Source organism: Acanthopagrus latus, chromosome 13, assembly GCF_904848185.1.
Source record: "Acanthopagrus latus isolate v.2019 chromosome 13, fAcaLat1.1, whole genome shotgun sequence".
Taxonomy (NCBI): Eukaryota; Metazoa; Chordata; class Actinopteri; order Spariformes; family Sparidae; genus Acanthopagrus; species Acanthopagrus latus.
In genome coordinates, this window is record NC_051051.1 from 15,121,569 (window position 1) to 15,265,747 (window position 144,179).

General features: G+C 43.1%; 2 protein-coding genes across 9 annotated transcripts; both read left to right on the top strand.

The window, feature by feature from the left end:
* The first annotated feature begins 31,808 nt into the window (after positions 1 to 31,808).
* On the top strand, positions 31,809 to 70,452 carry nrip1b (nuclear receptor interacting protein 1b). 2 transcript variants are annotated; one of them, XM_037119576.1, is made up of 3 exons: positions 31,809 to 32,188; positions 47,833 to 47,899; positions 64,100 to 70,452. In XM_037119576.1, the coding sequence occupies exon 3, from the start codon at positions 64,555 to 64,557 to the stop codon at positions 68,197 to 68,199; it is 3,645 nt and encodes a 1,214-aa protein (XP_036975471.1). In that variant the 5' UTR covers positions 31,809 to 32,188; positions 47,833 to 47,899; positions 64,100 to 64,554; the 3' UTR covers positions 68,200 to 70,452. The 2 variants fall into 2 exon arrangements, with proteins under 2 accessions (XP_036975471.1, XP_036975470.1); XM_037119575.1 differs by lacking the exon at positions 47,833 to 47,899.
* A 10,683-nt stretch (positions 70,453 to 81,135) lies between these two features.
* usp25 (ubiquitin specific peptidase 25) lies at positions 81,136 to 114,452 on the top strand. 7 transcript variants are annotated; one of them, XM_037119412.1, is made up of 28 exons: positions 81,136 to 81,380; positions 83,174 to 83,319; positions 87,535 to 87,612; positions 88,149 to 88,293; positions 88,492 to 88,615; positions 90,022 to 90,184; positions 92,269 to 92,355; positions 94,064 to 94,201; positions 96,413 to 96,489; positions 96,671 to 96,744; positions 97,635 to 97,786; positions 98,196 to 98,279; positions 98,960 to 99,087; positions 99,212 to 99,307; positions 99,500 to 99,664; positions 101,232 to 101,470; positions 101,613 to 101,683; positions 101,779 to 102,007; positions 103,553 to 103,819; positions 104,333 to 104,472; positions 105,566 to 105,739; positions 106,593 to 106,688; positions 107,973 to 108,151; positions 108,833 to 108,911; positions 109,092 to 109,171; positions 109,501 to 109,624; positions 111,357 to 111,549; positions 113,572 to 114,452. In XM_037119412.1, the coding sequence occupies exons 2-28, from the start codon at positions 83,299 to 83,301 to the stop codon at positions 113,742 to 113,744; spliced, it is 3,576 nt and encodes a 1,191-aa protein (XP_036975307.1). In that variant the 5' UTR covers positions 81,136 to 81,380; positions 83,174 to 83,298; the 3' UTR covers positions 113,745 to 114,452. The 7 variants fall into 7 exon arrangements, with proteins under 7 accessions (XP_036975307.1, XP_036975305.1, XP_036975309.1 ...); XM_037119410.1 differs by lacking the exon at positions 83,174 to 83,319; XM_037119414.1 differs by lacking the exon at positions 83,174 to 83,319 and having other exon boundaries at positions 105,566 to 105,604.
* The last annotated feature ends 29,727 nt before the right edge of the window (positions 114,453 to 144,179 follow it).

The window sequence follows — 144,179 nt, forward strand, 5'->3', positions numbered from 1 at the left end:
GGGGACACACAGCATTTTGGGGCTAAGTCAGATCATGCTGACATTGTCTCCATGTGGTGGCTTGCCACAGGGCACAGCGGTGCCACACTTGATGTCGTTCCTATCTTAAATGTCACTCTCAGTAAACCCATCACCATCTACTGGCTCCTGTCCCCAGGGCCACATTCACCCTTCAACCTTACAGTAATGTAGCAAAGAGGAGAGGGCAGCCAGACCTCGTCTCCGGCTCTCCACGGCTGCTGTTTACTCCTCTTTTACATAATCTACTGTGTCACTGTAGGTGGTGAAACTCAAAGATCCACTGGAAAATATAATGAGGCGCAGCGGACCTCCTGGGAGCTCACGCGCACTGTTTATGTGTGCTCACCGGTCCCACCGTTGGCCCTAAAGTGACCTTTGATCCGTCATGACCCAGAGGTCACGAGGTGCCCTTTCATTCCCACTGGTGTGGTGACAGCCAGGCTAATTACCCACGATGTGTGTCTATGAGAGCCATAAAAGGAGTTACGACTGTAGGATGACAAAGCACTGTAATGCTGGTGCTCATTTTGTGGTTGTTGTTCTCTATAATGAATGAGCTGTGGGCATTAGTGGGAGTGTACGAAGAATCCATAATGGAAACTTTAATAGGTTAACCGCTCAGAAGGTACACACTCCGTACATGGTTATAAAGCATTTTGTGTATTATCATGGTACTGAAGAGGAAAACTGACTGGAGTGAAAATAGATTATATCTAAGTAAAGTTTGGGATTTGTTCATCAAAATTAAAAATTAAAGGGGGTTTCTTTTGTCAGTTTCCCTGCTGCAGTCAGGTTGATTAGTAGGAGTGAGTGAGATTAATCTACTTTTTAATCCCCAAAGTTTCAAAGTAGTGTCGGGGGGCCCTCTCTACACAATGGCTCGGCAAACGTCTTATGTTACTTTTTGTTTTGATAGAGTGACCCCTAGTGGCAGAAATGACATGGTGCGCTTAAGTGATTGGTCGTACATCGTTCATTCCACTTTTTTTTTTTATCAGCTTGCTAGTTTGTAAAGGCACACACACCCAAAAACTGGCTCAAGTGTAGCTGTGTGCACATCACCGGCTGCCCAAGTGAGGTCTGAAAATGCAATATGTTGAAAGGATTCATTTATTTTTATTCTTTTATTGCCAAATTACACATCAGCATATGAATGGATTTATTCTTTATTGATTAACTAATTTATAGATTTGTAGTCGAGCGCAATGATACGGAAATGTCAAAGTCATTATTGACTTTTCCGTCCAACATTTTGCAAGTATTTCATTCATATTAGTGGTGGCCCAAAATGACAATACTACTCTGTACTGCAAGGACACCCAGAAGGAGCGGAGGAGATCAGCAGGTGATGATACATTTTCAGTCGAAACACACCATGTAACAGACAAGATATAGCTAGTTGGTGCGCTGTTTCCTGACTGTATGTTGGGTAGATGTCTGGTGTAAATGTGTTGCATCTGGGTTTTTTTTTTTCATGCTTGCAGGTCATATGTGTATGAACAGTAGAAACTGTGTGTAAATTCTTGAATTATTAAATCCAAAGTCATGCTTTGTGAGGTGACGGCAACCTTGACCTTTGATATCTGACAGCCAAAATTGAATAAGCTCATCCTTGACTCAGAAGCATATGTTTGTTGCAGATATAATAAAATTCGCACGAGGCGTTCCTGAGATATTGCGTTCAGAAGAATGGGACGGATGCGAGGTCACAGTGACCTCGACCTTCATCAACAAAAAAAGTTCTAATCAGCTCACTCTCGATTCTAAGTGGGCAATTGTGCCAGATTTGAAGAGGTGAGAAGAGTGCCAGATTTTCTCAAGTCACTCCTGAGATATCGTGTTCAAGACACTGCGATGAAGGGACTCACCAACAGACAACCTGAAAACAAAATGCCTCCCGGCAACATCTTTCGCGAGCATGGAGGCATAAAAATGTTACCTTTTGTGTGAGTGCTGTGGCCCATGGGTGCTCCAGCTCTGTGAGAAAACAACATCATAATGTAGGCTACGTGTTGTGAGTTCGCCATCTCCCAAACCTCCATTATAGAAATGCAGCAGAAGATCAAAGTCACCATGACATTTGACCCCCAAATTCTAATCAGTTCAAGTGGACCTTTGTGCAAGATGTAATGAAATTCACTCTAGGTGTTCCTGAGATTTGGTGTTCATGAGAATAGGAAGTGCATGGGGTGAAGGTGGCCTTGACCTTTGACCTCTGAGCATTTAACCTGTTCATCCTTCAGTCCAAGTGGATGTTTGTGTCAGATCCGAAGAAATCTTCCTTCGGGCGTTCCTGACATGTTGTGTTTACGAGAGTGGGACGGCAAGACAGCCGAAAAAAAAAAACATAATGCCTCCTTCCACAGCATAAAAATGTTACCTCTTATGTGACTGTGTACGTGTGGCCCATGGGTGCTCCAGCTGCCACTGTAACAATCCCCATTCCACAAATGCACCTTTTGCCTGAAAGCTGCCCCAGGAGCAGATTACCTCTTTGTAACACAGTGCTCTTTTTCGGACAGAATAGTGAGCACTGAATTTTTCCCTTAATTATCCCCACAGACACAGCAAGATATAGATATATATATATATTGCTCTATTTTCCTCAGTCAATATCTTTCCCTAAGCTGGCTGGCATGAATTGAGGGAGTTTACTTTTCATTCTGCTTTCATTTTATGACTTAAAGCAGTCCTGCATGCTGCAGCTGCACAACTCAGTCACCGCTTTATCAAACAATAATGAAACGCTTCCTTACGACATCTAAATATAGAACGCAATGAAAGTGGTGTCAAAAAACAAACAAACACAAAACAGATAATCCATTTGTGACCCATTTCTGTCCCTGTGTGAGCTCCATTGTTTGGAATAATGATAATAAAAAAAAAATAAATAAAAAATTCTCTCCCCAGGCACGTAAATATCTACAAAGCCCTCGTCGCTGACAAAGGGTTTGTCACTGTGGGACCACGAGGAAATTAGGGCTCCTGAGCAAGAGGCTTGTACGACAACCAACACCCTGCTTAAAAAAAAAAAAATAATAATAATAATAAAAGAGAAGAACTGTCGCTTGTTATACCACCGGTGTGATCCCACTTCTAATTTTGAGATTCCCACCCCTACGTGTGCATCCAAGTGTGCGAAGCCGAGAGCATTAGTGCTGCCTCTGTGATCGCACGGCGGCACAGGAAGGACATTGTCGCCATGTGTGTTTTTAATAGGATAGCAAAATAAACCTGTTTTCTGGTCAGCAATTACCCATTCTTCTGGCTCGGTGTAAATTAGGAAAAGCCGCAGAAAAGAGGCTTTGAAGGCCAGAGGAACGAGGGGAGGACATAGACAGGATCTAAAATTAAGTCCTGGTTCGTTTTTCATTACTTACACTTCGGCTCCGTCGGCTCCCCTCTCACCCCGGCATGAACTGACACCGCAGCCGAGGATGCTCCCTGTGCACCTTCGCGTTCCCGTTTGAGTTTCCTCATCGCTTTATTCCATGTGACGGCGCGCTATCAAATGTGTTTGCTGGCTTTGTGTTTTCTAGAGTGGTTTTGCTGCTGGCAGGGAGGAAATCAAACACCTTTCTCTCATGGCAAACCACCGAACACAGGACCCCCCCCCACCCCCTGCTCTGAACCACAGCGCTGACTGCCAGGAGAGCTCAGACGAAACACAGGATTATGACTACAGTCAAGTGGTGTGGAAGATCGTTTCAGCTTCTGGCTCGCTGAGAGGGAGTTTCAAACCGGTTTCGTCTTTAAGGTGATTTTTTTTCAGTAAGGATCGTTACAGTAAGGATGGAAAGGTTTTTTTTTTTTTTGAATGTGTATGGACGGGTTCCGCGCGGAATGAAGGATGTGATGTATGTCACTCGTACAGTGCTGAGGAGGCCGTTTTCATAAAAGCGAAGGCGGAGTGCACGGAGAGACCTCGGGGGCAGGTGATGTGAGGCTGTGATGCCACCTGACATCTTCCACGGAGGTGTTTCAGGCAACAAATAGCAGGTCTGTCCGCTGTCAGCCTCTAGGCCACCTGTGTGGGGGGGGGGGGGGGTCAGGCGTGACACGCGGTGCCGTGACAGCACAAGCAACCCCCCCCCCCCCCCCACCCCCTTGCTACCTCCCAGGCCAGGGCCAGGCTGGAGCCCCAGAATGCACCGGGAGCCGTCACGGCCGATGAGGAGTGACGCCGCCGAGGAGGGAAGAGAAATCCCTCTTTCCTTAAAGTGCAATGAAAGGTCAGGAGCCCGGTATCACTGGGAGAATTACTCACCGCGCTGCCTACCTTGACATCAACAGTGAGCCGACCTGCGGGGAGCGAGCGAGCGCGAGACGGGGGGAGAGAACAGGTGGAGGGCTGGAGAGCTGTGGCAGATAGGTGGTGAGGGAGTAATGAGTCGGAGTGGGGAGGACGGGATGACAGGGTCAGGGGGAGGTGGAGAGGCAGGTTGAGGTAATGGGCTATAGGGAGCGTGTATGTGTGTCCCGGCGTTTGAAATCCCAGTGTGTGCCTGCGCTCTGGTTGGAGGGGAGGCGGGCGAAGGAAAGGGGGTGGGAGGGGGGGTCGCTGAAGACGTCTTGCCCTTGCAGCACTTCATCACATTCAGTTTTTTAGCCACGCTTCCTGAACTTCCACTGCCTTTTCCGCTCCAGTTGGCTCTCAGCGGACAATGCGATCAGAGTGTCCCTCCATGTGCATTATGCAAGCATGTTCCGGTCTATAGTTAAGATGTCAATGGTGCGTGCACCTCCCCAAGGTCAACGCCCTAATGAGAAAATCTCCAGGGACAACAGTAATTATCAAATAACTAAATGCAAAGCCAGCCAAAGTGAGACAATTATTCCTGAGCCCACCGTCGCTAAAAGGTTTGATTGCATCCTTCCCTGCCGTTTGAGAGAGACTCTTTCCCCCCCCAAAAAAATTCACACTCTACCCAGTCTGAGGCGATGTCAGATACCGTTAGCCTGTCAGTTGTAGTCAGGGCCTGCCACATTTGAATTCTGGAACCATCTGCTACTTCATACATCCTCTCTAATAGCTTTCTTTTTCCATCAGGGCTGTCTCACTCTCTGACATAATGTAGTTATGCACAAGACATTCACTCAATATTCAACAAAGCGCGCGCTATCTGACTCCACGCCTGTGTGGTATTCTCTCAACCTGCCCGCACATAACAGGAATTTAAGCACATGAGCACTTGGTATTTGACTGCTCCGGAGTCTGAATAGTGTGGAGGAGAGCCGGGCTGGAGGATTGAGATTGATCAGCAGTGAGACGGCGACTGTGCCGCTCGCTGAGTGTTTCTGATTTTTTAAGGTCACCCTCGCCAGAACCAAAAGGGCACATCAATTTTAGAGCCCTCATGAGGCGGCACCGCGTCTCCTCTTCGATCACTCAGCCCCCCGTGGAGAAACGACGTCTGAAGGTGCACTTGATTTGTGTGGAACCCAGCGCTGTGCATGATGAGAATGAAAAATAAACAGGCGCAACCTGGGTAAACAGACGGATAGCGCCTCAACATGTGGCACGCGACGGCTTCAGAGAACACGGAACAACTGGATGGCGACTGATTAGTAACTTTGCAGTTGTCAGAAACAATATGGCGCTCCCTAAGTCACACTTACTGCGCATTTACGCAACATCGTTTGTGCACAAGCACCAGAATACTGCCAAAGCGTGTGCGTTAAAGTAGCAGCGAGGGGTGTGGCGAACACTTGCCGTGAGAGTTCAGAGCAACAAGTTCTGCTGCCAGGAGCGCAAGCAGGCCGGTTTCTTCATTTTCAAAGCGGAAAGAGGAAGCAGACGAGCACGACAGCTCGCGAACCGGGAACAAACAGTCTCTGGTAATAAACCTCATGAGTGAAACTCAGTTAGGACGTATTCAAAGTGAAATGTGTAATTGCATAAAGCGTAATTGGCCCAGACGTGACCCCCCCCCCCCTCCTCCATATGAACCGAAAAGGTCAAACAGAGTGTGAAGCTGCTCAGCATCCACATCCAATAACGCACTTTTGGAAAGCAGCGCAAGGACAAAAACAATGAGGCGTTCATCCCCGAGACAGCTTCAGGGAACAGCAGTGAGTGGGAGGAGAGTGAAAAGATAACATCGCAAAAAAAAAAAAAAAAAAGAAAATGCAGACAAGGAGAGGGAGAAGGAGGGAGAGAGCAGGAGCAGGAGGAGGAGGAGGAGGAGGAGGAGGAGGAGGGGAGTCATCAGAGATCAGGGTGACCCTGCGCCACTCAGGAACATGTTCTGCCTATAAGCTAAAGGAGAAGCCCAAAGTTTGCCACTGAGTAATCTCTCCGCCGTCAACATCCTGAAGGCTCGGCCTTGACAGTGACCATGTTCCAGCAGCGCGAGGGCCACGCCGCACTCAAAAACTCCCGCCCGACGTGGCTGGAGCAAAAAGTTGTTTTTTTTTGCAAAATGTTCGACCAAGTCTCTCTGAGCAGACAGCACAGAATAAATAAAAATACGTCTCCAAAGCCTCATACAGCAAGAGGTTATTAAAGACACTAGGGGCTGAGGGATTCTCTTCAACTAACTTCGCAGAAGGGGGAATATTTTTCACGGGGGTGCCAAAGTAGAGCGGGAGTGAGGGAGCACTCTCGCAAAAAAAAAAAAAAACATCCCGGCAGAGGGTGTCTTGCTTTGATATATGTTCGTTTTAATGGAGCCTCAGGCAAAACAAACCGTACTTAAAGTGAGTGAGCCTGATCAAGATGTGCATTAGTCTGTGGTAAATAGGACAGAGGTGCCCGTGGTCACACACACTTAAAAATGTTAACAATTAGGCAGCAGTACAGCTCGTCCTTAATAAATGGCAATATATCCAGGGGAACGCCGTTGCGAACGTTGAAACGGAGCCGGGTGACAGCGACCGAGGCGTCTTCAGAAGCAAAGGTGCATCGCTTAACGAAAGAGCAGCAAAAAAGTATGTCATTTAAACCCTTAAAAGTGTCTTGGTAGTCTCCGACAAAATAGTAATTTAAGGATTTTTTGTTTTTCTTTTCTGTCACGCACAATTAACAAAGCTCATCTGACATCTCCAAAAAAAAAAAAAGAAAAAAAAACAGACGGTCAGAACTAATTTGCAGAAGCTGACATCTGAGCGAGCACAGGCTCACTGCCGAAAAAGGGGGAAACACAGGAAACAACCTGGCTCCCTGCAGAGCAAAGACTGCGCTGTCATTGCACCGTCAGTGAACCCGAAACAGGGCTACGCTTCCTCAGCTAATGTGAAAACACCTCGGAGAAACACACTTCTAAACAGTCAGATGACCAACAAGAAGTCCTACCAGGGGAGGACTTACGCTGCCATACACTCAGAGACAGTGAGTGACAGGTACCTCACACAAAGTGTTGCTGTTATATTTTAAGACAGGCCGCTTGTTGCATCTTGCAGAATGCTCCTTTTCTGTGGTACCTTTCTATTGCTATAGTATGTCTTCTAATCAATATTTTGCTTTTCGGGGTCTAAACGCTTGCTTTGGCAATATATAAAGTGCCATGTCATATATTTACAATATACTGAATTGATTGATCATAATTGTTAGTTGATCTGGTCCAAATGAAAAATGGCAAATCGGTTAAAGTATGAAGCAGATGTTATTTTGTATTTTAAAACATGCTGATGGCATGGCATGGGGGATGGCAACGTTGGTCTGCCGTTCAGTCAAGTATTTTTTTGGATAGATAGATAGATAGATAGATAGATAGATAGATAGATAGATAGATAGATAGATAGATAGATTTAATACTCAAAACTAATAGGGGGCAGAATATCACCAGAGTAACCACTTGCAGTTGCTAACTTACTCGCTATTAAGCTTCATTAGCTGTGCGGCTAGCAGCTTGGACTGGGTGCTAGGGGATCAGGGGAGTGTTAGCGTTAGCTTTGGACCGTGATAGGCAAGGGCTAGCTTGTGCTGTACTAGCCTGCTAACTTGGATCTTTAGAATGTTTAGATATCTCTGCAAAACAACACAGAGACATCATCCTGTAATGTCAAAACTTCTTGGAACGTTTATTTTGATTAAAATTCTTACACATTGCCCCTTTAATAGCGTCAATTCGATGCCAGTCTCCGTCTTTTCAAGTCAAGCCGAGCGGTTATTTACGTGGCAAAGTGCGTTACATTTACCATGGGATTTGTTGATGAAAAGGGAAAACAGAGAACACCACCGGGCTTCATAACTTACTCCAGCGCTTGTATATGTATCCAACGTATCCTCAGACAACATTTGTACAGCCAGTGCTTCTTACCCCCTCTTAGATCTGATTGTTTCTGAACGTGTCATTTAAAATTCCGCGTTTGAATTTGCATTTAATTATTCCAAATGCCCTTTTCATCTCACTTCTTAGACTAACTATTGCATATTTATTCTCCTCCTCAAAGCAATATTTTACCATGACTGATAAGTATATTAAGAGCTGACTCCCTTCCAAAACATAACCTCATATACTTCGTGGTTCACCGCTGCAGCACCCTCCCTGCTGCTCCTATGCAAACTACTAAAGCTACTAAGGGCCGAGCAAGGGCGGCTCAAAATGGCTAACCCCACCAGAAAATGACTGGCCCCTATTGACCCCATACATAAACAACATGGGGGCTGGGACCCAGGGACATGCTGAAATCTGTCTTGTTAGGATTTAATGCAGTGGCCATCCCTCCTTCGCCTGACCCCTCTGAAACACTGCTGACCTCTCCCTTAGGTCCTTTGTTAGCACAGCGGCTCTTCAGCGTATACTGTCATTTGCATTTTAGAATTGTTAAACAAATACTCACCCGTGGCTCCGTCTCCCTGCCACCCGCTGTGACCCCTACACCCACTCTCCTCTCAAGCCAGCCAAAGGTAATCGCAGGCATACGGTGAAGGCTGCTCCAAATGTTAGCCAGAGAGAGCGGGGTCAGAGGTGGAATCATTCTCGTGAGTGAGCGGAGGAAATACTCGAGAAAAAAAAAAAAAAAAAACGGATAAAAAGTTTTAAGTAGCTGCGCAGCATCATCGGCGTGCCAGAGACTCCTCAAGTTGATGGTGAATGACTCAATTCAAATTGAGCAATTTTGTTCAATTTATTAAATGGCTCGCTGCGCCATTGCTGCGGACGTAGAGCCGTAAAAAAAGAAAAAAACTTTTGCATTATCGAACAGGGGTCACGCGGGCGCGACATGACATCGTCCCCTCGCGCATTAGCCGATGATGTCAGAGGCGGGGAGGGATATTTTTGCCACTTGGCATTTTGGAAATGTGGCATGGGCCATTGCTGTCGGAGCCTGAGCGTGTAGGACCGCAGATCAATAGCCAGCTATTGGGCAGACAGTGGCGTGTGTGCTGCAGTGCAATCTGGGAGTTTCCTCTGGGGAGGAATAGGTCACAAGGGGTGCAGAGCGCCGCGCTGCTCATGTTGTTTAAGATGGGAGTACAGGCTAGCGCTGTGTGTTTGTGTTGCAGCTGCTGAGGCGTGAAATGGAACTCAGGTAGCTGGGCGGGCCTCAGGCCTTCGCTGTATCTTCCGCCAAGTGATTACTTTACTCCATTGATTTTTCTCCCTCCTCCACTGATCTGAGAAGATCACTAGAAAGAGAGAGATGGAGAGAGAGAGAGAGAGAGAGAGAGAGAGAGAAAGGGGAAAAAGAGAGAGGGAGCGAGGGCAGAGGAACCATTGATTGACCTAGTACCGAGATTCAACGATTGACAGCAGAACCCTGAGTGGCAAATGCTCCCTCTTAGCCCGCTAATCTACGACCGAGATCCCCGGTACATTCAGGGAGCGCTGTTTTTATAAATCCTCCGAGACAGAGGCCGAACCTTTTCCCATCCAAACATGTCGAGACACTCGGAAATAAAGATGGAGACGCGCTTGTGAGAACCCATCGCTGTCCCGCTGAATGCGCCGTTAGGAACATCTTAACCATGTCTAATACATCACCTTATTATGAACACACTCTACTCACTGCACATTACGGTCGGCTGTGCACGCAGTATGTTTGTTTTTTTCTTGTTTTTTTTTTTCATGGTCTTATCAAGGTTTGTTGACCTGGCAGGGCCGAGTAAATATATTCATGAGTTTTTGAATGGTTTATTTTATTTTTCATAATGCGGTGCATCTTCCAGACAGCATGACATCTCCAGGAATCAGAGCCGTACTACTTCACCTCCAAGGCGGATCATTTAAACGCGTATGCAAAAGGTGCATGTCATTACCATAAGCTACAGTGTTTTTTTTTAATTTTTTTTACGTGTAATGGCCTAGTGTCTATTAAAGGATAATTTTATTTTTATCATTATGTTTAGCTCAGCCTGCGGGCGATCACGCGCCAAGGCCTCGGCCACGGCAGACCCAGGGGTAGAGCTAGAGTTGAAGTGGTTGTGATTCACAGAGCCTCCTGTAAGAGCACCTGATACAACGAGTTGATAACAATAGCGTGCAAACTGCTTGATTTGTCTTAGAAACGCATGAACGCACCGTGTTGTGTTGACACAGCAGCTCTTTCCGCCCCTTGACGAATGCAAAGAAGCGCCTGCGATCTGTTTCGAGGGCCCGTCTGACATTATCAACCTAACATTTTGATTAGATTTCTTTTTTTTCCATCTTACAGGGACAGTATGCAGGAACTGGTCACCTGTCAAATTCGTAGACAGAATATCAACACAGTAACCGCCAGCTAGCTAGCAGTTCTTAACTGACCCTGCCGAGTATAGGAGCTTGGTGCGTTGTTGGAGTGTTGGCGGTTACAGTGAAAAAAGCCGGACTAAGACCGAGCGCAGCCAGACAGACAGAGGCCAGTTTGACAACTGGGAATACAGCATCAGGGCGATTTACAGCAACTTTGATGAGGACTCCGACTCGTCCAGGGACGAGAGGCACGAAGCAGGAGAAGAGCAAGACGGAGGGCCGAGCATCACCAACCGAGTGCTGGTGTCAGCGCCCGGAGGCCTGAGCTACACCATCGGACTATCACTTCCTGAGGTCGTCAGCGCTGTGCTTTCTTGATAATTTAAGTTTTGAATGCTTTAAACTATAATGCTCAAAAGTCTGACTTAGTTTGTCTGCTAACTGTCAATGTTGAATCCAAATGTCTTGAAAAGGCAAAACCAAACAGAATTGATCTTACCAATAATGTATTGTCTGACCGAGCTCGGTGTATCTTATTCATCTGTGAATTACACTTTCCGTTGTTGCCTGGCAAGTTTATTTGGAGTCAATCAGCTACACGCTACACGTCCTGCCGCAGTCAATACTCACCAGCCCTCAAAAATATGTATTAATCCACAACTGAAAATCGTCCCAAAACAAATACACACTTTTTTTGTTTACTGCTGTTTCAGTAACTAAGCTAAAAGCAACAATGGACATCTATTTTTAGGAGATGATTAAGCCTCTTTAAACTGTTCTTTTGATGGGATTTGCTTTTAAAACTCTTCCTCTAGCCTTTCTATCTGTCATCAAAATGGTGTTTACCACAACAAGATCACAACAGCCAGAGTCCAGAGGGGGGGCCGGCAACAATCGGATGATCAGACAGATTGTAAACAAGCCACCAGTTTCACCAGATTATTAAAACCAATAAAGTGAGTGCAGCCCAAATGTCAGTAATAACCCTTCCTTGCACAAGGAGGCTCTACACAAAGCTATGGTTATTACAGCGGGTCGGAGTTGATCCGCGGGGTCGGTCCGCATTCTGCGATGGATGTTTACAACTGACCGTTCGTGTAGTAATTTTACCATTCGCCTTTGTTTTGTCATCCAAGTAAGTTGGGGATTTGTTTAAGACCTCGCCCCGTCTGAACACAATTTTTGGCATTGTGACTCCACCCCATGCTCTGGAAACGTATTTGGCGGGTGCATTGTCATTTCGCCTGATAAGAACAATGGAAAAATAAGACCAGCTTCGCAATAAAACCGGGCTTATCCTCTGAATCCGTGAATGGGAATAGATTAAGGAGTGATGGAAGAGGTACCTGTTCCAGTGAAAGTAACAACGCCTCTGTTTACACAAGTCCTGCGTCCAGATTTTACTCTAGTAAAAGTACAAAAAGTATTATCTGCAAAGCGGGTCACCACAGTCAAAGAGTAGCATGCCCAGTAAAGTGAGCGGCATTACGTCGCCTCTGCAGAGTGGTCCTTTTTCATAGTATTATCACATAGATCACATTACTAGAAAACCACTACAGATGCATTACACATAAGCAGCATTTAAATGTTGTATATTAAGTTAGAACTCATTTTAGCAAGCTGAGGGATAAACGTACTCGAGTGCAAAGTACAATATTGCCCCTGAAATGCAGTGGGGTGCAAGTACAGATAGCACAATTCTGTGTCCAAGTACACTTTAGTTACTTTCTCCCCGCGCAGAGCTTAAGGGCCTTGCCGGGGTCAAGCATGACCGACAAACTGTAACCTTCCATTAACAGAGCAGTCACTTCGTACACAAGGTCGTCCTGACACCTCACCTGCTTAAAGCTATCTATGGATCTCCACCGACGGAGCGATTGAGCTCAGTAGTGTAAGCAGACCCGATGGCGAAGAGAGATGTAAAAGATCAAGTAACGGGGGAGCGCAGCCCTGCGAGTCAAACACGGGTCAGCCGTGTTTTATAAAATTATTGAACAGTTAGGCTTCATCCCGTGTAAGAGGAGCGGCGCCTGTGTCTGCCCGGCCGATAGCGAAGGTCAAACGCAGCGGTGTTATTGGAGCATCATTAGGCGGCGGCAGGGGGGGGGGTGGGGGGACCAGGTAAAGGCCACCGTCGTAATTAAGACCTGAGACCTGCGCTTAACACTGGCACACTCTGGGTCTGGAGAGTGATAAGTGCTTGATCCTGATCAATAAGATGCACAGCCCCGTTGCCACTTGCAAAATCAATATTGTTTTATTTGCTGTTACAATGGGCTTGTCTGGTTGCAAATGAGGTCTGAGCTGCCGAGTTACTTTGGAAGCGGAGACCTTACCCTAGACTTCTGGCCCGGTCCACCTTAATGAATAGGCCAATAAGTGTTTGCACTGGTGACCTCTCCCGTCACATGCCCGGAGGAGCCCCCGCAGGAGAGATCCCCACGGGAGTTTGTCATTATCTTTACGAACACACAGCGTCAAAACACGCAGGCAAACGCGCTGGAAAATTGACTGTTGCACTTTTCCAGCGCGACTGGGGTACTACTTGCAAAAAGGGAAGTCTTGCTTTTCACGTCAAGGTTGAAAAACGCGTCACCTACCCAGCATTACGACTAGCCGCTGCGATTAAGGTCTCTCCAATGTTAATAACTCCTGACACAAGACAGTCTCAAATATAATGGAGCGCATTGTATCCATTAATCCTCCTCATGTGTTCTATAGATACAGAGGTGGGGACGAGTTAATCTGGATTTAGCAAACACGAATCCTAGCATTGAGCCTAATTGTCGTGATAGAGCAAAGATGGGGACAGGAACAATGATTTATAAGATAGGAATCGTCCGAGTTATGGATGGCGCTGGGCAGTTCAGATAATAGAGGAAAAGGTCTAGAATAGAAGGTCATTAATAGACTCAACAAATCCATTCATTCTGTGAAAACGCACCGTGTCCCTCCACCCCGCGAATCATAGATCATGTTAATGTTCTGGCAGATTTCACCTCCCATCTTGACTCAACTGTTTAATTTGGGACGATACCAGCTTCATCAGCTCCCACTGACGCGCTCTCACACGCGACGACTTCAGAGGGGCTTTGTGCCCGTCTTGATTTTCGGGAAACTCCAATAAATTGAAAGAAATTTTTTAAAAACTCTCGCGAACACCTGTGGAGCATCGCTGAAATAGAGTGCTGCGGGGGTGAGTCCTGCAGCCTGGAAGTGAGTCAACATCTTCTCACTTCCTGTTTACTCCTCTCAGAGTCAGTGGGTTTTCTTAATGGGTGTTTGGTCAGATGCAGGAAATAAGGCATGTGGTTAACACCGGCCTAGGGAAATGTTTTACCTCCGCCAAGGAGGTTGGGTTTTCTCCCATGTCTGCTTGTCTGCTGGTTGGTTGGGATGTCAGCAGCATTACACAAACACTACCGCGGATTTCCATGAAACTCAAATGGAGGATGGGTCTCAGCCTAGAACAGGCCCCATTCATTGTCGTCGACGTTGTGAGATACGCAACATTTTGCGAGTTTCTCAGGGAGTAATGCATGGATCCTTATGGCAAAAATCAGTTGTATTTAGTTGGCTGCTATCTATGAGTGAGTGCAATTTGATGTGCATCCTACAGTAGATCTGTTGATCTTAAATTATGGTTAAGCAGTTATGGGTGGTTTAATAGTCTGAATGATCTATGATGAGACATGACTGGGTCTTGGGGTGGGTATGAGCCAAACTAAGAGCCATTCTGTTCATGCTTCGTTCTATGACAATAAATATGTCAGTAATTGACCCACTTGTGAATTTTGAGACCTCTGCATGACTTAAAAAGTTGCTAGCGGTTGCTAACAAGTGGCTAAATGAGACAACAGAGGGACATCAAACATCATCAGTCAGCCGCACAGATGTATATACTTAAACTCCAACTTGTAGATTTATCATTTTATACGTTGTGTGCTGTGTAATGAAGTAGGATACACCATGTGCCATGTTGGATTTTATAAAGTTAGCTTTTGACTTTTGGCGATTGCTTTTTCTCTTCGAAAAAAAAAATCACAAAAGTGGCGATCGTTTCTGAGGATTATCTCGTTGAACACAATGCGCAAGTATCAAGAGCTGGAGCTTATTTTCTGCAGTAATCTAAAATCTGCCCATTACTCTGCTCGGTCAAGTCCCAGGGAAACACACAGAGGTCGGGGGGGGGAGGGGGTCGCAGGACGGCCTATACAATGTGTGTGAGTTTTCACTGTCACTATTTCGACACTGCCCTTCACAATTCAGGAGGCTGTGTTGAGATAGCATGAGAAGAAAGTAGCATCTAGTGGGAATCAGCTGCTGACATTAGCAAGCTAAGCTAACCCTGCAGAGGGAAACAACCCAACCAGAGTCCTAAAGCATGCACTACATTTAAAATGGAGAACTATGCACACAATAGCTGCAGCACTATTATATCTCAGCTCAGTCTACCACATATGTGCAGGGGATAAACTCAACAACATGCACATGATGCAATTTTATACAAATTTCCCTGCAATTGAAGGGTTACTCCACACTTGATCAGATTACATGCTGCTTCCTCTGGAGCCACCAAAGGCTTTATATTACTTTTTTCACATTTACAGTGACACTCCCCGAGACCTGTAAACACACTTTAATGTGCAGAATTGGTGGTTTAATTTTCTTTAACAAAGCATAAAGAATTCAGTTTGTGTGGCGTTTTATTGGATTGCACTATACTGTGCAATGATGTCATTTTGCACAACCCCTGTTTGTCAGTGTGTCCTTTTCTAGGCTCCGCATACCATACATACATGGTCTACTGCTCACAGTGGCTGCTGTATCTCACAGGTGTTGGCCCTGTATGCTTGTCGGACTCACCTTGCAGTGAACCCCTGATGCAAACTATTCCAGGAAAGGACAAACAGGAGACAGACTGCAGCTCAGCCCTCGCTGCAACACCTTTTCCACTGCCGTCATCTGCCTATCATTGCGGGGGCCTCCTGTTTTTTCCATTATCACCAGCACTCATACAATCAAATCAATAATGTTGCACTTAAGGCTTGTTCACCTCCCGAAGATTTAAGCCCCCTGCTCTATATCCTCACAGACTCCACCAACTTCATTACAGCGCTGTGCCAGAATATATTTGCCACCCCTGCTGTAATGCTTTCCTTCCCCTCGCCATAATTCACCTAGGTTTCACCTATGGGGCGCCATTTTGTCTAAGCCAAACGGCGGCGCTAATAAGGCTCCATAGCTCTCTGTGATTATTATCAGTGACAGGCACGGTCAGGGACCAGCAGCTCTCTACTGCCCCCCATGTACATCAGATTCTGTAACCCACTTGCCCCTGTGGCTCTGGCCAACTCACCCTCTTGCCCCTCTGACACACCAGTGCACTGCGTGGCCTTGTGGAGAGACAGAGGGGGTTGCAGAGGTTGGCTGCTGCCGGTACCCACAGCACCGCCTGCCGCAGCCAGGCAGCCAGGCCCTCCACGGCCCTTGGGCTGTTCTGTCTGTTCAGCATCTCCCTTTAACCTTCATCTAGGAAACAATAAAACAAGAACAGAGAGGAGGAGGAGGAGGAGGAGGAGGAGGGAAAGAGAGGGTGTGAATTTGTGTGTGTGTGTGTGTGTGTTCGTGCTCAGAGTATCTGTGTGGGGGGAGATAGAGAGAGATGCTGTGGACATTTGACACATCTCCTTAAGCCAATGTCTACTTTATTATCTTTGGCAGTCCTTATTGGTTGCACTAATCAAGTGGAAGGCAGTAGCGCTGTGTCGGGGGCTAACACACTGTGTGTGACAAATATATTATTAACTGGAGGGAGACGGGCGACCTTGGCCGTGTCACCTGAGGACCCCGCCGGCACTCGCTCTGCCAGCAGGAAACGACCTTCATATTAAATCCCCGCAGAGGTCAATAAACTAAATAATTCACAAAGGTTATACGCTTTGCACTGAAATCTGCTAAAAGAAAAGAGAGGTGGAGAGAAGCAGGGTGGAGGAGGGAGGGGAGATGGCAAATCTTTTAACTTGTGAGCAGCTAAACGAGGACCGGTGTCCTTGTCAGAGTGCAGTCTCTTTATCATTGGGGGGCGTTTATATGAGCGTGTCAGAGGACGATGTAAATCCTGAATCTCTCTCTATTTCCTCACTGCTGTCACTCTTCGATCGATCCGTCATCCCGTGGCAGTGGCAGAGGTGGTGGGGGTTGGCCGGGATGGAGGGGGTGGGTCAGCGCGCTCTAGTAACACAATCGCCTTCTTTTTCTTAACATAACAGCACACGCAGCTTTATTCATAACCCCACCGACAACAGGGAGTCGATCACCTCTTAGACTTAATTATGTTTGAAGAAATCTACAGGGGCTTCGTTTCCCCCGGTGAACGTGTGACTTCCTTCCCAACAAATGCCTGTGTGGTAGGACATGTCCGCTCCATACGGCGTCAGTTTTTAGTTTTATGCGGTTCAAAGTGATGGGCGCCTTCTGTTTGTGATAGTCCGCGCAGGGCTATTCTTGTGGGCAGGAGGCAGAGCCGACACGGCTAAAGGTCAGGGTTAGAAAAAGACACGTCTGTCTCCGCCAGACTGGGACACGAAGGAGGGGGTCACTAATTTAATCTGTAGTACAGTCACTGGTGTCAGTTCCCCATACTGGAAACACATTTGTTATAGCAGAGAATGGATCTCAACAAATCTTTCAGTCTTTCAAGAGCAAACTGACACGTTCACGGTCAGAATGGTCTGGTATATCGGACACTTGCTCCTGGTGAAGAGGGGATAAGTGCACTGGGAATTATACTGTAAGATATCATAACATGCTGAGTTTTGCTCCGGTCTTACGTCTCAATCCTATTTCCAATTTTTAGACCTACACTTTGTTTTCAAGCGCCCCCTTGCCCCTAAGGAACAGAGTCATGAGGGGTATTGAAATCTCCCACCATGCAATGTGACAACCTGTCAGGACCCGCACACGCCATCGTCTGTCATCGATGGACATTCCCAACATACTATCTTTATCTGTGTTGATCTCTGTCGTGTAACGCGCAAGCATGAATAAATATAAAAGCATGAATAATCGCTGTTCATTCCAGCTTCACCTTATCGATCTGGTCATCAAATAAAGAAGAACACTGTGTCACCATCAGTGCTTTATCAGCTGAAATTACCAACCTGTGTGCCTACCCTGCCAGTGTGGACTGATGTTAAAGGGATATTCCGATGTAAATTTAATCCATGGGCTAACACACCATGACACCAAGTAAGACCCCCCCCACCCCCTTTGCAGACCGCTAGTTTATGTAGTTTTAGCAACCTCAGAAAAGATTGCACAATAACAATACACTGCAGTATACGCATCATATGACATCATAACTAGCTAGTTAGCTACCTTGACGTCATCAAGCTAGTGGTGATTTTTTTTTTCTCTTTTTTTTGGTGTTTGTAATGAGGAAAATGACCATAATGCATCGAAACAACACAATTCTCATAACCGGCAGATGGAAAGAAGTGTGTCTTTAAAAAAATGCAATTTTTGCACAGTTACATGGAAGTTTTAAGTGTAATTGAAATACATAAAGTCAATGTTTCAGGGAAATTAATTCTTTGAGTGTCATGAGGCTCACCTGACCCAATCCAAACAAGAATCAGATCACCCTACTAAGGCAGGGCTGTAGTTTCTTTCAGTCATGTCGTTTTTACACATAGTGTAAAAGAGTTTTGCTTCCTTGGCTCATCATCCAATGTTGCTTTGTGCATATGAGGCTGAACAAAGCTAAGTAACAGACATGTGGTGCGTAGAGGAGGCCGCTTTTAAACCTGGCACGGGGGGAGTATGTTGGTGGTAATGGGAGATCCCTCTGCAGGCTGAGTTTCATGTCAGATCAACGGTTGAGAAACAGCGGTGAGCTAATACGCAACTGCTGCCTGAGGACAACACTGAGGGGACCCGCTGCCTCAAAGTCATAAACAGCGGTGTCATCATCCATCGCGATGTTTCACTGTAGACGCTGTCATATGCCGATTTGACAGACATTACCCAACCTTAAACCCTAACCATCGCCGTGAACGCTCAAAACAGAGCGGGGGGGGCTAAATGGTCGGGGCGTGAGGTGTTGGGCCTGATATAGCAACTCATCCTGAGGAGAACATGAATGTACAAAATTAGATGAAATGTATCAGCTATCATTAGCAGTTCACAGATGTTGACCTCATGGTGACGTCAGAGGAAATGCCAGGGGATCGCTGAAGTAAACGTCATCCTCTGGGGACCATGAATGTATAAAATGTCATGACAATTCATGTTATCAGTGAAAAAAGTGCATGAGTGGCAGTGATCACTCAAGGTGTTTTGAACAGAGAGGCCCGTAAAGCCACGAGATGGCAGCTGTATGACATGTGGTACATACATACAGATGTTCTGGCTCTCTCCCCTTTGTTCCTTTAGAGGGCCCGGTCTGGTTTGTCTGAAATAACTGCCAGGGGTCGTTGCAGAGATGGCTGCTGAGTGCCGTGACTTTGGTGATAAATGTCCGTATAAACTTTCAAAATAAAGCCTGAAGACAAACCTTACATATATCATGACTTTTGCACTGTTAACGGCCGTAGTCTGATTAGGGCTCGGCACCAGGACTACTTGGTTCAGAACAGATTGCGGTTTGGGTCGGGAATAAGTGTGTCACTGAGCTGACACACATACCAAACGCAGGACTCAATCTTCAGTCTCCTAAGTGGATGTCCCGTGTCTGAGAGAAATGACGCTGGAGGGGTAGCTGCGGCGTCATCGTCCGTCTGAAGTGTTGGGCCACTGAGCAAGCTGCCACGTTTCAAGCGCTGGGAGTGAGAACAGGCTGCGGCATCCATCTGTCTGTCCGTCTCTTAACAGGTTCCATAACGTTACACAGATAAGCCGAAGTAAGGTATGCTAGCAACCCTTGATGATTCGGAGATTAAACCCAGTGATCTGTTGACAGTTAACCCCACATGCTGTGGTGAACACTTCATGCTCGGTATATCCCGTGGGTTTTGGCCCCAGTCTGGCAGTTCGTCGTTTTGGTGAAAGAACAAAAACCAAGTCGGTGCACGCTGTAGGATACAACAGATATTTGGGTGGCAGTGCAACGGAAATGAGTTAGATAACCTGGCGGCAAACGGCAACGGAGGATTTAAGTAACGGCAGTCATATTCAAAATGAACACAAACCTGGTAGTTTTTAAACATAATGCGCATGCGAAGAAACACACACACACGTATACACTTTCTAAGTAACACGACAGGCCGGGCTTCTCGCTGAAATTAGACATTGCATAACTGACATCTGGAACTTGCTGACACATTTGCAATTTCCAGTGAATGCAGCAAATCTCGAGGCATCCTACATGTGAAGGGATGGATGGATGGATGGATGGATGGATGGATGGATGGGGAGCACTCACCTGGCAACCCGCTTTGGTTGCGCTCATGAAAGCGTCAAACATTTCACAGCTCAAAGAGTTTGCGGGGGAAGTCTTTAATATGGTTGGTAGTATCTGCCGCCGCCTCTTGCGTCTTGCTCGTCTGCCTTTGAGGTGCAGCGGCGGATCAGACAGCATCAGCGCCATCACGGCTTGTCACGAGGAACAATCACGTCTTGAAATAACACAAACAGCCGTGTTCAAAGACCAGACATGAAAAGATGACATGCATATCAAGAGTTGTGAATGTGTGAGTGTGTGTGAGTGTGTAGACAGTTTTTTTTTTTTTTTTTTACAGGGATGGAAAAAAATAGAGGGGGAACGAGCTGTACATGAGGCGCAGAAAACGAGGGATTTAACGCGAACGCAACTACTGTGGAAGAAAGAGAGAGAGAGACGGATAGGAGGAGGAAACAGTGAGACAGGCGAAGGGGGTGGAGGGAGGGAGGGGATGAGAAGGATAGACTTTAACTGTCTGAAGGACAAAGCTACTGACCCGCGGATCATTCAGAGGATTGCCTTTCAGTTTCAGAGCAAGGTCAGGCTGCTTATTTTACCTCAGTGTTTTCACTAATCTGTTTTTTGTGTGACACAAACAAACACTGAGGCCGCGTACACGTGCGCACGGGCGGCACGCGCGCGCTCACACACATGCAGACACCGAAACTAAGCCTTCCCATACTGCCTTGAAATAATAACAGCCTATGTAGGCTTTGCTATCAATAAACATTAGATGTGCAGGCTTTGTGCCTACATGAGTATCACACTACCTCGGACCTGTCATGAATATCAATTGCTGGAAGGGGCTGTCACAGACCACGCATGTCCACGCTGAATCCTAATGTCGGCGCCAGACACTTCCGCTGCCGCTGATTTGGCCTTCTAACGAATGAGATGGCTTTAATGCTTTAATCTATTGTTAGACGTCGGACTGTAATGAGCTGAAATCAGCCTGCGTTTTACTGCGTATTGACGGGTCTTAAGGAGCTGACAGTGGTTGGTGGCTGGCAGCTCATTAGTGGCCACACTACATTTATGTCAACACGTTTACTGACAATCAGCGGGGGGATGCTTGGAAGCCGTGCCCGTCCCAAGGGACCCGCCAGCATCTGCGGCGGAGACGTACCAGTGGGCGTTGAGCTGCTGGTTGAGCGCTCTGTCACAGCACAGCAGCACCGAGGAGTGATGGTTGGAGCTCGCTACTGTGGGTTTCGAGGGTAGGGTTGCTATGGAGCAGCGGGCCAAAATGCTGTTCTGAGAGCAGAGTAATCCGCAACCAGTGTGTGTGCGGAGTGGGAGGACGAGCGTGCGTGCGTGTGTGTATACAGAGTGGGTTAAAGTGCCCCACTGTGCTCCATGCTGATCTGATAATGAGTGAGCAGGGTCAATAGGATGTTAACGGCCCCGTGGGAACGGCTGGTGGTGGATGGGTGGAGGAAGGACGAGGGCCCAGGGACACTGAGCTGTGTTTTCACTGTCCTCGCTCACCGCCATCTGTGTGTGTGTGTGTGTGTGTGTGTGTGTGTGTGAGAGAGAGAGAGCAAGCAGGGACAGTAAGGTGCCTCTGTCCCTGATATTTGACTCTTTAGCTCAGCCCCCGCTGTGTCCTCCCAGTGAAGTCTCAGTCAAACAAAGCCGCTCGTCCAGTGTAAAACCAACATCAACACAGCAGCTTTGACCACGGATTAGCCGTCGCTCTGCTGCTTCATTTGTCACACACGCTAAACAAATATGCACATCGTACAGTGTGTGATCTTATCGAGAAACGGTGGTCGAAACCTAGGGAAACATTTTATGTTAGTATCCGCGTAGTAAGTGCTAGTTAAAGGAACAGTTCCCCCCCAAAAAAAGGAAAATTCAGTCATTATCAGGTCTCCCCTATGTCAGATGGAAAGTCAGATGAAGTTTCATAGTCCATAGAGAATTTCCGGAGCTTCACAGCAAAAGAGCAATGCAACAGCTGAAGTAGATGGGGATTTTTTTTTAAAAAAGATAAGAAACATCTTTAAAAACTTAAATGTTGTCGTACAGCTTGTTGGGTGTGGTCCACGTCTCTGGCAGCCCTGAGATCTCAAACTGATTTGAAAAGACAGTATTTAACCCCTCGAAAGCGCAGTGGAGCTTGTGCCGCCAGATTCAGATTGGGGTTTGTGCTAACGCTTTTAGCTTTGGAGCTAAACTGATGATTTCGGCTTTAGAAAGGGTGTTAATAACTTTTTTTCAAATCAAGTCTTCCTGAGACTTGAATTACACCAGACATGCTGTGTGGAGCCATTTTATAGTTTACTGTGTTGTGTTTTTACGTCACATGTCCCCATAGAACTCAGGTAAGGTTCAAAAATGACATGTTATTTAAATTCAATAAATGTGTTTTAATGGTATTATATGCAGTTACATGAAAGTCATCAGGCTTTAATTAATCGTACTTCCTGTAAGTGCTTATAAATGTCTCATAATCTAACAATAAACCCGTTCGTAATGCTTTTAATTCTAATAAGCATCTATACGGTCCTATTATCTATTGATTATCACAAGGACAGAAACTTAAAGCATTGGCAAACCGATAAACGACTCTAAACAGAGGCTTGTTTTCACACCTTCAACATCGTTCTGAAGGTGTTCCACAGAAGTATGGCACAGTATCACTCATTCCCCTTGCAAACGGCCCATACTGAGAGAGCGAATGGGTTAGAAGAGCCGTAAACCACAAGGTGAAAGAGTAATTGGATCAACCAAACATACGTAATAAAACCTCATACAAAGGGGACAGCATGTCAGCCGGCGTGTCAGTGGAGGAAACTCCTGTTACATGTGTAAGCTGAGAGAGCGGCGCTGATAGCCGAACGGCGCGGAAGGCCGCACGATCAGGACCACGGCCAGGCCTCCAGTCGCTCGGGAAGACATTCACGCACGCGAGCGCGAACACAATGAAAGTATCAGTGTCGCTTTTGAACCAGCGGGTCAATATGGTGAAAAAATATGGGTGCCTTTCATGTCTGACGAGTGGATGAAAGAAGAAGAGCCATGATGGCATATGAGAGTGGGGGAGAGCGAGAGAGAGAGAGAGAGAGAGGAGGAGCAGGGAGCACTAAAAAAACATTGCGTGTTGTGTTGGCAGGCGCTCCAGTCAAATCCCTTGGCAGTTCAGAGATGTTGTTTTTTTTTTCTTTTTTCTTTTTTTTTTTTTTTCTAGAGGCCCCGCCTTTGCCATCTGATATTCAAATGCGGAGGAAACTGGAGGAGAGCTCCTCCCAGACCACCCGCAGAATCGTCAGGGATTAGTCAAAGAGCACCAACTAGGTCAACAAGATGCAGGGCCAGTGCATGTTCAGGGGGACGTGAGGCAGCTCACCCACACAGGAGTCGACCTAGTCTTATTCACACGCGTGACTCGCTCTCTCTCTCTATCACACACACACACACACACACACAAACGCCGTGCTCTCACACAGAGGCAGCCACGCTTATGCAGTGACCTGTTTTCCCATACTTTGACAGTTATCCAAAAACAACTCCAAAATTCCTCTTGATTTTCTCTATTTCAGAGCAAGTGGGTATGGGTTAAGCATTAGATATGAGGACAGGCGTAGGGAGATGTAAACATTCCCACTGCTGTCAGCAGCCTCACAATTGATTCCCTGGCAGAACATTTGCTTTGCTGGGTAAAAGCAAAATGATGAAATGGGAGATGATGAGAGCTTTAGTCGGTGAGGGTGTCCTTTCTGGAGCAAACTAGCTGTTGCACCTCTCAACTCTACATGCCGGGTGCGTTCAGGTCATTGGAGACTATTGGATAACATCTCTGCAGTTTCACAGTCACACCTTGACAATACAGCTCCAGGCAGGATGGCCTTGGAGAGTTTCTCCTTTCTTTCTTTTTTCTTTTCTTTCTTTTTCTTTTTTTGCAACCATAGGTGTTTATGAAGTCTTTTCTTCTCTGCACTGGTAGCAGACTAAAGGAACTGTTGAATGGGAAAGCAGACACCATCCCTATTGTGAGGCCAGCGTCATGATATCCATTCGCGGGGCGCTGCTCCGAGCGTGGACGCTTTCAGGCAGCTCATTGGCTCTCCGGAGAAACTCAAGACAGAGCTGCTGCACTAAATAACACTGACATACCTGGACAGTGACCGTCGTATCAACTGTCTGGGCGTCACTTCCCCAGAAGACGTTTCTCAGTGTCCCACGATGACCTCAGTCAAATATAACGTTGCTGTCCCGGAGCCCTCTTCCTGGCAGCGCACGCTTAAATAACTCAGAACAGTACTGATTTCGAGTCTGATGACAAAATAATGGGAAATGGGTAGAGATGGGGTCATCATGTTGAATCAGTGGCTTGGCACACCCTTTCTGACGGCGGCAGCTGTGACTTTCATGTATCTCCTCTGTTAGCGCAGCGCTGCGTTGCGCTGGAATTATCTATCTTGTCTATCAGGCATAGTTTCATCTCCCTGACACACTTCAAGGACGAAAGTGGAATATTTACCGAGACGGCTGAGATGGCTGTTTAGCATGTCTGCCATAATCCACTCATAATCACTCTTGTCTGTTTATTTTGAACAGAGGTCATGCATTTTCCCTCTCCGTCCATAGCTCGTTGCGCCAATAAAGACACTTTCACTCGTTAATGAATAATCCACTCATCCTGAGGCCACTGTCGAGTCTGCATAAAGATGTCACCTTCATGTTTAATGTTCGGCGAGTTCCGAACGCTTCTCTTTGAGCCGGAAAAAAGAAAGAAAAAAAAAAAAAAGAATGTTGATTTACCTGCTTATTTCTTTATTTGCTTTGTTGAATTAAATATGTGGCCTTGGCGGTGTTTTATTCAAGCCGAAGAATCCAAATGGGCCTCATCTGCCTCTCCGCGGGCAGGTTGCGCTGCATCACAAATTTGGAGGAAAACCTTCCCCGCAGCTGTATACGTGAGGAATGTCACAACCATCCCTTACGCATTCCAGTTCAAAGGTTACAGTGTGGTGTGACTTCCAGCGGGCCCTCCCACCGCAGCTCGCACCTGCCTCCTCCCCGAGAGTGCCGTCCCTCGCTCCAAACCTTTGGAGACGCCATGGCTGAAATTGGGGGGGGGGTAGAGGTCAAAGGTGGAGGGTTAATGTCTGCTGACACTCCGGCTCCCTCCCTCGGAGACAATCGGGCGTCTGAATCTAAACTCTCCTCTGTTTGCACCGCCGGGCCAAGAGAACACCGCCGCAGAGCTGACCTTTGCCCACGCATTCATATGTTCTCCATCAAATGTTTTTTTCTTTACCTTGAACATTTTCAGTGGAGTACAGTGTGTAGACAAAAAACAAACAATTTCAAAGAGGGCCGGGGGCAGGTTACTCTATTCCTGAATGGAGGAACAAATCAAATCTGCGTATCCCGTCCAAAGATTTGAATGATAATCTGCCCCAGTAACCGCTCGGTGAACCCGGGCTGACATGCGAGGTGAGGCGCAGATGAATTGGCTGTATAGCGGTATTATGCAGATGAAAAATCTGGTGTACAGTTTTTGACATAAGTTTATGAGCAGAAGCGTTTTCAGATGTTGCCTCACACAATGCTTGCGTTTTAATTAACTCAGGAGTCTGAAGTAATTAGAGAAACAGAATTCATCACGGCGATATGACCGGTTTGTTTTCAAAGTCTTTAGTTATGACTCTCGCTTGTACCTCTTTGTCTGGTCAGTCAGTAAATGTCTCTGATATGTTCGTGTCTGTATGCGTCATAGGCCGACATATAACATTATAGTTTCTACACAGCATGTCATGTCACTTTGGGGAGGGGCTGATGGTTTCCAGACATGTTTGTGGCAACAAAAAACTGATATATTTGATGAAAAGTCTTAAATCAGCCATGACAGTGGTGATCAGAACAGGTATTCTAAGTCAAAACGTAATCTATTCCTTTCCCTAACCTTTTTGTTTTACGTTCCTAAACCTAACCCGACCATAAGCACAGTATTGTCACAACATAAACTATAAAACTGAACATAAAGAAATGTAAAGTTTCAACGTATCCACGATGTGCAGAAATGTACACTGGCAACATTTAATCTGGTGATTGTGCCGTTGTGTCTGTACAGCTGTTGGTTGTTTTGATCGAATTCCGCTTCCAAATCCCGTTCCTGCCCCGTTTTACACACTTAATACGACACTATGTTAACAAGATTGTAAAAAGTCAGACTTGTAAAACAACAAAGTCTGTTTCCTAATGACGCTCAAATGCTTGTTAACCTTCTCTTTTATAGCGCGACACACTTTTTCCATTTTCTGCACTCCTTCTGCCACCAGCCACAGCTGTATCGAGCCCAAACACTGCAACCAGCCTGTTAACATCTGCAACCAACTGTTGTTTCTCAGCACTTCCTCTCAGAGTGAAATATCAGTTCATGACAAAACGCTCTCAGAAAGGCCCCAGACTTTTTTGTTAGCCACAGTCCCCATAAGGTCAAAGGACAGAGTTTGCTGAAACCACATTTGTGTGGAAAGCTTCGGGGCCAGAGTTCAGGCTCTTCTGGTTTGGGGGTGGGGGGGGGAATGAAAGGGAGGATATTGTATCTCCATTTATGTGGCACTCGGGGTCAGAGTTCAAAGATGAAATGTCACTCCAGTTCAGAGGTTACAAGGTGAGATACCATCCAAATTGCTGAGCACGTCTGCTCATCTTACTTGAGGCCGATGTTAACACAAAACACTGTCCTGAGCAGAGCGCGCGGTGCAATCGGACAACAACAATAAAGTCAGCAACATCAACTTTTTATGAATAGCACTTTGGCGAGGACTTTGATCAGACTTTTAACTGCTGTTGTACTCAAAATGCAAATTGCAGGTAGCGCCTATTGTGGACAACAGCCTTGTAAAATAAAACTATCCAATTTACCTGACTGACATGTTGAGTGCCACCTCTGTTTATACTACTGGCAATGAACTGAATTACTGTTTAAACACCACGGTGGGGGCAAAGCAGGTTAGAAGGCACAGTATCCAACTGGCTGAATACAAGTGGCCAATAACACAGCATGATGTGATAGCAGAGACGTGGGCGGAGGAGGAGGAGCTACCCACTAGCACGCGCGCGCACACACACACACACACACACACACACACACACACACACACACACACAGGCAAGCATTCTGTCTCTGCTCACGCATACACTTCCCCCATCCTGGATTTGAAAAGGGAAACAGAGACAGAGATGGGTAGAAGTAGGTTATGTTGTTGTGTTCTTATTCATGAGAACACTGATGTTCCCCTGGTCCTTAGAGACATTTTGTTCAAGGCCATGTTGAGAGGCCAGGCTGCAGGCCAGCGGACCTGATAGCACAGATTAACACAAGATGTCAGAGAAGAAAAGGAATAAAGATGTGTGTCGGCATTTGGGTCATAATCACAAGTTTTAGATATGCTCTATTAACGTTTCTCAAATGTGAAAGCCACGTCTTCGTGGGGACGGCCGAGGAACGGGAGGTGATATTTGAATTCATTTAAGAAGTTTCCACAGGCACATCTGCTGCTTGTGAATGACACCCAGCTTCACACTTTAGTGACACACGTTCGCACCTGGGAGCAGTGCCTTGTTCAAGGGCACCTCGATGGTGTTGATGTCGCTCCTCTTCTCCACTCGGTCACTTGTGTGCTGCGGCAGGTAGTAAATCTCCTGCACTGTGGCAGATATATTCTCTTGACTCACATATCCAAGGAGAGGCCTAATGATTTGTTTAGAGATGCTGAGTAAAAAGGTTTGGTTGGGCCACTTCTTACCTAATTCTTAATTTAACTGAAAGGCCATTTTATTAACCTGCGTCAGTTATAAAGGGGACAGGTTAAGGAATTATCGTATCGTCTCCATTAAGGTTTTTGATTTCAGACTGCTCATTAAAAGGTGTTTGACTGTTATTATAAAAAAAGAACTCGTGGAGATGATGTACAAGGGTGTTAAATGTGGTGCAATAAATTATGTAAATTCTCCCACCATTATGTTTTATGTTGGCCGAAAAGAGGGGAACAATCATTATTCCAGAAATAAAAGGAAATGTGGGATTGGATGATCCCACGTTAGAATATGTCTCGTATATGACATGAACACCAGCGTTGAGGAGCTAATTTGAATGCAGAGCTTTGTAAGCTTCCAAGTGCTGAAAGAAGTTAAGTGCAGCAAAGAGAAATCTATATCAGGAAACTAGAAATACTTCATGATAAATACTAGTTTATTATGCTTTGTAAAAGAAACTGTTCGGAATAACAACCAATCAATAATGCAAGATAAAGAATGACAGCTGAGTATATAGTGCATGAAGTGCACACTTGTTTACAGGTCATACATAAACCAAAAAAAAAAAAAAGGGAAGGTATCATCCTACAGGGTCAAACGGTAAAATGCAAAGAGTTTGTTTACCTTGCCCATCAGTCAACTGACACCTGCCTTCTGGAAACATCAGTCCATTTGGGGGTATAGAGTGCTGCAGGAATGAGCTGAGACCAGGAAACAACTTAGCGATTTTTCACTTCCACTTTCCCAGTCAACGTTTCGTTGATAAAATGTCTGACTCACAGTCTGTGTGTCACACAAGAAATAATCGCATTTTGTTAGAATTCTCAACCATTCAAGTGGCTAAATGGCACCGCAGAGGTTGTCGGGGACATCAGATGTCATCGCCCGAAAAACGGAGACTCATCCACCCCCTCACAAAACGTGCGAGCATCGTAACTTTGTGTTTGACACGGCGCGTATTTATCTGCAGTAAACCAACTGAAAATGGTGGGAACCAGGCTGATGTTTACTTCGTCCCTGCAGCACTCTGTTGCACCGAACAGGTTCAGCAAACTTCTAAACTTACCACTAAGCGACACCTAATAAAAACAGATGCACTGCCTGAACATGTGGACGTCAAACTTTAAAGTTGTGCTGACTTTAAAAATATTCAGCCCTATAGAGTCCCCTCTGTTGCACTTTCACAAATATTGGAGCAGAGTTGGAGTCTCATAAATAAAACGAATGATCGCACGATGGTTACAGCTCTAAAAACACAGGATCCTACATTTGCCGTAATACTTCTTGATAGCTGCTTTCCCTCAACTTTCTCTGCTTTGTAAATGATCAAACCCCGTGCCCCAATTTGGATCCCCAGCTTTCTGGTTTCAAATGTTATTCTCCAAGTCCAGCAATCCAGACATTTATTTCAGAGCCACGTTTTTTTTCTCTGGAGAGGAGCAGTACTTGGTCTTATAGAAACTTTTTTTTTTTTTTAACAGACTGGTTCACAGATACAAATATTTACATAATAAACAATACATTCATGAAGTAAGATATTTAACATTTAATGTTACTGAAATCCATCGAACTCGATCGCATGTCAGCTATGAAGTAACTGGGAGTTAACATTCCCGAACTGAAGTCATAGTAAGTTGATCATTTGTGAATGGTAAGGAACTCATGATACATCTTGCATGATACATATAGCATTACTAGTATATTACTAAAGATCATCTCCACACATGCATAATGGCATACATAAAAATTCTCCATCATGTGTCTGACATGGTTTTTGCAGAAAAAAAGTGTATAAAAAGTATTATTGTCACAAAAAAAATAAATAAATAAAACTGCACCAACTCCAGCATATATGAACATGCAAATCTTTTTTCATTTCATAAGTTTAACTGCAGGACACAAGATTTCTCTTCCTTCACTGAAAAGTCCATTCTCAGTGTCTCAGCACAGGAAGCTTCACGTTTCCACATCACACTTGTTTATGCTAAATATTGGACCAGTTTTTCATTGAGCACAGAGAAAATGTACACTTGAGCAGCAGTGAATGTGAAAACAGCCCGCTACTGTCAGACTCTGCTCATACATCATTCTGCACAGACATTCAACTATAGGAACGTCACTGCGACCTCACAATATGAAAGGTTACAGCGACATTTGACCTCCAAAATCTAATCAGTTCACCCTCGAGTCCAGGTGAAGGGTCGTGCTAAATTTGACAAAGAAAAGAAACAACCCTCAATGCAATCTTCGAGTATTGTCGTCACAAGCTTTGAGGTCACTGTGACTTTGACCTTTGACTTCCATAATTTAATCAGTTTATCGAAGAGTCAAAGTTGTCATTGGTGCCAAATTTGAAGACACTCCCTAAAGGCCATCCTGAGATACTGCTGTCACAATGTGCGACGTCACAGTGACCCTGACCCCTGGCTTCCAAAATTTTATCACTCCTTGAGGACCGATGTACCAAATTTGAGGAAATTCCCTTAAGACACTCTTGAGATGTTGTATTCACGAAATGTGAGGTTGCAGTGATCATTGACCTCGGCGCACAAAAAATCAAATCAGTTTATCCTTGAGTGTATGTAGATATTTGCGCCTAATGTATCTAAATTTTCCCACAGCGTTCTCGAGGTACTGCATTCATAACATTTAAGGTTCCAGTGACCTTTGACGTCCAAAATCATCCTTGAGTCAAAGTTTGGGTTGGTGCCGAATTTGATGAAAGTCCCTTAAGGCGTTCTTAGGTTCACCGGGCAGGAGGCTGTTGTGACCTTTGACTTGTGACCTCCAAAACTGAATCAGGTCACCCTTGAGTCAGAATGGATATTTGTGCAGAAAGTTTGCAGAAAACCCTTCAAAGCTCTCTTGAGATATTGCAGTCACATGGATAGCCCAGAGAGACACGCTTACGTACGTAAGGACAGATGGACGGACAACCCAAAAACTTTATGCCTCCGGCCGTGGCTGTCACCGCCTGGGAGGGCACAAAAATACCTTGTTCACTGGAAGGGGGACTTTAAAGGCAAAAAATTAAAGTTCAGTCATCATCTGCTCACCCTCATGCTGATGGAAAGACAGGGACAGGTGTGGTCCACAAAACACTTCTGGAGCTTCACAGCAAAACAGCAGCATTTTGCAGTATTTTCTGAAAAAACTGAAGCTCCATATAGCTCCAAACAGCTCCATATAGTTGTCTAGCGTAATCCAGGTAAGGGAAAATACATAATCTACACCCTCGACATACGGCTGTGCTTCTGCACCCACTTCAGACTGGGTGATGTAACGCATAAAAAAAGGGGTGTAAATAACATCTTTTCAAATACATTTGGGATCTGGGAGCTTCCAGAGAGTTGGATTACACCCTGAAAAGCTATATGTCGACATCATATGTTTTGATTAAACTATATAGCTACTTATCTATTTTAGTTGTTTAAGAAGAACACTGTGATGACATGCAGCTCTAAAGTTCCAGATATGTTTTTTTTTTCCTTTACCCCGCTTTACATCAGCAATGGGGGTGTGAGTAGACTGATGAGTGATTTATTTACATTATTTCCCCCCCCCCCCCTTTTTGGGTGAACTGTTCCTTTAAGTAGACTGATTTGTACCAAGTGCCGTCGCTACAGTCTGAGACACTGCTGCAACTACTACCGCTGATGCCTTTCTTCACTGCTGCCACCTCAGATAGTACTGTCCCTGTTAATGGCTTCTGCTGGTGGTGTCTCAACCGCTCTGTGCGATAATAGCACAAACAATTAGAGCTTTGATAACTGCTAAATACATTTATTTATATTTTTTGTTGTTGTTGTTGTTGTACTTATGTAGTGTTGCACTATTATTATTATCATCATTATTATTATTATGAGCAGTGTGTGAGTGCGCGCGCGTGCAGCAGCAGCAGCAGCAGAGTGGAGCCTTGTTCCTTTAAGGGTGGTGTCAGCGGCGGGCAGAGCGGAGTAGGAGGAGTGTGGCTGTCTCCGCTCACTTCTCCACAGCGAGGGGACTCTGAGAATAAACAATTCCCTCAGACTGCACGCCACGCACCTCGAGCCCCGCTTTTTTTTTCCCCCAGTCGCAGCACGAAAAAAAAAAAGAAAAAAAGACGAGGCATCTTTTTTTTTTGGACTAAAACATTTTGTGTGTGTTTTTCTTTTTTGGTTTTGTTTTTTTGTTTTTTTTTGTTTTGTTTTTTAAAGAAAGCCTGCCTCGCCGTTCCCCACGTCCGCTGCCCACAGAGTGTCAAGACAGACGCGACCGTTTTCATTGGATTTGCCTCCTCCTGTCGAGCGGCAGCGATGCGCCTCTCCGGCTGACTGTGGCGGGGTGGACAACGCAGGTAGGTGCTACAGATGAACGCACTGTCATACGTGGGGGAATTATTATTATCATTATTAGCGCCCAGAGGAGGGGGGAAATACACGGGTGGAGGCGGTGTCGAGGTCTACGGCGGGGTTATTTCGTGTGTGTTATATATATAATATATATATATATATATATATTTTTTTTTTCGAGGGTGCAGGGAAAAAGGCTGCCTGTGTGTCGAGCAGAGGCGCGTATGGGTATAGCGCTGAAAAACGCTGCATAAAGAAGTGAATGGAGCGGGTGCTAAATGCTCCTGTTTTAGCCCGCTGAGTCGCTCAGTTGTAACACAGCCGGGCTAACACACGAGCAGTCAATTCGGCCTTCAATAGAGGGGGTTTTATTTATACATAAAATGTATTTATTGTGAAACGAAAGCCACTTCCAGTACATTTATCCTACCACGGAGCGACGGCGCTAAACCCGACGAAACCGTCCTGCTACATCTTGGAAGTGTGTTTTAGCTAGTAGCCGTGTAAAACCTCCTGAAGGGATGCTGTCACGCTATGGGGCTGAATTGATAACAGCACATACACACACAGCTGTAATGTAACGTCAGTACACTTAATGTAGTTCATCACATCGGGTCAAAACAGTAGGCAGCCACCTATCTGCGAGTCGTTTTTAGCACCACCAACGGGAAACACCTCACAGCTGCACCGTTCTGTACATTGTAGTGAGGGAAAGGAGGGGGTTTTTGAATGAAACCTCAAGGCCTTGAAGAGGAGCTGACTGTGACCATATGTGGACTTTGAATCCGACGTGTTTTTTTGTTTTTTTTTTTAAAAAAACACAGCTTCCTGGATGCAGTGAGAAATCTGCTTAGTCTCCACACACACTCACACTCACACTGTGATCTTCTTAGATTCGGGGTTGGAATCTCTTCTCAATTGTGCACTACTGACTGATGGAGCGTGGAATTTGCCTGGCATGTATCTGTAATATGTCAGCGGTGTTGTATCTGTGTGTGTGTGTGTGTGTGTGTGTGTGTGTGTGTGTGTGTGTGTGTGTGCGCGCGTTTTACATTGCAGTGCCCCTCAGGGTGAGTCAGTGACAACGGCAGTAGCCCTCAGGCATGGACAGTAAATACAGCAGCAGGTGAAAGTGGCTGAAATGTTGCAAATCATTACCTCTGTCTGTTGATCTATATTACAGTCAGCATGACGAGGTAACATTTGGCCTGTCATCGCATGATAAGCGGTCACTGTCTGGAGTCATGACTTAGTTAATGATCCCCATTAATGCCCATTTTGTCGTGCTTTGTTACAACACATCCTGAACTGTGCTCCCGTCTGTGGCCGCTCGCCGGTCCATTCAGGTTTTTATTTATTTATTTTTTTTTTTTGGAAGGGCACTTTCTGCAGACGAAAGTGCGGTTGGTCCGTTGCAGCCTGTCACATCACTGTGTCATCATGTCAGATATGTTTTGATAGAGTTCAAAGACTTGGATGTTTTTCAGAGAGGCTCTCTGAATGGCCTTTGCGTAGGTGTTCCCTTTCCTGAAATGTATTATTGCTTCACTGGACTTTGGATCAGCGTGGAGGCAGAAGGTCAGGGGCTGAAGTTTGCCGCGAGTTACAGGAAGGAGGGCAGAGTACGTCTCCAGTTCAGGTTCTAAAAGGGCAATTTGCAAAGCTCCCCAGCAGTGACCTGTTGGGATGTCGTAATATGAGGAGGATTAAACAAAAACAGCGCGTTCGGTTAATGTGCTACCTTTCACAGCAGCACCATAACTCAGGCTAACAATCTAAAGTGATGTGGAGAAAAGTCAAACTTCTTTAAAGCCTTCTAAATACTGTCTGTGTCTGGGGGTCTGCCTTTTAGCCTTTCCTTTGTTGAGCATTTAAGCTGCTTAATTATTTGACCCGAACTTACACAAGATGTTCAAGGTAGTTCAGCTTGTCCTCTTTTGCCATAGATAACTAAAACCTGCACATTTATAGCTCATCTTTAAAGTTGCAAAAGTACTTGTGTTTGAGCGGTCTGGCCCCGCGTGTTGTGGCTCTGAGGATCCTCCTGTATGTACTGGATGTAGCTCAATTCGACTGGGATGTGTGCTGTTGTCCAGGGAGCTGCTGTTGAGTGATGTGCAGCAGCCTGCAACAGAACCAGAGGACATTCAAATGGCCGAATGCAAATGATGTCGAGGCTGCTGAACGATCACAAGACTGGACTCTGGACTACTGCACTCTACTCTCCTAGCCATTGGCTGCCTTTCAGGACAGCGAATCTTATCTGCCATCAAAACACCACTGCTGCTGTATGAGAGTGGCGTGTTTTGACGCGAGTGTGTGATCGTGTTCACGTAGGTGTGTTCTGCATCCCTCTCTGCCCTTAACATGGGTGTAATACCAGGATCACACCATTTGTTGCTACTTAGTGACGTCCATTCTCCTGTAAATAATTTGATGTGATAGTGTATTTTTATCCCGGGTGATGCCACAGATACAGGAGTACCTGCCTTGGCACTTATCTCTACTAACAGCCTCTCTAACTGCTACCACTGTGCCGACTCAAGCCCCACTGTTTGTAAATCTGTCAGTCACAATAGCGCGAGGCACGGGGCAGACGAAATCGAGGGCGGCATCCCGCTTTTTGATTGCCGAGATAGTCGGCGAAAAAAACAAACTAATGTGCAATCTACCAGAACAAGTGTCATGCATTTACTGCAGAGTTTTTGATTTATTATAGACCTGGGAGCTGCCCAGCACTTGTATTGTTGGCCACCGAACATTGTTCAAGGGCACTTTGACAGTAGATGTTGAGGAGTAGAAGTGCATTTCTCATCTACTTACGGGCCTGTACTGTCGGCCCGCTGAGGATCCAAACCGGAGACCTTTTGGCCACAAGCTCATTTCTCTAATTGTTTGGGCTCTATAATATTTGTGTGGAGCATGCATTAAGCCAAATCATTTTATTGTTCTCTTTATTGTTTGTTTATTCAGTAGACACTCTCCGCTAATGACGGTCGTCGCTACTACTGCTGTTATTGGGCCGAGATTTACATCGGAACAATTATGCTGTAAATTTAATATTCGGTCCAAGACATTTATCTCAAATTTACGAGACCAAAACACGACGTTGTGTTTGAAATGATCCCTTTCCAGTATTTCACTATTGAGAGGATGTTAGCGCTCCTTAGCATCTTGACTCTCTTCTGCGCCTCCTCCTCCTCCTCCTCCTCCTCCACACCTCTTATCTCTCACTGGATTTCACACAAGTATTCTACAGACTGCAGCAACATACTCGCAAGTCTTGATACCACAACAAGGCCAGATTGCATAAAATTGGACTGGAAAAATGTCCTGTAATGGATATGAAGAAGACGAAGCTAAAATGTCAAGGCTTGACTGATGAAAGTGTAAACATACACAGATGGATTTAGCAACTGAAGCCAACATAACTGAATAAAAAATGAATTATATAATATGAAACTACCAGCGGAGCTCTGCTATTCTAAGCTCGTCTTACATCTATATTGGCCTGATACTGGGGGAATTTACATTATCGGCAGTACATGTCCTGCAAAGGTCCAGAAAAGGGTATTTAACATAGAAAATCTTATGAGAGCTGTGTAATATTGAATCACGCATTTTTGCCCACATTCTACCTTCAGGTGTGTATAAACTACAAGTTAGGAACTTGTTTTTAAAACACAAAACTGTGAAATTAGACGTGACCTTATCGGTACTGACCAAGACAACTGGGTAATTATCATTTATCAGCAGTGGCTGAAAAGAAAATCCATGTCATGCACCCCTACTTCAATCAAAAAGGCATGCAGTAATCGCCTGTTTACTCTTTATATGGCATTTTAGTGTATTATTCTGCCACTAGAGCACCCAAAGAATGAGGCCGCATCAGAAAACAAGGCGCGAAACTCCTGAAGTCAATTTTTCTGCCTGAAATAAGATCATTGTGTGGGCAGTTTTTGGAGTATTCCCACTGTGTGCTGCTAAGAAGATGGGGTTTAGTGAGGGCTCTCAGTCATAACAGCACTATCTCATTCTGAGACAATCACTCCGGCTCCTGTTGGTGCTTCTGTCATGAACAGAAGGCAACCAAAGTCAATGGGACTCATTTTGATGACAAGGCAGGAACCGCTAAATGCGTCTTTACAGCCATCGCTCCTGGATGCGGAGCTGGAATGACGAAATGCGAGGGGGAAAGATGGACGCCTCTGCTGCAACCTCTGAGGGCTATACTAGCCAGAGCTCATCTGTTGAATGACTCCCCCCCCACCACCACCTCCTCCTCCTCCTCCCCTTCTCTCTTCACCCTCACCTCCAACTCTCTACCCCTCTGCTTTCGCACTTCACCTTGGCCTTGGCGCAATGACAGGCCCCTCAATTATCTCCACCGATTGATCGCTGCTGATTGCAATTGCCGTGAATTATTTAGACTTTGCTGAAATTGCTCACCGAAGGGGAGGGAGACCAAAAAGAGAAGGATATTGTCGACCAAATAAATTACACATTACCCACATGAAGCCTCGGCCCATTATGAAAACAACAGCTGCGGAAGCCGAACTGTGCCGATCAATGAAGCAGAGCAGGGAAACGGCATCAAGCTACCTTGTGCTGTGGCAACGGTGCGACCAGCTCAGCACCAAATCTCCACCGCCCCTCTCCTCTGGTACATTAAGTAAAGACTGAGGAGATGTAGCGTGGAGCAGCAGACCTCCTGGGTGATGTGAGAGGAGCTGACTCTTTCCCTGGCCGGGCTGGTGTGGTCACAGCAGAGGAGCGGAGTGGAACTGACTCCCTCCCTTCGCTCCTCTCCCTCCCTCTCTGCCTCTCGTGCTCCTGTAGCAGAGCTGCTGCCCCCGGGCTGTAGAGGTGCAGTAGGAAGGTTTCTCTACCATTGTGGCAAGCGTGCTGCCAGGATGCTGCAGTCAGACGAAGGGGGAAGGTCTCTGCTTTGCCACAAGCGGGCCAATGTCACAGGCGTGACTGAGTGGGCGGACTGCAAGGGGAATGAGGACAGACGCTCATAGATGGCAGGAATACCCAAGCTGTGCGTGTGCATGTGATGGAGAGCGTCTGTCTCGTTGTTTTCACAAAGGCTAAAGATGCTAGAGACTTGTCTGCCTTTTTTTTGTTTGTTTTGTAGCTCTTGTTTAGCTGCAGCAGTTAAGCGATGTACGTAATGTAGTCTGTGATAATACAGCCGTTGACCCCAAGGATCATGGCACACATGGATTCATGTGAGCCTGCATCATGCATCGCTCAAACAAAACAGCTTCCGACAGGCGTCAGACAAGGCTGCTGCACCTTGTGTCCTGAATGCTATTTTTGTTGCCTCCAAATGTATTATCCCATACATGTGCCTGGCATGGTCTAAGAAGCCTAAGGGTTGAAGGCTAGGATGGGTCACCAAGTCCAAAGGCTGAGGTCGGCTGTTATTCAACTGTCCTTATTTTAACCAGGTTATGTGGCAGGCGTGCAGGGGAGAAGCCGGGGCTAAGTGAAAATGCCACTCATTCCTGAAGAGTCCCTGGCCTCGTCAAGGTTAGTGGCTTGTCTTTGTAAGTTGAGGGATTGATGCATGAGCCTGTCTGGCGCTGAATTCAAAGTCCAAAGCTGTCACAGGCAGCAGCTCTCCTTCCACTCCCCCCCTCCCTCCCTCTCCCCCTCCCTCCCCTCTTTGCAGGCTATCACTGGGCCCCGTCCTTCCCAACTTCTTAGCAGCCTGTCCTTTTGGGAACCTTGAGCAGCCCAGGCAAGGACACAGCGTCTGGTGCAGTAAGCCTGTGCAGAGGGGGAGGCTTTACGTAACGTTCTGCTTTAAACATGGGTGTATGACTTCCCTGACACGGAGCAGTGCGGTGCAGAGCTGCACAGCTCACAGCACATGTCCCCTCGGCCCCCCTGGACAAGGAGGGGGCAGAGAGATCCCTGCAACTTAATTATATCTTTCTCTTTTAAAAGCTTTCGTTTGAAATTAAATTTTCCCAGGCAATTAACTAAAGAGGAGTTTTCAGAATTTATGAATGAATGATGGATATATTGCACAGGACGACAGGGGAGGGAGGGAGGCAGGGAGGGAGGCAGAGGGCGATGCATATGCAGTATATGCTGCGAGGTTGTGTCTCTGAGATTTATTTCCAATGTGAAACGGGTGAAGTTCGGGGAAATTCAGGCATCATTAAACTTTGTACCTTAGAGCTGCTCTTTTATGCCACGGCTGCTGCAACACGTCTGAGTTCATAGTGCACCATTCTACTGTCAATATTTGGGTTATTTTCAGTACAACCATGTGAACACTCGCATACTTCCACATTGCTCCGCTTTTCAGGATGGAGGTGGGGTTTTCCCACTCTCTCTCATTCATTCAGCCCCACATCTTACAGGAGCTGGATGTAACTTGCTGAATGACGTTACATGCTGCACACCCCAAATCCTCTTTTGGCTTGAACTGTAATTGTGTAACTTTTTGGCTTCTAGTGATGAGCTGAATTGTTGCTGGGCAACAAGGGACCTGTGCGGGTGGCCGTGGAGAGTCTGAGCTATGCGAGTTCAGATAGATCTGCAGCACATTATCCGGATTCCCAAAAGAGGAATGTCACTGAATCCCTCTTGAAATACCTTATTTTTTTTGCATATTATTCCAGGCTTGATGATTTGTCATTCGGCTTTAATTATATTCCATTAGAGTCTGCCTTCTGAGATGCATAAAGACTGGCCTTGTAATGGCTCTGACATTACAGGCTCCCTTCACTCCGTTTGAAATTTGTCAATGAATACCTAAATGACTCATTGCACTTTCAATAAACATCTTTTTAGCAGACGGCGGTTAAATAAGTGGCACATCTCTAAATTAAAAAAATGAATGCACTCCCACGCCACAAAGCAAGGAGCGAGGACATTTGGCATGACCCCCGTCCTCCCTCTCTCACTCAGAACGGTCTCTAGAATTTCTGAAACATGCTGTCCTTTTGTGAAGCTCCAGCCCACTTTCAAATCCATTAGTGAGGTGGCGTTATTCAGCGGCTCCTCCACCGGCGCTGGGTAAACAGACCAAGAGGCTGTGGTTCAGACTTACAGCTCTCCCATAACTGTGTTAGGAGGCGCACAGTAGCAGAGAGGCCATTTGAGAGGAGATGGAGAGCACTGGGCTGATGACTTGAGGCAGCCGTATGACCTATTACTTTGGGAAAATGGACTGGTGACCAGAAGATTGCTGGCTCATACTCTGCTCACCCTCTGCCCTTGAGCAAAGGCAATTAACCTGGATTCCTCCAGTAAATATCCAGCTCTAGAAATGGAAAGAGATGTGCAAGAGTGATAATCGTGTAAGTGACTTTGAATGAAAGTGTCCACTAAGCAGGAAGATTAATACAGCTAATAGAATCATTGCTTGTGTTTTCAAGTTATCAAGGGCCCAGGACTGCCGAACATGTAGAGGAGTACGTAGTCACCCCTCCTCCCTCCCCTCTGTCTTTGTGCACTTTTCCACACGTGCTCATTCACAGACTTCTCTCTTTTCCTGTAGCTTTAAGGCTAAAGCGTGACCTTGACCTGATTGCTCAGGGGCTTTTTAAGTAACTCTCCAGAAGGAGATCCAATCATATGACACCCTTCACCCAGCCTCACCCCCCCCCATCCTCTCTCCTGACCTTGTATGTCTAAGAGGATGAGGGGGTGGAGACACCATGCAGCTGCAGGGGCTGACATTCAGTTGGGTAATCGCCCCCAAGGTCAGTCAGGGTCAAGGTCGTGTCAGAAAGAGCGCCGTGGCTCCGGCGATCCCCGCCGCTGTCTGGATTTGGGAATCGCCGGCCACAAGTTTCCGCCTGGTTTGACTGTGGTGACGAAGTGAGCAGGTTTAGTCATCCTCTCAATTCTTAATCACTGATACCAGCATATGTCAGGGAAAGGTTGTTTCATGTCCAGAGTGATTCATGTCCAGAGTGAGCTGGCTGCTTGGATTTGTGTTATTGCAGTTGCCTTCACTCACTCCCTACAGCTGCCCCGCTGTTCAAACCACGCTGGCTCACTGTCTCGCTTCAGAGCACGCTACTGTCTCTGCTTCAGAGTATTTTTATGCCAGTACGTTAACATTTCTGCCCCGTGGATATGTTTACCATATGGCTGGGTAAATCAGGATCCCGGCCCACTTTGTTATAACATGCAATCGTACACCCAGGCCAAATGTCAGTGTTTCTACATGTGATCGAATCATTTTTCACTTCTTGGATTCTGAATATTGCGCTATGCTTTCTCTTTGTAAACCATTGTTGTAGAACTGGAGAATCAGAGGGAGGCACTGTTTCCACAAGATCGTTTTCGATTGGTTGCGACAATTACATTTTTATGACTATTATGAAAGTAATATGTTTCCCTATAGCATGTTTAGTGAGAGAAAATGAGATGGTGTTTTTATCTATTCCTTCAACTCCATTGTAAGAGAAACTATACATTCTGGTCTGCTGCCGTTGTGTTCTTTGCAAAGCTTCAATTTTAACTTTATTTATGAAATGATGACAAGTTGGTTATTATTATATTGTTTATACTATTATTTTGTTCCATAACTTTATTTGTTGTCCTGAATCTGCACATTTTAAACCACAACTGAATTTTAAATGTAACATCCAAATCAGGTGTGGACCTGACTACTAATGACTATTTCAGATTATTATTTTCACAATTAACTGATTGTTTGTGTCAGCCATACTTTGTCAGAATTTTTTCAAAAAAGCTGAAATGTTTGACATTTGAACAATATTGTGAATACACTGGATAAACAAACTAACTTAAAACTTATTATTTTTTATATTTGCAGGACCCGTATTTCAGACTGTGTTCTGGGGAACTTATTTCACTAAGAGGACTTGTTTATTCAGTTATGGAAATATATAAAATACATTATTCAGAGCTTGTATTATCACCTTATTAATTTGGTATTTACTTTCTGAGTTCGAATTTCTTTTTCAAAAGTCCATAGTGCACCTTTAGTAGATTATCACATTGCTGTGGTTGGCAACAGATTTTCTTTTCGTTCGTTAATCGATGCAGCTCTAATCCAAATGATACACAATGTAATGTGCTATTAAAAACGCATATTGGCATGGACTGAACTAGAATTCAGTAAACCAAAGTTGGTTGATGTTTTGTGAGGCAATGACACTATATGACAAAGCAAAGACTAAACTCCAGACTTGTTGCCACAGAAATGTCCTCTTTCCTCCACTCTCTGTGGAGCCAAGTGTCATTAATTCTCAAATGCTGAGCTGCCTATTTCATCGCAGTGTTATTAGAAAACAAGCACAGACATGCCAGCTATAATAAAAACAGTTCTGGACGGAGTATGGCGTTATACAAGAATGTTGTCATTGTCAGGATGGACAGAGAGGCGCTGGCAGGAGATCCTGATGAGGATGTGTCCTGTATCTATTATATATAAAGAACTGTTTGAATGAGTGTTCTGTTTGATTTTTTTCTCTCGTCTTGAAAAATATTGCCATTCTAAATTGGTGCGTGTTTATCAGGCGTTTCATTATTATCTCGGATGGCCCCAGTGGGAATCAGACTCCAGGTCCTTGTATTGTTAGCGCAGTGCTCTCCCCTGTGGTCCCAACACTTCATAAGCTCCCTTGATTGTGTGCAGAGGCCTGTCTTATTAGACACAACTAAAATGAAGGTGATCCCCTGCTAGGATTTGACATTTAAAATCAGACTTAAATTGCTGCCCGCGTGGATACACCTTTAGCTCACACACACACACACACACACACACACACACACACACACAAAGGAGCCGACAGGAACCTGTAGCATGTACTTGTTGGATGTTGACTTTTTCAGCTGCTCTTGTATAACTGTGTCGTGTCCAAAGAGAGCAGCACGACAACCTGCTAACTCATATGTCACTTTAAGTTAAGCCTTGTTTAGATTATAAAAGGTAATGGAAGCTACGGTAAAGCTTGTATAACGTGTGAGATCTCTCTCTTTTTTTTTTTTTGCATGCACACACACCTAGGGTGAGCACAGGAACGGCGTGCTTGTGTAACTGTGTTTACACGTCTGGGGCTGGTGCTGGCACAGGAGCCAGACGAATGTGGTTTATCCAGGGCCTCTTTCTCTCTAAGCCACCTTCCCTTCCATTCAGCGTTGACCTTGGTGCTTATGAGGAGGCAGGGCTTGACCTACATCCACCCCCTTAACTGGAACTAGAACCTCCACCAGCCCCCGCCGAATAAAGAGACCTGACACCCTATCCTGCTTGCTCCCACAGCCATTTTCTCTCTGTGTCTCTGGACCTATCCGCTGCACTTTACACATGAAAGTAAGAAACAGCAGAGCTCCATGGTTTTTGCAGCGTGTCTGGCAGCAGAGAAAAGTGGAGCAGCGGGCTCCATGACTCGTCTCTGAGGCACCAACATGTCTGTGTGCACTGGGTCACCATTAGCACGCAGGGGCTTAGCACCGGGCTGGTGAGAGTTTAGCGGCAGGTCAACCCTCCTCTGGTTTTTAAAGTGGTGTGTCAAACTGTGGCTGATGCAAATGAGTACACACGCAAACACATGTAGTCGCGAGCATCTGGTGGGACTAATGTTCGTGTGCGAGCAAACTGTGTGACACTGGGGTGCTAACATAAGGCACGCTAATATTCTGAGAGCTATTTGACAGTCTATTTGTAAAAGGTTTGGGTAACCAAATTTTTGGGATTTGCGTACATGAGTCCTGCTGTGGTTTCAGAAGGGCTCAGATGTGTAAAATCATTGTAACACGTGGTGACGAGTACAACGCTACTGCTATCTGAGCTCACCTTATTTCACTTTTAATCAAAAATATTACTTAAAGGTCATCCCCACGAATTTTACACAATGAAATGTGTTTTCGGGTCTTGAGGTCTTGAGGAATACTGCTGCATTTGTGAAAAGGTTGATGGCCCTGAGTGGATAAGGTGCATTGTGGGTAATGTGGGTGATGGGTTGCAGAGTGTGTGGAATAAAAAAGGTGATACCTCTGGTTCAACTGTATCGATTTAGATCATTGGTTTTTTAACAGTCCATAATGAGTTCAACAGTGTTATGGGATTAGGATGCTAGACCTGTTGACTGTATTTCAAAACAGGTTGCCTACATTACCCAGAATGCAGTCTAGCCACTGAGTGACATCACTGGGGGCAATTTATCGGATTACAGATTCCATGCTGCATCAGAGCCAAAGTATTGCTTTTTAAAATACATTTATACGGCATTTGGATGAGAAAAAAAACCCTAAAAAATCTGAAAAATACTGAATTTCGAATCTAATAATCAGCTGGGTCAATTATCAGTTAAAGTATCTTACACGGTACACATGTTGATATACATATAATTTACTTTCATTTGTATTTTTGATACCTGATTATATTTACAGTCATACAATTACATTGGATATCTGTACTTGGAGACTACATTAGATACTTGAAGACTATGTCTCAAGTGCAATTACTATGGCTGACATTCACTTTAACTGAAGTTATATATTAAAACGATGCCTTTACTTTAACTCACGATTGACTATTGGGGACTTTTTACAACATTGAATGCAATCAATATAATTGCTCTCTTTTAAATTCAGAGCTTACTCTGCAGCGGTGCCAAAGACTAAAAGTATAAAAGAAAAGGTAGCACGCTGCTGCTGAAGTAGTATTGTTCAGTTCAGTAAGTCTCTTTAAAGGTAAAAGGTTTTTCAAAGGTAATAATTAAATGTCACTCTTACCATTACAAATATAGCTCTTGAGCGGAAGCTAAACAAAGGTTGCTAAGCGACACCGAGGCGGTGAGTGATGAGTGATGATTTTTGGCTGCCGCATTAATATTTAAATTAGCAGTCAAAGGTGTGCGTTGATTAGGTATTTCACAATGGCTTTTCGAACAGGAATCCAGACAGTGATACAGATGGCAGAGCAAACTATCTGTTTTTATAAATGAGTGAAAGTCTCAGCTGTTGTCGGAGGAACGTGCCTGTCGAGGAGAGAGCCATGCTTAATGTATGGAGGGATTACAAAAGCAATGCATGAGTGAGCGCGGCTTAATGAGGGAAGGGGTTTGCATGAGAGCACCGTGCGTGATCTGAGATATATCATGAGCTGTCCTATCCCCACACCGAGGCATTTGAGGGGGCCAGTGTCATGCTACCAGGCATTAGGGCAGCTCAGCTCAGCTCAGCTAGCCCCGTAATATCTCCCCCAGCCAAGAACGGCTCATAATTTTTCTGGCTGGATGACATGTCATACCTCCATGGGTGTTAAATGACTGCAAAAAGCAGTGTGTATGTCTGCGTTAAAATAAGGCAGAGGATCCCATTTAGCATTCTGAGTAAGACATGAGATAATGACCACCTAGAAGATGAGATGCAGAAATTAAGTGGTGGGGGTGCACTGTGGATGGTGTTTAACCTCAGGAGCAGTTGTATCAAGGCGTGTGAGGGTTTTTTTTTTTTTACCAAACACACAGCAAGCCAATTGACAAGGGCTTCCTCTAATCCCAAGGCCAGAGGAACGCATCGCTAAAATTCAGGGGGCCATCACAGAGAAGCATCTGAGTGGGTAATTTTTTTTACTTCTTTTCTTCCTTTGTCTCCCTCCCTCTCTCCCTTCTACTGTCTCCCTCGATCATGCTCTGCAGAACTCCTTTGCACGATCTCAGGGAGGGGAGAGAGAAAAAAAAAAGAAGAAGAAGAAAAGTGGGTCAGGGCGACCTATTTTTTTTTCCCACAGTTCACGGAGGCAGAGGGTGGCGGTGTTATCGTCAGTTAGACGAGGAGCAGGGCCTGATGGGGAGGCAGGGCCTTGTCGCGAGACGCAGCCACTCAGAACTGGGTCAGCAGCAGAGGCTACGTCTTGTAAACGGCTTGTCATACTGGGGAGAAAAGCTGCAAATGAACCATAGATTATACGCCCCAAGCTGAGCACTGAGGTCTCTCCTCACTCCCCAGCCCCACACTTCAAAAAACACACGCACATATAAGCCTAACAGTAGCGCAGGAGTCTCTGAAGCACTGCCACCTCCTATAAGTTCCTCTCTTTCCCTTCTCAGTCTCCAGTAATAGCGTTTGATTACCGCAGTCAGACCTGACAGGCTCAAAGCCCGAGCCACACACACTTTTAAGTAAAGGATCCTTTCACATTTCTCTCTTTCTCTGACACACCGGTTCCTGTTTGCTAAATATAGCCCGCTTTCTCCCAGATTTGCTCGACTTTATTCAGGTCAGGTTATTTACTGTACCAAGTTCAACTGTGGTTTAGAAATGAGCAATACAGATGCTTATTCAGCTGCAGTGACCCCTTTGCATATCATCTGTGCCAAAGCCAGACATGTGAATACTGAATAGATAATATGCTTACATGATCCCTCGTGAGATATGCTTCGTTTTTTTCCTGACTAAAACAAAAAAGGCTTTTATTTAACTCATTCTGCTTAACTTTTCAAAGGAACCTCAGTATCACTGCTGTGCCAGCTAAACCGAATGACGGTTGATGTTATGTTAGAACAAGAATTAGTGGTAGGTCAGATTTGCTCGTGTGGATTTTTGGCAGGCTGCCCTCAAGCCGCGGGGGAAGACATAATCCACGGCTACCATATATTTTTGATGTATTGATTTCAAATGGAGTCTGAGCCACGACTCGTTGTTTCATACCCTTTGTGTCTCCGACAGACAAAGCGGGATAAACACTGGGTTTGATCTCCTCCACACAAATAATTGCTGTGGCCGTTGTATTGAGCTAAGACCTTAGACTTGAATATCAGGGCTTATTCTTGCATCGGGGTCTGCTTATGGAGCAATGCAATTTTCAGGCAGTAGAGCTCACTCATATTTCACTATGTGGAACAAATCTGCCTGTAATGAATCTCCCAGGACACTGTGGTGTCTCCACAACCCAGCCTGCTTTTTTGGCTCTTCCTGCGGGGGGAGATCTATAGTGGGCCTTTTTAATATTTCAGCACACCCATCTCCCTGATTTGAAAACTAGATTTTCGTGTTTGATGGGAGGGCTTTCACTCCAAATAAACACACCCTTCGTTAGAGTTGGTGTCTTTTTTTTTTTTTTTTTTTTCCCTCTCTCCCTGTATCAGTCCCAACTAATGCTAATCATATTGGTTTCGCTCCGTGTAAAAACAGCCTTATTAGCTAAGGTGTCACACTAACAAACATAACATAATATCCCGAGGTGGGGCTAAACATGGCGGGGGATCGGATTAGCAGCAAGACTCCGGTTAGTACACACACCCGGCTCTCCTCGGTGCCACAGCTCCCGAGCACTGCCACTGCCGGGCAGCAGACCTGTCTAATGTTATTCTTAGCCCCAGAACTTCATGTCTCTGCGCGAAAGCCCCTTAACGCTAATTGAGGAGACTGCTCATGGCTCACGTCGCACAACAACAGCTTCTGAGGGTGTGTGTACGTGTAGCCGTCTGTCTTTCTATGCGTGTGTGTGTGTTTGTGTTTGTTTGTGTGTGTGTGTGAAGGTGAGGCACGCTGAGCTGTAAACCAGTCAGAACCAGTACTTGGCCACTCCAGCCAGTGTTGTGTTGGGTTCTTTTTTTTTTTTACGATAGGGAGCCACAACAGTGCCTTTAGCAGATGGTTTCCAGCAGGCCTGTGTATGACATGTGATAACATTACAGTTTGGAAAGGTCAGGCATGAAGTGAGCCAGTAGGAGGGCTAGACCGGTCTCAGAGTGTCCAAACCTCCAATACACTCCTGTGCTCACACACTGTTCCGGAGTGTACGAGCCGTATGTTCAAAAGAAAAGGCCTTTCATGATTTTTCAAACACCCAGTATTGAACACATTGCTAACAAGGCAATGCAAATATTTACTGTATTACTTGAACCTTGGTGGCCTGAGCTGCAGTCACAGGGAGGGTGCCGCAATATTTACATACTGATAAAAGCCGTCTTTGTTGCTTTTACAGTAGACGACGTTCAGTAACTCCAATGCAAGAATAGTCTGACAGTGCAGAGCCAGACTTTGGACTTTGGACCACAGTGTTCTCTCTTAAAAAAAAATAACAGAGGTCTTCTTCTGGACCCAGCAGGTCATCATCAACCTGTCAAAACACTGGCTCCAAGGCGCCGCCCCCCTCTCTTAGTTGGAAAACCTTGATTGGCTAGTAGGCCCGCGCTCATCCTTGGAACAGAGGCTGGGGTGTTTGTGTTGAAGTTACAGGTCACTGTGTGCCAATGGCTCAGAGCGGAGCGCAGAGGAAAAACAGTCTGGAATTTCCTTGCATGTAAACAACACCTCAGGAGTGGATGGACATCTCATCACACAGGTGTATTCCATAAACCCCCACCACCACCACCCTCCACCACTTTCTTGAAATGGCACAGGGCATGTGCATGAAGGAGGAGGAGAAGGAGGAGGTGGTGGTGGGTTAAAAATAAATCAGCACAGGCTGGTCAGACATTTTGAAATTCTGTTTCTATCTCAGTCTGATAGAGAGGTTAAAGATACAGCATCCTGATAAATCTCTTCCCACCAGGGGGAACAGATAAGGAGTGGCGTAGATTGAATAAAAGAGCTGAGGAGAAAGGGGGAGGATAGGTGGAGGGGGGGGCAGAGCTGAGATGTCTATCAGGCCGCGTGAAGGTTTTTTTTTTTTTTTTTTTTTTTTGTCTTGCAGATCCAGTTCAAGGGCGCCCGCAGGCGAGGCAGCTCTCGCTCTTGCCGTGCCAACGCTGCTGCTCAAGGTCATATGAGCCAGCCCTGTGACATTAAAGAGGAACAGGAAAGGGGAACGGGGAGGGGGCAGAAACCATCAACCACAGACATGCATGCACACACACACAAGCAGACACAGGATTGAGTCGTAAGGGGGAAAGTAGCCTTTAACTCTGTGAATCGCTCCTGTGACTTTCTGCACTGGTGTCTGGGTCTACAGTGGATTTTGTTAGGGCAAGAGCTTTTTAAGGGCAGTAATGAGAGTGTCTTATTCTCTCTGCACAGAGCCAAGAGATGCTTGGCTAACTGCTTTGTAGTTGCCAGCCACACATACACACTAGCACACAAATGCTGTGTGTGTGTGTGTGTGTGTGTGTGTGTGTGTGTGTGTGTGTGTGTGTGTGTGTGTGTGTGTGTGTGTGAGAAAGAGAGAGAGAGCAATGGGGAACGATGGAAGAGAGAAGAGTCACAGTGATAAACCTCGGGGGAGGGAGGTAGAGAAGAGAAAAAAGGTCTTAAAGTTATTTAAAGGGACAGTGAACCAATGGCAGCCGCTTCCAGATCTACCTCAGTTGAGGCCCGAGACTAAAGTGTGGTTTTATCTTAGTGGAATTTCACCTTTTTTGACCAGTGAGCCTTCACTCTAAAGAGCACTAACTGCCTTGCAAGCAAACTACACTATACTGCATCAGCAGGTGGTTTCACATAGAAATAAGATTTGTAGCCACAGGTGCATGTGTTTTAATGTTTGTGACTGTTATTGTAGGTAGCAACTGCAGCTAAATGGCCGCAATGTGATGGAAACAATTTTGGTACAGTTACTCAGCATTTTAATTATGTCAGGCCTACGTTATACAGTACACCCAGTGGGTTCCTGAAGTGCTCATTTGAACACCGATGAGTCAGAAATATACTTGGGCTGAAGTCAGAGGGGATGCAGATGAGAGACAATAGGCCTTTCAAACTGTTGATATTTTCACATTATAGTAGGAATAGTACAGTTTCCATGTAGCCGCTTCAGAGTAGAGCCAAGTCGATAAGTCGAAAGAAATTTAGTTGCCAACATTTTGATAATTTATAAATTGTTTCAGTCCTTTTTTGGTGCAAAAGCATCCAACATTTACTTGTTCCAGCGTCTTAAATCGAGTGATTCGCTGCTTTTCTTTATGCTTTTATTCATGACGGTAAATGAAGAGTCTTTGGTTTTGGTTTGACCGTTGGTTGTACTGCAGAAGCAATTTGAAGAGATTACTTTGGGCTCTGATGGACATTTCTAACAAGTTTTGAACTAGACAATGAATCATTAATGAAAATAACCATTGGTTCCAGCCCTACCTCAGCGTCGGGCTCCTGTTTGTTGTTGTTGTTGTTGTTGTTGTTGTTGTTGTTGTTGTTGTTGCAGTACTTGCTGGCTCACTGTCACACTGCTGATGGCTTGCTGGGACACCTAAATAAATTAGTAATGCTATTAGCAACATCTGAACTTTTCCTACTGTAACCCGTTAAAATGTCTATGTGGAGTATTGTGTAATATGTTATTTGTGTATAGATTCATTATTACACAATACTGATGTCATTTTTTTGGATTGATGAATGATGAATAAATGATATGACAGTGATAAAATGAACAATACAGTCATAATGTGCAGTATGCTTTAGTGGCTGTCAATAAAGCCTCTGTGTGGGAGGTAATGTTTTCTAACTTCAGTACAATAACTCAAAAAGTGTTCATAGTCAATACCATTGCACTGAATATCATACAAAGAAACCTATCTTGTATTGCGATAGGAAACATACTAACTCCTTTTCTGACAGGTGGGTTACTGCTGAGTGCTAAACTCTTATCATATTATATTTATTTATTGTTTTGGTTTTTTTTTATCATTGACAGTGCACATTGGTAGTCATTGTTTTCAATGTGAATTTGCTAACTTGCTTTTCATGTGTAGTACCTGGGTAGATATCATGAAGTCATCTTAAATATTGTTAATCAGTGGCTATTTTGTTCAAATTTGCTTCATCAGTAGCATCATTGTAGTTTTGCCTCCCGTTTTGATGTCATAGTAACAAAAGGGAGCTCATGACTGGATACCAACCAGCTGGTATACAGTATCCACTTGGCCGACTTGCTCGTCCACTTTTTGTTTACATTGTAGTCATGTGTCCGTCGGTCACATCAGGTATCGGCTTGCAGTGCCCATTACATTGTGACTGCGCAATGTCTTGTCCTGTGACACAGCTGTTCGTATCTGCAGCACTTTAAAGCATCAGGGTGGGTTTGGTGAGTTTAGAGACTGTCCTCTGGCCTGACAACCTCAATTCAAGTCTATGTTTTTGGGCAGCATACTGGAAGTTCGTACTGTACTGTCATTAAACACTGTACCACTATCAGCTCCAGCCCAAGGGCTTAGCTGTGGTGCTGACGCTGACCTCCCTGTGTGAAGAGGATTTTCCTCAATGAAGTATCACATTATTAACAGAACCCAGTTATTGTTAAACATAGCCGTGATTAAGCAGTGTGTATGTTTTTCCCCTTTTCCTAGACTAGCATGGTTATTACTGTCCATGGGTAGATATGAGAAATACCTCCTCATCGGTGATTTTAGTCAATACACGATGAATTGGAAAAGCCGTATAAGGTGAAGGTAATTGGGATGATATTTTGGACAAAGATAAGACTACGTTTTCTGGAACAGAACTAATAGCCTCTACTATCATCTAAATTTCCTTGTAGATGTAAAAGTGCAGGCAGACATTGTATGAGTCCCCAAAGTCAGTCAGGCCCGCTAATGGAGCTGCTTCAGGCTATGCATCAATATGACATCACAGATTACAATCTTTAGACTTTGGGAGCACTTTAGGTACTTTCAGTGCTGGAAGAACGGAGCAAGAACTGGCCGACGAAACACTGAGTCATTATAATAACAATCACAGAGATGGGTGGAGTCGCGCACTGATACAGCCAGAAATTACTCAAGTATTCCCAAAGGGACTTGTAGTGTCTGCGGGACATGATAGGGATTTTACATGACCTTAATGAACTTTAGAGCATCACTTATCCCATACAGTATCACGTTTTTTCTTTTCCTATTACATTAGTCCAAAGTACAAGGGTGGAATGCAGTATTTTTGTTTTGTTTTTGTTTTTTGTTTTTTTATCAAAGTCATATTAATTTGCGGCGCACATGTCATTTACGTTCGATTTCAGAAAAAGCAGCTGAAATGCTAAAACTCTTCACTGCCTATCAGGGTAACCAGTGTCAATGTCAGTCAGGGTATCCAGTGAAGCTTCAAACTACAGTGATAGATGGTGTATAATTTCATGTATGTTTACACTTTTGTCTTGAGGGACCAACATTTATATTAGTCTACCTTTAACGGTATAATACAAACATTTCTGCATTATAATGTAGTGTACTCAAGGTAACATTTAATTTGGTCGCCTGTTGCCATAATGTCTGGGAGAGAGTGGCCAGAGAGTGAGGCAGGTATTTGGAGAATGTGACTAAAGTCAGAATGATTTTCATCTTCCGTCTTTTCATCGTTTTTTCATTGTCTCTTATAAACCCACAACTACCTCACAACTTTCAAGGATAGCATTTGTTGTTTTTTGGGCTGCAGAAATGTGTCATAAAAAGCGAGAAATAAGTTAGGACTGATGCACTTCCGGTTACCTTGTCTCAAAATCGGGGATCGTTTTGTTAATTGGCTTACGGTTACATTTTGTTCTACAACATCAAATATGATTATGAAAAGCTTACGTGTCTCGAAATAGTCGGTTGCCAACAAGCGACGAAATGAGCAGCATTAGTTGTCAGGGACATTAAACATCATCACAGAGACGCATCTACTCACGAGTCCATCTTCACAGGAGAACTTAAAGTTGAAAATAAATTCTCACTCAACTTTTCAAGTTGTAGATGGATCAATTTATAGGCAACCAGGGCAACGCTAACTTACATGTTAGTTGGCCGGGTAGCCCTTAGTGGAAGAAATGACATACAGTGCTTTTAAACTGCCCCTACACCAGCATGGTACAGGGATTAGTATCTAATGATATTAGTGGATTTCAACCTTTACATTGGGCTCATTACTGAAAAAAAAGTAATCACGTTTCCTGTAACGCGTGACTACTGCTATAAAACGGCAAAAGGGGTTTAGACGTTACCACAGACTACAGAGAGGAAATGAGAGTGTTGCTACCTTGGAAAAAGTCACTTCCAGTGATGAATAATAAATTGACATTCAGATTGTAGCAGAGAAAGTCCTTTCTGTGAGGGTTGCTCAGGGGATTTCAGTGTTTATCCCCGTTGCATGCTCTAACTATATTAATATAACAGGGCATTTTTTCCCTCCGCCTCTGTCCTCCCTTCCATTTTGTGTGTGTGCCGGCTGACCGTCTAGCAGGGAGGACGGGTTTACCCCAGGCACCTGTAGCCGAGTGAAAATCTTCCCCGAGGGTGGAGGAACATATGTATCCAGCCTGGATGACATCTAGCCTAAGTCTCTATGAACTGTACTTTCTACTCAGACAGGATTTACAGGATAAGTGTCCCTCTCTTGTGACGCAATCCTTTTGAACACTAACCACTCAAAGCTGGATTTGAAGCTCCACTGAACCCTGATGAACTTTGACATTTAAAGTGGAACTAAGGAAGAAAAGGGTGTAGAACGAGTTCCCCCTCGCCAGTTAAAGCCCCGCCGTGCGTCCCCTCTGGGCCCCTCTCGGTCACACCTGTTCGTCACCCAGCTGGCGTAGGACCATTTTGACTCTTTCTTTTGATTAAATGGAAAAGCATTTAGACTAAACAATCAATAGGTACAGGCTTGAGTCCTGAATTGCTGGAGCATAAATCTTCCCGGTGCCTGGCGTGGAGTCGTCTCTGTATCATTTTTGCTGATTAGTTTTCCCATTACTCAAAACAGATGTGTTCGCTGGTGATGAATGATCCAATTATGGGATATTTGTCACCCATTTGATATCTGCTGCTAGTCTGCGAGTGTAAAGAATTTTCAGTGTGGTGCTGCCCCCCCAGTCCACAGTCCACTGTGGCTGGGGACGTGTTGACCCGGCCTTTGGATCTGTTTAAATGGCCAACTGGCCGTTACACAGAGCTTGCCCTGTGGTGTTTTTCTGTCCCCGGGAGCACCCGGCCATTTCTCCCTGATCATCTCATCAATCTTGCGCTTATAGATAAGAGAGGTACTCTACTCAATACTCAGCACTCGTTTCATTTTAAGATAAGAATAGTTGCCCCGTCTAAATTTCTTTTTTTTCTTTTAACTACTGTATCCTCAAAAGTCTCTGCTGCCCCTCCTGATGACATGCCTCACATTGTAGTCATACATGTCTAAACTGTAGTTGACCCCCAACTGCTCCACACACACACACACACACACACCAAAACAATACACAAACACTCACAGCTGAAAGGATTCATGTACACCCCCGTCCCCCCCTCTGTCTGTGGACAGTAGGCTGATTCTGCAGCCTCCCTCCCTCCCTTCCTCTCTTTCTCTCTCCTGCTCTGCTGTGCTGAGCCGTGTGTGTGTGTGTGTGTGTGTGTGACAGCTGCCTAATTGGGCATTCTCCCCTCGTCGGAGCGCCTGCCTCTCCTCTCTCTCCTCTCTCTCCTCCAGCCTGGGCCGGGGCTGCTGACGAATGGCAGCGGATTACAGATGAGGACACGGTGACCCGCCTGACCTTGCTGCACAGCCGCGGGGGAGGGAGAGGAGAAGGGGGGCGGGGGGGGAGACAGAGCGCTAGGGGTGGGGCGGACGGGGTGCTAGGACTGCAGAGGGGCGGAGTGGTGGGGGCGGCGGTGGGCATAGGTGGAAGAGGAGATGGGGGGGGGCAAGTGGCGTCAGGTCAGCGGAGGATGAGGTCGAGCGAAGGTGGGCGAGCTATTGGGATGGGGGGGCGGAGGGGGTGTTTGCCAGGTGGCCGGGCGGGCAGGCGGGTGATCAGGCGAATGACAAGAGTGTCACATGACAGCACCCCCCCTCCCTCCTCCACCCGTGTCAGTATGTCAAGGGCGCGAGCCCCCGCTGGCAACCACCACTGCGGCATTTTCCCCCCACTTTTATTTATATATTTATTTCCTCTCCTCCCCTTCCCTTCCCCTTCTTCCTCTTCTTCTACTTTTTTTTTTTTTTATGTGTTTTTATGTGTCTATCAGATGAGCAGCTTCTATATGACTGCTGGCTTGCCTCCACACACCCCCGGGCCGCGATGTGGTCGGTCAAAAGGAGGCGGCAGATCCTTGAGTGTGGTGAATTTTAATTTCTGTGCGCACTGTAGATATTTCCATGCCCCCGCCCCCAACCCCCCCCCCACCTTCCTGCTGTGTGTGTGAGACTGCCAAGGTGAGGTTGTGTCCTCTTGTTAAGAGCGATTAATGGCACTCGTTATGTACATAATGAAATATCCCTGCTGATGCATAGGGTGGCGTTGTCTCTCTCTCTCTCTCTCTCTCCCTCTGACACACACTCTCCTATTGCCTGTATATGTGTATGTGTGCCGTGTAACATTGAGGACGCTTTGTTACAGCCCCCAGGCAACTCTGGTATGTGTTTGATATGGTGTAGAGACCCCCCCCCCTTGTAAGCCATCTCTCCAAATAGAAAAAGGACGGGAATTAAGGCCCTGTCAATTCACAGTCGAGTTTGTTCCTCTTTTTCGCTTTAGATGCGCACAACACTGCAGCCCCCTGCGTGACATGTGTTCTGAGAGATAGAGATAGGTGGCTCACCACCGAGTCCCGTTTTGACTGGCGGAGTAAATTTAGATCTTAATCTTCTTGTGTGTGTTCTTTTATAGCCCGAGAATGTTCACCTAACATCAGCTTTTAAGTTGACCTTGTTGTGTTGTTTGCTCGTCTGAGGCTCGTGTGCATGTGTGTGTTTCTAGGACGAGATGCCGCCGGCTTCCCTATAGGTTTTTTATTTTGACCTCGTGTGTGTTTGCCTGTGCGCGTATGTGTGCGCGCTAACACCATTCAGTGCCTGAGTCAAGCTGTGCAAGCTCTTTTAATCCCACGCCCCGGTGCACGTAGGCTTGATTAGTGGCAGCAGTTATCTGTGCAGAAGACAGCCCGCCCTCCTTTAGCATTTGGTCAGGTCTGGGGCACTGGGGGGGTGTCAAGTCATGAGAAAGGTGAACGAGGAAGGAGAAAGGCAGAAGATGGGGGGGGCGGTGGTGGCGGAGGGATGGCGAGAATGAGGGAAGAGGGGAGGGCTGAGGCCTGATTAGTATTCTAAAGGAGCACTCCTGCCAGTAGAGCAAATTGATTACTGCACTTTACCTGTATCAGCCTCCACAGCTAAGGATGACAAGGTACAGGAGCATGATGTGTGTCTGCGTTCACCCTCCAACCACAGCAGAATATGCGTGTAAGCATTCGGCTTAGCGTTGGACCTGTTTTGTTACTGTGTAGAGAACTTTTTACTACGTTTACCACCAGATAGCTCTCCCTGTCCTCTCCATCTCCTTCATTACAGCGAAGTAATAGGCCAGTTGCAGTTGGGTGCTGGCCTTGTCTATCTCTCTCTGTCTGATTTAATAGTCAATGACTGACTGAGGGAAGACGGACTCATTTCCTGCGAGCCTTGGCCCCCGCACTAGTCTGCTTTTAGGCTGACAGTCGGTGTGTGTTTCTCTCTTGGTTGCAGTAAAGGCAACCTGATCAATTTCAAAGCCACAACAAACCTTGCAAAATTTAATTAGTCTATCCCCTTTCATGATGTTCATTTTTTATCACACCGTTCATTTAGAAACATGGTTCGCTTCTGGTCTTCAGGCTGCAGAGCCCTGCTGGTTTTCATTCTCGCTGTTCAATCAGGGACTGATTACACCTGGGCTGCCAGGTGAAGGCAATTAATTGCAATTAACCTCTGCTCAGTTAGAAACCAGCAGTAGTTTGAGTAATGATGACCAGAATTCAGACCCACTGACTTGGATACAATACTTGTGTTTATCCACCCCTCTACTTTTGTCATGGCTGACTGAGGCAGATAATGTAATGGAAGACTAAATTATTATTTTTTTTCAGCCCAGAACATGTGTTTCACTGTGAAATTTTAATTCAAAGCCAATTACACTGATCGGTTCAGCTTGTCAGTTGTGTCACTGTGTTGTGGCCTGGTAATTTATATATTCTCCGCTGGCAATCTGGCCAAAAAGTATTATCACTGTCTGCGTATTGCTATCGTGACCCGTGATCTTAATTGCGATCTCTTTTTTTCAATTTTGAAAACTTGTGTAGAAAGTCTATGCATTTCTCCGTTTGCACCATTTAAACACATTTGTGTTAAAGATGGTTGATTTTTGCACATGCGCCTCATCCACCATGTTGCTAGCTACTGCTCACGTTGCACTATTTATAATACGTTGCCCAAAGAGGAGCCTGGCTGAGTCATTCATCCAATCAGCATAGTCCTCTAATCGGTTACAAGTGTGTATTGGATTGTTTTTGTGGATCTGCAACATGTCTTCTTACCGAAAAGACTATCTAGGTTATGTACAACACTTTGCTTGCATAATGTATGTGACATTGACTTAGTAAGTACGTTAATATACCCCGCCATTTACTTTCGCCTTCGCACCCTTCTTGTTCCCCGTCTGGCCCACATCATTAGCCCTCCATTCACTGACAGAGTTTGACCATTGGAGTTGATTAAGCACATTTTTATCAGTCCACCTGTTTTTATAAAAAGGATCCAAGTCAGATCCCGAAGCAGGTTGATTATTTCAGCATGAATAGGTGGTTATCGCCAGTGATCTAAATGCATAGGCGAGGCCTGCTAACACACGCCTGTCTTTATGCACAGAGATAAATATTCCCTGTGAACCACACACCTGAATACTCTCTCATGTTGTTAAAATCCATTTGTTATATCCATTGAGAACGGTTGTTTGACAATGTTTTGTTTTTGTTTTTTTCAAATCACACACAATCGGACACATACCTGGTGGTTGTAATAGTATGGAGGTCGTAATGTAAAGATCTGGGGTAATATATACATCTCTGTTCCTGGCCAAAGCTCATTCACAAATACTGGACAGACAAAGAACACCTCAGACAGAGCCTTGTATCTTGTTTTCTCGCGCTCAAGTTACCATGGTAATTTTCAGTAAGCACTGCAGACCGTACTGTGTTGTTAGCTTTTAAGAATTAATGGTGAGGGGATGGCTTAAATACAAGGAGGAGGTCAAGCTCAATAAAGTGTGTGTTTTGCCCTCGTGTCTGAAAGATATGGATTTTTCTCTGGTTCAGTTGGAGATCATGGTGAGCTCATAAAGAAAAGACTTTAAGCATGTACGGAGAGAGTTTGTAGAAAATGTCACACTTCAACTAATGTATTTAACCTTGGAGGAAACTGTATTTTATGTAATTATGTCTATTTGAATACATGCTTTTACTCCTTTCTTTTTTTTATCTTTCATATCTAGCTCAAGGATTCTGTGAAGCCTGGAAAAGGTTATGATACAAAGATAAGAGTCCTTCAAGTTGACAGTATTTTAAAGTCAGACTGAAGTCATTTTTAGGTCAATGAATCCCTTCATTTTGTAGAGATGGAAATGACTTATGACCTTCTCATATCATGCTACTCTGATTCTTGCAATGCAGACTTTAAATGATGTTTTTTTTAACTGACTTATTTTAGGATATGTTGTCTGAATAGTTTTATACCAATATATAATACCGAACTACTCAGTAGTTGCCAGTAGATTTGACTCATTCTCTTAACTGATATGCAGTAAAATGTTTCAAGAGAAGAATTCTTGTTATTATGGCAGATGCTAAGCTTTATTTTTCTGAGAAATGGGAGGAGAGGCAGATGTTTCCAGAGTCAGTATTGTAAAATGTTCTTTTCCATCTTTATATTGGCAGATAACTTTGTTGTGATGTTAAGGGAAGTTTACTAACTTTTTCAGCCGTTATTGCCAAGTGTTCGTTCATGTTTTGAGCTGAGATGCAGAGTATTGTTACAGCTTTTGTTCAACATGGGTCCCATTGGGGTTATTTTCACAGACGTTGTGCTATACAAGCCTTGATTTTACTTTTACATTTATTTTTTTGTGGGAAAAATACAAAAGTAACAATGTGATTTTTGCTGGTGCTTCTTTTATAATGGTAACACATTGGTGACACATTTTACCTTGATCAAAAGTTGGCAATCTGGTCTCCTCGTCATTGTCATCATCCTTCACTCCTTGTTGTTATTTCCATTCCAATACCAAATGCGTACAAACAAAGCTATTGAATGTGTTGCGTTATCGTTATGTTTCGGCGCATTGGAAGTTTTAAAGCTGTAGCACACCTCGTTTCGAGTAGTTTGTTTTTGTATTTGTCTTTTTGACCTTGCAGAAGAAAAGTCGTAGCCCACCGGGCAGTGATGGTAAATATGCCATTATAATATGTGTAATAGGTCTAATGAATAGGGTTATCTGATCTTGATAATTGTTTATCAGGTGTTTTGCCTGCAGAGCAATCATATGAGGCCTGTAATAATATAAGACAGCAGAGGTTGCCTGTCTGAAGCATATGCCTTGGTCTTCTTCAGGTTGTGTTGCAACAGGGTGCAGGGCGGTACATGGACTTTTGGGCTTGCAGAACGGCAGGCATATTTTTTTTTTGTATCATCAGCGTCACAAAAAAAACCCTTGTGGTAAAGTTCAGGTAGCTGCAGTAACTCTTAACGGGGCGTGTACTTCATCCTCCAATAGTTGGTGTTTGTGCCATCTTCACTTTAACGCTGCATTGTGTCCCTTTTTTTAATATATCTAAGGGTTTGGACGATAATAAGTCGGATCACCACTTCAGCTTACAGAGATATGGACAGGTACGCGCCACACTCACCTAATTGCCAAGTAACAAACTTGTATTGGAAGGAGGTGTTGGTTATGTACCTGGTTGCTAATTTAGATTCTGAGACTGTTTAGAAATATTTAGAGTGAAGCAGTTTCTGTTGGTTGCACCAGCTATTGCTCTGTGAGCACCGGGTCGAGTATCAGGGCCAGGTGTAGGACTAATCTTATTGAAGTCTCCTGTTCATTGGCATGTACTCAGCTCTGCCCTGCCAACTGGATTTGTGCTGCTTGAGAGATTTTCTCGGAAAAGGTTACACATAATTGTTTTATACTTTATTGGGTCAAATGTATCCAATTGATTTAAATGATTTCTTTAATTATGTTACTTTGAAATGGACTGTATTCTTACTTCAGTAAAAGGAGAGGGGGAAAAAAAATACAAATTCTGATGATTCTAATGGAATGTCCCTTCACAACCCATTGTACCCTTTAATATCATTCTCCAATCTCACTCAGAGCATTAGGATGATTTAAAAACTAGAAAGTAGGTCAATGGGAGCATTATGAAAGGCAAAATGATAGCAGAGATATGTCCGCTTCTTTTTTTTTTCTGTCACTTAGACCTCTGTCACACACCATATTACTTCAAACCATCCAAAATTACTCACACTTAAAAGAAAAAGAGCAGTAGTCTTTTAACCCAATGAAGGCAGACATCTTGCTGACTCACGGCAATAGCCTTCTTAGGGCTGATGCCAAGGATATTATGGAAATGATTCATTAAAGGCCAAGGTTTTTTGGTGGTTTTATCCAGCTTTCAGGGCAGCCTGACAGTGGGACATTTGATCTCAATTGCAAAGTGGCCCATTTCCCTCAGACATCACCACTGCAGTCTGTTTCAAGAGCCTAGCGCTGCCTTTTGGCGTGCTGGCCATGGGGCAATCAGCTGTTCCTATTTCCAGCACCAGTGTTTACAAATGGAAAATGTGTGTTGTTTCGGGAGGGAAATGAGCACCATTTTGGACTGCCGATGTAAGCAGAAGATTACCTCAGAGCCCAATAGAAATGAATCAGGTATAGATTGATGGCCGCCACGGCTCATTAAGAAGGAATGTGTGTGTGTGTGTGTGTGTGTGTGTGTGTGTGTGTGTGTGTGTGTGTGTGTGTGTGTGTGTGTGTGTGTGTGTTTAATTGATGCAGTAATTTTCAGCCACTCAGGAAATGGCCCTTGGGTGGGTCTTCCAAATGGCACACAAATATTTACTATCGACACAAACATTTTTATAAGCACATCCATGCAAGCCTGGGCGTGTAAGGTGGGGGGGAAAGATGGTCCCGGTGTGTGATACAGTGCAGTGATATCATTATTGCACTGGCTAGTTTGGCTGGGTCCTCTGCCGGTCAGCTGGGCTCTGAACTGCTTAGATGACTCATCAGTGTGCATGAATTCCTCTATGCTCTCTCTCAACCCCAAGAACTCTTTGTACTGATGAGTACAGATGAAGTTAAAATCCGCCCCCGCGCTCCTCATCCAAGGCCAGATGCAGGCCAAGAACTTGAGCACTCCGGTCCCATTTTGTCCGTGTCTGAAATGTTAGCGTTCAGTCATCACACACTGTTCCTCACATTCAAGTGCTCTGAGTAGGATGATTTTTTTTTCCCCCAGTGGATTGCCTGTGCTACTTAGCACAAGAGGTCTGACTTCTCAGCGTTATTGTATCACATTTCCTTTATGCGGGGTGCATCCACGGGTTTCTGTGTGCGCACATGGAGGCATGTGTGCTGTGCATGACTTGTTTGGTCAATGCATCCTAAGAAGTGGGTCAGAGTGCCCTAGTTCTCATTGTGTGGGCGTGCATGTGTCTGTGTATTGCATTTCACTGTTATTTTGTCCTGATTGACTTATCTGCAAAAACATCTTCTTGCCTGAGCTCTCCTGCTGTTCGCTAGCATGTTATTCTCTTGTTTACCTCTCTCAAGGTGAACAAGAGCTTTTAATTCAACTTTCCTCTGGTGCACTCGTTCACTTGTGGAAGGCTTGCAACAACTGCGTTTGGTCAGGTAGCTTATGTTTTGTCTTATTTAATCATGTCAGGCCATATTGAATTTACAAATAGCGGTCACGCCGCATGTGTAAGTGAGCTACCCCGTTGAGTATGTGCAGCAGGGCTGGGCTGCAGATTACATGATATAATAGTGTTTAGGCATCGCCTCTCCTTTTAAATTCCTTTAACCTTGACTCCCCTTAAATGCAGGGAGAACACATCTGCCAGGCTGGTGTCAGACATTAGTAATACACACCGCTCGGGCAGCATTGTCACTTTTTATTAACGCCCAGAGCTTTGCATGGACACCAGCTGTTGCATCAAGTGGAAAAGCCTTGGCGGCATGAATGACCTTGACTTTAACTGCCGCTCCTTTGGCTCTTCCCCTTTTTAATTCTTTTGTTTGGTCTCATACATTTTAAATGGCTTAAATGGATTACCATTCCTGACAATGAAGGTCATTTCGGAACTCACTTTTTTAAGATAAAATAAAAAATAAAAAAAAAACAGAGGCTGTGTTACCAGCAAGTGTGCTCGTGCCTGCGTGTCAGTGGGTGGTGGAGTGGGTATAATCTGGAGGTCAGTGGGGGGAATCAAGGTCACGTCTAAGGAGATCTAATCCGTGACATCTGTATCGGCACATTTTTATGTCAGCCTACTGGTAATTCCACATATCTACGGAAGTGGCTGAAAGTGCAGTGACCTTTCCTGTTCCTGGTGTCTTTTAAGTACAAGAGGAGTGAAACAGGGAGAGAGAGAGAGAGAAACAGATGAAGAGTCCACCAGCCAGGGGATGATGAAGCTTTCACCCCTCCCCATCACTTTCCCTCCCACTCACATGTACGTGGCCGACTGTAGGGGTAAAAATCACTTTAGAATGGTGCCTGCTCTGTCATTGGCTGACATTGTCAAGGATAATGGATAATCACCACAGAAACCGTAGAGCAGCTCATTGGTGCTGTGGTGTCCCACAGTGGGGGAGGGGGGTTGAGGTCAGGCTTTTTGGGTGCCACCACCAATGAGATGACATGTTAACAGATGTGTAAGGTCATTTTCAATGTATACACCAGGGGAGATAATGTAATAGTAATGCACATCACACATTCAGAGTGAGGAAAGGAGGAGGGCTGTATGCTTTAGGGGCTCAGTATAGAGGACAGCTTTCCACATATTAAGGTCATTTATTTGTTAACAGAGCTCTGTCACTGAACAGAACATATTTTTTCTTGCCCTTGCTGTAGCAGGGCTTTTTAACACCAGCTCTGTCATTACATGTCTCTCAAGAGCCTGAAGGTCTCCACTTTTTTTAAAGAGTTATTCGTACTTAATGCGAGATAGTGAAGGCAGTATCTCTGGTGTATATAAACTAATACAGTGCCATGTCATCGTGTCCCTGTGCTGCCTTGTCTGCTCTGTATTGAAGTTTCTTTGGGCAAAAACATAGACAAGGTCAACCCTAATTCCAAAGGTTCAGTGCCAGCAGCAAAGAGATTAGCAGAATTTCTCATGTTGAAAGCGTGTCAGTGTTTCTTTCCCATTTACATTTTTTCTCTCACTAACTGGGGGGGGCTATATCATGGCATATTAGTCACTTTTCCATGCTATGTTGAAGGTAAACACCTGTACATGTTTACAGTGCTGATCAAACGTGGTGTTACGGAGCATTCTATTATAATTGCGTTAAGCTCGCTGGCGGGAAAATAGCCCTAATCCTGAGCATCTAAGATTAGCATGACAGCAGACGTCAGATGGCCTCGTATGACCAGGTTGGCTTTTGTTGTTGTCAGATTTAGGTCATCAGCTTAAAAATGGCCTTGAACTGTAATTGACGCTGATGGGCCTGTCCCAGTTAAGTCATTCTTTTCCATACAATGTGGCACAGTCTGAAGAGTCTCATCGACCTTTGGACCTTTTGGTTGTTAGAATTGCTAACCTGATTGTTTTCCTACTGCTACTCAGACTTAATTGTGCACTGATCAACTTAAAACGTTTAAAACCTCCAGTCTCTAATCCCAGCTCATTTTCAAGGTGGCATTAAAAGTGCTACCTTGTTGGCCTTACTGTCATGACAACCTGTGGACCTTGGCCACAAGGATGGATTTCAGCCTGATTAGAAGCCTGCTGCCTTGTTGTTTTTGGCCCTTGCTACACTACTCTCTGTGAAGTATTTAGGCTGGTGGCTGCGTGGGTTGCCATGGCCTTTCGTCATAATCAAGGGCTGCTGTCCTGTTGTGTGACCTGCTATGTTGGTCCACTCAGCGGACACCAAAGGTGAGGACGGCATCGGGAAAGGACACGGACAGCAGCTGAGGCGAGGTGGAAACTCTGTATTAATTAACCTTTATGGGATGCGGCCAGGACTGTCGGAGGTGTCCTGTATCCACGGAAACCACGCTGACAGGGTTCAGAGCAGAGGTCTCCCAGGGCAGTGCTGCTGACACTGTCATGGCAACTGGCACAATGCTCACCCCAGTGTCACCGGTTCTGCCCTCCTGACAGTGGTGTGGTGTGACAGGTGCACCTGATCCTTAAGCCACCCCCACCCCTCAATACACACACACTAAAACACACTTGACAGTCAAGTACAGCTTGTCTGTTAGCTGTATCCTTGCTGGGATTCTCCGCTGCTTTTGTACTACACCCATGAACAGACTCGAATTAAGCAGTTTTGCTCTTGTTTTGTTCATTTTAAAATAATTCATGGAGGATTCACAGCTGGCCAGGTGTTTAATAAAGACACTAAGTAGGAACCAGGTTAGGTTACACATGCTTTGTGTATGTAGAGTACGCATGTATATGTATGTATCCATTCCTATTTTCATGCTTGCATCTAGGCATGAATGGTTAAATGCTAACTTGTATGCATGTGGGTAGGTGGCTGCTGCTTTATGTAGACCGAGGGTTGCGTCGTGTGAGATGCTGCTCAAGTGCATAAGGAGCAGGAGGTAGTTGTGGGGGGGGGGGGATAATCCACTGAAATGACAAGCTGCATAAGAAATTATTCACAGCTCTCACAAGGCCCTTCACTTTTGAAAGACATCGCTGTGAGGGGCTTGCAGCTCAAGACCTGAATGTTTTCAAGGTAGTGGGCTTGAATTTTCAATTTGGATCCAATCAGGCCTAATCTACATTTGTCGTCTGTTCGGTGGCTGCAAGGGGAGAGTGCAGAGAGGAGAAGGAGCCGTGTGCAGTCAATCTGAAATGTTGCTAAGTAACAGAGATGGTAGACGAGGTGGTGAAATGAATGTGATATAGTGCTGTGCGAATCCCTGCTTCTCACACAGTTTCTCCTTTTTCTCCTCTTTTTCTCCACCCAACCATCTCTTTCCCCCTCCCACCCTCCCTCTGTTCTCTCTCACTTACTCCCATAGGTCCCCCATGTGAGATCTGCAAAGCTGAAAGGCGCCACTGACGGAACCACAGCCAGGCCTTCGGACAGACATCCCAAACAGCCACAGCCACGGAATGTGTCAACATCTTTGTGGTGAAATCCAGCTGACTCGTTGCTTGCTACTCACATAAGCCTGGACCTGGGCCTTCTGGGATCCTGCAGTGTTTAAAGGCATAAAACAATGCCTGGGAGGCCCACCTGCCCCAGATTGCCTCCAACCATGGTTGCTGTTTCACCATAGTGCTGACTGTGCCTGATACAGAGGGGGATCACATCCGGCCGGTGCATCCTTCAGTCCCCTGCAGACAAACTCTGCAATTGCCTGCCCTCTTTTTGGTATTTACTAAGTACTTGCCACTGTCAACCAGATGACCTAGTGGATATTTGTTTCCCAGTAGCAGTGCTGAACCATACGAGGGGATCCTAGTATTGAACATGACTCATGGGGAGGAGCCTGGCCCTGAGACACACAAGGATTCAGCTGTTCTAACTTATCTGGAAGGTTTACTGATGCATCCAGTGGTAGCCGGGCCAGGGGCCACGGCTAGTGGAAGGTCTGAGGCTGCCCACAGCAACCAGGAGCAGGGTGACAAGGTGGGTGGGCCCTTCCAACTGCCCAACCATGGCCCCACAGCCCCCAAAGCTGGAACCAATGGGCCTACACTAGGTTCTTCACAGCACCTGAAGAAGGCCCGTCTACTGCGCTCTGGAGCCTGGAATGATCCAGGGAACCAGCGGTTGAGTTCCCCCCCAATGGAGCTGAATGGCCAAGGGGGAGGCCTGCAGAATGGAGCATTAGAGGGGTCCCCTCATGCTGGGGAGAGCACCCTGTTGGCTTCCCTGCTTCAGTCATTCAGCTCACGGCTTCAGAGTGTGGCAATGTCTCAGCAGTCTAATAAACCTCCCAGTGAGTGCTCCTCTCCCTCCAAGGCACCACCTGCAGACAAAGAGCCACTTCCTGTGTATGGGACCGCCTCAAGCCGCTTGAAGGGCCTCATGAGGAAGAGCAAGCTTCAGAATCACAGCAACACACCTTACAGTCGCCGGGGGCACAGTCAGGATAGACCACCAGAATCTCCTCGGTCAGCACACAGTGCCACGCCTCCATCTGCTCCTACAACTGCTGAATCAGTGTCCTGTGCCGAGCGTCTGAAGGCTGTGGCCAACATGGTGAAAATTCGTTCCAGTCCAGCACCTTCACCCAAGCCCAGTGTGGCCTGCAGTCAACTGGCCCTGCTGCTGTCCAGTGAAGCCCATCTCCAGCAGTACTCCAGAGAGCATGCGCTCAAAGCCCAGCTTTCAGGAAGATCTGCCAGTGAGAGACTAGCTGCCATGGCAAACCAACAGCATGGCCAGGACAAAAGGCCACCTAGTGCGGGAGGGACTGTGCCTGGAGCCCCAGACACACTAAGCTCCTTAACAACCCAAAATGGAATGACAACAACAACTACAATAACAACAACACTCCCTCGAACAGCCCTGTCCAGTCCACAGAGCCCCTCTTTGCTGCATGGCCATAGCCAAAGCTCCCCACCCACTCCCCCACATGTTCCAAACCACACTCACAGCCAAACACCTAGGGAGAAGCGAGGCTTTGACTCACGTCCAACCCGTCCCCCCCAGACATGCAGCAGTCTGCTGCTGCTGCTACTCAACAACCACAACAACCAGAAGCAGCTGACCAAGAATGGGCACCTGGAGGACAGCTGTGGCATTCTGCCACCAAGTGGCTCCTCTTCAGTTACATCAGACAGCGAGTGCTCCACCCAGGAGAGGAGCTTGACCAAGGACAGCAGTGATGCAGAGAGTTCTTACTCAAGCTGCTCTCCTATTGACCTCTCCATGAGAAACCGGGCTCATACACAAAGTACAGGGCCCAAAACTACCACCCCCACTTCCACCTTCTCCTCCTCCTCTTCTTCCACCTCTACCCTCTCTTCTTCCACCACAGTATTTTCCTCAACCCCAGTTGCGTTTTCTCCTCAAGCTTCTGCTCACCCCTCCACCACAACCTTTTCACCAACCTCTACTGTTGTCTCCTCTGTTTCCACAGCTATTTCTTCGTCTTCCTCCTCCTCTATCTCTACATCCTCCCTTGACAAATTAACAGAATCTTTAATAAACAAGTGGAAGCCAGAGCCATCAGGATCAAAGGTGTCCAATAACAAGGAGACTGAAACAAACCCAGACCTGAAATCCCACCCTAAGCTCACACTCATGCATCTTCTTCTTGAACGCAGAAATAATGAGATGGCTAATAAAAGCGTAGGTAACCAGGAATTGCCACTTGATATTACTATGGCCACCATGTCTCGAGGCCAAACAAAGGGCCTGGTGCCCTGGGAGGAGACCAGGACAAAAAGCTCCTTAGATAGACCTGTAGCTCCAGCCCAGCCCTTGTACCCACTTAATCGTGACCCTAGCAGTGCACTATCCCCATACTCATACCCCTCCCCCAATGTCCAGTCCAGCCCACTGGATTTGTGTAAGTCTAAAGCCTTCCCCGCTGAGAAGGCTTCAGAGCCTGCCTTCAGTGCCAGTAAACTGTTACAGAATCTGGCTCAGTGTGGCACAGCTTCTTCCTCCCCTCCCATCCCCTCCAGCAAAGGGGTGGGTCAGGAGCTTGATGCCAGCAGACCTCTTGCCCTCTTGGAAAGGCTCAATGCTCCAATCCATAGGACCACCACCACTCCTCTCTCCGACAGACCCTCAGGCAGTGGCACACCTTTCAGTCAGAAGGAAGCCTCTCCTCCCTCATCACAGATCGAGAACCTTCTGGAGAGGCGCACAGTGCTTCAGCTCCTTCTTGGAACAGGCTCAGCTACTTCTACAGTCAACCGCAAAGATAGACCGAGCGGCAGTGGAAGGAGGAGTGTGGAGATGGCAGGGGGGTGCTATGAGAAGAGCCCCAGTGCTTCTATCATTTGTGACAGCTCCAATGGGCCCCCTTTGGACATTAAGGTCAAAACGGAGATTACGGAGGAGGTGGGGCTGTCCTCAGCCATGTCTGAGGACTCCAATGGCAGAAAGAGACCTAGTAGCTATGAGAAGAGTAGTCCCTTCTCCGATCAACAGAACTTTAAAACAGAACCACGGCCTGCAGAGGTCATAGCAAAATATGGCCTCCTCAGCCAGTTGCTTAAACAACAGACTGCTACCTATTACACCAGTGCTGCTATGCAGACTGAGTCACAGCCGAGACAGGTTAAAGAGGAGCAGAGGGAGTACCCGAGCCCCAGTCCCAAGAAGAGACGCCTCTGCTCTGATCGGACTGATAGTTTGAATAATATGAGCTCTCCTCGAGCAGTGGACAATGACACAAACTTTTTTGCCTCTTCTGCTGTTCAGGAAGAGCCTGCACAGCAGAGGAGTCTGAAGGAAGAGGAGGCTCCACCTAGGAGCCCCCCAAGTGAAACCCTTACAAGAGAGAGTCGAGGCTTCAATGTGCTCAAACAGCTGCTGCTCTCTGACAACTGCCTGAAGGAGCTGTCCCAGCAGCCCCGGGGGACGCCCAGTCCTTCTGTACTGCAGTCCAATGGCAAGGCCAACGGCAGCATCCTCATTCAGCCTTCCCATAATCACAGCTTCCTCCACATGCCCAGCTGGCACCCCCATGGTTCCCTTAACTCAGGGCTTCCGAGTAATCTCAGACCACTGCCCACCCCCCCTGCAGGTGACAGCCCTATTTGCAGCCCCTGGAGCCGCCACCCGGCTCCGTGGCCAGTCACTCAAAAACGGGACCCTCCTACTCTTGTCAAACAGGAGCCTGAGAGCCCTGTGCGATGGAGTAGTCAGGAGAATGAGGAGGAGGAGGATGAGGGCTGTGACTCAAACCTGGACTCTCCACGGCTCTCACGTTCCAACCCCATCCTGTATTACATGTTGCAGAAGGGCAGCATTCAGCTGAGGAGGGAGGTGAGGGATCAGACAGAGGAAACCCAGTCTGTGATCAGAGTTAAAGAAGAGCCAATCAGTGACATGCATGCCTATGAACATAGTCTGAGCTCCACCCCACAATCACCGACCCACAACAACAAGCACAGCCATGAGAGCCAGGGGCTGAGCCAATCATCTGAATAGAAGTTGTATCAACTGAAGAAAAATACAAAATGGAATCAAACTCATCTTTTATTTTTTTCCTTTTTTAATGACTTGCCAAATTGGTTTGATGCAACATATAACAAATAATGAATTTTTTGGTTTGTTTTTTGTGGAATAGAGCAAGTTCAAATTAAAATGCATATTTGCATCAGTTTCTCAATTTTAGTAAGCTAATGGAATGGTACAAAAGAGGTCCATCTTAGCAAAATGTCTAATTGATTAAACCAAAAGTCACAAATTTGACCTTTTTCCATCAGTGATTATCATGCACCACATATTTGATTTTGTCAATTATGAAGTCCTTCACAATTTGGTCTTGGTTTACACTTCAGCTATTATTTGTATCTAAATTGTTCACATATCACTTTTCCATGTCCTCTTTGTTGCCTGCCATAAAACATTTAGAAAGAACATTTCAGGCGGCATTTATTATTGATGACTCCAAAAATGTTAGCGCTCAGTTCAGTGGACATTTATTTATTTTCTCTATCAGAACATTTTCAGATAGACAAAGTCCCATCAATTTTAGATAAGATTCCAAATGAAGTCATTCTGGGGCGGACACAGTGCTCTATTACAACAATGTACATGATAAATTCATTCTAAGGAGGACCTTGAAAACAATATTCACACTGCAATAGCTTCAGTGAGGATCCTACCATGATGAATGCTTTGTCTTGCTTTTCCTTGAGATTCCTGGTGTGGTATAATTACCAAGGAGTAAAGAATATATCAGAGGAGGTTTGAATAGTCACAACTCATTGAATTATGCTTTTTTTTAAATTCAACTTTTAAGGGCAATATTCGACAGTGCGAGCTCGGGCTGATTTGTTTGCAGATTATGCAGTTTAGAGCAGATGGGTCAACAGAGCGTGTGTGTGTGGTGCTTACAGTTGAGCAACTGTATGTAAACAGGTTTCTAGAGCAACAGTTAAAAGGCTGCAGTGTCTGAGAAACGTATCTTGCCATCCTGGGTAAACCCGCACCACTGTTCTTCATGCACACAAACCTTTCCGTGTGAAGCACATGGCTTTTTCTTTCCGTTTTCATAAAAAGGAGCACCCCGAGTTTGCACTGTCGAAGCTGAGCCCTCGGTGTCCTTTTCAGAATAATTTAATGGCATGTAATAAAAAAGTCAGTATTGTTATCCGTTGAGAATTTGACAGTTTGTGGGTTTTCTTTTCATCATTTCTTAACTGTTGTGGTTTATGAACATCTTTTTTTTTTATTTGTGGCAGTCTCTTAACTCATAAAATGTCAAAAGAATTGCATGATAACTGAGAGAAGGCCACAGGTACATCTTTGTTTTCAAAGCAGCTGGATATGTGTACCTGCCCCCCAACAATCACCAAGACATGTTTGGTGTCTTGAGGGATATCTGGTATCTAGCTCCTTATTTGGATTGTACTGTATTCTTTTCAGTTAATTTCACACACGGCTTTATCCATTTAGTCTTGTGATCTTTTTAATACATATATCTATGAAGTACGTCTCTTCGATTAATACATTTTCACAATGGTTAAATATATTTGTGTAAATAGTACTTTCAGTATGAAAGATGACTATTTTGTAATGTTTAAGAAAAGATATTACCCTAGTTTTTAATGCCCTGATATGTAAATATGAATTATATGCGTACAAGTGTACATACAAAGGCAGAGGATGCTATGCCCATCTTTTTTTTGGTTGGTTTGTTCTTTGCATGTGTCTCTATGTGGTAAATGATAATCTATCCTGCGCTGTGTTGTGTAATAATGTCTGACTCTCCTCACTGCTGCCTGTTGCATGCAGACGCATGGGAACTACCTGTGTATCCCTACTGGTGATGGGGGAAAATGTCAAGTCTTAAAATAGGTCTTTTTTTATCACAGAGAGAGGTTCGTTTAGAATATGAACAGTCCCTAAATAACCACAGGCTGTTGAGAAAGTTGATTAAAATGTGTGAAAAATAAACGTGCATTGAATATTTTTGTGATTTTTTCTTTTCTGTTACTGGTTAACAAAGCTCTGTGAAAGAGCTCGGGGCTATAGTGGGGGATTGACGTACAATCATAGATCTGCATTGTGCATCTAAGAAATACATTTGTAGCAGCAAATATATTAAAAAAAAAAAAAAGGTGTTTCATTTTTTCATGTGAAGACCTGAAACATTATTTCATTTTTTATGTTTTCATTTTTGGTGTTCATTTGCACTGATATCTCAGAAATAAAGTACTAAAATGCATGACCTAGTATGAATGTGTTCCTCTTTTTCTAGTTTGCCGTTCAGATGTGTGAATTTCCTTTGTGCAACATGGGGATGTGTGTGAGTAAATCAGATTTTATATATACAGCTGGAGGAAACGCTCATCTTTTAGATGACACCATAAAACACAATTGTGTTTACATGAGCTCAAACATTCTCTTGTTCAACGGCAATGTGCTGCCTAGTTTAAATCTGAGTGATCACTTTTACGGAACTTATTAATGTGAACCAGAGCTACCAATAGGGGAAAAAATGGCACCATACACTCTGATTTCCAACTTTTCCTGACAATACAGATTATTGTTTAAACAAAAAAAAAAGACATCAAAGAAAGCTGCACTTTGTATAATCAAAGACTCTGGTCCATTAGAGTCGAGTGAGAGGATGTCCTGTATTTGCCCTGAAACTTGTGCTTCTGAGTTGGCTGCTGTTCACTACAGTGCTGAGTCTTAACAAAGACAGGAAAGACACTGAAAAGAGGGAGGACACATTGAGGTCACCAGATGTACACTGCATGCCCAAGGATGTGCCTGACAAAATGGAGCATATATCTTTTCTTTAGGGCCCGAAATAGATCTCGTAATACAGTCGATACAAAACCCTAATTCTTGTCCTCAGTCCAGAAAGTTTGGTTGTAGTTTTCTTGACTGGAGAAAAAAACAGCCCATAGCGTGAGACTTGCTAAAGGTGAAGATGAGTTCAAGCCAAACTTCCCTTGCTCTGGGTTTGGATATGAAGTCCAGTGGGTGAACAGACGTCTTTTTGTCTGCTGTGCACTTTTGAAATCGCGGCACAGTTCCTCAGCCCCGACTTCCCTTTTATTTAATACTCCCCATGACTGAGTGCACTCTCTTTAAACTCGCTGTAACCTTTCCCCTCAGTGAACTTCTCCATTTCGAGATTCTTATCAAGGCTGAACCGCCAGTAACCTCTTGATTTCCTCTGATTGCTGAAGCAGCGGCACACATAAAGGAGCGAGTCACAAGTTTAAGCTGAGGTCAAGGTGTAAAACTTGACAATCGGCTATGTGTCTGAGGCTTCTCACTTTGATTTCCTGACCTCAGCATGAGGCCAAAAGGATGTGAGTGCTACGCACCAGGCCACCAATGACTCAACTAGAGGCCAAGGACTCGGAAGTCCCACAACAGGCGTTTCATAGTTAAGAGACCTCCCAAAAACTATTTCCTGGCGTTACAGATGTTCTCTGACAAACAACTTAATGACCGCACTTAATGTGCTCGGCGTATACGGGAACGCATGAGCTATTTAGAACGCCAGCTACTTTTGTGCATAGATTTGAGTGGTAATGAGCTACTTTCATGTTAGGTGCTTTGTTTATTCACATGGAGGTCATACAGAGCTAGCACTTGTCACCAGTTGTCATGGTGATTGGTGTGATAAATATGCTCACAGATGTTCAATCACCCTCTCCCCATACAAGTGTTTGAACTTTGAGCACATGGTTTGACCTCACATGTTACGTAAACACACACACACACACACACACACACACACACACACACACACACACACACACACACACTATAATTAGCATTTTATGGGTGGCGTGGCCCCATTTGGAGTGTCATAACGAAAGAATATGTTAATGAAAATGCTAAAATGCCACTTCTCTGCCGAACGCATCTGCACTCTGCCTCGGTGTGAAGTTGCTGCAGCGCCTGGATGAGTGTACACATACATGAGAGGAGCAGCGCCTCCAGTCAGACAACAATAAAGAGGTTAAAGCAAACACCTGGGGAAACTCCTGCTCTGAGAAAAGGAGGTCAGGTTGGTTTATTTTCCCAACCTTATACCGGGTCCCCCGGTGGGGCCTTTGCTTTTGAAGATGTACCTCTTTGTGAAGTCTGTTCCTTAACCCCCTGGGTCATGACCTTTTGGCCCCCTTCCTCGCCCTGACCTGGCTGATCCTGTTTCCCGGGACAGGATCAACTGTTGGCCTGCAGCTGTGGCAGCCCCCCACCCCCACCCCCACCCCCAACCTTCCACCCCCCCACCCCCTCACATACACACACAAAACCACGCACCACCAGCACTGCCCGCCGCCCCCCCCCCCCCCCCCCCCCCCCCCTTCACCCTCCCCTGCATTACACTGAGGCCATTCTTCTAATGTTTTGTGTAAATATGACAAGTGGCAGCATGGCTTCAAGTCCCTTTCTTTCCTTTTATGCCTGATAGCCTCTTGACCCCTACTGCTTCCCATGGCCTCCTTGTCTACGTACATGAAGAGGTAATTAGTCATGACAAATAAGCTTGATGTGCAGACAGGTTGGAAACATCAAGTCCAAGTGAAAAGACTACCTGCCCACTGGGTGTAAAGTACATGAGTAAAGTGCAAGAATTTACTGTTGTTTTTTTTTTGTTGTTTATTTCTTTATAGCCGCTGACACCAACAGCTGCAATTTTGAACCGCTTCCTTATTGGTGGCCATGTGCAAGCATGTAAACAGAGCCAACTGCAATATTCATGATGAGCGCGAGTCCCCGCGGTCCACAGTTCAGCCTGTCAGCTCGAGGGATCTTGGCTGACACTGAAAGAACATGGATGATATTTGCCGTGTCGGATAAGTACAAGGGTAAATGTTTTACAAACCGGCCAGGGAGAACTAGCGATGTCCAATCCCCCCCCGTCTGCCCACCTCCACAGTGGAAGCATTCCCTTGTTAAGTCCTCTCAAAGAAAGTCTTGATTCACTAATCTGAAGGGTTTGATTCCTGAAGATAGAAGCAAATCCCCTCTGCGCTCAGTGACGTTTTCCGAGGCGATTAATCTTCGCTCTCTGGCCTGACTCTGACCTTAACTCACTCTCAGTTGACACCTAGGGCGGGCTGCGTTCGCAGCTATCGCTCGAAATTCTAACACTTGCGTGTGGAAAATGTCTTCTTCAGGAAATGTGTTTACCACCAACTTCCTGCACGTTCGGTCACAAATGATGACGCTGCGGTCGATCTGCATGGGTCGTGAACTTTCCAAGTAAACATTTCTCGAAATCCCCGGTAGAATGAGAAAGGTCAGTTCAGAGTCAACCAGTCTGGCTGAGACCAGCTTGGGATGTGAACTTTTTGCTGCGGGGGCTAAGGGCCATTTAGGACGAAGCATGCCAAATTTGACTCTGTTGAGTTTGTGCTCTGATGTTCCACTCAGTGTGAAGTCAGACAGAAAAGAAAATAATAATAGAGCTGCATCTGCCCTTCAGAGGGGATTTTAGTTAACGTCTTTAAAAAGAATGTGAGGCACTCTTACCAAGTCTGATGATGGGAAGCAGCACTTAAAAGAGCAATGTAATGGGACGAGGGGACAGAAATATGTTCTTTTGATACTGTTCAATATGTTTTCATGATAAACGGCAATAGAGGCTCATATTTGCAATCCTTATCATCAGGCAGTGCTCATATTTTTTTTATTGGCTGAGAGCTTAGCTATGCTAGCAGCATGGCTCGGTGACTTTCTGTCAGTCCACACACACCTTTTGTCCCAAACTGAAATATCTCAACAAATACTGGATGGATTATCATGAAATCTGGTTCAGACACTCACATCCCACGCAGAATTATTGATTTTGCATTTGATGATTAGCAATGTGATTATTGAAAAAAATCAGATGATCACAGATGCAAAAAAAAATAGTAGACACACAAAAACAGTACAAATGTACTAAACATCATTTGAAAAAAAATAGTTCCAAAGTGACAAATATCAACAGAAAACACACACATTTAATCAACAGACAATAATTTGAATGATAATGACTAAAAAAAAGACAATCTGGAGAAAGAAAATAAATCAGGTCAATCAACTTCCTCTGACCTTTCATGCAGCGCCCTCGTCAGGTCAAAATGTAAATTTGTCCTACACTTAATGATCAAATGCTTGGAAAACTTTAACCACTAAACTTTCTTATTTATGCTAATTTGGCAAACATAAGCATGCTTACACTCTTAAGTGAGATGGTGAACATGCCTAACGCTAAACCTGCATGTTCAGCTTCGTCATCCTTTGAGCGTGTCACCGGGCTCGTGTTGGCATTTAGCTGAAAGTAGGCTACATCCTCTCACGGCCGCTGTGACTGCGGGCCTGGTCATCGGTCGTGATGATGAACACTTAGACTGCCGTGTGTTTCATGCTAAACATTATTTCATGTGTGATCTTATGTAACTTTTCCCAATGATCTGGAGTGACTGTCGAATGGATAATATGATGAAAACGAATATCATTGAAAATACGATATGAATCAAATAAGATGTGAAGCCTGATCCCAGTCATGAAGAAGATAGTGTCTCACTCGTAAACCCCGTGGTATAGACGAACTCTGGGTAGCTTGTGGTGGTGGTGGTGGTAGTGTGAACAGTATTCAGACACTTTTCCTTTTTCTGTAAAAGTAGCAAAGTCAATCGCGAAAAAAAAACTCCACCACAAGCAGTGTTCTGAATTTAAAACCTTACTTGGAGCAATATGATGTAAGCAACTTCTTACCTAAAAGTTCGAAATCATTTTGATGGTACAGTGTCTTGTGATAAGGGTATATATTGTCTCACTCTACCTTCCCATCACTATATAACTTTGGTGAGAGGGTAGGATCACCGTGTTACATAAATGCATTTTAAAATCTGTAACTGTTTTTTATTTGCCTGTTTTTGCTTGTCGTTTTACTGCGCTTCCCGTGCAATTTTCAAATGTTCTTCATGTCTCCTTTCTAATGTATTTCTATGCCCCTGTAAAGCCCTTTGAAATGCCTTGTGTCTGAATGGTGCTATATAAATAAACTTGTCTTGTTATTTATACGGTATATGTCCCTTTTAATTTTACTGCTGCATTACATTTTCCAGGTCTTTGAACCATAGTTTTTATCTTATTAACCTTTTAAGCCCCAAGCCATTTTTCTAGGGTTAGGGTGATTCACGGAGTTTGATGTCTAGTTGCTTATTTGAGTAGTGTTTGGGTCATATAAACATGTTTTTCACACATTGTAGCCCAGCTTCTGCTCTTTAATTTGATATAAAATACGACTATATTCTTTCATAATTAGTGCAGTAGTGGCTCTGTGGTTGGGGTTGGGGTTAAGAACGGTTTAAAGGGTTAGGTAGAAAAAAGAAAATACAACCCAATGAAAATACACCCCAATGAAAATACACCCCACCGCCCTGAACTTAAATATTACTGACTGGTGACTAGTGTTGAATAGAAATCTTGGAAATGGCTGAAATCCTCTGAAACAAATATCTTGTCAGGATGGGCTACACCCAGCCACGACAGGGCTTAACTACTTCATTCTTTACACTGTCATAAAATCAATGCTCATATTGCAGTCGGAGGCAAAGAACAGCGAAAGGAAAAGGACACAATCAGTGTTGTTTATAATTAAATGAACTATGTATTACTGCTGCCACGACTGTTTCCAGCCAGATGCATTAATATGTGTTCCCCCCCGACCGTTAACCCTCGCTGTGCTGCGGGTGAGTCTCAGGTATACATAGTATCACATATTAACATCTGTGATAGACAGACATCCGTGTCGGTATTTGATATTAAATCTAAGGGTCGGTCGGTAAAAGCTCTGCGTGGCGCTGTAATTTCCCCTGACCGCCGAACAAACTGAGGCTTATCTCGCTCATATGAAGACCGAGACCTCATATACAGTCCCTTATTTTAGTCCGAAAGAAAAATTGCTTTCAGGTGACACATCAGTTTTTTATGGTTCATGTTTTATGACGGATAAATATCCTGCTGGGGAGCTATACATTTGTCAGCAGAGGTGAAAATGTCTTCTGGGTTTCGCTGCGAGAAAGGGGCCCCCCGAGTTTGATTGATGTATTGATCGACCGGCTACTTTTCTCCAGGAAAGCAGCCGCCGCAGATGCAGTGGTTATGATCCATGTGGGCCTGCTTGATGGTTTCTTCTTCTACATAAACCAGCCTTCCAACAGAAATAATGTTGCTGAAATGACGCGTAATTGGACGCTGGCGTTGAGATTTACCAATTAAAAACCGAAGAGGCTGGACTCTGGCAGCTTAAAGAAGAGATCTTAACAATTAGATCAATTTACACAGCGACTGCGCCAACTCATTTGGACTTAAAGCCATTATGTGATAGACTAGACTCGTTAAAAAAAAATAAAAAAATATCACAACTCCATTTCTTTATAGTGACCGGCACAATGGTCTGTTCCAGAGCGTGTGGATGATAATGGATGATGCTTCGTCAGCCATATTCAGAGTCATGTAATTGCCGCAAGCCCTTAGTTAATAAAAAAAAAATTAAAAAAAATTGCTTCAGTCACAATAACTCTACAGCATCCATCTGCAGCCTTGGAGCCTGGCCTGTCTTTAAAACCCCCGGTGGGGCAGGACGTGGACAGTGAGTAAAACCTGGCAAGTGCACAAACAGACTCAAGAGGGCAGCACAGAGGAGATGACCATGGACGCGATTCAAGACTTTGCTTCCAAAAGCATTGTTGCAATATAACGTGTGTGCAGAGTGGGTGTGTGCATGGAGCCAACCTGGTCTTATTTTAGCGACAGGCTGCGCGCCGTGATTGGTGACATCTGCTAAAAAAGAAAAAAAAAAGAAGAAAGAAACAAAGAAAGGGAGGAGAGAATCCTGGGGGGATACTCTTAAAATATCTTCATCCATTCATTTCCTTTATCTGTTTATTCTTTTTCAGGATCCCAGGAATGCGGATGTCAAGGTGAAACGTGCACCAAGTGGAATTAAGTCATGGTGAAATGTGGAGTAAAGCACAAAGCAACGTATTTCTCTGTTTTGCTCAGTGTGGCTAAAGGCGTCGCCCAATCGAACCACAATATAAAGTCCAAATAGCTAAATTCAAGAAACATGCAGGACCTGCATGCTAAAAGGTGAGACACTGAAACCCATCGCTTGTATCAATGCAGCAGGATACAATCTGTGTACAGCACATTTATTATACCAACAACCACGGCCATTTTTCTCTGTTCTTAACAGAATCGCATTAAATCATTCATGTTACGAGCACCACCTTTGCAACAAACACAGTTTGTCTCGTGATTTCCGATGCCACTGATGAACTGTTACATTCAAAGCTATCTGCGATGGATTAGTGAATGAGAGGCAGAGAGAGCGGGAGGGGGTTTTAACTGTCCTGGCGTGAGTGAAGCTATTATCATACAGCCCTCGGGCTCACTTTCAGGATTCGTTTTGATCTCCAACAAACAAGCCGGAGCTCTTTATATCAGCTTGTCAGCCAAAGATCTATTCAGACTGCAGCGGCTACCGTTTGACTTTGCCAATTGATTCATCAACTTATTTTTTGATTGGTTTCCTGACAGCCTCCCAGATTCCCTGACTGATAGCTCTTACCTCCTGCCTTGAGCTCCACTGAGGATGTGTCTGCCCAGACAAGGAAGGCCATTTTAAGAAGGCGCGCCGGCTGCTTGAGGTAACCTTCGTGCACTCTGGTGGCGGGTCAATACTTCAGCATGCTGCACGGTAGCGGGTATAAAATATTGATTAAGGCGCAGCGTTGTAAATTGGAGGGGACTTTTGTGATTTATAATGCTACTTGATTTAACAAGTGCAATCATTTTCGTCATTCATTTCCTTTTACACATTCCTGCTGCCACTGTGTTGACTGTCTGTCATTATGCAAGCTGGCGCTCCACAGGAGGACGCTGCCATCTGCTGGACAGAGGCCGGATGGCAGTGTAACATTTAGCAGCTAATGTCTGTGCTGAAAAAAAATAAATAAAAATGAAGACATCAAGACTGTGGAAAAATATGTTTTGATATCAACTACATATTTTTTTGCATATCGATTAAATGGAACTAAGCAGGACTTGGATTAATATCTTTCTTCTGTATATGATATGAACGTATGACCTAAATGCTGATGAAATCTCCCCTCATAACGCCCCTGTTGTTGTTGTTGCTGCTGCTGAATCCTGCCCCCAATAACACAACAAAGTTCTGACTATTCCCATTAATATTTATATGTGCTAGTTAGATGACACAGTTCATGTTAACAAAGCATGCTGACTGCTTCGGTTATAACTATTACAACAATGCTATTCCTGAACATCTAAAGGATGACCCAGTTCTTTGCGAGAGGACTGCTCCCTTCCAACTCGCGCTGAATTAATCACAGCTGACAGACTTGAATGCCCACTGTTTGGATGTTGGTGTTATTTCATCTGTCTGAATAATCAGGCCACAAATTGGACGGCCGAATTTAGCCCCTTTATCCACAAATGACTAAAACCTGTGCTGCTTAACCAGCGAGCCCTCACGTCAGACTCCAGCGCTCGCAGTCCGCTGTCGACGGCGACTGTGGCGACTGTGGCGATCGCACGCTGTGAAGCTGGTGTAGAGGTCGAGGGCTCTCTCCAAATCGGACGCACAACTTGGTTCAGTCGGTGGTTCAGATGTCTATACTGATCCTGCTTTTCACCTGGTGATTGCCAATACCATATTATATTCAGGTTTCACAAAGGTTGGGCCAAAGTGTTGTAACAGACTATTTGAAAGGCTTTCAAGTCACGTCGAGCTTGAGAATGAAACTTGTGTTAGTGTTTGAAACTATTGGCATTAGAACAGTAAAAGATCTAAAACAATGCAGCCTCGGTGTTAGCTCTATGTCTGGGTCAAAAGGCAAAATCGCTAAGTGACGTGCTGTAAGCGGCACACTTGTTCAATCCCACATGTTTGGCTCGATTCACATCCACCTACGTTATCACTGTGGTATGATGAACTGCTATCATTTCTCCTCTCTCTGAAAGGTTATCCAATGCACTGCGAGGAACCTTAGATGAGTTTGTGGAAGAGTGTGTGTTTTGGTTGCAGTTGGAGTATATCGAGCTGAATAAGCTCGTCAAGCTTTTGTCTTTGCAAATGTATCCTCTTTGTGTTTTTCTCACTTTCTTTCTTTTCTGGTTTGCTTTGATTGTTTAATCTGTTTATACGTGTTCATGCTGTGAAAGCAGCAAAAGATCTGGGTGCTTGTTTAATATGACTAGGCGTGTTCGCCGCTGTCCTGATGTGATCTGTTTTACTGTTCTGAAAAAAATGTTGCCTTATTCTAGATAATTCACCTTCTATTGTAATACGTTCACAATAATCTTTTTAAATTGGCAGATTGTTTGAAGAAAATTAGACTTTTATGATTTAATAATTGACACAAATTACTTGGTCAGATTATGATTTTTGTGTGCACCTTGCAAAACATGAATCTGCAAAGTAATACAAGCTTGACATGTAATGGAGTGTAAAAATGTCCTCTGAAATGTTTTTAAAAACTCAAAACTCAAAACTAAACACAGGAGTAGTACTTGATGCTTTGTTTCTTTCCAGCACCGCTGTTAAATTGTTGCCAAAAATGATCAGGAGTGATGTTATTGAAGCTGTGGAGGTAATCTCATCCTTAGTCTCCATGTGCATACTAAACTAAGTGTGTTTGCATTGATACCTTACTCAATAATCGTGGGGTGGACGTTCCAAAAGTTTGCATTATTGTTATAGCACCTCCTGCAGGTCAGATGATAGTTCTAACCTAAAAGGAGCTGAAGATAAGGCGCAGGAGGGGAACAGTTGTGCAGTTGTTGTTATACTTAAGGATGCATACTGTTGAATCGTAGAAGACTTTATCTACCTCAAGCAAAACTATACTGAACAAAAAAGTACAACATAAAAGATGACAGCAGAAGGGCAAAATAAATCGTTTCCAAGCTTTAATTCCAGATACACTCCCATATCATAATATGTTCACTGGGTCCGCTTGACTTAAATGGTGATATTTCTAATATTATGATGTTGAGTTATTGAATTGATCTACATCTCACAATGCATGACGTAGTTCATAGTATGATTGGTTGGATCATTAACAGTGAAGATAGGCTTGACTTACTAGAAAAAGTTGAATAAGAAACAAGCAATGTAAATATGCAGATTCAGATGCAGGTCATTTCTGCAGTAATCACATTCAGCTATATGCAGTGTACTTATAAAATCTAAATGTATTCATGAATACATCTCTGGGATTGAGACAAAAAAAGGTATATATATATATATGTTCGATTCTCATTGTTTCCACTGCACTCAAATTCAGAAATTCAGACTTGAAATTTTAATATGTGCAAGGTAGGAAGGTTGCAGGTTCGATTCCCCTTTGTCGGCATGTCAAAGTGTCCTTGGGCAAGATACTGAACCCCAAACTGCTCCTGATGTGCTGGTTGGCACCTTGCATTTCAGCCACCGCCATCAGTGTATGAATGTCTGAATTACTGTGAGTTGCTTTGCACTAAAGGATCTGCTAGTGTAAATGGAATAATACAACCACAGAAATATTCATTTTTTTCACAAGTCAAATAATTGAACAGTACAAAAGATTACACAATGAAATATTAAAAGTAAAGAGCCCACATGTGCACATTACAAAATGTTGAAAAGGGGCTTTCATCTATTTGTATTAGTGAAAAGAGTTTTACCAAGATAATGCTAATTTTTAATAACGTGGGTGCTTAGATGTGTTCATGGTCGTCAAACAATACATGTTGACAACATAACGGAATCCAGGAAGGATTATAACAACGCCTCAGATATCAGGCTAAACTGTTCATATTAATATTTTTTTCATCCACGATTTCCAAAAATCTGAGCCGTGACGTAAGGTGCATTTCAGACAGACGTGAGTAATCGACCCCAGATCTCAGTGAAGCCAGAGCAATGTTTTCATGCCTGCTGACGACCTGCGCCCATGGCGCCCGTAATGTCGCTGATTAAGGAGGGGACATCATAACATCGTGTTTTACGTCGCTTTAGTAGAAATAATCACGTGCGTTTTGCTACCCCTGGTTTAAATTGAATTAATTTCATCTCTAAACCCGCCATGACCGTGGAGCAGAATGTCCTCCAGCAGCATTCTCAGAAGGTAAGCTTACAGAAGCTAACTTGGTGGCTAGCTAACTTTAGCCTAACTGTATAGCTACATAGTTTTAGGGCTTAAGGTACTAGACACGGCTAGTCAGCACATTAGTTAGTTACATTAACATTGAACCGTCGTTGTATTTGGCATACGGGCTGTCCGTTGGTAAGGTATCGTTTTTAAACCGCAAGTATATTTGTTTGGGCTTGGCCTACCGTTATGCTCGCGCTAAGCGTTATCCAATATTTTGCTAACTATTAGCAGTGTTAGCTAACGGTCCTACGTAAAGTTAAGGTAAAGCTTAGCGTCGTCTGTGTTCCGTTAAGTTATGTAACGTTTACGATAGCTAGCATTTCACACCTATTGATAATGGCGATGCTTGCTTTGGTAACGTTAGCATCTTGGGCTTGGACTGTGGCGTCAAATGAAATAAACAAGGCCAAGTGACAGTGACAGATTTAGCTGGAACGTAATCTTTACTCTCGTCAACTTCGCAATATTTAGTTAGCACATTAATGTATATATTGTTTTATACAAACTGGGCATTTTTCTGAACACATTTGATAATGTAAGTTACCACCATCCATGATGTTTAGTTCTATGTGGATACTGCGTATTTGTGTGTGCAAATGTTCCCTGGGTTACTCATAGCATATCTGATACCTTTGTTTACAAAGTATGGCCAGCGGCGAATGTGGAAGCGCAGCCGAGCCTTGATGCTTGGCGGAGATGGAGGAGCCAGATAGCAAGCTAAGTGTGTAATGGTTTGGTTATCGAGAAGGCACATTTACTGGGTTACATTGAGTCATACGCTCGGTTTGTGAAAGTGCATGAAGGGGCGATTTCTGTTGCCTGGACTGGTAGTTACGGGATTCTGTGACCACCAAACCCAGCTTTGCATAGCTCTGGTTAGTTATGTAACCACTTGAGCGATGATGCTAAAACGTAGGTAAGATGTTTGCTCCGCCAGTCCAAATCAAAAGAATTGATAATTTTGCACAAGGTTTATGTAACAAAGCCATGTTTTACCTTACTGCATACAAGACAGTGTCCCTGTTCTGCAGCATAGTCCTGACGTCGCTCACTTATCTAAAAGACATGAGATAGTAGTGTGAGGTGAATACCTGATGGGGTGGTGACAGCCAGACAGACGTCAGTTGACAGTTTAAAACTAGCGGTGTAACACAAACCCTATTATGCAGTCTGACCTTTTCAGGGCTGAGACGGGCTTACAGCACCAGCGCATTTTTTTTTAACCCACTTTAGTCCACAAACGTTAATGTGAATATAGATAATCCTCCTTGTCTTTTTACAGCTTTTTTTTTTTTTTTTTTTATCATAGTCTTTATGTGAAAATGTTCAGATTTGATTTGTTTTTGTCAGTGTGTGAGTGTGGTAGTACATTATTAAAGTTTACAGCATGAGAGCAGGTTGCAGTTAAGTTTTCATGTAGGTAGAGAGATGAGGTCATGCTGGAAGACTCCTGCTTCTGTGTGCAATTTGTATTTGTTTGCAACTCCTTCACATGCACATGCGAAGCAGCCGTGAGAGGCTGGTAGTAGATTCACTGCGATTGCCCCCATCTGTAGCCTCAATGATGTACCCTGTGCCATGCAGGGAATTATGTGGTGTTATTCACAAGCTGCCTAGTAATGGCCGGTGACCAGTGTGACAAGCACTCATGCCAGACATGTCACATGAAGATGAGAAGTATGCGTGCGCGTGTGTGTGTGTCTGTGTGTGTGTGTGTGTGTGTCTGTGTCTGCTCTTGTGGTTGACTTGGCCCGAATCTGTCACAGGTGTAACTTCCCTCACACTTCACTGACGTCGCCATCCTCCGTGCCAACAAACCTGCATCCATCAGTCTGACAGTGACCAAAACACACCGTCATCTTCATGTTTACTTGTCTCCAGTGGTTGAAACATGGCGATATGTAAAAATGTTGTAAGTGCACGAGTTACAGTTCTATGAATGCAATTGTAATAGGGCTCTTTTTGAGCTGGAAAAACTACACTGACCTACTGTGATTGGAAGCCTTGGGATATAGGCTGTATTTTCTTTAGTGTTAATGTTCTCATACATAGTGGCCAAAACAGTTTGAAGAATTGAGAGAAAAGTATGAATAAGGCCTTACAGTAAGGTATTTGGTTAATTCATATCTTTTGTTTTGTTCTGCAAAATGTATTTCTTGTGAATTAGCCCTGATTGTCAGACTTCCACTGCAATATGTGTCATTTTCCACAATGACATGACAGGTAACGTGAAGCAGCACCTCCACTATAAGTTTGTTATAAAACAGTAACGTATTGTCATTTACCAGTCCATCACTGTGAGCTAACCTGCTGTACAAGTGTTGAGCACACTGTTAAATTATGTATCCTTGTCTCGTAAACTGTGAGCATGGTCACAGACAAATTGGGTTTAATGCATTATTTATGTGCTTTTACTCAAACAACCCCATGAACTTTCTTTTCACCTGCTCCTGTGACTTTATGAAAAAACATTGCCCCTGGGGTTTAATAAAGCACTTTTGCTTTCAAAAGCTCACCGAAAATCATGTAGCTGATGGCAGGATTGGAGTCAGGTCTCAAACAAAGTGCAGAATAGTTTCCCCAGGGCTGAAAGAATTAAGTGTCTTACTCCAGGATGCTACAGTAGGAATGATGCCTTTCTGATGTCTTTGTCTTGGTAGGCCTGTCATGATAAATACTTTCGTAAGACTTTATATTAACTGTCAACTGTAGTTGATAGTTATTTCACAGTTAACAAAAACGGAAATGCTTTATAAATCATTTATCAGTTGTAAATGGTTTAAAAAGCATGTATTTATTTTATTAACAGGGAAATAACTGAACTATTAAAGTTTAATTGACCATAGATTTACCATTTATTAATCATTATTATAACATTTTACCAGTCCCTGAAATGATTGTGATAAGCAATTTTATTGTAATCTTTGGACACCAAGATAATGATGATAGAAATCATTTAATTACATACATCCTTACGAAGAGCAATACACTTTTAATTCCTAATATTCAGACATTGAAAATGAAATGTAAATAGATATTAAGTATCCTGAATAAATGTAATAATAAATGAAGTAAGAACATACAACCCAAACCGTAGAATACATTAGAATTGCACAATAATATTGGACTTGCATTATGGCCAAGTGCAATATCCAAATCTCAGTAGCTGCATTTTTGAAAAATGTGTTAAATGTGTCACAGCATGACATTATAAATGAAGTTTTGTGATTTTACGGCAATGCCCTAACCTACAAATCATGTTCTCTAGAGCTGAGGGAACCTTCATGTTTGATATGGACCCCCCAAAAACATCCCTTTTTTCAGGCAAACTTAAATGCAAAAAATATTATTCTCACTAAAATTGTCATATTGCAGTAGCAATATGTGTCATCATGAAAATGGGTTCTTCCTTTGCATATTGTTCAGCTCTAAATGCAATGTAAATAAAATGTTATGGTGCAATTCTTATAATGGGAGGGAAAACCTTGCTTGGTAAAATGTTGTTGGCTAAATTGTGACATTTTTATGTGAACAAACATGCACATAAACACAACAAGCATCATCAAAGTCAGTGAAAGTTATGAAGGTCATGTACATACGTTGATAAGTCGATAAGGTATGAACAGTAAGTCGGTATCGTTATTGTGACAGGCCTATAGTATAGTAATCCCTCCGAGCTAGCATCTTCAAACAATTAATGGAAAATCATTATCATTATTTTCTTGTGTCTGCAGTGTGTGACTATTAAACGTATAATTAAGTAATCAATATATTTGATTTTGTAGCACTCTACATAGATTTTTTTTAATGACAGTTACAGATTCTTTTTCTCCAAGGCGCACCACAATCTCTAGTGCTGTGGACATCCTTTTTTATGCACAACTGACAATTCTGTATCACTTAAATGTCCTATACATTGATTTTTATATGTTGATTTGTTTGTTCCATGCAAAAGGCTTAAGCAAACCTCCTTTGGGATCAACAGTATTTCTGTTTTAAAACCAAATCAGATTTCAGCTGTGAGAATATAACGTGACTTGCTTTCTAGACTGCTTATGACACAATTATGAACAGGGTTACACACCTCGGAAGCTTTTTGTGTTTGTTGTGGCTTTAAAACTGTAAAAGAAAAAAGAAATGTTTCAAACACTTTGTATCATAACTTGGGCACACCAGCTGTGTCTGCTGACTTTCCCAATCTGCCTGCCAGCTGGCGTGTTAGTGGTTTAACAGAGAGTGTAATTTCTAAATCACTACACTGTTATTTTGTAACCCTGATAGCAAGTGATGTGTCAGACCCCTGCAGAATGTGGTTGGAGGTAATGAAGGGGATTCATTCGACATCATTGTAAACAACATTTTGTGTTCGTGGTGATGTTGTATCGGGCCACGTTTACACTTGAGAGAATCATTTTTTTCCAGAACTAAGGCCATTTTCTTTTTAGAGTCCAGTACTTAGTATAGTACTTTTGGTGAATGTTGATATCTTACGTTTAATTAAGGTGCCATCAAGATTTGGTTACCTCCATCATTTTGCATAATTAGTGCAGATTGATGCACTGCACAAGAGCACAACACAAAACACATGTTGGTTGAAGTCCTGCATTATTTGTGTGGTGCTGCTGCTGCATTATGACATAGCTTGCATGAGGGGTGGGCCAATAAAATATTTTATTGTGTTAAAACACTTACAATAAGTTGATTGTGGTAAACTTTAATTATTGGGATAATTCTGATTTGAGATAATTGAAAATATCCTCACATGAAAGACTTAATAAAGCTGTCTAGCTCACTGACGTATGGTCCTATATTGTTATATTTTGAATTCCCTAAGCCTGTCACCATGGTTGAAGGCTCAGTTTGCACATTGTATCCCCCACAAAAACAAGTCAAATCAGATCTGTGTAAATACTACAGATAAGAAGATGAGGTTGCCACCATTTATGTATCCTTTATGTGAGCAGGAACGCCTTATGATTTATGAATACTTATTTAAGGTAAATTCTTTTCACTGAATAAAATATGTGGTCATAGAATAAAGAAATATTTGTTAGCTAACAAAAGTAAGGTTAAAGTGATTCCAGTATGTTTTAGTGCAATTTGAGTTTTAATTTGTAGTTTAGATAATATTTTTATGATTTTTTTTGGAATATCTTGAATCGCAGTTATGTTGGACGGATTAATCATGACAGGACATTTTCATAGTGTCAAATGCCTTGCATGCTTCCAAGCATAAATGGTTTAATTGCCTTTTTTAGCTACTCCATTAAATTCCTGCGAGGCGTAGATGGTGCACAGTTTTGTCATGGATTTGTGTTTTGAAGTCAATGTGTGAAAAGTACAACCTACAGTGTTTAGTCCTAAGTAATGTAGAGCCATTCGAACTGACGCTCTTATCTGTTGCCCGCTGCACCTTGTGACAGCAATCGGAAAGCAGTCTGTGTTCCTCTCACCTCAGACTTCTGCCTTGGCCGCTGACATTAAGTGCACTCCGTCCTTATTTATAGTGCATTTACTCAAGCCTTGCATCACAGGTTGAGTGTGTGTTAAGGCCACACAGTCCAGCTGTGTTTGACATCAATAAGTCACTTTGGTGAACTCCTTGATATGGACAATAATTCACAGGTCTGATTCTTGAAGTTAATACTGGTTATGTTCATGTGAGAGTATGCAACTTTGTGATCTGCTGTTAGGATTTTTGTTTTGATTAACTTTTACTGTCAGCGACAGTACTGATGAAACAGTTTAGAGTTTCCAGAGTCTATTTTGAGAGTGAAGCATCCGTTTGCCATGACTCAGTGTTCGGTTGAACACAGCAAGATTATGAATCAATCAAGAATATGCCAACTGAGACGTTTGTGATGGTGCAACATTATTTGTGCATCCCCACAATTGTAGTTCCATGTGTATAGCTGTTAGTAGCAGCTGCACCTGCATATTCAAAACATTTTTTTTGATAATCCAAATAATTACTAATCAAATCCAAATTCAGATTTAGTTGAAAAATTGGTTGTTTCCCATTTACAGTTATGGGTCCTTTGCATTGTTTTTGAACCTGTGCTTAACCTTTTCCTCCATCATGCATTGCTTTGAACTGACATGTACCCCCTTTTTTCCTATTCAATAGCACCAGCAGACGCTATTAAACCAGTTGAGGGAGGTCACAGGCACCACAGACGTTCAGCTGCTTCAGCAGGCTCTGCAGGTACATCATAAAACACATGCATTACAAATCCTAGTACCAGAGCTGATATACACACTGTTCTGTTGTTGTTTCTCTTTCTGTCTCCTTTACACTTTCAGAGACATCATGATATTGTCTAATGAGATAGTTTTTACTGTTTACAAGGTGTTCACACAATCCATACAAACACACGCACTCAAAAAAACAGCGACAGTCCCATTTCATTTAAGAGACAGGAGGCTTCTCTACCTCAAATCCGTGTGTGTTCCATTCATGTGTAACTGCTGGCACAGGTTAATCTCTAGTTGTCACAGAAATATTATTAAACTTTTTTAAAGAATTTTACATTAGATAAAGACCAAATAAAGTTTCAGGTTGTTTTGCACACACTTTTTAGAACAGATGGATTCCTTAACCATTCTTGGCAAATGAAGATGAAAATATATTTGCAAGCCTGATCTGAAACAGGCTTCAAGGCATAGTCAAGTTTATCGACCACTTATTTTCCTGTGTTCAACCATCTGACATAAGCCTTTACAAATACATTGTTGCTACAGGTGAGCAATGGAGACATGGCCGAGGCTGTGGCGTTTCTGACAGAGAAGAATGCCGAGGTTCCACAGCAAGATGAGACAACTTACTACCAGACGTCCCAGGTGGCCAGCGACAGATACATCAGCGTGGGCAGCCAGGCAGACACGAGTGAGCAGCTTACTTAAACTTTTGGTGTGGGTGTTCTAGACACCTCATAGGGATGATAACAAAAAAAGACATTATACTGTCAGTATGTACAGGATGATGTGGAAAAGATTAACTGCGCGAGTATAAACCATGAACATTAAATAGGTGTTCATGCAATCTAAATTACTCTGTGTGTGTGTGTACTTTTCCTTAACGCAGACGTGATTGACCTGACTGGAGACGATAAAGATGACCTGCAGAGGGCTATCGCCCTCAGCCTGGAGGAGTCCAACCGGGCATTCAGGGAGACGGGCATCACTGATGAGGAGCAGGCCATCAGCAGGTGGGCTTAACGTTACTCAGCAACTGAGAGCAAATTCTGGGCCCAACATCTGACCAAACAGAAAATACAAAAAACAAAGCCTTGGATGAATATCCACACTTACCACCTACATTGTCTCCATCTTTGCCCAGGGTGTGATGAAAATATATCTTGCATTCATTTTGTGTTGTGTAATGCCGAGTTGCTGATCTGCAGTGAAAAATCAGGGATGTTCTGAGCTGATCCTAAGGATTGGTCTCAAGGCAGATCTGGTACATTTTAATGGATCAGTATCAGGTAAAATAAAGCTGATAGAAACCAGCTAGCTGGGATCTGCCCTGGGTGCAGTTGGCTCTGTATGCAAGTGAAAATAGTAAAAATGTGTACAACGATTTGATAGTACCAGTGCTTGACTCTGACCTGACTCCAAGATTGCAAAATAAACTGATTCATCAAAATCCAACACCAAGGAACATTCTATCTTTCCTCTCTATTTTCAGCAAAGAGCAGTATAAAAAAAAAAAACTAAGCTTATCGTCTTATCATTTTTATCCAGCACATACGGGTGCTCTGACTGGTTAAAATGACAAATATCACCTGCAGCAGATCACACCAGCTGTCAATAATTAATGTAAATTCTGTGAGCAACTTGATGACAGACCAATGTGAAACTTGGCTGATCTCAGCTTGCTGGGCTCTCTGCAGCTGCCAGACCTTCCAACAACTCTGAGAGAGTGATATATCCTCTCTCCAGTAGATTGCATCACATCAGTAATAAAATAATATAAGTTTATACAAGCCTATACAAAATAATCATCAGTTTTGAAATAGGGTCTTTCCAGATTAGTTTTGAGGTTTGATGTCATTTAAAGGGCACATTTTAAAAGAATAAGGGTGGAATGAATATTTTGACAGGTCACCACTTTAAAACCACTTAAGAGTTATATTTTTTCCTTTCATCCTCAGTCTGAGGCAGTGCAAATGGTCACTTACCTTGTGCTAAATGTGATTAATTTATTATGTCCTGATAATAACATTACATTTTAAAGCACAACCCTTAATATCATGTACAATATGACCTTATTGAAGCATAATACTCAGATGCCACTATCTGGCAGTTTAATTAAACCCCATTCTCACTGAACTGATGTGGACCATAGCGATAAGCCCCTTTTAGTTCAACTATGTTGAAGTTTATACCGAGACATTTCACTTCAGAGAAACACTTTTGAACTGTATTTATTGCAGTAGAAAGATACTGTATAATGAAAAAAAAAGAAAACTGTATATAATGTACATAAAGCCAATAATCTTTTTACTGCAGTGGATTCCAGCCAGACCTTTAAAATGAAACATATGGCGATGCTAAGATGTTGAGTGCCCTTTAAATGAATTTGTATGTGTTTCGCCTCCCTCACTCTTTTTAGAGTTTTGGAGGCCAGCATAGCGGAGAACAAGGCAAGTCTGAAGCGTACCCACACAGAAGTATGGAGTGATTCACCCAACCCACATGACAGGAAGAGGATAGACAGCTGCCCTGTGGGTCTGAAAAATGTTGGCAATACCTGCTGGTTCAGTGCTGTCATACAGGTGGGCACGCACACACACACACACACACACACACAGACACAACATATTCGATATATATCGTAATCATGACTTGAGACGTCATCTGAGACTTTGGACACTATTTTAGTCTGTATTTATTTCTTGTTCTTTTTTGGTTCACTGTAATAGTAATGGAGCGGGAATCAGTGCTTTGATCAGTTGTAGACATCAAGTGGTACTAGATAAGATAATCTTTTAAATGTTTACATGTTTGAAAATACTGAAAAAAAAGATCTGTTTTCACAAAGCCTTAGTTTCCTCTATGTTGGTGGAGTCAGTGGTAGAATGTGACCTGAGCTGAAATATGCCGCACGAACACTGGATACACCATCACATGGTGCCTGGCTCTTGTGTGTAATGTAACCCCCAATCCAACCCTGCTGCACTTGGTGAAAGAACAGGGGTAAACAACTTTCTTGTTTTTCCCGACAAGAAATCATGACAGCTTTTATATTCACTTTTATCTGAAAAATTGTTTTAGTTTTTAGTTTCATATGTTGAGACATCTCATTGTGTGACATTGTCATTCATTTTTCATCATTTAAATGACCCTTTTATTCACAAAGTCCTTCCAGTAATCAGACTACAGCAGTCTACAAAATAAAGCTGCATCTTTTCAATAAATAAACATTACAAAAAGAAAATATTTGTCCATCTGCAGTGCAGTGTACATGTTTGTTGTATTCTACAAGAATATTATTTTCACATTGCAAATTTTAAGATAAGGTATTTATTGACTCCACTGCACGCATCTCTCTCGGAGTTGGACGACAAAGTTGACAGCGCCTTGGCTGATTAGCTGGGCTTGCTGTAACCGTTATTATTTATGGCTGCAGACGTTAGCTTCCAGTGAAATTGGTTAACGTGATTAGTAATTGTTGTGAGGCAGAAGTTGCACTCAGTGTGGGTCTTGTGCTGTTCGTGTTTCCCAGCAAGTTCATAAAATCCTACATGCCTGCGATGTCTGTTTAAGAAAAAAAAAAAAAAAAAGCTTGCCGATAATCTCTGCCTCCCTCAAACATAACTCCTACATAAGTAACGTTGGCCTAATGTCCGCCCACAATTCAAAGCAATGCAGTGTTGTGACGTCACGTTATTGTCCAGCTGAGGCTAACAATCAACAATCAAAATAAGCTGCAGACTCTCAGTTAAGCTCTCTTATGATCGAGAAATTACCTCACATTTATTTTTGGCAGTTATGTACTTACATTATCCCGAATGTTTCTAGAATGCAAATCCCAGAAGAATCCATGAATTTGCTCAATGTAATGATGTGTTTCATTTGGTCACATATCATATCTTACAAAGGAAATTCACAGCAAAGGAAATTGATGAACGAGATTAAACTTTATGTTAATTAAACTTAAAAACATGACCTTGTCTGTGAACTCTGGTGCCTGAGTCCCATCAGATTGACCCCAAAGCAGTTTTAAGCTAGCGAGCAACGGCATGCACTGAGGGTGTGTGTGCCTGTGTTTCTGTGTGTTTGAATTCAGGTCAATCACTGCACTTAGCACTCATCAGAGACTCCAGATATCTTGTTTCGTTTCCCCTCACTTCTCTGTACTGTTACATTCATGAAGTAAAATACATTTCCCCTCCAGCTCCAGTCAGCAGTCAACAATACAGTGCATTAACGCCTCTGCAGATTGCTGCAGTCAGGTTGATAAACAAAAGTGAATATAAATACACTTTTTATTCCCAAAGTTCAAAAGTAATCTTATCGGTAAAGGGCTCCGGATCACAGCAGAGTTTGATTTATTATTTATTCCTTCAGAATGTCTGGCTTTACACCTGACTCTCTCCTCCAGAGGTGGCTGGCTCTGATCAGCTGAGCAAGGGCTCTGCTCCGCTGGTCCCTCCCCACACAGCACTTGGCCAATATCTTTTGTATTGATTTAATAAAGAGAGCCCTAGTAGCAGAAATATTTATGAATTATTAATTTATTGTTAAGATATGATGCGTTTAATCATGATCAGTCTCTCACATGAAAAATGTAAATGTGATAAGGCTGTCCTATGACTCTGTGTTACTAACATTTGTTTGTCCCGCTTTCAATTTCAAGTCTCTGTTCAACCTGCTGGAGTTCCAGAGGCTGGTGCTCAACTACTCACCACCAGCCAGAGTCCATGACCTGCCTCGCAACCAGAAGGTTAGAGCCCACCTTTCTTCTTAGGTTCTCAGCAGAGGAAAAGAAAGCAGCAATGACAAAATCAGAGTGTGATGTCTTTTAATGGTTTTTAGCTCAGTCGCCTGTGTGTGCAACCTCACATCAGCTCTGTTGATATTGAGCAGCTCTTCTGTAGCTTATCACAGCAGCTAGCAGTGCTTTAGCTCAGAGGGTTTGACCCTCTTGGAACTGTGAGCTTCCATTCGGCAGCTGTGTGATCCTGCCCTAAGGTCACTGCAGCTTAATGTTTTGCCCCTTCTGGTTCACATAGCTCACTGCTAGCAAGCCACTAGAAGCAGCAGCTCATGTGAAATGTTTGAGGAAACATCAGGACATGCATAGGGTGTATTTTGATTGTTTTTTTTAACATTTGAGATACTCAAATTTGTCAAGTCACAGTCACTACATTGGCAGAATAGTTCTCAGCATGTGTTCACCACAGGGTCAGCAGCCTGTCGCTAATCTGCTCTAAGCCTCAGCTGTGGAAGTGTGGCTCTGGGCAGTCATCTCTTCATATCACTTCCCTTAGTCCTAATCACTGACCTTTTACTTCAGCAGTACGCAACTGCACGATCTTACAGTCTAATCTTTTAAAGCATCTCTGGCTCACTTGCTCAGAGATATAAGTGTGTTGTTGTTATGCACTGCCGAGTCATGTTGCCTCTGCATCTCATGTTATAATGTCAATAAGGCAACACTGTGCAACTTAAAAAAGAAGATTGGGGTAAAGAAGCTATTAACTTAACTGTAACTAAAAGTTTGAGTCATGGTTCTAAAATGACACTTGAGGAAGTTGTTATTTTTTATTAGCAAAGACCAACGTTGAAATATGCGGGTAACTGGCTGTTGCATTCGCTGGTTAAAATGTTCTGTGCCAACATCAGTGGCAATGCTGAGATTTTTGGTAAACATGCTCTCTAAAGCCACTGGGTACTCTGCCCAAAATTGTCTCCAAGAACAGAGCTGTCACTTGGTAACATCACTCCACAGCAGCAAGTGAAGTGATTTCGTAGTTCAGAGAAATGATCTGGCTGATTGCCGCACCTTAAATACAGTTCCAGCTGAACTTCTTTCTGAATCAGCACCTCTATAATCTGGATCTAGCTTAATCAGCTTTTTTATCATTGTGTCAAAACAATCAATATCAGTCAACAATCAACATTTCATATCTACTGCTGCCCAGCTCATTTTCAGGGTGTAGCCGCAGGTTGTGAAATCAGATTAGGTTGGCTTGATTAATGTTGATGTTAATGTTGATGACTAACCATGTTAGCTACCACTAGAAACTGTAGTATGTCTGGCTTCATACCAAAAACAGGTGATAATCATAAATTGACATTATCACATCTCAGCTGTTTCTAAATTTAATGCCTTGAAAGATAAGACTGTTGACATTTGTTTTTATTTTTTCAAGAAAAGATCAATATGATGAGGGTTAGTCCATCTCTTAAAATTTTTTCTTTCTTTGGCACACAAATAGTAAACTCTGTTAGAATGGGTCACAATTGCATAGTTTTAAAAATGGCTACTTTTATAAAGGCTAAATCATTTCCAAAAACTGCTGGGTACTCTAGTACTACATGACAGTACTGAAAAGTGGAACATTCCGTTTCACTCTGAGATGAGAGACACTGACTTTACCTAAATTTGATTGACTTTTTTTTTTTTTTTTTTTTTTTACTCTTACCAGGAGCACAGGAACCTGCCCTTCATGCAGGAGCTGAGGAACCTCTTCTCCCTCATGGTGGGGTCCAAGAGGAAATATGTGGATCCGTCACGAGCTGTGGAAATACTCAAGGACGCCTTCAAGTCGAGTGAATCGCAGCAGGTAAGTCTCTTTCTGCCATAATCTTCTCAGCATAATAACATTCGCTCAGTACAGGCAGTGTTCAATGAAGAGAGCTTCATTACATCAGGCAGGTGAGATAGTGTTCGTGTTACTGCATTTGTATCTCCTACTGACAAAAGCAAAGAGAGGGCAAACATGTTACCCAGATAGCATCCATAATGTGCAGTGGAGAACACATGGCTTCACATTTCAGTTTTGACCTGGCAAATGTTGAGATGCACAGGGAAGTCATAACAACATTGAAGTCTTCTAATTCTGTTTATTTATCACCCTCTGCAGCTGGAAATTTTCCCGTACAGCATATAAAGCTGTGTCAGTAATGTTAGCCTAGCTGCATCAGCACCTAGTAACGACAGAACAATCTCAAATCTACTTATTTTAAGTAATATTTTGAAGAAATGTTTAAGATTGAAAAAGAAATGGAAGTCCAGATGCCAGTAAACTAGCAAAGTATTTTTAGTACTACTACAGATTGCTGCTGTTCATTTGGTTGTTCACTGAATTCTTTTAAATAGACTGACGAACATTGGCCATTCCTGTTTTTGTATGGTTTCCAGTTGTTTTTTCTGCATGTATTTGTGCTGTCTATTATCCGCTTGGCAGACCTGCAATAATCAGACATAAATGTTTAAATATATAAATGTCAGTTAAATTAATATGCAATTATATGCATCCAAAATAAAACTGTAATAAATGTTTTGAAATGTGACATTAATAGATTTATCTGCTGGAAAATGGCCTCGCTATTTAATTCCCTTCTTTATTTACTTTCCCATTTAATTTTCGCATAGTAAGAACAGGATACTACCAACGCATGTAAGACATTGTATATTAGACAAAGCCATAGTCACATCAACTATTCAGATTTGTAGAATTTATTGAGTATTTGAATCTTCAAAAATCATGACCCTCTTGTGTCATGCTCCCATGCTTCTGTCCTGTGTGAGGAATTAACAGCAACACTCCTCCAGTGCTCCCAGTCCTCATGTCAAATGATTTGGCCAAACGCTGCATGGCTAGCTAGCTAAGCAACAGATAACACTAAAGCTGTCGGGCATTATAGCCTTAGTTCATTGTATTCCATAAAAAATTAATATGAACATGTAAATTAAAATGGTCAGCGCATAAAACCAATCTTTTGATGTTTACAAATCAAGACTTGATAATTAAACAATGCTATAGCCGTCAAAGATTAAAATGAAAACAACAACATACATCATGAAACATCAAATTAAAAGTTAAAAAGAAAAAGGAAAAAAAAGGTCACCGGCTCCAGCTGTAAAGCTACAGTATGTTGTCAAAGTGCATCCAAGCTAGTGTTTTGTTGTTAACATTAGCCACCTGCACATACAGACTAGAATCCTTATCCTGTCTAAGATAACTTAACGAGAGATAAATATGAATGGAAGAGAGGGGATAAATCCACTAGTGTGTAGTGCAAATCACTAAATCAAACAAACATTTGTATGGCATCTTTTATATGGAGGACTGAACCTGTGCACATACCGGAAATATTTAATACCCTTTATCCCCTCTTTGTGCCAAGTCCTTTCAACCGAGGGCATGATTGCTCAGTTTCATTTTCGTTCCACTGACTCAGCTCTACTGAATCCAAGACACTTAACCTCTCTTATCTATAGCTATTACTCCTCAAACCCACATCATCCCCTCTGAACTTTGCAAAAAATAATATTGACATGGAATTAGCTGTTTTGTGCATATATCCTATAACATGACATACACATGTCAAATGTACAAACTGTTCCGTTGTTCTCCTTGCATAAGCATTTGCACTAAGCCTGTGTCACTGCGGAGGTTAACTCGGGTCAGCCCTCTGGCCTCTGTACTCATCAGTCATGTCACTACTCCGTGTATTAGTCAGGTTGGATCAGCATTGGCCTGTATTATCAAAGGGCATTGATGTCTGAGATGGTGGCCTTGTGTCATGCAGGTCCCCTTTTGAAGTTCCGCTGTCATTGAACTCCTCCGCTAAGATGAGTCATCTTTTATCCAAAGCTCAGAGTACATCAGCACATGACAGACGTGGCATTGATTTGACTGATTGGACTGACTTGGACTTGATTGCTCGTAGGTGCAGTTAAGTCTTGTAGTTTGACTCTGTGACCTCTGTTTCCCAAAGGCATCCCGTAATTGGCCATTTCTTATGTACGTCTGTGCTTTGATCAACAGCAGGATGTGAGCGAATTCACCCACAAGCTGCTGGACTGGCTGGAGGATGCATTCCAGATGAAGGCTGAAGAAGACAGGTAACCACAGCTCTTTTATATCTCGAGGCAGCAAGCAGTAGACAAATGTTGGTGTTACTGGGCAGCTCATTTTTAAGGACAGAGTCAAATTAGTCAAGTACCGTCTTTATTTGGAACTGAATTCCAGATGTCTGTCAACAAGTTTGACCTATGTTTTTGAATACCACTTCCTTGCCTGCAGGGAGGGTGAGAAGCCAAAGAACCCCATGGTGGAGCTTTTCTATGGTCGCTTCCTCGCTGTCGGTGTCCTGGAAGGTGAGTTGAAGTGTTCGGTTAATACCAATAAAGAGGAAAAGTGAGGGGCAGCTAGAGAATCACAGAGAAATAAAGCATTAGCATGGTCTGATTGCTGTAGCCAGAAAGCAAGCAAGTCCTTGCCCCTAGTAATGAAAGGTGACCTTGTCTTAATGAGATGTGCTCCATGTAAAAGAGGAGAGCGGTTGCATTGATCGTGGAAGACCTTGATGGCTGATTGACATTGCGCTTATTATGCATGACAATACTGGCCCAGAGCCACCGAAAGCTGGGCCAGTGGACTCTGCTGCTCATAAAATGACCTTAATGCCTCATCTGCATGTCCGCTAGCAACTCCTCTCTTTCTCTTTTTTTGGCCTTCTCATCAGTAGTTTATGCGGGGAGGCCTGTGCAGCTGCGTAATGATGAGTGAGTGACTGCTGAACAAGTGAAAATCAGCTTGGATGCAAACGAGTGTGAAATGGCTCGTTATTGCTTTTACTTTCACGCTCTTCGCTTGTCCAACTCTTCTGTCACGCCTGGCACACCTCTGACCTACATGATGTATAAGGACACACCTTAACCCTAGCCCTCTTTCAGTTAGGTCAGCAATTAAGATCTCTTATCAAATATTAATTACAGTGATGGGTTAAACAACAAATTTCAGTAGCAAGGGAAATGCTGAATATCAGTTCCAGTGAACAGCCAGGCCAATAAGTGGTCCACCCATAACAGTAAACAGTATTTAGTAACATACTCAATGTATAAATAATTGTCTAATTTGCAATTACTGTTACTTTTGATACTTTAATACCCAAAATATGGAGTATTATTTGTATGACTTTTCTGTACTTTCCTACAACACTGATTAATTACAATTTCATGTCTGTTCTATGTTTGTAATTTCACAGGTAAAAAGTTTGAAAACACAGAGATGTTTGGGCAGTACCCCCTGCAGGTCAATGGCTTCAAGGATCTCCACGAATGTCTTGAGGCAGCAATGATCGAGGGCGAAATCGAGTCCCTGCACTCAGCAGAGAACTCTGCCAGGTCTGGACAAGAGGTCAGCGCCAAAGAAGAATGTCAGCAGTTGTTTCCATGGAAATGCTCATGACATTTTGAGAAGTTATACAAACCAAAATGAATTGTGTTTTGTTTTCATTCTCATGTTTATAGAAGTAATACAAAGATCATTTGTGTTGCATAGAATTGTTTTGATAGCCTTGTGGAGTGTCATACATATTATATTGAGGCCCAACACCAAGTCAAAGACTAAACACTTTCACTAAACAACTATCAGTCACCACCTTTCAGTAGCACTCTTTACAAAAGATGTCAGGTCAGGTTAAATAGTTAGGGCCTATGTGTTGGATCTTCTCCAAAGGGTTGCCCTCCTTGCCCTTATGTGACACATGTGCTATTCTGGGTTTGACCTCTGGTTAACTGTAGCCTTCCCAAACACTGTCCCACAGCAGCTGGGAGCAGCTAATTACCAGGTCAGTGCGCAGATGAGTGTGGCACCAAGCCCTCTGGAAAAGCCCCTGCCATCATCACAAGTGAGCATCAGAGATAGAGCGGGAGTGACGTTTCATCCTCATCATACAGGAACACAGGGTTTCCCCCAGGGAAATTGTTAGCAGAGGTGATGAGCCTGTAATCACAAAAAGAGTTAGGTGATGATTAGTATATGCCGGGCTCTTGCCCATGCAAGTTCTAAATTTGTGATAACCTGGAGCATTTTATAAGTACTTGTAATGTCAATGGAAAATGATGGTTTTGTTGTAAGTTATGCTTGCACAAGCAACCTCTCAGTCTCTCTGTCCTCTGCTCTCTGTATGTCAGGGTTCTACACAGACCAGTCACACACTTCAACAGAGTACAGAATAGAAATTGCAGAGCGCAGTATGTCACCAAATGTCAAGTTCCCATTGTCACTGAATAGTGAATACTAATCACATACCAAACAGTATAATGCAGTGCAAGAGAGGTGGTAAAGACGGAGTTGTTGAGTTCCCAAATTAAGAAATGAATTAAACAAACTGGTTAGTTATGCCTCCATATCATGTTAAATTTCAGGTCAAATCAAAATCTGCAGCCAGTCTAATGACTAATGGGGATATTGCGAACGAAATGTTGCTAAAGGGATCTGTGACAGGTGAATGTTTAAGAAACTCTACTCTCGAGGGAAAACTATAATGACACTTAATCTCAAGATCACCTTCCAATTTTCTTTCAGCACTGGTTTACAGAACTTCCTCCTGTGTTGACCTTTGAACTGTCAAGATTTGAATTTAACCAAGCACTGGGGCGACCTGAGAAGATCCACAACAAGCTGGAGTTCCCCTCTATGCTCTACATGGACAGGTAACAGAAATATAAGTAGCACCCTTGATTGTAGATTCTACAGTATTTGTCTCTGCAGGATATAAGGTATTAATCTCAAGGCTCTTAAAAGCTGAAGCCTCTGCTGTGGTGTTTATGTTGTTAGGTATATGGACAGGAACAGGGAAATAACCAGGATCAAGAGAGAGGAGATCCGGAGGCTGAAAGAGCATCTGACACTTCTTCAGCAGCGACTGGAGAGGTACTACTCATCCAACTATACGTGTTTATTTAGCCAAGGTCAACAAAGCTCTCTAGACAGCCATGGAGAGTAATTTTGCTCTCTGACCATGTCCTCTCTTTATCTGTCATCATGCCCTCTATTCTTACTTCTCTCTCCCTCGGCTTCCCTGCATCTCTTTGACACGCTCACTTCCTCTTTGTTCTCTCTCAGGTATCTGAGTTACGGCTCAGGCCCCAAGAGGTTTCCTCTGGCAGATGTCCTCCAATATGCCATGGAGTTTGCCTCCAGTAAGCCAGTGTGCACTTCCCCAGTGGAAGACATTGACTCATCAGCACCCCCCGGTGGCACAACAGGACAACAGCTGCCCACGCCAAGGCAAGTTTCATAACAGATGGCCTGCTGTTTTCTTGCTGCTGCTTTTCATCTTTTCCATCATTTGCTCTGTTAGTTTCACGACCTAACAAGTGAAGATAAAAGAGACGAATACAGGGATAGTGCAAACAGGGACTCATAATTTTCACATTCTTATCCTAAACCCCTCTTACTTTTTGTGAGGCATGCTCATATAAGTATTTCAAGTCGGATACATTTGGCCCTCTGAATTGAGCAAGCTTGAATTAAAGAGTGCTGGCTGTTCATGAGAATGTGCATATTCACGTGCTTTTAGTTGCAAAGATTACAGGAAAAAAACATTGCACTATTCTGCAGTGGATGTTAACACTGATAGGTGTAATGCAGAAAGATGTTCAGCTGGACAGCCTTAACTAAAAATCTCCCTGCAAATCTAGCTCCACCAATTTTACAAGTTAAACAGGCCTTGGGGAGTGCTTATACATATCTGAAGAAAAGTAGTGTTGAGTATAGAAGATTTTCCATTCTATAACCCACAATGCAACTAGGCCACTGAGTAACACCCCTGGAGGCAATTTATCAGATTACATGCAACTTCCTTTGGAGTCACAAAAGGCTCTTTACTGCTTTTTTCACAAATGCAGTTGTACTCGTCAAGACCTGCACACACTTAATGTGTAAAATTGTTGAGGTTGTAACATTTTGGTCGCTCATTTAAACTTGCAGTAACCTGCAGTGTCACTTGAGGGCAGCAGAAAAAGGTTGTGAGTACAGTATTGATAGACTGTCAGTCCATTAACTCTCTTTTAACTCTTGATTTGTGGTCCTTACTGTGGTCTCTACCACTACTTAAGGGAAACGGCCATCTCTTTAGCTGCCTAATGCTAATCTTTTTGGTGGTGAACATGTTCTATGCACTGTCATTTTTTGCTTTTTTTGTCCTCCTGCGGCTGGAATATGCCACCAGCAGGATAATATGTTTTAGTTTGAATTAATTATGTCTTTTAAACTATTAAACTATTGCTAGACTATGAGCAGACATGTGTGCCTTTCTCACTTTGGTCATCCCCTGACTTTCCCCTGACAGCCTCAGCTGTTCTTTGCTTTAAATCAGAATGTTAGTATTGTCATTGTGAGCATGGAAGCTTTAACTCAAAGTTAGAAAGTCACAGGCTCACAGGGCTGTAGACACTAAGTCTTGTTAAACTATTAGATTCATTAAATGTTAATAATACTGCAACAGGCTGTGTAAATCATATGTGTTTGATAAAACATTTAATTGGGATTTGAATAACATTCAACATGTCTTAACATATACCCTGTCTACTTGTCCTTTATAAACCACAAAGATGCATACCTCTCTCACTGCACTGAGGTGCTTTGAGCTGCTTAGATTAGAGCACATGCTGTGCCCACACTGCCTTTAGTTAACCTCAGTGGCAGTGTCAACACTTTCTTGAGCCCCAAACCTGAATAAGATTTAGTTTTTCATCAATATGCTACAAAATGCTGGTATTGGATTTATTTCACCAGACCCTTTTTGATATATTTTTGAGGTTTTACTTTGCGCACTGTATCTCTCACCCTGCAGCACAGCTGAGCAGGACTCCTTGCCTCCTCTAGAGAGCTCAGGCCCTGCCTCAGGTCCCACCACAGCTCCCACTGCAGCCCAGCAGCAGAGAGTACCCATTCATAAGCCCTTTACCCAGTCCCGGCTACCTCCTGACCTTCCCATGCACCCTGCCCCACGCCACATAACTGAAGAGGAGTTGAGGGTGCTCGAGGGCTGTTTGCATCGCTGGAGGAGTGAAGTAGAAAATGACACCCGTGGTAGGTCTTATTGTCTCCCATTTGCAGCTCTCTTATGATCACCTCTGTTGTGGTGGCTTCACCTTGAAGACAAATAATACTGCTAAAGTAAACATTATATTGGCACTTACATATAGATTGTATATGGTGTTCTTCCCAACAGATCTGCAGGGCAGTATAACCAGAATCCATAGAACCATTGAGCTGATGTACTCTGACAAATCTATGATGCAGGTGAGCAGCACTTTTCTGTAATGAGCAATATAAAAAGCCATATGTACTGCTCCATTTGTAAATCAGTATTTCACATCTCCTTTGTGCTGTTCCAGGTTCCATACCGGCTTCACGCAGTGCTTGTCCATGAAGGCCAGGCTAATGCAGGTCACTACTGGGCTTACATTTACGACCCACATCAGCGTTGCTGGATGAAGTACAACGACATCTCTGTCACAAAGTCGTCATGGGAGGAGCTGGTCAGGGACTCGTTCGGAGGCTACCGCAATGCCAGTGCCTACTGTCTCATGTATATCAATGACAAGAAGCCCTTTCTCATAGAAGGTACACATGGATCAAGGTCTAGCTAGTTGGAGGGTCTGTCTTTCATGCACAGTTGTAGGAATTGCGTGTGTTTTTTGTTTATTATTCCAGCCATTTTTCTTAAAAGCATGTATTTGCCTCGGTTACAGTTACAGGCCAAAAGCGAGCATCTGCCACTTTTGTCAGGTGAAGGACTGATTCATTCATGTCACCATATGAGCATCATGTCTTGGTAAACCTTTTGACCACTGATTTCTACTGCTTATTCCATCACTTGGATCTTACTCCCTTGTTGGTTATCACATAATCTCATTCCATCAAATGTGGAAGTAGTTGGCGTGGAGTTTGATGGTCCTTCTCAATTAAAAAAAAAAATATAGCTGTGTACTAGGGCTGGGTGATAAATTGGCAAAAGTGATTAATTTTAGTTTGTGGTTTAGGACATTTTAGAAAAAAATAAAATCTATTTTCACTTTAACTTGCTCCGCCGCCGCTCCTCATGGGCTCCCGTAGTTCATAGTGGGCTTCACCCTTACATTGACTTTCCCACTGAGAAACAAACACAACATGCAGCAAGTCAAGAGTTGGACAGCTGCTACAGATGCAGTCATGTTGCATATTGCAATAAATATCATGCCCGTATGTGGCCACAACGGGGCATGTCTCAAGCCAGAGGAAGCTGACAGGCTCAAGTTCCTGGCCAAAACTGTGTTAAGAAGACAGCGAGCACACACCTCATGTCCTGTACATCTACCATCATGTCATGTTTACAATGCAATTCATGCAGATGTTTCATTTAGTGTACATGTCTTCAGGGATATAAAACACTTTTTGTAAACAAAAGGCACCTTTTGCAAAATAAAGTATTTAATGAAAGTTATGTCAACACTTTATCAATACCAATCTGGAAACTGATCTGTTTTTATAATAGCAAGTAATCTGACATGTTAAATGTATGTTAACAAAAGCATTTTATCAAAAAGGGATGCATTCTTGAGAGATTGAAGGTGCACTGTTTACAATGGCAGGGCAATTTTGTTGAAAAAATCGTAAATCGAGTTTGGTGTGAAAAAATCGAAGATTCAATTTTTAGGCCATATCGCCCAGCCCTTCTTTGTACAAACAGTTGGAGAAGGCTAGAACAGATAAATAAACAAAACACAAAAACCTTTATGATACTTGCTAAAGACGACCACTGGTCCACATGAACCATTGGATCTGGAAAAGGTCGTTTAGTTATTTTTTGATGTTCTCCACATTGATTTTACATTGATTTTCAAATTCTTGTCCAATATTTGTTTTCTGTTGACTCGGTTAAATCAGAGTAGTGAAGCTGATTCCACTCTTTGCACTCCATTTTGTCTAGGAGGACAAAAAAATCATCTCAGTTCATATGGTGGCGGTGGTGATGATAACAAAAGCATTTTTATGTTTTTAGTGTTTTAAGTATAGCAGTGAAAGTAAATAGTAAGACTTGTCTGTTGAGAGAGTTTATACAAAATAATCATTTAAAAAGCCTCTGATGCTGAACACATTGTTCATTGTCTCCTTCTCTTTCCTTTGCAGAAGAGTTTGATAAAGAAACAGGACAGATACTCAGCGGCATGGACAAACTGCCACCTGACCTGAAGCAGTTTGTGAAGGAGGACAATGAGCTGTTTGACAAGGAGATCGAGGAGTGGGATGCCTTGCAGGCCCGCAAGGCCCAGCAGGAGAAGCTGGCCCTCGCCGCTGCAGCTGCAGCTGCAGCAGCCTCGGCAGCATCCAGCACTTCAACTTCTTCATCTTCCCCTCAGCCCATGAGTATTGAGTCCAGCCCTCCAGACAACGCAGGTTAGGGTCATGGTGCTCAGAATACAGAGTAGAATACTTAATTGAGAATCAATACTTGGTAGGAATATATACACAGAAAAAACGCTTGTTCCCTAGAGAGTTAGAAACAGACGAAGAAATGACCTTGTGCAGCCTTACAACTCTAACTCACTTTGACTTGTTATTGTCTGTAGGATTGTATGCAATGTATACAGTATATCACAGCAAAGGTTGTGACCTGTGCAGTTTGTTTAAAAAAGATGTTTCAGCCCAGAGCGCTCAGATGTATTTATATTGAATTGTCATGTGTCGTGACACACAGTGTGATTATTGACTAAATTAGGCAGTGAAAGCTGTTTGTTATTGGGTTGTTAATTTATTCAAATAAACATATAATGTTTTAATTAATTTTAATTTAGAGTTGTCAAAGCTTTTTATGGATGGCGAACCTGTAGAAAATCATTCTGAAGGGAAGCTTTTGAAACGTATTATGCATTTGTGCTATTCTCTAATATTGTCATTGTCATCCTGCAGTACCCCAGCAGGATCCAGAATACATGGAGCAGCCATCACCTACGAATGACTCCAAGCATCTGCAGGAGGACACCGAGCGAGCCATCTCCAGGGCTGCTGCTGAACAGGAGGAGAGGAGCCCTGAAGCATTGTTAAATGCTGTATGTAAAACATGCAAAAAAGCACACCACATTCTCATAGAGACACAGTAGGCTGCTGGTTTTTCAGCGAAAACAGCCCTTGAAGTCCAGTGTTCATTGCCTGTGTAGGGTCAGATAGCAGAACACCAAAGGTAGGGACTAGCTGGTCAAAGTGTAGAATTTAGCAGGTAAAGGTCTGGATGTTTGTCTCAGTAGTTGCTGGAAACTTAAGCGATCCATAACAAGGAGAATACTGGACATGGATTCGCCAGTTGGTCAGAAACACAACTGGAAATGAATGATAATGTTGTTCTGTAACTGCTGGTTGCTAACAAGTTCACCATCAACTTTAAACATGCTAATACAGAATGTTTCTGTTGTGTTCAGCTTTTGCCTGCTGCCCCCAAGTGACCAAAAATTCAGTTAAATGCAGGTTATGAAGTTCAACAATAAACTACCTCTCTCCAGGATTGCTCACCCCACCGTTAATGCAGGTCTAAAGGATGGTTTCGACACTTTTCAATACAGTCTAGTTTCCTTGCTGAGGTGCTTTGAGGAATGGTACCACAAAGAGGGAACTTTTTAATAAAAAATACTATAACAACACCTAGTTGAGGAGCTCAGCCCCCTGAAGCATCTTAATTAATTTCGGCTAACCTTCAAAATGCATTTTATGCACAGACAGCAATACATTGACTTATATGTCCCCCATTTGAACTGTGTTGGGAAGGGAGCATTTCACAGCTGGAGGAGCACTTACCTGCTCACTCAGCAACAAAATAAATCATCATACGCATGGTAATGTGAGTGTTGTTTTAAGACATGCTTGAAAAATTCTGAAACTATCCTTTAAACCCATTTCAAGCTTATTCTAGTTTCTAACACTGTGTCCACACATGTTCCCAGTGAGTCTGAACATGGATTAAAAGTTATTTGATCTGTCAGGCCCAGTGAGAATATGTCAATCTTTTGAGAAAACCACATTATATCTTGTGGTATTCAGGTATAAAATACGTTGTGTTCCTTATAATATTTCACTGTATCTTTTCTCTACATTTAATGTTCCTCACATTTCCATCGGTCCTCTATCCTTTCTGTCCCATTCTCCCTGCAGTCTCTTCCCCCTCCCACCTCCCCTCAGCCTGAGGTCCAGGTGAGCACCCCTTCCACCCCTCCTCCTGACCTGGTCACGGACGATGAGTCCCCTGGCCAGCGCACCGTAGAGGTGGCCATTCCTAATGTGGGGACCTTTGTCATTGAGTCAGAAGAGGGGGGGTATGATGACGAGGTAGCTCTCGCCCAGACAACCCTTCTCCCCCTTGTTGTGCTGACAAGTCTGTGCCTGTTTGATATATTGAGTGAGAGCATCATTGCCCATTCACACGGCTCTACATGAAGGTTTTTCACACCTGAGAGGATCTGACACTTTATGCCAACATATTTCTGGATTGGTCTGCGGCTGAAAAAGCTGCGCAATAAGCCTGACCTCTTTGTTGGCCTTTTTGCTGTACTCTTGTGTGAAAAGTTTTTCTCGAGCCAGTCTGCATCTTGGCACAGAGGCAGGTTGACCTTTTGCAGAAAGCTTAAGTCTGCTGCTTTACACAAGTCACTCTTACATAGAAAAAGACAAGGGCACAGGGTCGTGCTATGATATGAATAAGTTTTTGTACGTTTGGCCTGTATTTAAAACCGAATGCAATTCCTGGGGATGCTAATGATAGTTTGTACAGATTTCATGCAGTCATCATGGTTTGTAGTTTGTTTTTCTTTTGGGTTGCCTTATTAACAGCAGTAGTTGTAGGTCGGTCTGGTCTGAGCGTTGAGTTGCTGCTGTTGTCAGTATTCCAGCCTGTCCCCCCGCACTGTTGGCTATCTGTCACACACAGCTGTCACATGGCTGCCTTAGTTTTCACACATTATCCTTGTGAGGGTTGTGCATTGTGCCATTGAACTGACTGGCTGTGTCCCTCACAAAAGTGTCACTCTAACCAATGCATGGACTGCTGAGTGATGTCTAGCATGCCCTGACTGTGGTATGCTTCATTGTAGCGCCTCAGAGCGCATAACATAGTGGTCGACCTTGCTCGGCTCGTCACAAGGACCTGTTGTTGTGTTTAACATGGTTCCTGCTTCCTGGGCAGGCGATGATGACCCCCAACATGCAGGGTATAATTATGGCCATTGGCAAAACCAGCAGCGTATATGAAAAGAATGGGCCTGAGGCAGCCTTTTTTAAGGTACACACTATCTCTCCTTTACCTTTCTTCATTCCACTCATTCACCCACTTAACCTCCATCCACCTTCTTCTCTGTGTATGTGTGTCTTGGTCTTATCCTTTTGTACTTTCTTGCAGTGAAGTAAGACAGATAAAACACTAAAACAGCATTTAGTAACTATGACAGGGTAACTCAGACTTCATAGATCTCATGGCGCTGGGTTTGAGGGGAAAGTTATCCGTATTCAGACGTGCTGTGCAGCTACTCAGCTCTAAACTTCATAAATTTTGGGCTGCATATTAGATTATGTAAATCAACCACACGAAGTCAGCCCCTCCTGTGTTGCCAAAATCATCCTGCTCTGAACTTTCAAATCTCAGCAATGGAAAAAGTAAACTTTAGGATACATGTGATGGTTCTATATACCATTTCTCATAATGACAGGGTAGTGAAGTGAAAGAAAAATATACATTTCAAATCTAATAGAAGCCAATAATGTAATGATAAAGATTCCGCTAAATGGACTATCTCAAGAATAATCTTGTTGTGTATGTAACAGTTTTCCAGTTCTGAGGGAAAGGAGCATTTGAGAGCGAGTGAATGTGTGTGTGAGTGCATTGTGACTTTATAAATCAACTCTAAATTTGTAATATGATGAAAACAATCATGTCTTAAATTGATTTAACTTTGCAGGTTGCCTTATATTTCTGAACTCAAAGTGTAACCTTTTTTTCCAGTCTTTCATATCTCTGGGAGTACAACTGCATAAGTGAAAAAAGGTGTATAAAGGCTTCTGTGGCTCCAGAGGAAGCTGCATGTTATTTGATAGTGCCTCCAGTGATCACAAGGTGGCAGGTTTTTTTTAAAGTAAGAATAATATGTGATATCTGTATTTTTTATTTATTTATTTTTAAAAAGGTGATATCTCTGGTTCTGCTGTATCAGTTTTGATCATATTTACATATTGAGTCCAACTTGTTGGTGTTAGTGAGTGTAATGCTAGACCAGATGACTGCAAAAACAAAAAAAAGTAAACTACATCTAGCGTTACCCACAATGTAACTGCACTGAGTGACATCAGTGGAGGATGTAACAGATCCTCTGGAACCAAAAAAATGCTTTCTACTTTATTTTTTACATATGCAGTAGTATTCCACCAATTACTCATTAAAGTGTGTTTACAGGTTGTGGGGAGTTACCCTTTAAGAGGAACCAAATCAATGGAAGTATCCATATGAACATCCTGCCTCAACCTTATTCAGCGTTTTTAATCGTTACTCTGCCGTCTCTGTCTCTCTGGTCAGGCCATAAAGCTGGAGTATGCTCGTCTTCTGAGATTTGCCCAGGAGGACACACCTCCTGAGAATGACTACCGTCTGCAGCACATCATCGTCTACTTCATCCAAAACCAGGCACCCAAGAAGATCCTGGAGAGGACTCTGCTGACACAGTTTGCTGACAGGAACCTGGCCTTTGATGAGAGGTAGAGTAGACAGCCTTAAACCTTTTTATTTAAAAAAAAAAAAAAGAAAAAAAAATCTGTTATTCAATAGGATTTTATTCCTGTAGTCTCATACTTGGTCAGTTGAAAGTTACATCAGATTCGCTCATTCCAATCACCAGCAGAGGGCAGCACAAACCTAGGCTCTGACTACAGAACATATAGGTTTACCCTCTGCAAATGCTGACGCTGTGTACTGGACGGTGATCTGATGGTATTCCCTCTGTGTTTCTTTCTTTTCTTTTTTTTTTTCAAACTAAAATCTTACGAGACCCATGTCCAGTAATGACTTTCTTTAATACTGCCGGCAAATATCAAGACTCTCATTGTAATGCTCTTGTCATTAGGGTATATAATGCCCCTTACTATCTCTTAGAATTTTCAACTGCGCTTGTTGGCCTCAATCCATATTCATGAGTGAAAAATTGATTTCTTCCTTCTCCTCTATTTTAAGCAAGATAATTAGATTTATGTGTGCATGTGGCCTCAATAGGAGCCTCCGGAGGAGTGTTTCACTTCTCCTCTCAGCACTAAAGTGTGATTCATTAGGCCATGTTAAGGCCTAGGGGCAGGGTGGACTCTTTCATCTCCTGGAGTACCTCACAATGACTCACCATCTCATCGCTAACGCTGCTTCCTCTTCCTGTCTCCCCACCTCCACAGATGTAAGAGCATTATGAGTGTGGCACGTGCCAAACTGGACCTAATTAAGCCAGAGGAGGTCAACATGGATGAATATGAGGTCAGCAGTGGTGTCTTCCTGGTTCTATTTATCTAACACAGTAGATCTGTGTCCTTTCCTACTGCCTCTAATGCAGCATTACACATGGTCTTTGTAGACTTTGCTATAATTGACAGTCGATGTGACTGGTTATGAATTTCACTGCACTTGCCTATGGTAACCTCTGTTTCTCTAAACCAGATGTGGCATCAGGTTTACCGGAATTTCCGTGAGATGACCATCTGCATGGTGACTGGCTTGGAGCTCTCACAGAAGACAAAGTATGTTGACACCTTTCTAGTGCTTCTATACATAGCTAATATTAGGAAAACTCAGTCTCCAACTACTACAGTAAAGTTTTAACTCAGTTTAGAGTTGCACATCACATTCATTTTCAGTTAATTGCCTGTCTAGCTGCCAGTAAATGTTAAGATGATGCCTGCAGAGGGCAGCATCTTACAGTCTGCACAGCTCCCAGCTGTATAGTTGTGCAGTGAGTTCATCAGGTTTATTTCTTTGCTCGAACAGCTCACTCACACACACAAGCTCTCAGTGCAACTTTGATACAATTTTATCTGACAGTAACATCTGTGCATCTCTCTCGTTCCAGTTACATGGAGGCCCTGATGTATCTGATTTATGCGTACCAGTACAACAAGGAGCTTTTGTCCAAGGGGCTGTACAGAGGGCATGATGAGGAGCTGCTTGGTTATTACCGTCGGGAATGTTTGTTGGTGAGGGAATGCACGCAGCCACACAGTGATATATTCTATTGACTATTCAAAATAGTGGATATGTTTGGTCCTTCATGCCATATCTTTTCAGTTAAACAAAGTGCTCACAAAGCGGGCATTGGCTCTGTACAGCGTATTGGTGTCCAGCAGTGCTCTCTCTGTGATCTCCGTCTCTTCTTTGTCACTCCCTTTCCTCTGGATCAAACTTCCTCCGTTAAAGTGACTCAGCAAAACTAACACGGCCAGACATTTCCCCTTCAATACTGAGCCGTGGTACTATAATCAAATTGCTTTTGCTGAGATATTGCTTTGGCTTGCTCGCAGCCCACAAAAGATTCCACCGAAGGTTTTTCATCTGATACTGACAGATGAAAATCCTTTCAGCGTTGTGATGTGAGCCCCTTTTCATTTCAGCCCCACCAAGCTCCAGGCCGTGCTCTGGTATTATTGGTTAGGGCCGAGGGTATTTTGGTCTGATCAGCCTCATACTGGTCCTCAGAAGCCCTCTTGCTGCTGCACTCAGTAACCTTACACCAGCATTGTGCTCGTAATGTAATCATTGGAGTGGGAATAGGAAGCAGGAGGGCCAGCGAGTGTAAACACATTACCATGAGACACAAGCGTGTCCTCAGCTAACCTCAAACCTCAGCTCTGCACAGCCTGATCGGTCATCTTAGATCTCTGGCCAGGACCTCTGGCTGCGTCCGCTCAGCTGTTTACCTTCAGCTCTTGTTTTAATTGAAAACACTGCTAACATTGACACAGTTAATGTACTTGGATGTTTTTTTGCAACTCCAGCCTCACAGTCCCCGATTCCAAACTGGCTAGCGCAAAAAAAGAGAAAAAAAAAAGACTTGTCGTTTCCTCAGAGAGGAGGTCAGGGAGTTTGTCTGTGACAGCAAGGTGGTTTAGGCCAAGAAGAAAAAGCTTGTATCCACATGAATGCAAGAACGCCAGGATCCACTTCAGTTCCAGTGGCTGCAGGATATTATGTGATATTAATGATGTGTGTGGGATTACTGTTAGTACTTTAGCTGACTAGGATTTATCTATTAGAACAGATGAAAAACTTTACTAGGAAGAACAAGAACAGCAAAATGAATCATGTGGTAAAGATGAAAACACTCAAGCATATTGTTTGGAATAAAAAAAACAATTATACAACACAAATATAATAAATTGAATTGAATTTTGAATCAGTAAAGGCTGAGCGGGCTGCAAAAGACATGAGGAAAAGATACTGTATGAGAAGAAAGAGACAGGTTCATGCTAGTGTTCTAAAAACAAAAGGAAGTTAGTCCGTCTATCCCCTCACCAGATTTGATTTAAAACTTAAATCTGAACACACAGACTAGAGGCACATAGATTTAGTGTCACACTGAGTGTTCAAATATATCACCGTCTCTGTGAATTACCATTTATAAATCTGCTAACTCAGAAAAAGATGCTTATTAAGATTGTGCAAGTTTACTTCAGTTTCAAAGTAGCCCACAGCTAACTAATTACCTCTACCTTACCTCACGTTTCCATGCACCTTAACCCCTACATTTGGGAACTGAAGTTCAAAAATTTGACACTGAAGATGTAAGACAAAGAATAATAACTTAAAATATTAACTTCCAGATTTTACTGTGTGAGTGTTGCACCACCTTGGGCAAATGTTAAAGCTGTAAAACATGTAAAACATATAATCTTACATACTGAAAATTCACCAGTGTCTCCCCCTCCACAGAAATTAAACGAGCAAGCGGCTGCCATGTTTGAGTCGGGAGAAGAGCCGGAGGTGACCACCGGCCTCGGCATCATGAACGAGCTGGTGGTGCCCTGCATCCCTCTGCTGCTGGCCCACGACACAGAGAGGGACCTACTGGCGGTGGAGGACATGAGGAACCGCTGGTGCTCCTACCTGGGCCAAGAGATGGAATGTGAGTCCCTGGGAGAGGAGGAACAGTCTCGGCCTATTAGATATTTCTGGAGAGTTGAAGTCTAAGGTTACTAGTACATTCCCCGTACCCCTGCCAAAGATCATCAGAATCAGGCCACTGCTCGGATCACGCAGTTGAAAGCCTTCGAGGTGGAGAAGCAGTTCCACTTGTTCTGGGAAATCTGAAACTGCAGAGTGTTGTTTTATCTGGAAAACACTGCTCGGGACAATTTTTTTCTATAAAATGTTTAAGATGATTTGAAAGTTTCCCAGCAGTAGTTCCCCCTTCAGTGAAAGTCACCTCAAAAGTCTTTACATTCAGTCCCTCCTCTTAACATTAATAAGCAGCATATACATTTAGAAATTGTTTATAACAGACTGTAGTGTAAATGTAAGCAGATATTATATTGATATTTTAAGTGTTTATTAATGTACAACATTGACGACTGAAGTTTTTATATTATTACAGCTGTGTGCTATTGTCATATATTATCTGTTTAAACAGTAGCCTCCACGTGTGAATGCCCACAGGAGGAGTTATAGTTGTTGATGAATACATTTATGAACAATGTCATGTGCTTACAATTACATAATAGTGTGTTATTCACTTGAGTCACATTTATTAGTCGATCAGTCAATTAGTCCATAAACACATTTAATCTGCAGCCATTTTAACCCCAGATTCAACCGGGCATGTCCGCATCACATTTTGGCCGCAACACAGCTGCCGGAGCCGTTCTAGACAATGCTCGTGATTCTGCCAGGTGCACCAAGATGCGTTTCGGAAGCGTCTTTCCACACTGCTCCACAGACAATATGCTGCAAGTCTAATTTTGAAGGAAGCGGACGGAAGCCGCGTGAAGCTGCACAGAGCAGGTCGAGCCAGAAGGAAGTCAGACACAGGAACGTCATAGACCATCCAATCAGTTTTCAAAATAAAAGACCCTGTACTGACTTGAGATATACAGCTCAAGGAAGTCAGAAAATAGTAATAAAAACCACACTTAAAGCCGATAATGAGGCAGCAGTTTAGCTACTTAACCTACTCATCCATGCTAGAATCACAGAAATAAAAAAAAAAGACTAAATAAACACAATCAGTGCAAGACAGCAATAACAGGCAGGCATGATGCTCCGCCTCTGAAACGCTCCCAAAGGACAGAACAAAGACCGTTGCACATGTGAGGTCAGAGAGATGTGACCAGTGGAGTCAAGCCATAATAATCCATTAGTTGTCATAGTTATGTTATAAGCAAAAAAGCCAAATATTCATCTGTTCCAGCTTCACAAATGTCAGAAAGTTAATCAAGAAAACAATTAATTGATGGTGAAAATAATCGCTGGTTGCAGCCTTGATATGAACCGTGTATTAAATGTTTTCATGCTGCTTGAAATTGCTATTAATAGTGGGACAAAATGTTTTGACTTGACATTTCCCCTTTTGACTCCCTGTCAGCATATCACCACATCAGCATGTTGCGTATAGATTATGCAAATTATTGACGAAACAGTCATACATTTGAGTAGTTTTAGTGTGTCTTTCTTTTATGTCTGTGTAAACTGAATAGCTTTTGTTCTGTTCATTTGTTTGTATAAACAAAACAGTTGCAGCCCTACAGAAATCAGTCATTTTTTTTTTTTTAGATGTGGGTCCGATGGCTAAGAATTGTGCAGAGAACCCTCCTGAAAATAATTTATTGGTAGAAAAATAGCCCTTAAGAGGATTGAGCTTTTATCAGTGTGTTCCAGTAATAGTCCAGAGGGAGCCTGTTCTCCTTATTGCTGGCCTTTGTTCAGGAAGAGCTGTGCTTATCACCCAGACCACTACTCACTGGGGTTTTGCTATCTGTATCTGTTGTGGAACATGCTTTGAAACCACTTGTGATATCACATTGAAAATATTTACCCTGTGATTCCTGTGTCTGGAATCAGACTTTGACTACACTGTGATGCAAGGCCCGTACAATTAATCACTATCTATCTTTCTGTCTGTCTGTCCTCCTCCTCCTCCTCCTGCTGGCAGCCCACCTCCAGGAAAAGCTGACCGACTTCCTCCCCAAGTTACTGGACTGCTCGACGGAAATCAAAAGCTTCCACGACCCTCCCAAGCTGCCCACCTACTCCACCCTGGAGCTGTGTGAGCGATTCAGCCGCATCATGGCCGCCGTCTGCAGGTTGCCCACCGAGGGGAGATGAGCTCAGAGGGGACAGCAGTACACCTCTCCCTTATCACAGGCCCCACCCAGGGCAGAAATCCATGGACCTCTCTTAACCCATGCCTTCCTTATAAATCCAGGGGTCACTCGCTTCTAGCTGTTATTCCTCTGTTACTCTTTTGCTGCTATAGGTTTTATCATGATGAATATTAGTTCACTTTTATTTTAAACAAGACATGACGGAGGTAGGAGGAGAGGACGGACTGTCGGACTGTTGGGAGGGAATAAAGAAATGAGAGGAGAAGTTGATGGAAAACCAGTGGCAATCCTGCGGTGGTTGAAAGCCAAGCACATTCTGCTTCAGTTTAGCAAAAAAAAAAAGAAAAGTTTGAGGGTTTTTCATAGTTTATTATTGTTGTTGTTGCTGTTTGATTCAAGCTTCCCCAACCACGCTCATAGCCCTTTCTAAAGCACCCCTCTCTGCGTGAAAAGGATCACCCTGCTGCTCTGCCTCCAGTTTGGTACAGTATTACCATGTTTTGTTTTATTTTTCTAAGGAAGTAAGGAAGAGAGCCTTCAGATTTATCAGCGGCTCAGAGTATCTCAAAATGGGTCTCATGTCTTTGTGGACTGCGCCAGAATGAGATGTTTTAAGTGCTGTGGTAGACAGCCATGGACTTCCTGTGGCTTGTTAATAAATCGAGAGAATAAAATTTTATTTATGGCCCTTTTAGGCCAAATAAACAAATCTTTTGCCTGGTGTTGATTTTTACTTTGCTTTGCATGATAATAACTTCTGCTGACATTATATTTAACATTTCACACCATTGTTACAAGTGAAACATACTGTCGTTTGAGACATTAAAGGAAAATTTCACCAAAAAAAAAATAATATCTGTCATTAATGCCAAATGCTTTGCAGCTCCAGAAATATTTTGTGGACTGGGAAGTTTAACCTAACTTTTTATTGGCATGGGGAGTGAGTAGATAATGACTGAACTTGAATTTTTGGGTGAACTTTTCCTTTAAGGTAACGGCCAAAGCAACTGACAGTTCACAAGGTAAGTACACTGTTAATAATTTTAAGCTGTATTAACTTAAAAGTGTAAGTTTAAATGCCTTAAATATTTAAGGTTGAATAGTCTGTTTAACATCTTTTAAGTTGTCTTTTTTTTTTTTTTTGTGAAATGCAATTTAAATCAAAGTTACGCCAACGAAGGGTAACTGAACTTGAGAATGCATGTTCGACCAACTTAAGATATTAAGTTGAATCTACAGCTCTTGACACTGACAATCACTACAAATAAATTTGATATCTTTTTAAATGTGATGATTTCTCACAGTTCTTCATGTCACACAGCGCGTAGCTGCAGGAGCTCCTTTGAAGTCGAGTGTCACAGGATCAGCACGGAGTCGCTACATAAAGCAACTCGCAGCGGTTTGAAAGTGCACAAGTGTGATGGTTCTGAACTCAGCACTAACGTCTGTCACGGCTAGAATTTTTCTTTTCTTTTTTTCTTTTTTTTTTTGTTACTGTATGAAAAAAGCAACGCTGTTTTCAACCATGACTTATCTTGACACAACAGCAAGTTTCCATAACGGATGTTTTCTTCAAACGATAAAAAGAAGTGACTGGAAAGTTTTACCTCTCTAACAATGCATGCTGGGAAGTCTGCCAATATTCTGATCATGTTTCTTTAGAACCCCTATTTCTGTGAATTGATTGAATTCTACGTAACATTCATGCGACTCATCAGCTCAAGTCAAAGGACCTCAAGTTAAAAGGAACTCGTGTTTGTAGTTTGGAAGCAGTCTAAAAAAAAAAAAATAAAAAAAAAAGCTATAAACTTTTAAGTTGAATCAATATGAAACAACTAAAACGTGCATATTTACATTAAGTTAACTAGAAAATTTAAGTTGATTCCACTTAAATCTGAAATGACTTTGTACAGTGTAGGGCTTTAGTGTCCATGAAATCACACTAACATGACATACCATGTGAATCAAACCCGAGATCTGTAGTCTCTAATCTCATGACGTCCCGCTGCGCTAATGCTGCTGGTATTATGCAGCTTATTAGAATCAGACTTTCATTAACATGGGGAAACAAACTCCAAAGCGAACAGCATGTGGCCAAATGAATGAAAAAATAAATAATAAATACCAAACCGAGACTCAATTTTAGTTGCTTTGAATGTTTTGGGGTTTTTTTTTAATGACAGTTTTGGACTAATTTCCTGAAGTAAAACTAATTTCCGGGAACACTGATCACTACAAACAGCCCGAGTGATGAAGGCAGGATGCGTTTCCAGAAACCTTCTCACAACGTTGCTACCAGCATTGTGCAGGTCATAAAATGGAAGGCATTTCTCAAAATTGTTTTGATTATACTGTGCCATGTTTTGCATTTCACTCTGAGCTGGAACCACGAAGACTAATCAGTCTGGAAGAACGCGACTTTTAGATCCTATCCGGTATTTCTCCCACCATACTACACCGATGTGGTTACAAGCTCTTGGTAAAGTCTCCACCTTTAAAATGAGACCAGGACTAAACAATGCATCCACGGCTGTAGGCGTTTATTAAACCGGGGTTTAGAAGAGCAGCTGTCACACGATCACGAAATACTCTCCAAACTTTTGGACACGCTTAAATAACTTCGGCTCGGCCTAACAAGCCGCCTGACAACCGGCCTCTGTGATGGTTTGTAGCATTTACTGCACGCTGCGCCTGTCGTTTGCCTGGGATGAACTTGTATTGACAAGTTAAACACTGCTTGAACATTCCTCCGCGTCTCTCTGTACCAGCGTTGGGCCGTTGGGTTGACAGCTTGTCTGCCGCAATTGAACCTTTTTTAACACTGAGGCACATTTCCAGCCATAGGCCTGTCACGACATTGGCTGGATGTTGCTTTGAGTGGCGACGCCATGTTTCTACACACACACACACACACCACAACGAATACACTTAAACTGTCAGTCACGGCACATGTTGACTTGTTTGATTGCACTCTGCAAGAGAGGTCAAGCTTTTTTTTTTTTGTGAAACCTGAACCCATGTTAACAGTGGTCGCATCTTTACACTCCTTTACAAGTAAAAGCCCTGTAAGCAAAATCCTACCGTCAGCAACGTGTGCTCCACATCGCTGTCAGTTTTGGATCACTCTGTTTGATATTATCAGGTTGTTATTGCTGATGCATTGATGTGTAAGTAGTGTAGTTACCATTGTAGTTGGTAGAGGTGGAGCCAGTCTGAACAATCTACAGCTTGGTGTCATGAAATGGCTGAGAGGATGCACAAATCTGCTTATGTTGTTTTTCCAAATGTGTCATCGTTGGACTCTGAACAGATATCTAAACGAAACCATGTGAGAAGTTCACAGAGGGAATCATTATCTGGTAGGCTGATCAAAAATTCAGAGATCCGAAACGTGATGAGGTGCCACAGCCCCAACGCTGCGTCTTTTGTAAGCGGTCTCGATGCCAAACATGTTGCAAACCACAAATCAAGTGGATTTTAATCGTTTACAGCCCGGCATCAGCGTGCAGAAACCCTGCATCCCTACCCACCAAATCACACGGCTCGGGCGTAGCATCTACACAGAGGGAGAGAAAGAGAGGGAGACAGAATCTCCTGCAGGATGAAGATCCACATCCAAACATCTGGATTGAGGCACCGACAGCCGAGGGTGGAGAGAGAGAGAGAGAGAGAGTGTGAGAGATGATGAAACCACTGGCTCCATCTTCTACAATGTGTCATATTTCGTAAACGTATATTTTTTTTTCTTTGTGGACAATCTCGATCTGAAAAGCGCCATGTGACTATAGCTGCAGAACGAATGTAGTGGAGTAAAAAAATGTTTAAAAAAAAGATACAGCATTATCATGGAACTGTACTGGAGTTAGGTACAGTTGTATAAGCAAGTGCAGTACTTGAGTAAATGTACTTAGGAGCTTTCCACTACTGCATCTTAACAGCCTCAGTAAACAGTAAAAGATTCTACTAACAGACAGCAGCAAATTCATCCTGCTATTTCAAATGAAAATGTCCACACCCACATGCAGCAATAAATTGAAAGCAACATTAGAATACTATGACAGCAGCGGAGCAGCTTTTACTAATATTTGCTCCGCTGACTCATATTTTGAGTCTACTACTGAGACAGCTGGTGGTTTTGTTCAAATCTGTTCAACTGTCTGTTTTCTTTTTTTTTTTTCCTCTTTCTTTTGATCCAAGTCTCCCCGTCGAATAAACCGCTGTCTTCCAACCCCTGTATAGGACTTTCCTCGAAATGCGGCGCTTCACGGGCCAGACGGATTGTGTAGCCTTCTCGACCTTCACTCTGAATGTGAAGATTAATGATCTCTCTCTCTCTGTTTATGAGTGTTTAAACCCAAGGCCTGTAATAGGAGTTGGAGATTTACAATAAGCGAGTCTGTACATTGTCCTCGTTTTACCCGTCTTAAAAAAACGCCGGGGCAGGAGTTAGCATCTACATTGCTGTGTGTGGTTACGTGTGTGACCACCTTCGAGTTGGCCTCTTGATAGACCTATCGGAGCAGACCACTGAAAATGTTTTCGGGGGGGGGCATTAATTATCATTATTGGCAGCGGCATCCCCTAATTTTTGCTCATTATTTCTATTGACTTGAAGTGGGGCATGAGGCCAAGTTCTGTGATGATTATAGAGTAGGAACTGTGGCAGTTTATGCCGTCCATGATACTGATGGACGGGCTTAATTGGTGGTTTGAGCTGGTTTTACAGCGGCGTCCAAATTGAAACCCCACAGGCCCAATTCATGACCCGCAGTTGTTGGCGGGCAAAACCAGCTGAGACAACACACCAACCTCTGCCAGGTCCTTCAAATGATATATTCAGTAAGATTCTGATGTGTGCATAATATGTATTTCATATGTATTTGCGTCTTTGCTTTTAAGGCAGCGTCCTGTTCATTTGTGCACAGGTGAGAGCTGTCTGGGCTACACGGCACCATACAAGGACGACTCTGCTATAATATTAAGGATAATAACTAGACATTTCTGATCCTACTGGGACATTGCTATCCATTATTCAACTTCCTCTTTATATCACCCTCCGTAATTGTGACCACAGTCTAAATAATTTAAAGGTGCAATCCAGCCTCCGGCCACCAGCTGCAGTGCTGCTACTGAGCTGCTGTCCAGTCAGGAGGAGGGAAGAAGATATCCGGCGCCATCTTTAAATTTTAAGCATCTGCGGCTTTTGCAGGCCTCCAGTGCAGAAGCCAGTTTTTCGCAGCGGCCAAATCATGTAATTACATCGTTGTGTGATGCTAACATTGTGTATGAATCTGTAAAACAGTGGATAGTTTCTTGAGCCCTGGGAGAAGATTCATTTGACTCTCATGATTTAAGCCATTAGGTCCAAAAAATTCATGATTAAGTTGTAGCTTCGCCGCATTCAAGTTAGCCATGTGCTAAACCAGAAATTAGTCCGTTCGGTCAGGCCCCACACAGCAGCTTTCGTGGGAATGACTTGGGCTCTGTCTCTGATCTAACTTAACATCCTTGCTCCAACGGAGTGTTGTAGGGATGACGTATTTTTTTGTGGCCCGACCCGGAGGTTGGCATTGCCATGGTTCCCTTGACAGAAAGCCTAGGAAGATCTTTGTTTTGGATTTTGGAATATCACTCAAAATACAGTAACCTCTGTGCCGAGCACAAGTTTATGATACTTACACGTTTCGATCAGCAAAGTAATCTTCACAGATGAACACCACTTTTGGCCAGGCTGTAAACGAACTACACTGCAGTCGCATGTCTTGAGCATCACCACCACTCAGTGTCTTACTACATAATACTGTACAGGTTTTCTGTAAATTGCATTACATCTCCAAGCTGTAAAGTTATGGTCTGAACAGACTGTAACTAAGCCTATTGTTCAGCAGCTTACTAACTCAGTAGCACAAAACACTCAGCCCCTGAGGCAGAGGATAGGAGCCGCTATGGCGGTAACAGACCCATTCACGGGCTTGCCCACTAGGCACAAAGCACCCGCACACAGCACTACAGGGTTTTTCATACCCTGACACCCGCCAGGAGGATTCCCTCGGAAGGCAAAGTGCAAAGTGTTAAATGTTAAAAGTGGCCATGATGGCAGTCTGTAAACTATACATCCTTGTTAATCTTAGAAAAGAAGTTGTGTTAAGATTTTGGCAATCCTGTCATGTATACACAAGGAGCAGCATACTGTGGCAGGACGATAACTGACATTACCAAAGATCTCTACGTATCCGGGCGATCTACCAGTCATCCCTGGTTTGGTGGAAACATTGTCCCACCCATGCCCAGTTTTTCCTTCAGGTTGTCCTTAAACGAGGCTAGCCCCATGTCTGTACAGCCCCGGGTACTCAGACACCAAGATTATAAGCTCATCCATGTTTGCTATTTCCGCGATGCATGCTCCCATCTATTTGATTGGCCAATGCCAGGCAGCGACCGCCAGAAATTCAGCATGGCGGACAGCGATCGGCAGAGCAAAATCCGTTTGTATTCCACCGTCCAAACTGCTTCCCCTCTGCCGCCCCTTCCCTTATTGAAATGACCGGAGGCGGCGAGTTACCGCACAGGGGTGAGGAAACCTCTTTAGGAGCGACTGTCATTCATTCGTTCAACCTTTAATCAAATCTCGAAAAATCATTTTTCAAATTGTCGCTTTTTGAGGTACGTTGGTGGTGGCCATTTTGCTTGGTGTTTATACAAAAGTGGCATTTAACAGAGATGTTCACTGACGTGTTGAGAGCAGCAAAGTAGCTGCTACCACGTCTCCCTGCTGGCCAGCGAGAGCTAGGGGGCTCGTCGACAGTCGATGGATGTCGGTACAGTCGGTGCGTGTTCATGTGATCTGGAGAAGATGCTGTGGACGGAGGCCTGAAGGGAGGAAGTGGGATTTCTTTGATCAGATACCTAAAAAAAAAATGTCTACAATCCTACCAACCTTAGCTTTATAATACATTAGCTGCTGTCCTCACCAACCGGGCAGCTCCAGCACTGCACCAATGAGGACATTGGTGAGGGTGTTTGTCTTGGTACATGAGTTCTTGCCAGCCCCTATGAAGAACACCATAAGCAACCAGCTTAACAAACACCTGCTGATTATGCCTGGAAATAGCAGCTGGAACGGCTGTGATCCTGACAGGCTGTGGCTCTGGGGCGTAGAGGCATGGGCTCCACTGTGGCGGTTATGATTACCTAAGCTGCGAGCAATCGCTGTGACAGCAGTCTGGTCATATATGGTTCACGCTCATTTGATAATTTCCTGGTCGGTTTTCTTTTTGCAGGTCTCATCTGCCCCGTCCAGGTTTCGGTTTTAGTTTCTGACGCCCGTCTCTGATGTTCTAGTTTAGCTTGCCTGCTCATGTCTTTTCGCCGCCGCTCAGTCGCGTCAAACGTCCGCAGGTTTAATTGCGTAAGCGGTTGCTAACAGCGTTGCTTCCTATGCTGAAAGACCAGACAGGTAGCATCATGCCAGCCCCCCCATGCCACTGCAGTGAGGTGACAGCCAGTGACGCATTTCAAGCCTATAGATGGCGGGTTCCAACTTTGCAGCTAATAAATGTTACACAACCTTTTTCCTCCCCCCTCCAAACTTAAATGACTCCCATTTCAGCTGAGTCAGCATTTCGAGTTTGTCAAAGAGTTCCTTCTTTAGAAATGTGCAGAAAATAAGTGTGCAGAGGGAGCTCAGGCCTCTGCAGCTGCAGTGACTGATTCAGGGTAAAAAAAAAAAAATTAAAAAAAGCCTCTGAGAGCACAGACCGCTCCAAGTTCACGCTGCTGGCAATTTGCAGCCGTCACATGAATAGAAAGCAGCGGAGGGCATTCTTCATACAGCCATTCTGAACACATATTTAACATCTTTGTTCGCGCGGGTCTTTAATCCCCCTTGAACCGCATATCAATTAACCACCGACTCCATAGTCAGGTTTGAGAATAGCTGACGGTAAATCGCTGCCTGTTCACTTAGCACTTAATGGTGCTTTCTGAGAGCCCTGCCCTCGTTGGGCCTGTGTTTTATGGTCAGATGAAAGTTGTGCGGGGAGAAAAATGCCATCTGGGCTCCGTGCCAGCGGCTGGTGTTTCACAGCAGCCGCTGCCTCGCGCTGGGATGCGATGAGAAACTCGGCGGAGGAAGAGGTCTCCAAAGGTGCCACCACCATGGAGACGCGGTTGGGCCAAACAAGACTTCCATCGGTGGGCAAACAAAAGGTGAGGAGGCTGCCTGGCTGCCTCATTACTGGGGGCCCAGCAGCCGCCGACAAACTGCTGAGATCTGCTTTTTCGTGCCGTCAGTGAGGGCAACGCTAATCAACATCTTGTGGTAGTGAGCGATGTTGAGCATAAATCTTTTTTCTCATGGGACTGGCTGTTGTTGTGGCTGCTGGCTCGGTTGCCTTGGAAATAAGCATCTCGCTGTCGGCAGCGGGCTGCAGTCTGCGCGCGCCTCCTCTCAAATCTTTTGCATTTTTGAGTCGACTCCAACCTCAGAACTGGGCATACTCTCTGTCGCTTGCTGTTGTTTTGTTCAAACACGTTTTCTTGCCTTGCTGACTTTCTGTCGCTTGTCGGCCCGGCGTTGTCGCAGGGCCCTGCTTTTCCAGCGTGCTTCTTTGGGCAAGTTTGAAGGCAGGGCACCGAGGTCGCCTCGTTCTTGACTGTCCCTCTCAACGCTCCTAGTTCTCTCTAATCATCAACATCGGGACTCTCGGAGTGTTGGCTGGGAAAGCAGAAAGTGCCACCAGCCTCCTCTCTAAACACACAGTGTGGCGCTGTGTCCATGATCTGCATTCAATCAGCACATGTGGGGAAGAACCCAGCATGTGTTTGCCCTGATAAGACTGCAACAGGATGAAGCACTGACATCACAAGATGGTCATGGGGGATTGTGGGAGTTTGCAGACCGTAACCTGTGGTGGCTCTTAGTTTGATTATTGATGAACATATCGTAATATTCTTAATGTATGATCGACGTAGAGACACATGTAAAGAGACATAACAACGCCCCCCCCCCAGTTTGAACTTAACAACACACTTTTAAAGTGGTTTCATCCTGCACGACTAAGACGCTATTGACTGACAAAATACACACACGCACACACAGACAGACGTATAAACACCTGCTACAGAAGGTGTCTCCAGAACCACACTATGCCATGATGTCACACACGCACACACACACACACACACACACACACACACACACACACACACACACACACACACGACACAGACTCATAAGGTGAAAGCATTACTAGCCGATGCTGTCGCGGCGGGCAGTAATGGCTTTTTTTTTTGCGTGTTTCTGAACATTTTCATTGTGGTTTTATATCTGCAATAAAATGCATTGCTGCCTCATTGGTTAATCCTGTGTAATAAGTTCTTAATTAGTGTTGATGAAGTAACTCCTAAGTGCTATTGAATACTTTTCCTTTCAGGAGCAGCCAATAAGGAATGAAGTCATGAACACAGAGCGAGGGAAACGAAGCAGGAGCACTAAGGCGCTCGCATGAAAAGCACTCAAGACATTCAGCATTCAATTTCCCATTTGGGCAAAGTCACAATCAGCAAAAAAAGAGCGTCTTGGCATCCAGTCAATGAGGAGAAGGACTGATGCATTCAATATATGAAGAAACATTCACTGAAACCCAAGGCCATGAATCATTACCTTAAGTCCTTTCAGCCCGCAGTTTTCTTCTTTAATTTGCACCCCACCACCAGCCCCCTACCTCGTGGCCCAGATCACTGAGGAACAGCATTGTTCTTCCTGCCAGCTCACTTGGCATAACTAGTTTTATTTAGAACCCTCCGGCTGTTTGGCAGGAGGAGGGAATAAGCGGTGTTAAAGGTATTTATGAGGTTGTCCTTAAAGAACCTTCCTTTATATCAACAGTTTGACTAATGCATGTGACAGTAAACTTGATGCTGGCAGCAGCTATGAAGAAGTTGTCTGCATGACTGATGGCGGCTGCGGCGGCTGCCAAGCCAACATGTATAAATTACAGAAGCTTTTAAACAGTCAGATTTTCATGACAGACAATGTTTGGGGACTATCTAAATGACCTGGCTGTTAATGATTACACTTCTCCCAAAAGTATAACCCGAAAATCCATATTCTGGAGATGGATTACTGTCGCAGCAAGTAGTTGGACCAAGTCTCAAATGCTAGCAGGAGTGAAAGCGTTAAAGAGTGTCCACGTGGGCCAGCACTCTGGGACATGCCGCATGCTTGCCTATTGTGGCCTATGCTGCGTGTTGTTCCCTTTTTTTCAACGGAGATGAATTCATGTATTGTTTTTTTTCTTTTTCTTTTTCGCAAAGAAGAAGGTAAAACAAAAAAAGTTCACCCAAAAATGAAAACTCGTCATCAACGTTACCTTGCTCACCCCCGAGGGAAAGTCGAGTGAAGTTTTGTAGTAGTCCGCAAAACATTTCTGGGGCTTCACAGCACAGCAGCATTCTCCTGAACAACTGAAGTAGATGGGGGAATTTAAACTTCAAAAAAAAAAACAAAACAAAAAAACATAAAATGGCTCCATACAGCTTGTCTAGTGTAATCCAAGTCCCCGGAAGCCCATAGACCCCCAAAATATTTAAAGTGGGCAGGCCTGCTGCACGTTGAGGGTATGAATAATAAAGTTTTTTCAAATTAATGTGGGAACTCGAGGCTTCTGGAGACTTGGATTATTATTGCATCTATTTTTCTCCGCTGTTTTGTGACGTTTTAAAACAAGTCCTCGTCGATGCAACGTTTTCAGAAATGCTTTGTGATCGTAGGAACTTCACCTCGACTTTCCATCGGCAAGGGCAAGAGTAGATAATGGCTGAATTTTGCTTTTTGGCTGAACTTTTGTTTTAAAACAGAGTACATTTTTTTGCCTTGTTCTCTGTTGTAGTTAGGTATAGTTCCCTGAATGTTCTTCCAAACTAAATAGCCAATAGTATCCACTTTGAAATGTAATCCACTGTGGGAAATACTTTATCAATACGTCCTGCCATCGAGAAACTCAGTAGAGTCAGTGATGACATGAGGAAAGAAATCCAACTTAAAACTGAAATTGGAACTCTTTAACTTCAATCTGCCAAAGGACCAATGTAAGGCATGCGAACCAAAACGATCAAAAGTTGAGAACATCCTACTGCCACAGTGCCCGGTGCAGTCGGACCTGTCGGTGTGGATGCCCGTCACAATAAAGTCTCACTCAACCTTTTGAGATGGAGCCACCGCGCAAAATCACACTTACAGAAAAGAAAATCTTGGGATGAAGTCGATCTGTGGCTTTAACCGTGGAAACTCTGTAACTTGGCAGACATGCGGGAGGTCAGCAAATCTGATGAGAACGAGGAATGTCAGAGTAATAACTACCAGCTTGACTTCGCACCATACCTCAGACATTATTTTTTACATTTTGGAGCAATTCCCCGCCCAAACTGTCCCATAATGCATTGCGTATTCATGCAAGTACGGCAAGTAGCACCTGATGGCGAGAAATGTTGCTCTCTGTGTGACTATCAGACTGATATTAGGACACTACAGTTTACACCTGTGTTTAACTGCTTTAGCCCGCATTTTCTTTCATGCATTTCTGACAGGCCTGTCAGCAGTTTATGTAACTTAGGTAACTATTATTATTATTATTATTATTATTATTATTATTATTATTATTATTATTATGTGTGTTTGCGTCGTTGTATGTGAATTTTAACGTGACCTTTTTAATTTGAACTTGTTAGCTTGCTTAATTATATAAGCTCGTAAACTGACGTAACCTGACGCAGTTTTTTTATTCAGGAAAATTAACGCTCGCTGTTCTTTCATTTGGTTTAATTCATACTGCGCTAATATAGAAAAAGAGGATTAAAATACAGTCAGTTGTATACATTGTTATCGCCATGATTTTCCTTTAGATAGATTTCCGTCTCAGCTAACAAAGTTGTGGATTGTTTCTCTCCCTCATTTGGAGCTGACATCCCACTAAAACAACAGAGGAAACCACGGGGTGAGTCCAGTCAAGCATCCGTTAGCAGTTGAATCTCATTTTCATCAGAGGACTAAGATTCAGTCGTCTTTAATTTTTCGGCCACTCCCTTCTTTTTTGAAAGAGCCTTCCGATGGGTTCCTCCTCACAAAAAAGGTTCCTCCTCTCTGCTTGCAGATGAAACTGGTCAGTTTTGTAATCATTTTGACTACTGTAGCATAATTCATTTATTTAAAGACAGTGCAGATGTGGATAGTCTGACAAGCAAAGTAGCTACTGAAAAATGATGTTTACCTTGGCTTATTTCCTATTCACCTTTCTATTTTTATTCAGTGTCCTAACTATAGTGTTATTGAAACACCTTCTGACCGTTTTAAGCTATTTTTCCTGTGTAAAATACATTTTTTGTGTGTTTCTGGCCATTAACAGTACTAAACATACCAAAAATAATGTGAGCTCCAGTAGATGTTTCCCCTGCATGTGTGTGTTTGCTTCAGGCGTTCTCAGTCATTTTCATGTCATACCAAATACTCCTCTTGGGCCACAGAAATCCTAATAATATTGATAACATTTCAATAATCCAAATACTCTCTTTGACAAAAAGTAATGAGAGCCCAACTTCAAATCGTTGAAGTTTTTGTCATACACTGTTAACTGGGGGTGACCTCTAGGTGTTATATCAGAGTTGGAAACTAACCTTAGGAATGGGAATCCCCACTGAATATGCCTGTGGCCATTTTGTTTCTTTTTATGAAATTGAATATGCTCCTGTTAAAACTGGATACTGTTCAGCGTGAATAATTAAGTCTTTTTCTGACTGGCAAGATGTCAATCAGCAAGATGGCCGCTGAACAAGCTAATGAATTAACTAAACGAAGAAGCTAGAATCCAGGATAAATATGTGTACAGGTCTTTGCCCTTGAATCGAATTTTCTTGTTTCTGTTGCTTTTTCAGTCCGTGAAGAGAAAGCAAGAGAGGGAGTGCTACATTGGGATATTGGTAAGTGTATTTTATCTCTGCTGTATCATAATAACTAATTCAAGGAATGTTCTGAATTTGGTGGCATTAGGTATTTTTCCATTGCTTTTTCTTAAGTGAGGTGACATGCCGGGTCACACGTACTCACTGTGATGATGGAGTCTTTCATTCATGTACTTTCTGAACTTGAGAACATTGCTTGTATTAATATATCACAGTGTGCATTGTGAATGTATGTTTGTGAGAAGGCAGGGGGCGGGAGGCAGAGTCTGTCAGGGAATCCAGACTCCATGGCACTCGCGTCTCATGTGTTTACACACTCCTCTGACTGTTTTGTGAGTGTAGCCTTGCTGTGCATGTAGTATTAAAACATGCAATTTCCCATCAGTGCTGGGAACGTTATCAAAGCTTTGAAGATCTCTAATCTGCCTTTAAATCGAGCAGTCATGGCGTCACACATTGAGAATCAAGTAAACAAATGCTGTGACACCTTTCCTGTCCATTAATTCACAGGAAATATTTTTGATGCAATGATAAAAAAAAACCCAATACAAATCTGCCCTTCTTTCTCTTGAAAATAAACACATAATTGATCTAATGACATACCGAATCCCATTAATCATGAATCAAATATGAATGCATCGTTAAGTTCTCTAACTAATACGAGTACAAACTTTTTTTCTCCCAAAACAGGTCATTTTAACTGGACTGAAGCTATTTTTTTGCTGTTTTTGATAACATTTAAAAATGCCAGGGACTTTGAACTGCTTCGATTTTCTTTCTCTTACTTCCAATGATAAGTAACTGAATAGGTATGTCTCATTATTACCTGTGGAGGGCAGCAGCAGGCTTGAGATGCATCTAGGCTGCTCCTGGTGTTAAAAGAAGAATAAGAATGGGAAGGACAGCAACGACGGTCCAGCACATTTGAAAACCATGTTTCATGTGTACTGTACTTAAGCCAAGTCCTCACTGGCTGGACGTTTATAGTTGAACTCATCGGTTTTCAAGTTGCTGCTGAAGGGGATTCATCTTTAAATGGCTCAGCAGTGGCGACTGTTAAATTTACCCACAAACATCTTGATCCAAACGCTGGTTTAAAAGGTGAGGCAGAAAGACACAACTTTCGGACCAGCACTCAGTAAATAAAACAGTGTTGAAAGTAAGGTGACAAAATTTGAAGAGCAACTCAGAATCTTTTGTTTAGTTGTGATAGAACTGGACCTGGTCACTTTCAGTTATAATACATAATGCAGCAAAAACTGCCGATGCTTTTGTATGTTGAAAAAAAACCCCCCTCCCAATCCAGTCCAGATTTTAATCTGTTTGTTCTGCCCTTAAGTAATAATCTTGGAAGATTTTAATCTAAAGAAATATCTGTCAAGTCACTATCTATTGCTGTCCAAGGTAACACAATGATGACTGAGCCTGTGGCCCACTGATGAAAGCCCTTGCATTTGCTGTAATACCAAAGATGTGCACTGGCGGCTTTCTTGGAAAATATCACAAGTGATGCGCAGTCAGTTGCTTCCGTAAATCTTCGAGTTTGCCATTTTGAGTTATTTTCACTTTCTTGCATGATGTGGTCAGTGCCATCAAGTTTAAATGGTGACTGGTCTATTTCCAAAGTACTGTAAACATTCGTTTTTACTAAGGGTGATGAGAAAAACATATAGCAGTTATAACAATATTGAACAAAGTCATTACATCAATATGAGGAATTATTGTATTTTAAGACGCCTTGATTTTCTAATTTGTCAACATTAGACCAGGTTAACTTCATTTGGTCCAAAGTAAGACCATATTAGAGACCATGTTACAATTTAAAGCAAAGACGTATACATTAGACTAGATTTATCCTTGATGCATTATTTACTGATATCAACTGACCATTTCTGCAGCCAACAGTTTGACTTTTTATAACAGCAAAAGCACAGGTATAGCTAATAACATGGAAGATGTAACCACCAAATCCATGCCACATATGCATTATTAAAAGATGTTTTATCGAATATTTTTTTCACAACTGACATTTTGTCATGTCACAGTATGGAAAGCACGAGTTAGTACTGAAATGAATTATTTCTGAATTCCATTTATCTTCTTCAGACTCATGGTCTGGGCTTTGTGCTTGCCCACTGTCACACTGTCATGGCTGACTGCTACACTGGACTAGAAAGAAGCCATTGTCCTCTGATCCCTCTGGCTGAGGTAGGATATTTCACCCAACAACAGTGGATTTTTAAGGCCAATAGTGATCAATATTTGGGAGTTTCAAAATCAACCAACCAGGAATGTTTTGCCATAAATACATAACAGAAAATACATTTTTATATAGATCCCTCAGATTACTTTTGTCAAAGAATTGAGACTAAAGTTCATACTTGAGTGATGCCTTTTACAGCTGAATAGGGCTGCAACCAGAACGTCTGACAATGTTGTGAAATCTTGTTTGAAGTGTTTGTTTTGCATGAAGTCCAGACAGATGGCTCTCTATTCCAAAGGATTCCCTGGTGTGATCTGAGGCCAGATTTCAGTTAAAAGAAAACAAACACCATCACCTGAAACGTTGATATATCAGCTCATATTCTGCTTGAATGAGATATTATTTGTAAGGCTTTAAATTGTGTTTACTGTGTGAATATGCTCATCTTTAACATTCTGAGGATTATGGCTGCAAAATATTATTTCATCATCAATCATTATTTTCATTTTCTATTAATCTGTCAATTATTTTCTTGATTAATCGATTAGGTGTTTTATCTATAAAATGGTAAAAGGTCAGTGAGTATTTCACCAAGACCAAGATGACATCCTCACAGTTCTGTTTTTTCCACAGCCAAAATGTATTCAATTTACTGTCAGTAGAGGAATAGATAAACCTGGAAATATTCACCCAAGAGGCTAGGATCAGAGAAAATTGACTTCTTTCTTCATGAAAATACTCACATACATTTATCTGGAATAGAAATAGTTGGCGATTCATGAAGTAGTTGGTTAACTAACTAACTGGTTAATCGCTGCAGCTTTAAAGCCCCCCCCCCAAAAAAATTGACCTGCTCTCTGGTGGACAAACTATGTAATGGTGACACTTCCAACGGGTCCTTATGCTTAATTTGTCATTTCTGTCCTTCAATTTCTCATCACTTATTGGTCAACATAAAAACACTGATACTGATATATCTGCAATAATGTAATTTGGGGCAGATGAAGTGGCCTTGTTGATTTCTCAGTATAGCTCGGTTATGGTCATATTATCCTATTTAAGGTGTAACAAATTTTGGTAATCCCACCTGAACTTTCATGTGATGACAGTTCAGAATTTCAGCTGTGAAAAAGCCCCATAGTTGACAGGAGGTAAACTTGAAACTGAGCTGTTTCTAGCAATGCTTTCACAGTGAAGTAGACCCAACATTGTGTGTTGATGTGGTGAGGTCTATCTATAATATAGTGATAAAATATATAGGGTGAACAGTATTGTTGTGGTCAGTTGTTTGCTCACATAGTTTGCAACACATGTTGTGAAGTATTTACATGTGGGAAAAGCAGGAACTAAATACTGAAAGTAAGACTTGCCAGTAGCTAGCAGCTTTCGTTATGACAAGTTTAAGAATAAATAGGTTTAAGGTTTTTTTCCTTAAGATTTCCAGTAAAAAAAAATGCACTGTAAAGAGCAAAGCATATTTGTAAAGACATTTCCATCTGTAGAGATCATGCCAAAACCCTTTACCAGAAAGAATGCACAGCTTTGTTCTTGTTTAATATAGGTATGAGAATCTGACCATTCATCCAGTGTCTATGGTTCATGGCTGTCAGTTTGGCTTATTGGGGAATAGAAGAGGCTGTCAGCAGGACAATACTGGAAAACACATGCTTTTTGTGAATAAAATAACCCAGAGGAAGCAGCTAAAGTCAGGACAGAAGGAGGCCCAAGATGGAGCCCTGATGCATTCCCCCCTTCTTTTGTGCTAACTCGGGTACAAACATGGTTTCTAAATGAATTTGTAAAAGCTGGTCTGGGAGATTCACCAAGCTGGACATGTGATCCAAAATATTCCAATGAATCCTCTTTGGTCAACAACACATTAATTACTCATAGAAAATTAGCTTAAACGAAAAGGGCACATATGTATTTGTATGAAGAATTGGACATTTTTTTTGGTCAACAGTCAAACAACCTGATAAACAGTTTTGAAGATTCATCAGCAGCTGTTCTTATAAAATTAAAGGATTTTTTTTTCTTGTTCACTAATGGTTAGCTTACATTTATTACCTAAGTTTGGACACAGATTTATTCAATATGACAAGTCTTCATGATTTTATCAACTGGAAGAAGAGTGTATTGTGTTTAGCATCTGTTATAAACTCTGTTGGTAATCCGATAATTACTTGTGTTCAAAGTCTCGAGTGGTGAAGTCATGAATCATACTTACATGGCTCTTAGAATCAATTGATTTTGAAATTTCATTATATTTAAAAGAGCATTTATTAATTTACTGACAAGCAGCCCTCTGTAACTAAATATCAGATTCTTTTTAATTCTCTCTCTCTCCTCTCGCTAAGTCATTAATGTCTTGAGAGAGGTCAAAAAACAAGAAAATACATTTGTTTGGTATAATTTTAGGAGCTCTGAATCAAGTATTCTGTATATTTTAAATACTAAAAAGACATAATCTCCATCACAAAAACATCTTACTCACTGTGTTATCCCCGCTTAATTAAAATATATATAAATATATGGGACTTGTGTATTACATAAGCAGTTGAGTTCCCAACTTGGCAAGGTATGATCTTTTGTGGGTGGAATCTATAACCTCATTATACCTTGCTTCATGATATAAGCCCAGCTGGGTCCTGGGAGTGGCTGCATAATGTATATTATTCCTTTAACAGGATCTTCCTGTCAGGACTGCCCTGCTAGCTGCAGCAGAAATATGAACTTCTGGCTGGTATGTGATCTGGTCTTTCTGTTTGCTTTTACCTCTCATGTTGCTGACCTTCCAACATGTATGTGAGAGGATGTTTCTGTTTTGCCAAGGTTATCTTTTGTCACAGAATCCATGTATTTCACTGATGTCAAAATGCCTTTGTAATTGCTCATAATATTTCAAATACTGGTGAGAGAAAAGCTGTCCATAAGTCAGACTGTAGTGTTTGTATGTCAGTATAACTGTTGGTGAACTTGTCCTTGCTGGAAGGTATGCACTGATGGGGAGTCTGTGTGTGTGAGGGGGTGAGAGAGGGTGATCGACAGACAAGGGAGTGAGGGCAGGAGGGACCCGTATTAGCTGGGACACTTGAATGAATTTGAAGAATAGGTTTTTACATGCAGAACAGCCACAATAGTGGGCCCTGACTGGCAGAAATTACCAGCTTCTCTGATTCAAATGATGCAAACCTGCCTGATTGGAGGGATTTAAAAACGTGTTTTAGCAGAGCGTCCAAACAAAAATGTCCAGTTGTCTAACTTTTGTCGCCACTAATCTGAAATCTGACAAAAAAGAAAACATGGATAAATGTTGGAGACCTTTGCAACTTTAGTGCTAGCTGTGTAATGTTGCTAAAATGGACCCCATGAAAGTTCCAATTCCATCCATCTGTAAGTTAAATTCCATAAAATATAGATGCTAACAAAACTTAGTACAGTAAATATTGTCATTGTATCTGCAGCTAACAACTATTGTTATTTTCAATTAATCTATTATTTTCTTGATAAATCAATTGATTGTCTATAAAATGTTAAATGAAAAAGGGAAAAAAAAATGGCTGTCTGCCAAAGCCCAGGATGTTGCCTGAAATGTTATATTCTGTAAAGATATCTCCAAAGATATGCGAGCCAGAGAATTTAGATGTATTTTCCTTCAAAAATTACTCAAACAAGTTTAATTGATTATCAGAATAGTTACTTGAGAATAATCGATTAATTGTTGCAGCTCTAGTTGACATAATAATTGGAGATGCTTCTATAATATGATTGTGGATTACACTTCTTCAATTTCAGTAGATTAAACATCTGATTTAGCAAATCAGACAAAATAAATATCATCAAGCCACAAAAACTGCTAAAACAATTTAAAAAGTAAATAATAATGTGCAGTAATGTAATAGTCTCTCCACATATAAACCAGCTAAATACAATTACTCTTGCAGAGTGAAGGCAGCTATTGTGTGCATAAAACACCAGTCAGTGTTCCATTGATTGTGACTTACTACAGCGGTGTAAATGTCTGACAGTATTATCTCTGTCAAGTGGCTGTCCGGGTACGGTTATGTGATCTCGTGAGGCAAAGCTGGCCCCACGAATTTAAGCATACACAGACACAACTAAAGCTCCCCAGCCCCTCCCGCGCACACACACACACACACACACACACACACACACACACACACACACACACAGACACAGTGCGTCTGACCCGGGGGTCAAGGTGCAGTGACTCTGAGGGTTGTCTAACTGGGCCTCTTGAAACTCTTGCCTTGCATTCCAAAGCCCGGAGGAGGGGGTTGTTGAAGCCAGGCTTATTACCAGACAGAGAGAAAGAGTGATAGAGAGTGAGAGAAAACAGAGAGAGAGAGAGAGAGAGAGAGAGAGAGAGAGAGAGAGAGAGAGAGAGAGAGAGAGAGAGGGTAGGAGGGAGAAGTGGGGGTAGGAAGAAGCTGGAAGGTATTATGGACTATTTCCTCGGCTTCCTAGAAGCTATTCCCTCCCACTCGGCCGGCAGAGTTCTACGACATAGTAAAGGAAACGCTGCAAACTTGAACCTGCTATTCTTCAGCTGCCTCGGCCTTCTAGCTCACTTGTTTTCTTTCACCGCCGTTTCCTCACTTGTTTCTCTCGCTCTCTCGCTCTCTCTGTCTTTCTCCCTCTCTCGCCCTCAGCCTCTCTCTCTTTCTCTGGGCTGTGTGTAAGAGGATCACTTTGTGTCCGTTGCCTTTTTCCGCGGTGCTGCAGACACACATGGAGGAGAGGATTGGATTTGAGGAGATACTGACGGGGGTGCACAGCTGCAACAGTCCCCTCCATCTCCACACCAGGACTAATGCCACCCCCACCCCCCCCTCCCTCTCTCTCCCTGTGTGTTTGACTCTCCCTCTGTCGCACTCCCTCTGCTTTCTGCCTCTCAGAGGGGTGGGGGGTGCCATATGGGAGCTCAGAAAAATGGAAGTGGATCGGAGATAGACAAGGGAAGAATCTGTCATTCTTGGGCTCGGATGTCAGGATCTATGTGGTAAGTGCTTTTCTCTTTCTCTTCCTTAGCACTTTTCTGAAGTTCTGTACTCCCTAAGAGTCCCCATATGCATGAATTCTTAGGAGTTTGTTTGATACCACTTTGCTTTTGATTCATATGTTTTCCAACAGTCCACCTATTTTATTCTTGGACTTTTGTGGTTTTGTGTTCGAGCATCAAAACTAGGCCTTATTATTTTTCTGCTTCATTTCAGTTTGTCCAAGTTCATGTTTCATTGTTACAATTCATTTGTGAGCTCTAGTGATAAGACGGGCTTTGTGCATTTGAATTTGGACCAAGTTTTGAGGGTCAAGGTAGAGTGAGAGGGGAGGTGGAATGGAGGCCGACTGGGGGAAGGGAATTTGGAGGGGTCAAAGAGAATGGCACTTGGCCGAGGCAACACAATGGCTCTGAGAACTTTTTTAGTTACTTTTTTGACATTGTCACTGTGAAACACGTGTTGGCCTCGGAACTTGGAAACTGCTGCCTTTCTCAGCGGGCTTGTAGGATATTTGTTGTATTGTTTTAAGGATGAAATTGATCAGTTGCTCAGAGTTTTCACTGTTCATGGGTATTGAATTTTTAAATGAGTGTTCAGTGCACTTTTAAGACAATGAGTATTGAAGTTTTGATAGACTCATCATCTGATGAAACTTCCATGCGTTTCCAGTAAGAACATTTTTATCTCTGGTTTTATATGTTAAACTTATTTCTTTCATTGGAATTATATTAAAAATGTATTGACTATCATGCAAATTTTGGAAAAAGAAATCAGACAGATGTTCATTACGTCTCGAGACTGAGCCATGTTCTATACACAATGCTTAATGAATCCAGATTGTGTTGAAAGTGTTGGGGAAATGGAGGTTGTTGCAGATTACTTGCAGTTGGTTCACCTCCGTGGAATTTTGAGACAAGGTCACGGTGGATGTTGCTGCCAGAGCAAACTAATGCATTACTGCAGGCTGACTGAATAACTGAATTATGTGATAAATGGAAGTGATACCTCTGGAGCACCAGGCTTCCATATAGCTGTTACAACTACAGTTTGAATTTTTTTTCTGTTTAAATATGCATACTACATTTGACAGTCATCTTGGTGATGAGCAATTATTGCAAGTAACATTGTCCATAAATCAGATGGTTAATAGAAATTAATCAGTAATGTTATCTTATAACTTTATAACATTATGATTTTGACTAGGTTTGTATAGATCATTGCCTGAGATAAAAACTAGGCAATAGAAAACATCATGCTGAATAACCGACCAGTCTGCTTGTCCTTTACTTAATCTCAGACAAATCTTGAGATTAAACATGAAATATAATCATCTTGACTTCAGATATATTATTATATTTCTGAGGGGCAAAAGTAATACTAACTCTGAGAAACTATGAATAGTTCTCTGACTTCAAAGTCTTACGTATTTGCACAAGAAAACTTCTGTGTGTGTGTGTGTGTGTGTGTGTGTGTGTGTGTGTGTGTGTGTGTGTGTGTGTCCGGGAATGAGCTGAGTTGAGTAAGTGAGTGAGTGAACTCTTTTCAGAAGGCTATTGAACTTGAGAGCTGTGATTTATGTGTCTCACCTTGATGGTTCATTGGCAGTTTGGGGTTCTGACCTCACTCCCTTCATGCCGGTCTCTTTGAGGAAATCAGAAGCCGTCTCTCTGACTGGCTCATTCTAATCCTCCCTCGCTCCCTCCGTTCATTAGACATCTTAGTAACATGGGAATGAAGTGTCTCGACCGGCACCTCTGAAAGGTGATATTAAGGCAAGATTTTAAAGTTCATTTGTGTCTTTATGAAATCATTTTTGGTCTGCTCTCTGTGCAGTATAATATCTCTTTAACTTAAACAGAAGTATACTAGAAAGCTTTGCTGGACTTTTGCACTACTATTGCTCTTTTATGAATAAATATATACTGTGTCTGCTGCAGAATCTAGTTCTCTATTTTTGGCATGTGGGTCACAATCTAATGAAGAAGCACTGCAACTCCGCTTAATGAGGACTCACAAAGTAACTGTCAAAAAGTTGTATTCTTGGTTGAACTGGCCACTGCATCAGTCTCAACCATGTAAAACGTACAGAAACATAAATCGCTTCCTCAGCGCTTGGAAATAGCAAATGCATTTGTGGATAGGTATGTTGTTGATCAGGAGCTTTTTTTTATAGAGTTTTGAACCTTTTCTGTCACAGCAGCCTGTAAATTGTAATATTTGAATTGAAGTCAGGGACATATTTGTGTTCTCTGCCACCCTAAAGCTTTCTGTGCTTTGATCAGTCGGTTTTTTGCCAGGTAATTTTGTTGGTTTTTGAAGCACCTGAATTCGCTTTTGTGTACAGTATATATATATATATATGTCCACTACATTTCCAAAAATGATATAGCATGATTGTTAACTGAGCCTTGGTTAAAAAATAACACATTTTAGGTGACTTGAAATGTTTCTGAATTCACAGGAGTGCCGGTGCTTAAAGAATAAAGGCTTCAGTGGCTTACTTTAAGCCAGTTGGTATGGTACAGTTAGTCCTCTCACCAAGGAGGCTGGATTATTTGAATCTGGGGGGTATTTAGTATTTAATTTATTAATAGTGCTCATCTGGTGTATGTCTATAGCTGTTCTTAGTTGTTTGTTGTCTTTTATGCCAGGTGAAGACATGTCGTCAGATAACCTGCCTGACCTCTACTGCCAATTTTAGCCTCTCCCTCATGCCTCCTCCGGTTATAAATTAGCCCGGTTGTTTGCAAGCAGTGAAAGGAAAAGCTCACTTAGTAGAAGTGATTTATTAGTTGTTAGCCTGCTGCTGCCATGTGAATGACAGAGGTGCCATTCAGGATGAAAACAGAAACTCAGAAAGCAGGCAGGATCTGACTGCTTCAGGAAATAGGAGGTGGTTTCCTTTTCTGCCACTCAACCGAGCGAGAATTTGCATGATTTAACTTTTAAGTATTCTTTCCAATAAAGTTTTTAGTCATGCAGAGAGCTTGTTAAAAGTTCCACAATGTAATTCATGTGGAAGTTTTAACATGATTTTAATAGGAATACATTTGTACCACTCCCTGATTCATATACGTTGTTTGTTTGTCAAATCCATAAGGATCTTAAAAACCCCACAAGGGAAAGGGAGATATGAATGTACATGAAGCAAAATGAATGCATATACTTTTGTAATGATTTGTAATCAAATCAATTTAAAACGTCCTGTTATATGCACTGGTACTTTCAAATGCCAATCCTTATGCTGTTACCCCAAAAGGCATTTTTTTATTTTTCTATAGTGGGTGACTCTTTCCTCAAAGACTCTGCCTTTCATCTGTGTCATGCTATGACTTTTGTGGCAAGTGTACAAATTCAAAACAGAGAGACAAACCAGGCTATATGGTGTATACTGTGCATGTCGTGAGTCATTTGAAAGATCGATGAGTAATCCATCTCTGTAAATCGAGTTGCGCTTACTCCGATTACGACCTTAATGCAAGTAAGATAACTTTGTTAAGATGTTTGTATGACAGTTGCAGTAATTTCAGTATTACCTTACTCGGGTTGTGATCAAATTACTAAAGTGCATGTAAACACAATAAGTGACAACCCTGTTGACCTCTCCTGTTCTGTCTCCCACATAAGTATTCAGGGAGAAAAAACACAGTTTTCCCACTTGAACAAGAAATATACAATCTCGGGTCAACAATAGGATTTTACCTGAGAGGCTGTTTCTGCAGGGAATGTGAAGAAATGCTGTGGTACCCTAAATAATACACCTCAGTTCTTTACTGACAGTAGACCGATGGCAGACACAACTTAAAAGTCTTGAAACTGGACGAAAGGGTAGGCTTTTAGTGAACATTGCTGACTAATGTGGATACACAGTGTGTGAATGTGAATCCATGCTGTTCCTGGGAGGACTATGATGTGACTAGTTATGAGAATAACTGTTTCAACAATGCAGCTGCTCAGGCAATCGAAGGAGTTGATAACCCTGGATGCCAAGAAAACAGAGAGATGATTGACTGCATCTTGTACCAGCACCCTTGTCTCTTTTCAGTGCTTTGAATGATCTGAGTGGTACAACCATTGCTTCCTAAGAGAGACCTCTTCAGGTAGTTGCTCCGTCAACACAAAATTAAGGTTCCCAACATAATCATCCATATGATCCTCAAGCAAAAATTCTTACTACATTTGGATAGAAAAAAAAAATGAATGGCCAACTGTGTCCTTCACGAGGCAGCCGTGTGTTGAAGGAGTGGCATCATGCTGTGGATGCCACCTTCACAGTTTATCAGCATGAACTACCATTGCAGGTTTATTCTGCTCAAAGCTTGAATCATCTTCTCTGGTTTAGATAATTTCCAGCAGCTGTGCAGCTACCATCAGTTGGTCAGAGATCACATCATCATGCTTCTGAAGAGGTTTGCTGGCTGTGCAGTCTGCAAACTGAGTAAACAATGTATCATCCATGTAGTTAATTAGGCGGAAAACCAGTGTGGAAAAATACTGTGAAACTGTGCAAGGATGTTTAAAAATAGTAATGCTCGACTAGTGCCCAGTCAGAACTCTCTGGTCATCTAGCATGTATCCAAATGCTGAGATGTACCTCCAAAGTCTTCCCATTGACCTATTACCATTTTTACTAGTTTCTGTTCTTTAAAACCCTGCAGCTCTGAGCGAGCTGGGAAAACATCACCAGGATGGAAACCTCTTTGTGTACCAAGAGGAATCTTAGTTGATCCAACAAGCTGTACATGCACCTCTGAGTTAATCACAAAATGCCCTTCACCTGGTAAACAAAGTTAATGTGGCACTGTCATTGAGCTGCTGCAATTTGATTTCAGATGGTAAATGATATTCTAAAGACAGAGACAATTTTAATTCATCACCCTGTGGGCAGTGATTTTATAAAGATGGTTCCATAGTGATAGTCACATCAAAATGGACCATAAAGTGCATTAACCTTTGAAATGACACCCAAGGGTGAGCAACACCATGATTTGTCACTGAATGTTTTAAGGTATTCTGTAGTTGTTAAACTTTATTCATGGGGTGAAAGACAGATATGACAGTATGGGTCATTAGCATGATTTCTTTCTTTGATTAATAGTATCAATGACAGATGGATGCAAGATGTCATTCAGCACTTAGATAATGATGACAGATGATATGCATCATAAGTCAAATTCTTATTGAATTATTGATGACATGAGCCTTGCCAGAGGAAAATAACGCAGATGTTTTCTGTAATAATTAAAACTTATATCTATATGTTCAGTTATTATTTTCAAATTGATAAGAATTGTGGTACACCATGTTGGTCTTTGAATTTGAGGTGATATAAAAAAGAAATTGCAGCAACAACTAATCAGGCACTCACACACACCGCATTGCATTCTGGCACAAATGGCCCCCAATGGGTTGGTTATAAAGGGGGTGATGTCATGTCTGTGATGGAGACTGTGTGTCCCTTTGCCAGTTATCCATTTCTTATCCAGCTGTCCTTCCTGACTCAGAGCAGAGAAAAGGAAAGAAAGAGTGCTTTTATTTTTTATCCTTTACTCCACCCACCTCCAGCCAACATCATATCTGCCATTAAAATGTCCTCTTGAGAAGTGATCAAATTTGCTACTGGATCTTGGTCATTTAAACATACAAGAAGCAGACCGTTGTGCTTTGATGCATCCAATTTACATAGTATTGCATAAACGTTGGTCTACTTTTGTGTCCTGTCAGTTTTAGAAACATTCATTTTGCACAGTTGCTGGTGTCTTCGGTCAAGAGATCACAGGAGCTTGTCCTCCTTGTTTGCAAGCGAAGGGGGTGCATGACCTCTTTGTGGTATCAGTTGGATGCATGTGCGTGTTCATGCATGTATGTCGACCCCAATGTTTCTAACCACATGACTCTCTCCTCCATTTTAAACCGCTCGTCGTCTTTAACCATCGCAGCCTCTTGGTGGTCACACAGACATAGCGGGGGGTGGGGTCCACGGAGGAGGGGAGCCCATACATGGCTCAGAGGCACACTGGGAAATGGCTTCCATACATTTAGTGTTTCCTCTTTGACAGCAGTCCAGTGTGGTGCAGTGGGGTTGTCGCGTCAAAGCTGTGCTGCAAGGAGGGGCGGAGGTGCTGGATAATGCAGACACAATGGACTAAGGCAAACATTAGGAGTGAGACAAAGGACACTCCACTCAGGTCACGGGGGGGGGAAGTGATCTTAACTGAGGGACTTTTTAAACCCATCAGCAAATTAGGGGCTGTGCTGTGTTGCTGTGTGCGTTGGGTCATGATCAAAGCCTTGAGAGTGCATCTGTTTATAGAGGAAGGCTGTAAAGCATAGGACAGCAGTCACAACACGACACAACATGGGGCAGGGGTAGCACTGAACATGCTATCATGACCATGTTTTCATTGTCATAGCCAGGGTATTTGCTCATGGGAAGCAGAGGATAAGTTCTTTCTCATCTACACTAAAAACACCATAAGCACCATATGTCATAGGGTCAACTGAGGGTTCCTACACCATATGCATCCTGTTCTGCTTTCAAAATTGCCAAAATATCATCCATCTCTGAATGCAGTATTAGGGTTTAATTTTGAGGAATGGATTATCTGTTTTTTCCTGCACAGAAAAAATGTCTTATATATTTAAATGAATGGGTTTTCATTTAATTTCCCTTTTGTTAATTGTTCATTGATATCATCCAGAACTGCAGCGATTAACAATTTGTTGTCAGCTATTGAATTAACTGCCAACTTTTCAATTTGATAATCATTTAACAGGTATTATTTATTATCATTAATTTCCAGCTTCTGAACTGTGAATATTTTCTTGTTTCTTTACTCCTCTATGATAGTAAACTGGATATCTTTGGATTATGGACAAAATAAAACATTTGAGGACTGATCAACATTTTTCGCCATTTTATAGAGGAAACATCTAATTGGTTGATCAAGAAAATAATCGACAGATTGATAGAAAATTCCACTTCCTGTATCCAGTATACTACAGCCTATCTTTTTGTTGGTACTTATAAATAATACTCAATTCACAAATGGGCATACTAAAATGAATCTCACATAGCTTTTAGCAAGCTAAACAGCATGTTGGTCAGGAATTTTGGACATAGCCAATGGCTTACCATTGACAGTGAAAGTACTCAGCCAGTGTCAACCAGGCGTCAGAAAAGCCCAGTTATCTCCAATAAGAACTTATCCTGCCAGCTAATGAATTACATGAAGATATTGATAAACTTGGTAATGCCTCACATTGAGTTTACTACATACTGTAGTGCGAAATACTTTAGTCCTTACCCTTAAAGGCACCAAGTTTGGTACCCTACCTTAGCTCAAATAAGACTGATTCTTCTTTCTGGTTATTCTGCCACTTATTTCCGGATTCATTTCTTAATAACTTTGATCACAAAATGTCCACATCCATCGTAGTTACCTAAATCCTTAAGTCCAAAATCCAAAGATATTCAGTTGAGAATAATGTGAAGCAGGACATCAGCACAACTTGACATTAGAGAGGCAAGAAAAATTATGTTTTTGTCAAAATATGATCTCAATGAGGAATTGATTATCAGAATGGTTGCTGATTAATTTTCTGTCAAATAAATAACTGATTTATTGACTGCTCATTTCAGCTCTACTAACCACTCTAGTTCTCAGATGTCCATCAGCTTTTAGCATTTTTTATTAGCTGAACAGCCTGTCAAGTTGTGCTCTAATTTATTACTTGAAAATAAGGCATCAATTACATGGTAATTACACGCTCTTAAAGCTACTGCTTAACTGCAAGACATTATCAACATTTATGTTGTTGTCTCTCAGTCAACATGCAATTTGCTTTTGTTTAGCCACTGGGAAACAATGTAATCAGAACAATTAACTGTTCAGCATCAAAGTAAGAGAATTCACTTAAGAAACCAAGGAAAGAAAGAAAACCAAACTAGCAACAACAACACATTGTGGCAAGCAAATCTCGATTTTAGGAACCTTAAAAATGGCTCAAGTGAATGTATATTCACATGTGGTTGTCCAACTGTGTGTGCTTTTTTTGTATGAAACCCTATGCGTGTTTGTGTGACTGAAGGGCCATTATGGGACAGGCTTTTAAGGGAGATCTGGGAAGTGGAAACCTAATACTGCCTGACTGCTGCTCTTGTGTACATGAACCCCACAGCTGCTGGAGAGAGAGAGGAAAGAGGGAGAGAAAGAAGGAGGGTGGAGGGGGTAGAGGAGAGCTTGGTGCGCTCAGTAATTAGTTGTCTGGTTTTGTATTGACCAGTCTGGTGCTTGGGCCTTGGGGACTGTTAAATTTGCTATTGAAACTGAAAGGATTATGCACCCAAAAGAAATTAAACGGGAGCAATGAATAGATTGTGGGCCTCATGGTGGACTGCTGTTTTTTTTTTTCTTTTCTTTCTCTTTCTCTTTCTCTTTCTCTTTCTATTTCTTCTTCCACCTCTGCTTGAGTCAGACAAGGTTGTATTTTTCCTGTCAAAAAACTGCTGTTTTTCATGTTATAGGTAAATTGCAAAATGCACTACATGGTCATGACAGTTTTATGTTGCGATAATGACACCTTTTTGAGACTGACCCATTAAAAAAAAACTATACCCCTGTTTGCCCTTTGCTAACTGTCAAATCTAGTCTTGGTTTGGGTCTGTTTATTAAATGGAGACAAAATCCAAAATCATTTCCGCATGTTAGCTGTTGAAGGGTGTGATGTCGCGAGGGTGTAATGAAATCTCTTTGAATGTAGACGTGGTGATTGCAAGGGGGAATTGATGTCTCCTGCCTGGGCCGCCCAGAGGGAAGGGAGATTTGCGTCTCTGTTTACTCCTGCTGAGGCCGGTCGTACTTATTACAGCAGGCACAGTCAGGAGGGAACACCCTCGACATGCCTGCTGAGGCTTACGGCCCGCAGAGACTGTATTCCCTCTACATCAACATCCAGCATTGCCACACTGTTGTCTGTCTGCCCATCGCTCTCCACTTTAGTAGGGACGGAGAGAATCTGCTTCAGACCAAACTGTAACACCATCTCCTTGTAATGACTTTCAGTGTCTGTTAAGCAGGCCAGCGCTTTAGGGGAAAGTTAAAAAAAATGGTGGCAGTGATAGTGGGATACATGTGAAAAGAAGGCTTTTTCGTAAGACTTTTCAACCATAACGGACAAAGCGGTTCACAATTTTTGCCCAGGCTGCACAGGCTCACATACTGATGGACATGTGAACAGAAGGAGCCTTGGGTTGAACTGTCTACGAAGACCCGTTCTGCCTCCTGAAGCAAAGATCTCTTGCTTCAGTGGGTTAACATTAGCCTCCATCTGCATGGAGCATTTGAACCTGCTGAACTGTGAGCCTCGAGTGTATCTAGTGAATGATAGAGGGGTGATGTCATGTTCTCTCTCACTGTTTGTGTAGCTGGCAGAGGCCGGCGTGCTGCTGGAGAAGGTCGCACACTATGACTCAGTCGAGACCAGAGCAGCCCAGTAGGACATTGTCCAAAATGTAGGATCAAATCGGCTGAAACAAAAATGTCTTGTCTTTTTTCTTTCAGTTTCTGTTTTTCTCTTTGATTCTGTTTGGACAAGATGATATAAAATCTTGGACCAACATTCCATGTTTTTAATCAGTTTAAGGTCTCTTGTAACTTTCTGATCCGGACAGGAGTGAGCAGTCTTTGTAGATAAGACACAAAATGTGGTCCAGATCACTCTTTGTGATTATCAAAACGTAAATACAGGAGGGCCTGTGCACAGGTGGCTGGTGCTGGGCTGATGGTAACCAGACCAGACTGATGTCTGCACGCACAAAATAAATCACTGCTGTAATATCACAGAAAGCACAAGTGTAGTTTTTTTTGTTTTTTTTAACTATGTCAGGGTCACCGGAGCATCATCCCACAGACGTTTTTCACAGTAGATATCACTGTGCAAACTCCATCATTGCAGCACAGTCAAATAAGTTAAATATAATCAGGTTGTGGATGGTGTAATTAGTGGGAAGGTCTCACAGTGACTGGTCTTAGCAGTTATCATCTGTGTCTTACATGGGGGACCAAAGGAGGCAAATTCCCTCTGATTGGCTCTTTCTAAATAAAAACACGAACATACACATCAAGTTGTAGCCGAGTAATTAGCAATGAAAGATATTTCTGAGTAGAATTATACACCGATCTTGAGACCCCAACTCTTGTGAAATGGAGCCTAAAGTTAGTCCTCAAAAGAGGAGAATCATCACTCTGCT

Coding starts and splice junctions, on each gene's coding strand:
- nrip1b (XM_037119576.1), top strand. CDS start 64,555: ATGACTCATGGGGAGGAGCCTGGCCCTGAGACACACAAGGATTCAGCT.
- usp25 (XM_037119410.1), top strand. CDS start 81,339: ATGACCGTGGAGCAGAATGTCCTCCAGCAGCATTCTCAGAAG. Junction 90,185..92,268: donor GGTTCAGTGCTGTCATACAG/GTGGGCACGCAC, acceptor TTCAATTTCAAG/TCTCTGTTCAACCTGCTGGA. Junction 104,473..105,565: donor CTGAAGCATTGTTAAATGCT/GTATGTAAAACA, acceptor TTCTCCCTGCAG/TCTCTTCCCCCTCCCACCTC.